The sequence below is a fragment of the Gymnogyps californianus genome, chromosome 4 (assembly GCF_018139145.2).
Source record: "Gymnogyps californianus isolate 813 chromosome 4, ASM1813914v2, whole genome shotgun sequence".
NCBI classification, from domain to species: domain Eukaryota; kingdom Metazoa; phylum Chordata; class Aves; order Accipitriformes; family Cathartidae; genus Gymnogyps; species Gymnogyps californianus.
Genome location: NC_059474.1, coordinates 29,948,908 through 30,093,086, shown reverse-complemented (window position 1 = coordinate 30,093,086; position 144,179 = coordinate 29,948,908). Strand labels below are relative to the sequence as shown.

Below are 144,179 nucleotides of genomic sequence, written 5' to 3'. Positions count from 1 at the left end.
CTGGGAGACAGAAGAGAGGGGATCTCAAAGCCCTGTGTCAACAGTCACCCTTTGGACAAACACAAGTGTGCTCAGCCCATGAGCTGAAAACTCTCCTCTAGACGAATTGCAACACGTAGTTGCAAATAATGTGGCTTTTTTAGGCAAAAGCAATTGTCATCAACCCTAAAGTCACTAAGGCAATGCAGCAAGTGCTAAATTGTGGCTTCAGCATGGAATAGCTGATCTTTATTCAAAGGCAAAATGTTTAAGGAAACCAGGTGGACCATACTATGTACACTGTGGCCAGTGCTGGCTGTCTTCTAACAGGTAATATTTTCAGTCACACAACAGTTTAACAGAGAAACTGGAAACACTGAAATCTAAATTAGACAGAAAAACTCACAATCCAAAGCTGCTTGAAGTCTCTCCAGCTTCAGACAAATTTAACGTCTTTGTTAGAAGGTGAAGGAAGGTTAAACAGCCCGACGCCTCCCAGATGGGCACAGGATTTTACCATTCCTCCAGCTTGGCCCAGTCCTACAGATTTCCTTGCCCTTCCTCCTTGTTTTGGGCAGAATGCCTTCTCCTTTGCAGCACCTCACCATCTGGTTCAACCCAAAGGTACATCCCTGCTTTATCAGTTCAGCACCTCTTTTCACATTTCACTTGAAAATACACATGCCAGATAAGGAGAAATTTCTTCCAGATGTCAGGAACTGAACGTGAACACATCCTTGTACAGAAAGAGGTGATATTATGTGATGGGAACACTGTGGGATAATTAGAAATAAAAAAAGTCTTCTTTTAGAGGTCAGTATTTAACACTCTGTCAGGACATTTTAAGTATTTAATGTCTCTGCAGTATTCCCTACCCTAACTATGCCACCCAGAATTTGTCTAAATAAAGGAAGTCTTGGGAACATTTCAGAAATATGGTCTATGTATTGAAGAATGACAAACTGCAAAGATGATAAAGACAAATCTCCCTTAAATCCAGCTTGGTCCTAGAGTTTGTCCTGTCCAGCTCAAAGGGAGCACCTTCCCCCAGCAGCTTCCCGTAAGGGACCTGGGTGCACCTCACCTTGAGAGACATCAACTCAGCGTTCCTATCTGTGGGTAGAGGAGCAAAGAGGCATCCTCCGTGTTGTAGCTACAAACTCCAAGTTACACTTGGCATTTTCTAGACACAAGGCATATTTACTCAGCTCCTCGCCACAACAACTTTCCTCATGCAATGGGAACAAAACAAATGCACCCCTTGTTCCAAAATCCAAGTGTGGTAAATGCACATGATTGAATGATTGCTGCCATAGTAGTGGTTTATGACTTACTACATTTAGCCTGGTTCTTTGTAGCTGCATGAATATATATTATTCTGCTTCGTATGAGAGTAAGTCTGGTTTTGATTAGGCTTGTAGAGAGCTGTCAGAAAGTCAGACTCGAGCAAATAAGCCCCTGTAGGTTCACTTGGAAAAGCCCATAAAATGTCTGCTGTTCATTTAAATTAGGCTCAGAAAGAAACACAAACCTGAAAGCTGCCAGTGTTTATATGTTTGATTAAGAATTTTTTTTCTTGGGGGGCAGACAAGGCTGGGAGAGAAGTTATTCTGGGAATGAGCCTAGTCAGAGAGTACCTTTGGGCCCAGACCCTCATTCCTGCACACAAAGCAAAGGAAAAACAGGCTTATGCAGGCACCCTGAGCTATAGTATAGCCGGAATAAATCCCTCCCTTGAACCAAAGCCCAGCAGTGGAGGAGCAGCACAGCTACTCTGCAGTCATTTCTGAAACCATTAGGTTGTAGCAGCGGCTAAAGCAAGTTCTGGGAATACTTTCCTATACATGGCTTGCTTAATTGCAGTTTTTCTACAGAACTCTGAGCCTTGGTTGAGGAAATCCGCCTGGGCTGCAACCCAGATGGCAAGGCAAGATGGCTCGTGGCACCTGAGCTCCTCCAGGGCTAGCTCAGGTCTTCCCATGGGGCTGCCATCCCCAGAGCGTGGTCCCTGTCCTACACACAGATGCCCCTACGTGCAGTAGCGTTTCACCCTGCTTGGAATGGATATGCCAACCAGCCCCTTTAGCTTGTACTGTGCTTTTATTTTCTTAAGTACTCACTGGTTTATATATCCATGCTTTAACTGTCAGGGGGTGAGGTCTGCACCCCCAGCCTGGATGATGACATTGATCTGTCATCTTCAACTCTCACTCCGTGCTGTCTGAAATGCTACTTACAGTTGGTTTTACTTAGGAGGCATCGCCTGAACCCCCTGCCTCTGCTATTTCTGAGACAAGCGGGCTGGCTGCTCCCTGCCCCTCTCCCTTTCATGCATGCACATGTGCATCCTCAGCTCTCCCACACCCCTGGCTCACGCATTCTCCATATGAAGATAACAGGCTCAAAACTTCCCTTCTTTGCCTGCCTCTGCCTCATCTGGGTCCCACAGGCTCCAGCGCGTCCCCTCCCCATGTGCAGATCCACGGCTGTCCTCCAGAGCCTTCCTCATGGTGCCTGCCTGCGCGCCTCTCCCCGCAGCCCCATCTCTCAGGTTTTGGGGGCACATCTCCTACTGCCGGGCTGCCGTAATTCCAGCAGCGCCTCCCAAAGCCTCCGGCTGCGTGTTTTTTCCTGGGGGATTCACCTGCCCTCTGCACGCATGTGCACACATGGGTCTTGTCTGCTGCTCCTGCTCGGCGCTTTCTCAACACCGGACAAAAGAAGGGCAAAAGCTTGCTTGACCTTGATTTTCAGTACGAATACAGACCGTGAAAGCGGGGCCTCACGATCCTTCTGGCTTTTTGGGTTTTAAGCAGGAGGTGTCAGAAAAACTACCACAGGGATAACTGGCTTGTGGCGCCAAGCGTTCATAGCGACGTCGCTTTTTGATCCTTCGATATCGGCTCTTCCTATTATTGTGAAGCAGAATTCGCCAAGCGTTGGACGTTCACCCACTAATAGGGAACGTGAGCTGGGATTAGACCGTCGTGAGACAGGTTAGTTTTACCCTACTGAGCTGGGACAGAGGACAGGCACAGCCTCTGACGTCCCTGGGCCAAACCCCGGGATGCAGAGCCTCCACCAGCTGCCTGCTCCCAGCTCTCCGGGGGTCAAGCACACCCCGTTCCTGCACTGCCAGCACACGAGCATCCTGGCTTGAGGCTGCCACTTCAGGGGGCAGAAAGGACAGTCTTCCTCAGGATTTTGGCATCACGACTGCTAATTATTTAACAGGCAAATAAGTAGATCTAAACACAACTTGGAGGTCCTGCACGCCTGTGTCTTTGACGACTCCAGATCAGCATTTAAGCCCCCAGCAGGGAAATTGGTACCTTGGACCCCAGAGGGAGAGAATTTCTCTTTCCTTTCTCTTTATCTCTGTCTGGCCATGCATCCAAATGCTTACAGAGATGTTGTAGCTGCTGCATCTAAGCAACCAGAACAACGTCCCTTAATGCCCACTGCAGGGTCCTGGGCACAGCTTGGGAGTCTCTCAGTATTGAAACTTTCTATTAACTATTCTTAGCGTTGCTAGCAGGAAGGTGGGAAAGCACTGGCCTGCTCAGTAGTGCAAGCAACATGTGCTGCCCTGATTTTAATCAGAACCTGTCCTTCCTACCATACCAGGGTCAGGCTGCATTTGGCTGAACACATATGTGCTAATGTAGGAAGCAGTTAATAGGCACAAAGAATTATCTGTATCTTATCTAGTGCTGGCATTTTATTAATTGTTCCCAAAGACTGAGGCTTTTCAGACTTTTGTTTTAATTAGAAGGAACAGTTGCCAAAAGCAATTTCTCTCAGGCAACTTTCACCATTCGTTGAAGTCTTCATTTATCTGATATTATTACAAGGCCGGGTTAAAAAAAAAACAACTATAAGAACAGCCCATCTATTCAGGTTCTGAGAAGTCTCCTAGACAGCAGCTGGGGGGAAGAGCTTGCCTTGTAAAAAACCTCCTGTCCTTGGCTCAGCCGAATCTCCCAAACAGCTTTGTTCCCTGTGTGCACTCCGTGCTTCAGGGAGATATGAGGAGGCTACCTTTAATCCTGTTCAAAAATACAGGAAAAGTGTACAATTACCTGCAGGAACACTTAAAGGCCCACTTACATTTCAGGGTGACTTAGGGAGGCTCTCTGTGTAGCGGCAATCTGTCTTTTGATCATATTCCCTCTAATCCTCCCTCCCTTTATTGCTCATAGGAATTTTTGCACGTAAACACTCATCCAGCTGCCTGAGTTGCTTTTATTTATACTAGATGACGGAGCTGTTAAAACTGCACAATACTCAGGCACAGATAGTGATTGATGCCATGAGATGGGAAGGTGGATGGGTCCACAGCCATCTCACGGGATCAGGGGAGCACATTGCACCGAGCAGTGGTAACAGTAAGGCTGCATCTGCTATGCAGACACATCACCTGCGAAATCCGGCCCTGCTGAACAAGCAGAGGTAAGAAACAGTCCCTGCCCCGAAGATATTAATCCACAAGAGGCAAGAAGCTGTACAGTAGACGAAATGTGGAGGAAGAACTGTGGGGACAATAACCGTGTCCTGTGGGTGCACAGAGACTTACACATTAACAGGATATTTCAGTAACACAGGCAGCCCCATACATGTTGCCTGCTTGGCTATGACTGGTTGCATAGTTCAGACATGAAGCGATGGAACCAAATCATCCCTAGCCTGGGGAAAGTCCCATCCAACCAAGGGAACAGACTTCAAAGCTCTGGATGGCCCTTGACTTACAGAGAAACAGCACAAATCCAGAGGCATCACAGAAAATACTTTCACAGCAGTGTTTTTTCTGTGACAAGTGGCATACATGTATTGTGGAGATGGCTATGATGACCCTCGGCAAATTTAAGAGATGGACAAATATGACCGAGAAAAAAAGCATTTCTCAAGAAATAAGAGTCTTGTCATCAATCAATCAAAAGGTAAGGAGTTAGACTACTTATAAAATACTTCAATTTTATTTTAAGCTCTTGCTGCAAACCATCAGGTACACAAATTACATTATTTTCATGAGGAATTTCTAGTATTTCATTCTGTTAATACTAACAGAGACCTTCTGTCCATTGAATGGTACCCTGTATTTCAACAAGTTTATAGTGACACTCTTAGCATTTATTTCTTCTCTTGGCAAAGTGGATATAAATAGAGCTAAATAAGATATTTTCCTTTGTACCCTCAAGCTCCAGGTGGTTTCTTTTATTGCTACCAAAACTCTGTAAGGCTGGTTGTTAAACTCCGTTCAGGCAACTTAACGCAAGGCATCGCCCTGCGGTAGTTTTTAGCAATAGAGGAACACACCATGATGCATTACGGCACCCACAGACACAACTGTCACGATATGCATGCAAATGGATGTCCGAAGTTCAGAATTTCTAAAATAACTGTGCCACCCACATGAAAGGCATTTAGAGATGGAAAATCAAGAGCCCACAAAAAAGTGTGTGGATGAATTGACGTTCTAGGGGAAAAAGACACATCAGTTTGAAACAACTGAGGATAATAAAGCTTATTAATTGATCACAGATATTGAACCACTTCCCACAGAGATGCTACAATGGTACAATGAAATCAATAAATGTATGATACAAAGCTCTTGTCAGGCCTTATCCTGAATGCTGCACACTATTTGTAGTCATCTGTGCTCAGGAAAGATGGATTGAAACAGAAATATACCCTGGGCCACCCAAACAGGATAATCAAGGGAATGGAGAGCCTCTCTCTTCAGAGGAGATGTAAAGATTTGGCTTTTTTAGCCTAGAGAAACAAAAACTAAGAGAAGAGATGATTGCTCTCATCAGTAGGGCAAATACCAAAGGAGAGAACAAGGACTTCTGAAGATAAAGAATGATACTGGCAGAAGAACAAAGAGAGATAGCCTGGAAGTGAATAAATTTGGGCTGGGAATCAGAAGAAAATTTCCAAGCGTCGGAGAAGTGAAATTCTGGAACAACACCGCAATAAGAGATAGAGTGTGGTGCAAAACAAACTTGTTTTTAAAACAGCAGTTAATGAGATTAGGAACGTGATTATCTAAAGCAGTTGCTGTGACAGCAGGGCTCCTTCCAGCTCTACCCTGATGGTTCAGGAGATGCGATTGACCTGGTCTTTGATTAGAAAAAACAACATAAGGTGCAGCTAAAGGCAGGGAGTATGTTTCCGATTCACACACTTTGCAGAATTTATTAGGAAAACACCTCTTTCAGTCATAGACAAAGGGAATAGTGGAGCAACTTGCCAGCCAGCCATCACAACTGAATAATCACTCAAAATATAACAATTTTGCAAGCTGACATTTTCTTGAACTAGATAAGAACTAGAAATAATTAAAAATGGACAAATGTTAAAAGTAGTTAATTTTCAATGTGATTTTCAGTTTGGGGTTTGTTTGGGGGTTTTTTAAATTAAAGTTATTTCACAAGATCACTCAGAATATGACCAGGCAAATACCATTTGCTTTAGAGAGTCACATTAATTTTGAAAAATTGACCCCCCAAAAAACTAAATGCAAACCAGTTTCTCCAATAATGGATTGATAGTGATGCTCATCTCATCACCCTACGTCAGGATTTTTCACACCCTTATCAAGCAGCAACCTTTAACAGCTCAATCGGCAAGCTAATTCTCCATTTGACATCTGTTGATACTGCTCGGATCTGTAACATTTATACATTTATTTGCAAACCTCACTTTGGCAATCGGCTTTTAAAACTGCAGTTGAAGCCAAAACCTGCTTTTTCTGTGCACAAGGCAATAGTGCCATCTCGTGGTAAATACTCTGCTTCGTGGCTTATGGTGGCCAAAGGAGCTTGGAGCCTTTCTGCACGCAAACGTCTCCTCAAGAAAAATAGATGTCGGTTTTTTTGTTTTTGTTCTTTGTTTTTAAGTTGGCTCCCTCAGGTTAGCACGTAAACTTTCACCTAAAATGCCCACTAGCCTTTTCTGGGTGCTGTGGTAAGGTTTCGTAAGGTTTTTGCTCTGCTCCGAGGTGCTCTCCTACAAACCATGGCCCCAGCACCCTGTTTGGGTGCAGCCCAGGAGAGCCCAGGTCCTGCGTCCTGCCAGGAGGGTCCCGGGGGCGGGAGGGGGAGCACCCAGCCCAGCTCCGACTCTGCCTGCGGGCAGAGCGATGCTATTCTGCGTCGTCCAGCAAGACCAGCCTCGCTGGGCAAGCACAGGCCACAAGTCCTCGGGTCTGCTGCACACGCGCTACACGCACACACAATTGCCAGCGACATCTCAACCCTGCTTCTCCCATCAACATTTTCAGTCCATTTTATCTGATTTTGTGCCTTTTTACCTTTTTAATGGCTTTTTCATTCAGTCTCTGCAGAGCCAAAACACGAACGGCACTTCACACACTGGAGAGCACTGGAAACCTTCTTACATTTAAAATGTCGTCCACTTTACAGAGAGGAAACAATGAGGATTCATCTGTTTCTTCCACGAGCAGTGGAAGAAGTGTGTCAGGAACAAGGCCCTTTCTTCCAGCAGAGCTCCGTGTGCATAGCTCCTTGGTAAAGAAGGGAACTGATTAACCCAAATCGGCTTCCTTTTACACAAAGCAGGCGTTGAACAGAAACTGGCTCTCTGCTTCAGACTCCGGCCTTTTCTGCAAGGCTTCTCCTCCTACCGCCATGCTGGTCTGCAGTGACTCCTCAAAGGCTTTAAGGGCTCTCCCGCCAAAATTACAGCAGGCTGTAACCCCATCTGGGCTCTGGTCAACCTACTTCTTTGTAAACAAATAAAGGTAAATCCCAGCACAGTGGGGTTTTTTTTTCTAGATTCCTGATAAAGGTGGTGAGTTCTGGAGCCATCAGATGATAGATATTAACCAGAAACATGAATTAAATAGGATCGTGTATTCACAGTAAGTTTCCTTTTGCAGCCTGCACTCAGGGGTTCAAGACACACTCAAGAATGAATCTCAGGCTGGTACTTCCATGATGCTGTTGGTTCAGCATTACCAATGAAGCCAAACACCAGGAAAAAACATAAAATATTACCTTCATTTATCATTTGTACGCTCTTGTCAGTATCATAAAATTGTTATTTATATTTTATAATACCAGAATTATAAAATGAGAAGAAACTCTCACACCTATTTATTTTGTCTTCCTGTATGAGGCCCTAGACTGTTTCCCTGGACTGTTACACATGTAGTGTAAGACAAACACGCACTCCCAAGCTTAAAATTCCTGTGATGGACAATCTATCACAATTCTCGATAAACTGTGCCAGTATAGTTACAGCAGTATCAACAAAAAAAGACCACAAGCTTACAGAGAACAGATGTCACCTTGAGGTTTGCCATTAGATGTCCATTTGCAATAACAGCTATTGAGATCTGGTTTAATTTGGCTTAAGCTAAATTCAGAGCAGGTCAGCTGCTGTTAGTGTAAGATACGAAGAGCTTAGGCTTGGTATTTTATTAATTCTCTAACAAAATAGCCAATTTACAAAACAGTTTTGAGGTACTAGTTTAAAACACATTGTTTATTCAGACTAATTGAAATGGACATGTTATTTAGATTGCAGTTAGTCATTCCTGAAATTCCAGGCTGGGTGAGAAAAACATATGGTACTAACTGGTATTAATCAACTGAAAATGGTTAAATTCAAAATTTCATATGCATTTCATTGATTTAATAGCTGAAGAATTTGAACACAGTACTTCGTTTAAACCACAAGCTCTTCAGGTTGAGCAATACAACATACACTGACTGGAAATGAAAATACTAATTGTATTTCTGTATTAAAGGACTGGCACAGCTCTATCTACATCTGGTTTTACTTGGGTAGATTCCTGCCCAAATTACAGCAGCATGTAGAAATAATCGAGTTTCCTTTTGTGAGCAAAGGTGTGATGTTCAGGATAAAGTTGAAGGCAGCAACAGTGTGCCTTAGGGAGGACTTTGCACTGAACTAGCTAATACTTCAAATGCCCTCATGTAAGCAACTCACCTCAGCCTGAATAGTAATCATTCACTTACTCGTGGCATGTAAAGTGCTTTTAAAGAATAAAATATTCAATTTCTGATCAACACATAAAACCATAAAGTATGCATAAAGTTTTGGGAAAAGGAAGTCCGTCTACACAACATGCACTAAATGCAGTATTACAATATGAATAAGTTACCCTGAAAGCAGTCATAAAGCTTAGCCCTAAGAAACGGAGAAAAAAAATTGATAAAATAGCTCTTCAGATTTTCTGAATTTAACATTTGTGTCACAAGAGATTCTGATAAATCCTTGGTGTAAGCTATTTAACATAACTGCATATTCTAGTATTTCAGAAAAAATAGTATAGTCATTTGATACAATAAACTTTGTGTGATTTTTCTAAACTGCAACATTTTGCTTTATTTTTTCTATTAACGAAGTACCTGAGAATCACCGTTTACCAGAAAATAAACAAAACTTGAAAAATACTTGTCTCTTTTTTAAAAATCCATTTATTTTTTATTAACTAAAATGAGTCAGCCATAAAAAGTGCAAACTGTATAAAAGTTCATAGGGCAAAATGGTTTCTGTGAACAGAGGACGATGCTTCCAAATAATAAATGTTTGTCTTGTCCATGCTGTTTTGGGGGTGCATGTATCATCAACATAGAGACAGGTTTTCACTGAAGGTCCTGAATGCAGTTTACAAAGGCGTCACATCTGCTTGTGACAGATTATATTCCTCTAATGTAAAAGGCTAAATGCCAGCTACTGTGAAGAGAAGGAATGAGACTAAAGTGATTTCTCTTTATAAATTTTTCTCTTTTAAAACAAAGAACTTTGAATGCAGGCCAAAGCCCTTTAGGAAAAAACAATTTCACAGGAAGCAGTACTGACAGTGGTAAACAGCATCATTATGCTGACATTTTACTTTCAAGCAGGTAACCGAGAACTGTGTTTTTGCAAGGCAGAAGTGTTGCCTTCTCAAAGCCATACGTATAAATACACCACCCACTTCATTTGTGTTCATGCCTTCATCTGCTAACAGTAAAATGACATCAAGTGCTCTATGTTTGTGCTCTGTCTACCGAAAGGTACAGCTTCCACATAAAGAACACACCTGTATATCAGCAAGACCCTGTGACAGGTTTGCTTACATGTGTTGTTTTAAATTATCAAAAACCTGCATAAAATGAAATGTGCTTTTCTTTAATATACTTGTTTAGTATGCTGCATGACTGGAAGAAATACAATAGTCTTGAAACTTAAAACATTCAATCTGAACACATGCTAATGTAGCTGCAAGCCATAACAAACAGATTTTCATTTCTTTAACACAAAGCTAGACTATTTAATGCTACAGTTAAGAAAATCATTGTGTAGTTAACACCAATCAAGAACAGCTGACAAAGGTTACACAAAGCTGACAGACAGTATTTAATTCTGATGGCACTTTTATGGGATGACAAACCTTTGCAGTACATACGTGCAATATAAAAGTAAAGTTAAAAGGCTCAGATCCTGGAGGATGTACAGGCATATGTTTTCCAGGGAGCATTTTGATAATTTTTGGCCTTCACATTTACTTTCTTCAGGCTGTAGAGTATTTTTGCTTTAACTTACCACTCATCTCCAGAGCCTCCTACAAGACTGAATCAGCACCACAGCTCACTGCCAGTGAGATTAGATGGGAGGACTCCACCAAACTCCTGCTCCCAACTTTCTTCTATCAGGATGCTGGGAGAATCTATCTAAGATAATTTCTGAATGTAAGTCTTCATTGTGCAGTAGCAAATTTAGCTGAGCCATTTACCCTCAGTATCTGCTAGCTCTGTGTGAGTCTCTATGTTATTGAGCTGCAAGCATTGAAGACGACTGAAGATATTTTGATGACATTATATTTTCCCAGAAATAGGTGATAAAACGTCCACACGTTTAGACTGACTCTGGGACAGCCTTTGAATTGAGACAGACATAATCAGCCTTCAAAGAGCTGACATGCAGGATAAATTCTCCAACAATCTCAAAATCCCTCACAAACGTGCTGTTCTACATGAACACTTTGGCCCAAAGGTGGTGCTTTTTTACATTCCGTGCAGTCTCACTTCCATCAGTCCATCTGCAAAGTTTAAATTAGCTCAAAATCTACCCTTCTTTTTCCTGGTATTAACACTTTGATCATGATCATACTGTTCTAAAACTATCTTGTAATAGAAGCCTTCCTGGCTTTATTTATCACCTGTTAGAATTCACCCTTACTGTTTCTACTTTGCTGTATTTACAAGCGTGGCATTATCCAGGCGTGTGATTTAGAGGAAAAAAAAAGAAAATAAAAAGATCTTACTTAAGATTTTAAAAACTCTTATTAAAATATCAAGTCATCAGTTTCACATTCATGATCCGTTCTTTCATAGGGACTGCTATAATTGCTTGTAAGACCCTTTTTATACATTATTTTGCATTTGCTGATTAATTCCATATAATTTTATTGGTATGCATTACTCTGCACTGTAGTCATGTGGATAAAAAGAAGCACATGAGCTGTTAGTGTCTAACTTGACACCAAAAGCAATCTTCTATCTGATCTATAGATTTAACTGGCTATAAACAAGCTGCGCAGGCAACCAGTACAAAACAGTATATTCCTATAAAAAGACTATGGGCTGCAGAGTACCATTGACTAGAGTAAGGTTTGTTTAACTAATTAAGTGTTACCACGCTGTGGACTGACTTCCTATTTTGCTGTAAATGAAACATTTATCTGTTCTGAAACATTATGCAAAAGAATCCTAGAGCTGCTTTCTCACTACCAAAACAAGTCATTGGTTGTCATTTCATTAGTTTTCTCTTTTACTTTGAGACTAACTCGTTGTCTAGGTACCTGCTGGGGGAATAAGATGAGATTGTCCACCAAGCACTGTGAATCTGTCTTTTATGGCTATTTTAGATCTTTGGGAATACCCGTTCCTAGTGGCATCACAGGTGTGTGCAAGTCTGGAACTACCCTGCCTCTCATGCTTGTCAAGAAAAACATACTTCCTTGATGTAGTCTTAGTTTTCTCACAGTTGGTATGGAAACTTACTTCAACTGAAAATCATAACACAGACATGTCTTGGCAATTATATGCAGAAGACAAACAAACATACAACACCTAATTTTTAAAAAACTTACATCTCCTTAGCCCTTGGTAATTATAAGATTTTGAGAAATTCTTCATTTTTCTGCTCAAAACCATACTGGGGATATCTAATCGTCTTCTGTTGCCACACAAGTTGAAGGTGCTCAGTTTTTCCAGACCCGGGGTGGTTTTAGTCACAAGATCAGTGCAAAAATATGCAGGTTTACTTCAAGCTCAGATCCATAGCTCTTCAAATAGCAAATATATTCCTTTGCATTTTCTCTTGTGACTGTCTTAAGATAACAAGAAGGTACACCACGTATGTGCATGTGCCTTTGTGTCCCCTTAGTTTATTCAGAGTGGCTCTGTGAATGACTGTACATACAGGACCTCATTTTGCTCCCATTGGTTACTAAAGGGCCTATTTCCAATAAAAATACATCTGCAGAACTAGAGTCACAGCTGATCCATGGCTCATGGGGACCAATGCTAAAGTCCGCCTGAAATCTGATCCTGTGCTAAAGAGCCTTGTGCCAAAGCCTTAAGCCACACAAGTAGAGAAAGAGCATGGATGTGTAAATCTGCATAAGAACCCTGGAAAGGGATCACAAAATCTGCTCCTGTAACTTAATTTTAAGGACTAAATAGTTCCTTTCCAGAACTAATAAAAATAGTTTTGCTTATGTTATTACAGTAGTACTAATGAAATGTCATGTTCCAGGGCATAGGCTGATTAGAAGACGAGGCAGAAAGGAATTTTTCTTCCTTCTGATTGTTTATTTTCCAAAACTGTGGAGATGAATTTGGGGAAAGCTCCACATACCTTTGAAGCATCAGGTATTGACTGGAAGGAGACAGTGAAGTTGGTGAATTACACATCAGCTCCATTATGACAAATCCTATGTTTCTATGTAAAAGCTCAAGGCCCCAAGCAGTCACTTGTGTGCCTTGTATTTAAGGCTGGCCCTACAGATGAGGTTCTGAGAGAAAGACAGTATCAGTTCTCTCGATGTCCTGGTTTCAGCTGGGACAGAGTTAACTCTCTTCTTAGTAGCTGGTACAGTGCTGGGTTTTGGATTTAGTGTGAAAACATCGTTGACAACACACTGATGTTTTAGTTGTTGCCAAGTAGTGCTTATCCTAAGCCAAGGACTTTTCAGTTTCCCATGCTCTGCCAGCAAGCAGGTGTGCAAGAAGCTGGGAGGGAGCAGGGCCAGGGCAGCTGACCTGAACTAGCCAAAGGGATATTCCATACCATGGAACGTCATGCCCAGTATATAAACAGGGCGCAGTTGGCCAGGAGGGGCGGATCGCCGCTCTGGCATCAGTCAGCAAGTGGTGAGCAATTGCATTGTGCATCACTGCAGTTTTTTTCCTTTTTTTTCCCCCCTTTTTTTTGTTATATTCCTTTTCATTACTATTGTTATTATACTTCATTATCATTGTTAGTATTACATTTTACTTTAGTTATTAAACTGTTCTTATCTCAACCCACGAGTTCTACCTTCTTTCCCGATTCTCCTCCCCTCCGACTGGGAGCGGGGCGGGGGGGGGCGGGAGTGAGGGAGTGGCTGTGTGGTGCTTGGCTGCTGGCTGGGGTTAAACCACAACACTCAAACAAAAATGCTGATATTAAAATAAACATTTACAAGGGGAACAAACTGTTTAAAGTGCCAAAATAAAATCTCTTCGGGTCTCTAATTTTTACACTTAAAATGTAATAAATGCCCACAGTAAGAGATAACTGGATACGTTTTTTCACTGTGTTCACAAGAGTTACTAGTCTATCAGTCTGGCATGAAAGCCCATTTAAACTGATACCAAATAGGCCACCTCAAGCAAGTATTTCAAGCCTACAAATAGTCAGTGGCACACTTTCAAAATACTTGAAGTTCCAAACTACAATTTTTTATGATATTCATTTCTAAGTAACAATGAATTTAACAAGGACTATTACTGCCTTGCTAAAGCACACACCCATGCTTTCATAAGTAAATGTCAATAAAGTCCTGGGGATTGCTGGAGTATTGGTATTTTATGACTGTTCTGTGCAACTTTTGCATTGTAGTTAGAAAATTCAGTTTACCGCAAGGACATATTTAAAAGGATGCTGTGTGAGACTGGCACATCCTAAGATTATTGCTATTTTCTAAAATTGTAAATAAGCACCAATTAATGAAATTTTTGCAAGTAACAGCTAACCTTAACATTCTGCAACGTTCATCATTTAGGTCATATTAAACATCCTATCAAGATAAACCGCATCATTTGGTATCTGTGGATAACATTCTAGATGCAGTAATTCTATCTCTATCTGCAGGATTACAGCATGGGTTCCTCAGTGCTCTGCAAATTTTGCCAAATGAGTATGATCCTGTATTGCATGCACTTTTTTTTTTTTAAATCAGAAGGGTTGAATTAGTTTCTAAAGTTATAAATAAGCCTTCTATAATTCTAAAAACCACGCTGAACACAAACTCCATTTGGAGTGTCAATTGCCATTCACGTTATTGCGAGACGAGGTATTCTTGAAGAGAAAAGGCACCAGTGAAGTTGCTGGATCCGGATGTACTGAATCACAGGAACATGTTCAGTTAACGCCCTATTGAAGAAAAAGATACATTTCAGTACAACTATTTTTTTTATAAATCTCTAAAGTGGCTTGTCTTCAAGATGGGCACACATTCACACTGTTTGGAATCCCTCACTTCAATGTCGCCACTTAGCTATCTCTCTGGATTTTGAAAGGCATGGAGCCAGGAGGCATGCAGCTAACTGTCTCTTGTGTAGGGAAAAGAACAAGTTTTACTTATTAGAGAACTGGCCACAATAAAGGCAATCAGCAGAGAGAACTCATGACAGTGGTCTGAGTAGAGTAAAAACAAGCTCTCCAAGTCAGAAATTTCAGCCTTCTTCCACACACAGAAAAGAAAGGGGCTACTCATTTTAAAAATAAAACTTGGACAAGTATTTTAGAGTCAAAGACCTTCAGCATGTTATTTTGTCTCTCTGCTCAGTTGTTCAAGGGCTTAATGTGAAAACCATGAGTCGCTATAAACTAATACGCCCACTTACTTGGGCTTCCGCTCCTCAGGGGTGAAGGACTGCGGCTTCGAGACAACTGCAAGACAAACAGAAGAGTGAACTCAGGTGTGCTAAAGAACTGCACCCAAGAATGTCACCTTGGGACCCATCGACGTTCAGAAAATTTGCATGTGTTTATCAGTGCAGCTCCACTGCTACAAAGTCAAACTCAACAACTTCCTAGTTTTTCTTTCACACCCTGCACACAAAAAAAGTGAGTCTTACCCAAAGCCTCTCACATTTTCAATATTCACATTTTAAGTTGAGGGCACCTATGTCAATTCAATAAATGGGCTAACAATTAGAAAAAAATACATGAGTTTTACAGAAATAATTAAAAATATTGTGTAACTATACCATATGCAGAACTCTGCTAAGGTTTCACATATCTTATTAGTACCACCTCAGTTCTTCCCCTCCTGCCTACCCTACACTGATTTTCTGCTCCTTTGAGGCATTAGAGGGTAAATTTAGATTACTAATTCCAGGAGGCAGCGACCATGTGCTGTATATGTACTGCAAGATCACTAAAACACTTCCAGATGACACTTAGTTATTCAGAAAGGTACTGAAGCAAGGGAGAGTAGGGGGAAAGCATCCTGAGATCCACAGTTGATACTTCAGAGAATTTAACTATGATCTACTTCTCATACAGTATCTCCACTGATAATTATACCAGGCAATAACTATCTGTCAGTTCAGCTTCACCTCATTCCAGACCCAAAGGCATTTATCCCCAATGTTAAAATGTACATGTGGCACATCAGCATTTTTAAAAGGTTGCCTACATTCCAAGTTTAAAATACTTGGTACTGTTCATACTACCAGCATTCAGCTGGGGCTTACATGATGAGACAGAAGAGGACTGGTGCTACGGCTGCGGCTTCTGCTTCTACTTCTGTGAGACCACTACGAGAGAAGAGTTTGACAAACCTCTTTTGAGAGAGGGCATTTAATAAAGACAGACTCAGCAAGCAGACTTGTCATGCTGGAGACAAGGCTTGAGAACACAGAGTAAACACAGTAAACTTTCTCCTTAGAACAGGCTCTGCCAACAATCATGCATCTGCACAATGAATACATTAAGGCAAATGGAACTATTCATCCTAAAAACAGGATGAGGCACTAAAACCTAACTGATATTGGATATATACAACTCCAGCCATATAGGGAACAATCGAGAATTTATCTTTTTAAATTTTAGAACAGTGTTTAAATCCAATGACTTCCCTTAACATGTTCCTTAACGAAAGTACGTACCAGAGCTCCTCTTTTTGTGACTGCCTCTCCCTTCATAATTACAACATCATTTTCCATCAGAGCAGGCCATACATGATAGGCCACCAAGGCAGCTGTGAAATCAGAGTCAGAACTACGATGGTACCTGTTGAAATACAGAGTACAAGAAATGTCTGCATATAAGTGCCAAAAGATAAATACTATGCTTCAAGTCACCAATGCTGATAAAAAGCAGAATACCAGCTACAGCTCATAAACAGCTTTCTTGACAGTATTTCCATATCACAAAAATAAGCATTCTTTAAGTGAACTTGCAAAAAAAAATGCATTTGTAGGACAGACTTAGCAGAATATACTGCCTGCTTATACTGAGAGACACTCCAATAAAGCCATCTTGCACTTCAGAAGGCCACTAGACCATATTCTTGCATAAGCCCCACACAAGCCAGGGTCCTTGGGTCCACTGACAGATTACATCTCCTGAGCAGCATTTTGGCAGGCATTGTCATCCCATCTTCCTGAAATATCTTGCTAAAACAAGACCACTATAAAGGATATTACAGAAATAGTCTATCTCAACTATAAAGTTACATCCTAGTATCTTACGAGACATAGGACGCAATTTTATTAGCAAGATCCTCAGATATTGATAATGAAACAGTGACTTTTTAGCTAAGAAAAATTATTTTGAAGGCCTGTATTAACATAACAGATATATATTACCTCCCTAAGTCTGCAATATTGGCTGAATAATACATGTCTGGTTTTGTAGGTTCAAACTCAAAACAAATACCAAATAACTGAAATAAAAAATAGCAATGCATCCAGACTTTAGTAATGTATATACAATAGCAATTTGTATAAAACAATGTTGTAAACAGAGGCATGAAGCTCTGCATGGAGGAAGGTATAGGGTATGATGAGGTTTGGCCAGCCCTTTTATAGAATGGCATCACACATAACTAACAAAGCTATTTTAATTTCTACAAATTTTGCTCCATCTCTGTGTACCACATATACGCTATACATGTAAACATATATATGCCACATATTTATATACACACATCTATTGATAGATATGTCTCCTGCAGCAGCATGTATAAACACATTACACCTGTTTTTTGAAGGCCACACACATCAAGTAGGTGGAGAAAGCATTCCAAGACTATACCATAGCATTGCTGCCCTCTTAATTCAGCAAACTCCCCCCAGTTTATATACTGGACATGACGTCATATGGCATGGAATATGCCTTTGGCCAGTTTGGGTCAGCTGTCCTGGCTGTGTCCCCTCCCAGCTTCTTGTGCCCCTCCAGCCTTCTTGCTGGCTGGGCATGAGAAGCTGAAAAATCCTTGACTTAGTATAAACACTACTTAGCAACAACTAAAAACATCAGTGTGTTATCAACATTATTCTCCTACTAAATCAAAAAACATAACACTATACCAGCTACTAGGAAGAAAACTAACTCTATCCCAGCTGAAACCAGGACAGAGTATCAAATAGCTAACTGCCTAGAATTTGGACAGGATCATTAAGTAGTCATGTATGACTTTGCACTCTCCTGTTGAAGGGCTACTTTTATCTTCTCTATTTCTCTCCTTGGCTTCTCAAGCTCTTCCCCATCTGGGTTCCATTCTCTTTTAAATTATTATTAGAAACCTCCTTACTGGTGTGGCTTTTCTTGCTTTTGAGAGCAATTTTTTTGGAGCTATCAATCCCATTAGTTTTCTTGAAGGCATGGAAGTACCCTACAGTTCTCTGCCAGCTAACAAAGCAGCCAGCCCTGACCCTATGAAAAAAAGAAAAACTATGTTATGGTGTGCATTTTTCAAACAAAATTCCCATTTTTAAGAGGCATTTTTCTTTTTGCTCAGCTCTAAACCAGAAGAGATGGGAGTGTATTAAGATCCCTATGTTGTACAGCAGCCACAGCCTGGAGGTCACAGCACACGTGTTGATGATCCTGGTGTCAGACACCAACTGCCAGATCTCCGTAAACATGACTTTTACAAAATGAGCCAGAAAGGAGGAACAAAGATGCACGCATTTGACAAACACTGGAGGCAGACAGAGACTAAACAAGGAAAGGAAAGCTGATGATAGTTTTCCTCTTAAAGGATAAATTAAATATGCTCTAGAGGCTGAAGTTTATCCAGAAAATTTCTCTGCTGTTCACTAAAAAAAAGCTGTTAACACTGGTCTACATCATCATCATAAACCTTAAAGACATACCAAATTCACTACAGATCAGGAATATTTGCCCCAAATTAATGTTTAGCATCAATCTTAAACCCTTATATTAATTAGGAAAGAACTAGACTATACTACCTGATGGGTTTTTTTAATAGTAAGAATCTGACTGAAAATAAAGAGTTCTTACTTGGTCTCACTGAAAAGTTCTCCATCAGTACCAAAGGCAATATCAAGAGGAGGAATGAGTGTCTGCATTGAAAAAGCCACACGGCACAACTCTCGAATCAAAGTGCTGATCACAATGAAATCAATTTCAGGTGGAAATGAAATCTTTGGGCTGATGTTCATGGAGCGAATTACTTCCTGAAAATAAACACAATTGAGTAATTTGAGCTCACTAACACTTTTATTCATGGGCAAGTATGGAAATCCCTCCTAAATATGCCTCTCAGCTTTCTACATTTAAAAATCAGCATAAGAAGCTCCCAGCAATGTTGTCTTAGGCTATTCCAGAAAATATTAGCTTCAGAAAGAATGTGCTGTTATTTTAGAAATAAAGTATGAGCTACATCATTTACATCAATCTCAGGAGGGAGATGCAGTATTTCAGTAGAGCACAGAATTTAAGAAAAATATGAAATTTAGCTTACATTTATTTAAGACAGTTACACCGTATCTTGCCAAAAATATTATTCTGCCCGACAGAGACATTCTAGTCACAGGCAAATAAAAGAGGTGATTACTGGGCCATATCACAATATTATTTTGAAAAATAAACTGCTACAAGACATAAAATCCATGCAATAAACTTTTTTCCTTCTGCAGGTTACAGTGCATTTCTAGTTTACACACTCCGAATTTATTAGCTACTGAAATAGATCAACACATCACTTCCCCACTGCCCTTGGCTTACATTGACACTGGCTTGAACGTCGTACAGATCCTCATGGCGAACTACATAATCCAGGACAGTGTCTTCAAGTGACTCAGGCCCCGAGTGGCCTAGAGACAGAGTCTCTCTTACACGTATTTTGAACTGCCTGTAGGCCATCTTTGCTGCATGAAAAGACTCCTGCAAACATAAAGAACATCTAGTTAAATCCAGGAGACTAAGATTAATTTTTTATCAATTATCTGAGAGGATGAACTTAACCCAGTATCATCATTGTAAGGAGGAATATAAAACACTGCTGTAAAAGTGAAAGTCAAAAACAGTACTCATCTGGGAGGACTTCTCTGATTAAATCAAGTGTGATTTATTTGCAGAAGACAGGATTGAAAAGCTTCCCACCTAACCTTCTATTTCTCTATAGGATTCCATCACACATCCATGATCAACGGAATCACATTCAAAGATATCAAGAGCAGAATTTAGTAATAGCATTTTATGTGCCACAGCCTAACATGTCAGACAGGAGCACCTCTTGTCTGTTGGGAAGAAAGACTGAATTGGAGAGTGTAACCTGAATGACAGTTGTGGGAAAAAAACTTCAGTAAGTTAAATGTGCTTGGGATCACACACATTAAGAGACACACTGCCTCTGACACAGGTATGTACTACATCAATTTTATAGAAAAGAAGATTAAGTACAGAAAAATGAAAACAAATTTCTTCAGACTGAGCTCATAGTAAACATGCAGTATCTAGGTAATCTCAAGGGACCCAATAAAACTAGAAAAGCACATAGCTACAGGCAAGAGGGAAGCATGATATGGGAAGATTTTTAGCTTTCTAAAATGTAGTATTCCCAAAAGAATTCATCTAAATGGGGCGGTGTGGTTTAGTGTAGGAATCATCTATCTTTCGGGTCATTCACCCTTCTTATGCACCCCTTTTAGCACCTGTACTGTAGACCACTGACCCTGTTCTAATGTTGGGACAGGACAGTCAGAAAAAGGACACTAAATTGACAGTTCAATGTAAAAGCGTGAGGGAAAGAAAGGAAAATCAAAAGGGTAAAAACAAGAGAAGTTTTCTCCTCCGTACTTCACAGAAATGCTAATTTACACACAATTTAGTCCAGCCATAATATTTTATAAAACACTTCTGTCCTGTATAAGAAGAAATATTATTTTTTTCTTACCACAGCTGCAATGTATATTATCCTCTGCACCATCTCCATGTCACTGACATATGTCCTCAAAAGGGTCTCTGCATCCAAGCGTTCTTGAGCATAAATGTCACCAAAGCGAGCTACCAGGCAGGCACGACGTGAAGCATTTGTACGCCTGGCTCGGCCAGGTGAGCAGCTCCTCAGGGGAAGTGGACTAGGTGACTTGTTCTCACTGTGCCTTGGGAAAGGAGAGCGGCTCCGTGCAAACCTGTGACAGACATGTAAAGAAGCATGAGGTTGCTTCACCATCCTCAGATGCTTTTGCCTAGTGCACAGAGTTTCATGTTAATTTAATTATTACCAGAGTAAGCTGAGATTTTGAGCCATCATAACTAAAGTAGTAAAGCTGCAGCTGTTTAATCTAATATGAAGGCATTTGTGTCAATACATTTTATGGGCTAGAGCCTGAACAATAAAATTAGAGCAACTCCTAAAGTGTGTACAGCCAAGCACTTTGTTCCGGGGAAACACACTTCTAGCTAGTAATACTTTGGAGATTTGTTCCTCTTTCAGTACCACTGAAGAGCTGTAAAGTCAAACAAGTGAGAATATAACAAGTTCTGCCCTGTAATGGTACAGTATTCAAAGAGGATTTATAAACAAAAAACCTAACCATCTCTCTTTATCCCGTACAGTTTCTCTCAATGTATTTTGTAAAGCTGCTTTCTTTGTTGTTTTGCCAGAAACTTAACATAGCTGCCTGAAATTAAAGCATTTGGGCACCAGGAGAAATCAGTTGAAGAGCTTATGTTCCTTCATAATAAAGTACAAAAGCTTAGCTTTTGTTTATACTTCAATTTCAAATGAGGAGGGAATTCATGCTACCGAACGTGAACATTTTCTCTGCTTCAGTGTGTTGTGGTTTAACCCCAGCCAGCAACTAAGCACCACGCAGCCGCTTGCTCACTCCTCCCCCCTCCCAGTGGGATGAGGGAGAGAATTGAAAAAAGGTAAAACTTGTGGGTTGAAATAAGAACAGTTTAATAACTAAAGTAAAATAAAATATAATACTAAAAATAATAACAAAAAATACAATAATAATAGTTGTAATGAAGAGGAATATAAGAAGAAAAAAAAATAAATAAAACCCAAGGGGAAAAAAAAAAAAAAAAAAAAAAACCACAGTGATGCACAATGCAATTGCTCACCACCCGCTGACCAATGCCTGAGCAGCGATCCACCCCTCCCGGCCAACTCCCCCTGTTTATATACTGAGCATGATGTTCCATGGTATGGAATATCCCTTTAGCTAGTTCAGGTCAGCTGTCCTGGCTATGCTCCCTCCCAGCTTCTTGTACACCTGCTTGCTGGCAGAGCATGGGAAGCTGAAAAGTCCTTAACTTAGGATAAGCACTACTTAGCAACAACTAAAACATCAGCCTGTTAACAACATTATTCTCCCACTAAATCCAAAACACACACAGCACTGTACCAGCTACTAAGAAGAAAATTAACTCTATCCCATCCAAAACCAGGACACAGTGACTTCTCTGAATAATGCCTCTACCTGCTCTGGAGAACAGACTTTTGGGCATCCAGGATGGAAATCTCATCCCGCAGTATTTGAATCTGCTGCTCATAGTCATTCAGACGATCTAACTTCCTCAGGGCGTCCTTCTCTCGGGCACAGGAAGTCTTCAGACTTAACCGCACAGAGTAAAGTCAGTCACAACATGTCCTTCTACTAACACAAACCATCTATCAATCCTCATCATCAAACAAAAAGAACAGAAAGAGGAGAAATATTGAGCAAGCTCCTTATGCTGAAATACAGGGAAATCAAGAGTTTAAAAAAGCATACTCTTAATTACACTTTAAAAAGTAAAAGTGTACTGTGGCAGGAGACTGGATACACTACACTTTACAGGAGAGATCACTCGTTAACATTTGGTGTTCTTACACTAGCTCAGATGATGAGGTCTAAGAAAGAAACCGGTTTCTTTCTCATATTTAACATGTTAACTAAACCAGCTCAGTTTTCTTTCCTACAGTTTAAGACTCCAGGTATTTTCTTATATCAGGTCCTCAGGTTCTTTTCTTTGCTGGAGTATATTAGTCAGTCAAAGGATATCACAAATGATGTTATTCAAGTAATATCAAAAGCTAATGATTCCTCTCCTGCTCTCCCCAAGCAATGTTTCTTAAACATTGGCAGACAAACAGTTAAGCAAGTTTATCTTCTGTCCTTTACTCAATGTTACAAAGTACCCCAACATCTCTGCTTTCCCTCCTAACACAGGTATTACTCTTGTTTTCCTCTTTCCAAAAGAAAAAAAAATGGATGCTTTTATTCTTTTTGGAGGCATTCAGCCTGTCCTTCCTTTTCTTTACTGAAGGACTCTGGTGAGATTTTTGAGGATCTGAACCAATGAAAGCTGTAACACCTATCAACTGACAAGCTTCCTGTTCCGACTTTTTAAGGAGCAGGCTGACTGCGAGGACCACAGGTAATAAGGCCAGCACATCTGCTAAGAGGAAAGACTGTCCTTCTAACCTGGGTAGGAAAAGCTGCAGATACTATTACGATCCCATGGACATCCTTAGTCAGCTCCTCCAGCAAGGACTTCTAGCAGAGTAGTAGTAAAAGAGAGCTAAAGAATTCTAACATAAAGAACAACTGGGAAAGGAAAGTAGATTTGGGAAGAAGAGTCCTAGAGATAGAGATGGGGGAAAATCATTATGTACCAAAAAAAAAAAAAAAAAAAAAAAAAAAAAAAAAGGTGAAACACCCCCCCCCATATAACATACAACACACTAGTCAGGCTTTCCTTAAACTGCCATGACAGACAATGCAGTGTTAATAACTATCCAACAGAAAGGATAAATAAAAAGTAATTATTTCACTTCTGTATTATTTTCTGTTATTTACTCCTATTCACATGGGGATTTTTCAGGAAGTTTTAAAACAATTTTTGATAGTCTTTATCTCACTGCTGTAAGATCCACAAAGCTTCCATCTTTTCATCATGACAGCAGACAATGATTACAAATACAAACAGATGCTTAATTATAGGTCTGCCTTTACGAGGAAAGGGGGAAAAAACCCATAGAAACAGGAGAGCACATGACAGGCTGAAATCAGCAGAAATACCTGCATCTTTCATTGTTCATCACAAGTCATATGGTAAGTCAAACATAAGAAAAGCCACCACTGAAAATGAATGTTTCTTTGCAAGAAAAACTAAATACCAAAAAGGAAAAAAAACAACTTTGACAGACACATTTATGAATTACTGATGCTGACTTTTGTAAGTCTTAACACTAATCATTTCCATGCTAATTAAATCTATGCAGTATTCAGAGTTTCCCCTGTTTTATTGTTCATTCACTCTACTGCTAAATATTAATCTGAAATGAAGAGAGTATTATCATCTTTCTGTTAAGGCTAAAGAGATGTAGATGCTACAAAAAAAAATGGGAACAAACAAAGCAAAATATAGTTCTTAGAAAAATCAGAACAGTTTTTATAACCCACTTTTATTTTAAGGCTATAACTAGTGTTTTAAACTCCACCATCTAACCATTTAAAAATAAAATGGTTATCTCCAGCCAGTTTCTCAGGAGAAAAATACAACAGCCTTAAGAATTTGTGTCAAGTATCTGCTTAATGCTGTTTGGATAAAGAAGTCCACTGCTACCCTCCAGTTTCAAACAATTCATTAATGATAAAGTCCCTCACAGTTCCCCCAGTCCTTGGGCTAAGCCCGACTCATTCTGTCAGACTGCCTTGAATTTCAAGGCAAGAACAACTCCACCTATGTAATTTTTGGCCAGATGCCTGTTTAACATATTTTTAAGAGCCCCCTGCAACAGCAACACTACAAGGTCTTGAGGTAACTAATTCAAGCTACCATACTGGCTGCTATTAATTATAACCACGTTTATCAAATTTTCTTCCTGCCAATCTATATAACAGGTCCTCCATACAGCAGATGAAGAAGGAAGGTCCTCTTGACCTCGTTTACTTCCAAGTGAGTTGTCTGGCTTTGTTAAGTTTGATTAGACCTTGGCATGAGTCCAAGCACCCTTGTAGTAAGCTTCCATTTATAATAGTACTAATAAGATTTTGTTCAGTCTGCATATAACAACAGTTTTTAATACACTTTATTTTTTGCCTTCCCCTGAAGAACTTTCAATTACTTTTAAATGTTGACCATCATTAATTTTAAAAAATTGTATTTTCCTTCATAATTCTGCATCAAATAGCTAAATCCTGTTATAATTAATATCTCGATATAACAAAAGCTTATACTGGCTATAGAATTTAATTATATTGAGTCTAGACCACATTTGCTCTAACAGCCCAGGAGACTAAGATGTCTTGCAAAACATGCTTTCAGTATGCAAGACAGACAGACTGTAGACAAGAGGAATGAGATCATCAGCTATTCCAAAAGTCTCAAAAAACAAGTTTACAGACAAAGATGCAAAGGACACTCCTGGCAAACTGTTCCTTGTGTAAAAAAAAAAAAAAAAATCCTGCCCTAAGTGTCACATATCAGTCCTGACCTCACTTTCTCTACTTTTAGAAGGATTCTGGTTTTGACAAGCAGATGATGACTAGGCAAATCTGATTTCACCCAACTAAAAGGATTCAGATTTTGAAAAAATGATTCACAGAACATGAAAAATAGCACCTTTGCTTCAATCAAAAGTTGAACACCCAGGCAGAAGATGTAAATGTAGAGCACCAACTAAACTGAGAGCGAACATGAACCAGAAGTTATGTGCAGATTATGGAACTCCTGAATTCATGGGAAGACAGGAATGTTTTATTCTTCTGTCAGTAGTACAAATGACAACATGAATTTCTGTCCAGTCTGCGTTAAGACTTACACATGGGAATTGTGAGATGCTTTATTCTCTACTAATATTTTTAACTGGGAACACAGCAGTCAGGTTATATCTAAGAATAAAGGAGTTATACGGCCTACTTTTCACCCAACAAATCAAAAGAGCCCAGTTTATGCGAATATGAGTTTATACCCCAGGTAGACATCCAAAAAAATTAAAATCCAAAATGATCAACACTTGCTAGGAAAGTCCATGGATGAAATCTGACAACATTATTCTAGAAGCAGTTATAAACATCCAGAGATTAACAAGTGATGTTCAACTTGATATTGGAAGTAGAAACTCTAATGGCCTGAGGTTTTTTTGTTTGCTTATCTTTATCAGGAGTAGCTCATCCTCTCAGCTGCCCTAAAAGGAAAGATAAACTCATAGACAGTTATATCCTTTCCTACAGTGTAAGCAAGAAGGTAAAGTTTCCTCCATTTTTAAGAGCAGCAATGTTATTTAACTGAAAGGCTGCAAGCATTTATTTAACAAGTATGACTATATTTCTGTTGTTGAAGTATCAGTTATCACAAGAATTCACATGCTGTTGGAATTAATTTCAACTACCTTTGTATTCTTTTCTGATAATATAACCCACAAAAAAACCAACAAAAACCAAACAATGACATGGGCTACATTTCATAATAGTGAAGAATTATTACTGCTTCCAGAATTGCCTGTAGGTCAAGCCACAAAAGGAAATTAGTTTTAAGGAATTCTGTGTCAAAACGGAAAGGTAGGTCCCCCAGCTGCACCCTTACTGATCCAGATTAACTTCCCAGATGCAACCAACGCACTTCGAAACTCAAAAAACATTTTTAAACCAGAGACATCGACGTTACCAACAGCCATTACTTCTGTGCAGACAGGCAAAAGGATTTGGCAAAAATGGTCTAAAAGAAAAAGCCATATAAAGAACTTTATCTTAAGATAGACAGACTGAAGTGTCTTTTATTTAACACACACGCTACTTCCAAGAGCATCATAGCAAATTGCAAACAATGGTTTCCAGCTATATTCAGAATATGGTTCTCTCCCATTTAGCTTCATCTACAAGATTCAAATGCTATCAAGCTGCTAGTTTCAAAGTAATCCCTCTTCTGTCCTAAAGAAAAAAGGATAGAAGTTCAGCTATAAGGGTTCTTCTCACATGGATCTACTTATGCTAATTCTCTCTATATAACACCAAGGAACAAAGCTACAGGATGTTAAGGGGCTAGACCTGTTTTTTGCTATAGCATAGGACAGCGTAGAATAAAGAGAACCTGCTCAGGTAAGTTACAGACTGTGTCTCTGCATGCTGACTTTCTGCAACAAATACCCCAAGATTCAATTTTTCTTACGCTGCTTTTAGCTGAACAATTTCATCTTCTGCTGCCAAAAGAGTAGTGGCTGATTTGGTCTTTGTGTCTTCAAGAGCCAACTGGGTTTTTGCCAGACTGCAAGAAAATAATAACCTTCACTGTAAAGGCAGAGATTCTACCAGAGAATTTAATATGACAAACTGACTGTTTAAGCAGACCAAGTCCATACCAGCTTAACATATGAAAACAATCACAGTGGGCTTTGTGCAGACTATCAGCACACAAATAGCTTATAAAAAGTCATATCCGACTACGTGTCATGGTTTAACCTCAGCCAGTAACTAAGCACCACGCAGCCGCTCGCTCACTCCCCCACCCAATGGGATGGGGGAGAGAATGGGGGGGGGAACAACTCGCGGGTTGAGATAAAGACAGTTTAATAGGACAGAAAGGAAGAAAGTAATAATAATAATATGACAATGATAATACTAAAAGAATTAGAATATACAAAACAAGTGATGCACAATGCAATTGCTCACCACTCATTGACTGATGCTCAGTTAGTTCCTGAGCCGCGATCCGCCCCTCCCAGCCAGCTCCCCCCAGTTTATATACTGGGCATGATGTCATATGGTATGGAATATGCCTTTGGCCGGTTTGGGTCAGCTGTCCTGGCTGTGTCCCCTCCCAACTTCTTGTGCCCCTCCAGCCTTCTTGCTGGCTGGCCATGAGAGGCTGAAAAATCCTTGACTTAGTATAAACACTACTTAGCAACAACTGAAAACATCAGTGTGTTATCAACATTCTTTTCCTACTAAATCCAAAACACAGCACTATACCAGCTACTAGGAAGAAAATTAACTCTGTCCCAGCTGAAACCAGGACACTATGCAATAACAGAATTATTTTGCTACGACCCATTATTTTTCATTAAGACTCAGTTCCAGTTTCTCCATCGATTTCAACAGTTTACAGCATTCCGAATGACTTCACTGTCCATAGATGGGGTATTTTGGGACATGAATTCTTTCTCCTGCACCTGTCCCCTACCTGCCAATAACTACACAATCATGACTCTGTACTGCATCACCTTGAAAGGATCAGTTCTGAAACTTTCACGCATGACTTCATCTCTGCTTGAATTACCTCTTCCCAACCCTCCACCTTCCAGACTTCTACCTTTGCAAATCACAGCCAACATCTCTCTGACCTGACTGCACAGAGAAACGCAACCCGCAGAACTGTACAAAAGCTTTACCACTGATTTCCCACTGCCCGCAGGAGCTAGCCCAAAATGACATTTTCTTGTACTGCAGACTGCCACACATTCACTCCAATTCGTATTAGTGAATAACTTCCCTTGTACTTCTCACCTTGACCATCTAACACTTTTCTCCAGCTCAACAAATAATCTCTTTCTATCCACACAGGAGCACAGGATGAAATGCCTCACCCCTAAACCAACCTTTATATATATCTTGTCGTGGTTTAAGCCCAGCCGGCAACAAAGCACCACGCAGCCGCTCGCTCACTCCTCCCCCCGGCAGGATGAGGAGGAGAAAATACAAAAAAAGGCTCGTCGGTCGAGACAAGGACAGGGAGGGATCACTCACCAATTATGGTCACAGGCAAAACAGACTCCACTTGGGGGCAAAAACCCAATCATTTAATTTGTTACCAATCAAATCAGAGTAGCATGATGAGAAATAGAACCATATCTTAAAAACACACCTTCCCCCCACCTCTCCCTTCTTCCCAGGCTCAGCTTTGCTCCTGATACCTCTACCTCCGCCCCCCCCAGCAGCGCAGGGGGATGGGAATGGGGGTTGCGGTCAGTTCATCACACGCTGTTTCTGCCGCTCCTTCCTCCTCAGGGGGAGGACTCCTCACACTCTTCCCCTGCTCCAGCGTTGGGTCCCTCTCACAGGGGTCAGCCCTCCATGAGCTTCTCCAACGCAAGTCCTTTCCACGGGCTGCAGTCCTCCATGAACTGCTCCAGCGTGGGCTTTCCCACGGAGTCACGGCCTTCTCTGGGCCCAGCCACCTGCTAGGGCCTGGGGTCCTCTGTGGGCTGCAGGGGAATCTCTGCTCCGGCGCACCTCCTCCCTCTCCTTCACTGACCTCAGTGTCTGCATGGTTGTTCTCTCACATCCCACTCCTCTCCTCACTGTAGCTCCTCTTCTTCCTCTTCCATCTTCTTCCTCTCTTTTTTTTTTTTTTAAACCATAGCTCTTCTTCTTCCTCCACCCTTTTACTCTCAACCTCAGTAGTCTTTTCCCCTTCTTAAATATGTTATCACAGATGCGCTACCACCACTGCTGATGGGCTCGGCCTTGGCCAGCGGCGGGTCCGAGTTGGAGCCGGGGAAGCTTCTAGCAGCTTCTCACAGGAGCCACCCCTGTAGCCCCTCCCACGCTACACAAACCCAACACAACCTGAACCACAGAATGGCTGAGGTTGGAAGGGACCTCAGGAGGTCAGCTGGTCCAACCCCTCTGCTCAAGCAGAGCCACTTTGAGCCGGTTGCCCAGGTCCATGTCCACATGGCTTTTGAATATCTCCAAGGATGGAGACTTCACAGCCTCCCTGGGCAACCTGTGCCAGTGCTTGGTCACCCTCATAGTAAAAAAGGGTTTCCTGATGTTCAGAGGGAACCTCCTGTGTTTCAGTTTGTGCCCACTGCCTCTGGTCCTGTCACTGGGCACCACTGACAATAGCCTGGCTCTGTCTTCTTTACACCCTCCCTTCAGGTATATACGTTAACAAGATCCACCAATTTCCCACAACCCTTCTCTATAGTTAGAAATATCAACAGAAAACAACTCCTTTGCTTATTAAACCTTCCATGCTGGAATTATTTTTGCAAGATTACCTAATTCTGGCAAACCAGTTGAAATGCCAAGAACAAAAAAAACTCTCTCTTCTTCCAAACGTTGTGGGGTCCTTCTCTGTCCCACCTTATCACTTTGATACTTAATGTATACTGCAAGATCACAAGATTTTTTTTGTCATCTTACCTTCTTTTCAGGGGGATGCACTGATCTTAACTCAGAGTTGACTGAGAGACTTTTTTGATAGTGAAAAATTAGAATCCCTGCATTTATCCAAGATGAGACATAACAGAAACTAATATGCATTGGTGAATATGGGAAGAGCAACTGATGTCATCTCCCTTGCCTTCTGGAAGGCCTTTGACATGGTCCCACACAACATCCTTGTCTCTAAATTGGAGAGATATGGATTTGATGGATGGACTAATTGATGGATAAGGAACTGGCTGAATGGCTGTGCCCAAAGAGTTGCAGTCAGCAGCTCAATGTCCAAACGGAGATCAGTGACAAGCGGTGTCCCTCAGGAGTCTGTACGGGGACTGGTACTGTTCAATATCTTTATTAAGGACATTGACAGCAGGATTGAGTGCACCCTCAGCAAGTTTGTGGATGACACCAAGCTGAGTGGTGCAGCTGATATACTCTTGAGGGAACAGATGCCATCCAGAGGGACCTTGACAGGCTTCAGGACTGGGCCCATGTGAATCTCATGAAGTTCAACAAGGCCAAGTGCCAAGTGATGCACATGGGTCAGGGCAATCACCAGTATCAGTACAGACTGGGGGGAAAAAATGGATTAAGAGCAGCCCTGTGGAGAAGGACTTGGAGATAGTGGTAGATTTAAAACTAGAAATGAGCTGGCAATGTGCATTCACAGCCCAAAAAGCCAACCATATCCTGGGCTGCATAAAAAGAAGCATGGCCAGCAGGTCAAGGGAGGTGATTCTCCCCCTCTACTCCCCTTTTGTGAGACCCCACCTGGAGTATTGCATCCAGCTCTGGGGTCCCCAGTACAAGAAAGTCATAGGCCTGTTAGAGCAGGTCCAGAGGATGGCTGCAAAAATGACCAGAGGGTTGGAGCACCTCTCCTATGAAGAAAGACTGAGAGAGTTGGGATTGTTTAGCTTGGAGAGGAGAAGGCTCCAGGGAGACCTTATTGCAGCCTTTCAATACTTAAAGGGGGCTTATAAGAAAGATGGAGAGAGATTTTACTTTTTACCCCTGTCCTAGTGATAGGACAAGGGGTAATGTTTTTAAACTAAGAGAGGAGATTTAGATTGGATATAAGGAAGAAATCCTTTACAATAAGGGTGGTGAGACACTGGAACAGGTTGCCCTGAGAAGTTGTGGGTGCCCCATCCCTGGAAGTGTTCAAGGTCAGGTTGGATGGGGCTTTGAGCAACCTAATCTAGTGGAAGATGTCCCTGCCAACAGCAGAGGGGCCGGACTAGATGATCTTTGATGGTCCATTCCAACCCAAACCATTCTGTGATTCTACAATTCTACAAAAGCAGGCGATATCTGCAAGATTAGGATACAAGATGAAATATTCTATTGAACCTCTTTCCTCTAATCTAGCTAATACAGTTCGCAGTTCTGAGAACTTGATATTCTTGGAATCACTTAGTAAGAGCATTAAATTATATCACTTATTGTACTGACCCAGGGACTGTGAACATTCGTTGTTCTCATGCTAATAGGATGCATGAGAAAGTGTCTGTCACTTGGAGCTACCTCTGAAATGGCCCTGGAACTGGCACTAACTGCACAAATTTGTTTCTGAAGCAATTAAGTCATTTTGAGACTACAGTGCTCCACAAAACGTGTTTTATGCAACTGGACAAAAACTGTTCAGTCCTAGTCACTTATTTGAAAATCTGTCTCTTTCTTCCTCCATCTTACCACAGTGGGTTTTGATCTTCTTAGATATTCACATACCAATTACATACCATAACTAATTATGACATGCTGTAGGTACTTCAATAAGTGTTGCACTATAGCTACTCAATTGATTCTTGTTAAGGTTTGCTCAGCATGCAACAATTCATTGACGATAATTCCACTGGGATGGTAATGCACTATACAAAACCCTTTTATCTAGAATACTGACATGTTTTCCAACTCCTCTGCCAGAAGCAAAACCTACCAAGTCAATTTATGAACGCAGGTATGACTGTATCATTTGTACCCCACTTTGGACACACACAGACAATCCAGAGCCCAGATGTATTTTGAAGCTCTGATTTTAAGCCAGAAATGAAACATTTTACAAATCTCCATCAGTATTTAGATGTCAAGAGAAAAATATGGCTTGTTGAAAACCAAAAAACAAACAAAAAGAATCACAGTTAATTCCCCTACTCTTGTTGCACATGGTCGAGCTGTAGACGAGTTGAAGTCAGTTCTTCCTGCAGCTCTTGCAGTTGAAGAGTCTGATTGCTGGCCAGCTCTCTCAGCTGCCTCTCTTTCTCAATTGAATCCTACAATGAAACACAAAATCATGCTGCTTGAACGTTCAACCCTACAGAATCCTTCAGCAATGGAGTATAGCATTATTAGCAAATGTATTTCTAAACATTTCAGTAAAGACCATTTCTAAAGTAACTGAAAACAAAAGCAATTGCATACCTTCAAGACATAAGGTATACCATCCAGGCACACAAGACTCAGTTATATCAGGAAAAATATTGACTTCATTTACACCTCATGACAGAGAATATGGAAAGTCTGCATATGCAGATTTACTACCGGTATACACATCACCTGAACAAAGTGTTCTTGCAGATGTGTTGCATGGGTTTTTTCCAGTCAGTCATCTTCTGACTGACTATATCACCAACTCAAGTAAAGTTTTGGGGAATTCATGTACACAAAATAACAGAAAAAGTTATTGGAACAGAGGAGGCAACTATTTTCATTCCAGAAAGCACACTACTACACATGCAGCTCTGTCTTTAACAACCTATAGATTTGCCTGATACTACCGGAATTAAATAAGTAACTGCGCAGCAGGCTTTTCTTTAAATTTTGAATGTCACGTGCAATGACAAATCCATAACTGGTGTACTGTCATTTAATAACATCATTATTTTACATTTTGGGGTTTTTTGGCAGAACCGTACTCCTGCAATACACTGGAATCTGACTCCTTAAGAGATATCACTTTTCATTTGTCCTCATTTTAATTGTGAAAGATTTTGACAGAAGATGTGTAAAAGTGAGAAGTCAGAGAACATGGAGACATCACTGTCAAATCTCAATATCTTCAATATTTGCCCCTAGTCTGCATCAACCAACACTCTTATTTTCTTTCAAAGCACAAAGCCACAGCAGATCTGTCTTTTCTGCCAAACTGTTAGTACTACAACCCTTTCAGTAAATATCAAATACATAGTAACTCCAAACATCAAGTTAGGCGTGTGGTGGTATCATTATGGACATGAGCACTTTTTTCCCCCCCTTCTGGAGATATTATAATGCTCAGATACTAAACAAAGATTTTTTTCCTTCAAAAAAAATAAAAGGAGCTCACAGGTAAATGCATGGAGTTTATACACACCTTCAGCTTACACATGTATTTTCACAGTGTTACGTTTTTACTAACAGAGATCTGGCATAAATACTTCTATGATGTCTTTGCAAATGTAAATGTAGCATAATTCTTTACCTAGAAAAGGAAAGCAGTACAAGAACATTTCTTCTCTTACAAAGTTAATTCCTCCATATTGTCACTCGTTGTGTGGGCATAAGCCCTAGAAGGCCAAAAGTAACCTTAATGACCTCTTTGATTTCCTTTTCAAAGGAAACATAAGATGAGATGGAGAAATAGCATAGTTGTCTCCATGAGCAACTAATGACATATTTCACTAAGCAAAATCAGGGAGGGAGGCCAGAAAGTCATTAAAGCTCTCCTGCAGGTATGAATTCACACCATTTTATTCCCTTAAAATAAATTTCCTACATACCCGAGCGAGAGAGAGGTTGGTTTCAAAGAGCCTTCCTGAAGTAGCACAGGAAAAACAAGTCCCTAGCCATGGCAGGAGACGAGTTTTTATTGTTTCCACACCTGCATAATGCCCACCTAAGAAAATACACACATTAAGAAATTGTGAGAACACTTACAGAAAGAGCCAGAGCTTGAAAAGATGACACGTGTGAAATGTGTTAGTAATAAGACAAGGCGCTGATTTACCTTCTTGAGATGTTTCATTGAGGATTGTGAAGAGTTGCCCTTGAATCTCAGAGTTCAATTCTATTATTTCACAGCATCGGTTCAGATTCTGATCACAGGAATTAATCTGTAAATTAATGTGCATTAATACATCTGCCTGTGCTTTCTTACTTAAAATTATTCCTGTTATGATCATGACTTTCCCCCCCCCCCATAATTACATCTTCACAACCTTTTCTTACTGCATCGCTAGAATACTCATCTTTAAAAGGTTCACATTGTTAATGGGCAAACAAGACATCAGGACTTCTAATACCCAGTTAATTCACTACTTGAGAAAACTTACTCCTTTCCCCATTCATAAAGAAGATGTAACCACAAATATCTCTAAAAGAAGAATCATAGTAATCGTGGATCTGTGTTAAAACCTTTCAACACAGAGTTTTAAAAATAATAAGATAGGAGGTCGTTGGATGAAAAAACATATCAGTCCAAAATCTGATTTTCCATATCAGCTGAAATAATACATATAAGGCTATTATCTTGCTTCGTCAACAGCCACATGAGGCCTCCATGCAATTTCATCTGATTTTTAAGAGTTACCAACTGAAACAAATACCCTGAAGAATGGGCGAAATCCAGCATTACGCCTAGGAAACAACAGAACAGCAAAACTACACCACTTTCAGCAAATGCAATTCTGAGAAGGAGTTGATGGGGTTAATCTGTCCAGGATACTACTGCACCTGCCAGGAGAACACATATTTTGTACCTGCTTCCTTAATCTTTATCCGTAACCTGTGTATCATCTTCAACATAGATCACCCTCTAGGTCTTCAGGCTTTAATGGTTCCATATGGTTTTTACAAATTTCCAAAACAGCTAAAACTGCCACCCATGCCCCTGTCAGCTTGCATTTTGATTGCTGCAACATGCTTTCCTCTGGCCTCAAGGAGCACAGTCTCACCCCGCTAACCTCCACCAGAACACCACTGCAAACTGCATTTTTCCAGCTCATTACACCAACATAACACCCACGGTGCTTCCATCTGCCAGATCCTCCTTTGCTGCAATGGCAGCGTGAAACTGCTCATCTTCATTTCCCAAGACCTCAGAGACTATCCCCACCTCACTTATTATGGAGAGTTCAGCTCCCACTATTGCTCAGCCCCCAGTCCCTCCACCATCCATTTGCAATATTTTAAAATGCATGCCTCTGTTCTTCCTCCTCTGGTGTCTTGCACTCTGTGGTAGCTTTACCAGCTACCCTCAAACTCCTCCTTAAAACTGTCCTTTGCCATGAATCCTGCAGAGGGTTACACTGGCTATTAATATGCTGTAACTCCTACATACCACAAAGTTAAAAAAAGAGCTGACTTCCCTTGAAAAGGCTGCATCTCTGCTCAGCACCTTTTCTCACCAACCATAGCACATGGTAGACGGTTACAGGCTCATGACCAAGTCAACTATCAGTGTCCTGAAGCTAATGAAGCCTGGGGACACAGGAGTGAGAACTCTGTCAAGATTTTCTGCTGAGAAAATTCACAATTGTCAAATCTCAGGTCCCTTCATCTCATCTTTCCCTAATTTTATGCCTTCTCTACTGCTTCCACTGTTTTGCCTCCTCAATATCCTGTTACCTCTTACTCCTCCATGCATCCCATTACATCCATCTGCAGCCTTCTCCTCACCCATACCCAAAACTCTTTCCTCACACCTGCTTCCCCTCTTCCGAAGCCCTTCCACAGCGATGCTGTCTTGCAGCAGCCTCTCAGCTCTAACAGGTTTCCCACCCAGAACAGCTGGGAAGCTGGATAACCCTGTTCTCACTTTCAGCATCCTTTTTCCTCACATTTTCCTGACTGTTCCCAGGCCACAGGCGATGCCTTCTGAGCACACCCTCACCCGTGGTCCTTCCATCTGCTGGCCTTTTACCACAAAACTCTTTTCTGGTCCAGACTCAGTCATTACAGCTCGAATACCACTTCAACCTCCAGTCCTTGCTTTCAGTGAACCTTGTCACAGGCAGAACAGAAAACAGCTGAAGCTGCAAGCGCTACAGGCACTGGGTGTTAAAATTGCGATAACTGGGTGCATGGGTGGGTCAACCTCCCAAACTGGCCTTTTGAAGCCCAAGCGGCGGCCACTACCTGCTCCCCACGGCCGGCTGCAGGTTTCGGTTGCACCGGGCTAAGGGCACCCGCGCTCCCGGGAGGCGGTGGGGGCCGCCGCCGCTCCGCGTCCTGCCGTCAACGCGGAAACCGCCGCGCCGCCCGGGCACCACGGCAACGGCGCCGCTGCCGGCGGCCTCACGCCCCCTGAGGGCCCGCGGGGTGAGGCGGGCAGCCCTCCGCACAGCCCCCCCAGCAGACGCGGATCCTCCCCGCTGGCGGCCGCGGCCCACCTCGTAGTCCCGGTACCAGCTCTCCAGCTTCTCCTGCAGTACCCGGCCGCTCTCCGCGCCGACCAGCCTCCTCAAGCTGTCGGCCATGGCCGGCTGTCAGCTCGCTCCCGGGGTTGGGATGGGCGCCGCTGGTTCCCCCGTCCCTCCGGGAGCCCTCCGCGAGCGGCGCAGTGGCTAGAAGGTGGTACCGCCGGCCCAGGCCCGCTGCTCTGGGCGATGCCGCGTTCGCGCCGCCTTTATAGTCGCAATTGTAACGTGGGCCGGGCCCGGCGCGGCGGCGGGTGCCATGGCGACGCAGGCAGGGCGCGTCTCGGTTGTGGTAACGCGGCGGCCGCCCCGCGGCCCGACGGCCCGGCCCCGCGGGGTGCGCGGCGGGGGGGGGGGGGCGGGGGGTGTGAACACCCCCTCGGCCGCCAGGTGGCGCCGCCAGGTAACGCGTTTCCAAGCGGGCGGGAAGGACCCGCCCCGCACAGCGGCGCGGAGCGGCACCGAGCTCGCCCCCGACCGCTTCCCTCCCTCCCCGCGCCGCACGGGGGCGCCCGCCGGGCCGTCCGCAGCGGCAGCAGCAGCGGCGGAGGAAGATGGCGGCGGCCGCTTCCGAGCAGGTCTGTCCCCGCCGAGACGCAGGCACGGGGAGGCGGCGGGGCCGTCCCCGCCGGGGCGAGGGTGGGGCGAGGCCCGTCCCGCCGCCCGCGGGGTCGGCGGCGAGCCGCCCGAACCGAGCCGCTCCGGCCGAGGGGCGCTGCTTGTGGAGGGGGCGGTCGGGCGGGGGCGCCATTTTCGCGGCGGTTGCCGAGGCTGATTTGGTGCCAGAGCCCTCCGGCGCGGCGGGCGTGCGGGGCCGCGGCGGCTCGCCCCGGTTCCCCTGGCTCCCTACCGCCTGCACCAGCCGAGGAGGGGAGAAGCGGCGCTTGGACGGCGTTTCCGACCCGTGCCCAGCGCTGTCCGGGAAGGACGGCCTTTGCCTTGCGGGGGCAGCCGCCTCAGCGGGGGAGAGGCAGCTTGAGCTCGCTGTCGGGGCGGGACGCGTTACAGCCCGGAGTTGCGCCGTCCAGCCCGCAGACGCAGAATCTCTGACAAGGAAAAATACTTTCTGTTTTCGAAATAAAGTGTTCTGGCATTTCTGCACAGGAATGTAACTGTCCTGCGTAAATAGGCACTTGCCGCTAATTAGTGACGCGGAAAGCAGCTGGTCAGCGCGGTTGGTATTTATAGGACTGCGCCGTCAGTCGTCTTGTTACGCTGGCACAAGTATGGTAGCTCAGCGGCAGTGTATAAATAAGACTGAAGCTCAGATCCGGGCTCAGCATCCGAGGTCTCACACGGGAGTGAGAGCTAAATTTGTCTGAAGGGGTGTCACTGTCACCCAGTCTGTCTGAAGGGGTGTCACTGTCACCCAGTCGGAGGGGTGGGACGGGGACTCTGTCAGCACCGCGCAAGCCAAGGGGAAAAGAACCGAGCTGTTCAAGGGCTCATCTTTCAGGAGCTCCTGCATCTCCACGGGACTTTTAATCAGAGTGAGTTTGTGTATGTGCATCTGCGGCAGTGGGTGGGAAGTCCCAGATTGCTGAGGGGTCCTGTACCAGCCTCGTCTCGGGTGCCATAGGAAACACTGCCTAGTTCTGCATGGATGCTCCTGCATCTGTTCCAGCAATCACCATTTCAGCCATGTTCTCCCAGTCCTGGTGCTGTCTTCTGTTATTCTGCCTTACCAAGTGAAAAAACTACATTGTAGTTTTATCTCACCGTCACATCCTTTCAAGAACACGCTATCCTCAGGACAAGATACTTACTGTCCTGTTGTACAAGATTTCTGTTTCCTTTTCCCCAGAGCACAGACTTCTCTTCGTTTCCTTGCCTAGCCTGTTCTGAGTTTGTGCAGGGTTAGAGTGGCTTCCAGCACATCATCAAGGAAGCCCTCCGTAAACCTGTGCAGGTCAAGCACCTTTCTCAACACCATTTCCTTGTTCTTCGGCAACAGAAGAAAACCCGTTACATGCAAGTGCAGTAAGCTTAAGGTGCAGCTTCAGGATCCATTTCAGATGAACAAACTTAATCCCATCAAAAAGATCAAGCCCCTTCTTCGAAGAACTGAACCCTTAAATAGCAACCTGTTCCATTCAAGGGAGGCAGAACAAAATTTTGGACAAAGTTACAAAAATACATCAAACGTTTATTTTCCCTATGAATATCTACAACAGTTTACATGTTAATTTGTTACATTGACGGACTATCCTTCGCAATCTAGTAACTGATTAAATTAAAGCTAGGCTGGCCAAGTTCCCTATGCCAGGTTTGAAGCCTTACAGTATTTTTGTTAATGCTGCATGCAAGGAATAGAAGTTGAATGCAAACCCTGTGCTATCAAACTAACTTAAAAACTGTACCCACCACACTCCTGTTGGATAGACTCATTGAGAGTCTATCCTGCATTAGCATGGAGGGAACTAAAATCCTGTGTATTGGTAAATGACCTGCAGGATTACATCCTGTATCATCCCCAAGAGGTAACAACTTGATGAAGTTCTTTACAGCTGGTTTTTCTTTTACTGCAACAATATCATTAATAATTCCTATCTGCCATGATAAAAATGAGATATAAAAACTTATATTGTCTGAAAATATCTGGATTTTAATTTTAGTCATTGCATTAGCAGAGATTGCAGTGGTTGTAAATATGTATTCTAAGTACAGAGTGGCAGACTGAAATATAATATTGAACATAATATCTAATGTATTCCACTAGTCAATTCAAATTTATATTTTTTGCATACATATATGTGTGTCATTTTGATGGATTTACATGCCTTATAACAGCTAATCCATACTTTGTATTATAGCAAAGTTCTAATGGCCCGGTGAAGAAGTCTATGCGAGAGAAGGCTGTGGAGCGCAGGAACGTTAATAAGGAGCACAACAGTAACTTTAAAGCAGGATACATTCCAATTGATGAAGACCGTCTCCATAAGACAGGGTTACGTGGCAGGAAAGGCAACATGGCTATTTGTGTGATTGTTCTTCTTTTTATTTTGGCTGTCATCAATCTGATTGTGAGTATCATACTTAGGCTGTAAGCAACATTAGGATGTATTTCATTTTGACGGTTTATTAGAGAAATAAAACTTATTCCAGTATGACTGAGAAGGACTTAAAATGTACTGAAGGAGATTTCTCATTTTTCTCCTTTCTTTTTTGTTCTGTTGTAGTCTGAGAAAGATTAGATGGAAGAATCTTATAAATTCAGTCATGATTATTTCAGTTATCATGCTCCTAGCAAGGAACCTACCATTTATGCAACACAGAATTAGGAACCTTGAAAGTGTCTCTCCATTCCCAAAACTCAGTAATCGCAAATGTGCGAAGTGTTATTAATGCAGTACAAATGCATTCAGGATAAACTGTTACACCAGGAACATTTTACATATAATAACAGAGCTGCACATGAGCATTCAGAATTAATCAGCCACTGCACTTTGAACTTTCATTGTTGTAATTACCACCTTTTTATTGCTTGATCAATGAGAAGTAATGAACTATTTTTCATAACTGGACATCCACCTGTGAAGGTGCTTTGTTGTAGTTCAAGGGTAAGTATATCCTGAGCTGAGCTACTTTGTTCAGGAAGTTTGTTTAGCTAATGATACCATGGTTACCCTTAAACAGGAAAAAGATTTAATTATGGACATGATTTAATTTCAAATATATATATTTTTTATATATATACAAATTATTTTAGTTACCATTTTAGATGAGTCTAAAGATCACGTAAAATGCTTTTCATAATTAAATGTGTTCTGATGTTTCCAGTAGGAATTAAACAGACTAAAGTAAATTCACACCTAAAGCTCACTTAAACACTAGCATCAATAATTATTTCAAATAAAACATCTAGTTAATACAATACTTGTTGTGAGAAGATCCAAACGATCAAAGTGATATTTGAAAATGTGTGTTTCTCCTTCAGATTACACTAGTTATCTGGGCAGTGATTCGAATCGGTCCCAATGGTTGTGACAGTATGGAGTTCCATGAGAGTGGCTTGTTGCGGTTCAAGCAAGTTTCTGACATGGGGGTTATACATCCACTGTATAAAAGCACTGTAGGAGGCAGACGTAATGAAGACTTGGTGATCACTGGAAATAATCAGCCTGTAAGTTATATCATGAATTGAAAGTTTGTGAGCAACACTCACATTATTAATAAACATTATATTTGAAACACCCTTAACTTCATGACTTTGTTTGTGAAGATTGTATTTCAGCAAGGAACAACTAAGCTTAGTGTGGAAAAAGACAAAACTTCTATTACCAGCGATATTGGCATGGAATTTGTTGACCCACGGACACAAAATACCTTGTTCAGCACAGACTATGAAACTCATGAGTTTCATCTGCCGAATGGAGTTAAAATCTTGAATGTTCAAAAGGCCTCTACAGAGAGGGTATGTCTCTTTTAACTACCACTTACTTTTTGTAAAAGCTCATTACAGAATTGCCTTAGTGGTAGAATAAGAAAAAAAGTTTACTAATCTGATCTTTCAAGCATATTTACAAATTTGACTGAATGTAGCTAAAAATGCAGCTCTGAAAATGTAAATCACCCTAAAAATTAGAACATAAATGAAAACTGACATCAATAACTGAGTGTAATATCCAGGATACCATGCCAACTAGGCCTGTGTGTCTTTTTATTAAGTATTTATCCATTTGTGCATGGATAACTTTCAGAAATAAAATTTCTATGAAAAGCTTCTCTGTTCCAGTAAGATCTTACAAAAATAATTACCAGAACTTCATGTATCGTTTTCGTTCTATTGGAGATAAATGTTAATACAATCAGAATTTCAGAAGTCTGAGTAAAAGTGAAACAATTTTACTTTTACAGAAGTAAAAGAGAACAATCACAGCGTTATAGGAGTTCTGTCAGTTCATGGCTTCTAGGTTAAACAAGTTCTCAGTTTGGTTTCTACGTTAAATACACTTTATTTATCAGAAAACTAAAAAACCTAAATGTCGGTGTGTGTGCATTTAAAATGTTGATCTTAATGTCAGACTAAAATTTTTCTTGCATATCATCACTCATAATAAAGGCTTTACAGATAGAGTACAGCGCATAGTTCTTTTGTATAACATTAGTAGAGTAGTATCAGTGGTTTTATAGAGGGTTGAGCGTGCCTTAGGAAGTACTGAGCAATCCTGTTAAGGACAAAAAGAATTTAGTTTGCTCTTCGTGTTTCCTCTGCAAGGCTAACAATTAAATAGTAGGTTCCAGAAAAAAAAAACCCAAGCCTATAAATACATAGGAGGAACAGATTAAATGAAAACAGAGGAGTAAGTTTACATAATCAGTCCTAACAGGAAGCCTATATTTGCTATGAGTGTTAACTGTGTATCCCATAAAATTGTCATTCGAATTGTTATTTTTATCGCAAAAATAAACTATTTTACATACCTTCCAAAATTAAGTAATCCTTGTTTTTAAATGTGACTGTGGAAAATAACAAATGGGCGGAAGCTTCATGGGCATAATGGCAGAAGGGCAAAAAGTATATTGGAATTTTTTTATTAAATTGTGTAGCAATATTTTTAAGGTAATTAAAGTTACTCAGACAAACCCAAGTGACAATTTTCATTGACCTGTAATACACTTTTTTTGTTTATGTTCTTAGATTACCAGCAATGCGACCAGTGATCTAAACATAAAGGTCGATGGCCGTGCTATTGTCCGTGGAAACGAAGGTGTTTTCATCACAGGCAAGACCATTGAGTTTCGAATGGGGGGTAACATGGAACTTAAAGCAGTAAGTATTTCAAATCAGCATTTTTTGAATAGCTTAGTTTCAAATTCAGGCTGATAATAAACTGATGTAGCTTTATATGGTTTAAAATTTTATATAAAGTAGTCATGCATAAAAGTTTAGTTGCAGTCAGTGTATTAGCAGGATTTTAAAAGGTGGTTTATTACTTTGCTGTTAATTAGTGGTTCAATAGTTTTCAGGTAATAATGATTTACTACTGTTAAGACGCTGAAAACCCACAATGCAATTAAAGCTAAGCTGTTGGCCTCTGCACTGAAACAAATACCAAAGGGAATTCATCTTCTCTTCTGGAGGCTTTACTGGGGTCAGCAACCTTTGACAGAGGAGCGGAGCATACAGTTAGGAGCACTACCTTCTGTGCCGCTGCAGTAAGACTCGCCAGCATTCATTTAAGATTTCTGGAGATTGTTAAGATTGCAGGGCATATGGAATGATGGAAAAGGCTAAAGGAGGATAAAAAAACAGAGATACATGCACTTTTATTTCATGTGTGAATGAATTTCATGTCTGAATTCAAACACCGATTCCCATTTCACGTGCATATTTTTAGATTTACTGTATTTGCTAATAGGTCTGTAAAGTGAAAAGCCACACTACTGCTGTCTCTCTCAATATCGATCTACCACTGGAATAGCAAAGTACACTGCTGACTATAATTGAGAAATTCATGGGCATTATTCACAAATCTAATTAAAAAATGAAACCTTGTCATATGTACTTTTTTTATTCTGTTGATTTCTACAGCCATCCTAAAGATGTCATTTATTTGTTAAACCAGCTTGTCCTTTTCAAAAACAACCTGCCTTGTTTAAATTAGAAATTATACTTTTTTTTCTCCCTTTCAACAGGAAAACAGCATTATCCTGAACGGAACTGTGATGGTCAGCCCATCGCGACTGCCAAGTTCTTCTTACGGGGAACAGTTTAATAACGGCAACTGGCTGCGTTTCAAGCTCTGTATGTGTGCGGATGGGACACTGTTCAAGGTTCAGGTGACAGGTTATAACATGGGTTGTCAGACTTCTGTCAATCCGTGCGGAGCCACACACTAAAACACAAACCACTACCAGGAGAGTTCTCTTTTGTGTTTACATATATTTGTATGAAGTAATTGCATGCCTTCAAGGATTTCTGTTTTTACAGCGGTTTACACAAACATTTATTACATAATGTTTTTAAGCAAAGGCTGTTACGTTCAGCAGTATCATCCTGTTAGCCATAATAGCGGCACTGATTTAGTAAGCTTTCCAGCTACGTGCATACTGAAGTACCTTCCTGAATTGGGATCAGTAGAATATATTCAAAGAACGTGACCTTAGCAACAATCTTGACTGCCTTCAGTTGCCTTTAGAGGAGGTTTTTGTCCTACATCCCAAGACCTTGAGGGCTGCTGAGAACGCAATTGCGATCTGAAGTACTTCAACAGGAATGTCAATTTGTTGTTTGCGGTGGATTTGCCTAGGATGGCTGAAGTGTGGCAGATTTTTGTCTTCGCTTGATTTCTTGTCGAAGGTTGATATAATGATTTCCTCCAAAATTATGTGGTTTACCGTATGTGTACTAAGAGAGGGGTAATAGCAGATTCACTTTAAAATATTGCATTATTTCTGCCATATATTCTCCTGTAGTTAAAAAAAACTATGCTAGCATAAATAATATTTGCTAAGTAATATCGAGTGTGGAAATGTAACTTCAATTTTGAAATAGTCTTGCAATTATTGAAGTGTTGCTTGAGCTCCCATTCTATCTGTGCAGTTTAGGCATTCTACAGTTGCTTAATTTATGTGAAGTATTTATAAAACATGTTTATATTAGAAGTACATTTTTAAAGATGTACTTAAAACTTGCTCACTACCCAAAAAAAGTGTTTTCCTGGGTGCTTTAATGTGAGCAGTGTATGAATCCATTATTCAACAGGTAATCTAAAGCATGACTGTTGCAGCAGTGTCTGAGATCAGATCTCTTTTTTCCCCATAAATGTCAGTACTGATGCATTACTGAGAACCTCAGAATTAAATTCTCAAGTTAAACTGCAGGTCTGTAATTCTAAATGTGATGGTATTGGATCCTGTGACAGCAGAGTAAATACATGCGTATCTGAATTTGTTAACAGTGAAACTGTGTCTGTGGTGAACTGGGGCCTTATAGAAAGTACTATAGCCTTGTAACTGCTTTTGCAGAGGTAAGGTGTTCTGTACTAAAAATAGACCAGCTCATTACAAGATTCCTCCTTTCCCCACTCCATGTATTTCTTCAGTTTAAAATAGTTTTGTTTTGCAGTAGCATCAAGTAACCTTAATAATGGAGGCCACAAAGGTGACTTTGCAAGTAGCTTTTTGACAAGTTTTTCTAGATAAGCACACACTTCTCTTCCTAAAAGTTGTGCAAATGTTACGCATCATTCACTTCAGGACTGGTCATTTGTTATGGGAAGATAAACTATCTACCCTTGTTTTATAGCTCTCAAAGTACACAGAATTCCACAAAATACAAATCAGCTCCTGCTGCAACAAGAACTTTGTATGTAAGGTCCCAATTCCTGTATTTACTAGAAGTCAGTAAGTCTTCACGCAGGATGTGTATGGGTGGAAGTGATTTCTAGAGGGGGGTCCTTAGGTCAGGCAGTATGCCACACGGGGCGTCAGAGGGGTCACGTTTCCCTCATTGCTCAAAGGCAAAGCCAGATTTTGATGCTCAGTAGTTGTTGGGGTTTTGGGGGGTGGACAGCAGTGGAGCTGTTCTAACAACAGAATAAACAGAATAAAATGTAGCAAAAGCCATTGAATTGCTCACATTAACGATTGTGGGCAAGTACTAACATTTTGCATACTGCCTCCATGAACTTCCTAGTTTTACTACAGTTAATATTTATTAACCACTTCAACACAGATTTTGCTGAAAACACGCACGCATCTTTGCTGCCAAGTAAGTGCCTCAATTAGTATCTCACAGTTAAGAAGAGGAAATAAACTATAACTTTTTTAGAATTTTCACTCTCATGCTAATGGAAGTTTGTCACTTTATATATATAAATATATACACACACACATATAAAAATATAAGCAGCAGTGTCCTCAAAGCTGAAATAGATCTTGAAAATGACAGATACTGCCTCGGTCAAGTAGATTACACACAAAGAGCATATTAAAGCTCTTCTCTGGTAGGTACTGACATGCCTATGTGCTAGTATTGGATTCTTGTAATTATCGAGTTCTTTTTGAAATAAAGTATGCAACATAGTTGAAAGATTTGTCACAAAGATACTCTTAAATCATGGTCTGGAGAATTGGTTTTGAAGTGTGGTTTTGAAGTGCTACATTTGTCAAAACGTAGCAAACCCAATCATACAAATATCAAATGCAATTATCAATTTGTTAGCCACTACTTATGTATTATTAATATATTTTGTTGCCTTCGCTACAGTTTAAGAAATGTTGGCACCACACATGCCTTGTGTTGTGCATGTATTTGTTGTTTATCTTCTAACTGCCTAAGGTACGTTTTTCTATACGTATTTAAAACATTGTGTGGCACATTATTTATTTCAATCCCACAGAGGCACTTAAACTGTGTGTTTAAAGTACATTCTACATGTCTCTGTGTAAAATACCATACTGCGTACATTGAAACAACTTACATGGGAAGAGTTCTCAGCATATGTAAAGGTGGTGGTTGTTTGAAAAGGTGAAAGACAATTGAATTTCTAATCTTTGTTTTGAAATGAAACAATAAATTCTAAGATGAAGCTGTGGTTCAGAAGTGTTATTTGTAAGAATATAGTTTCTCATAAAAAATACGTTGTGTTATTGACAGGGAAACTAGTATTTTATTAACTGTAAGTATGAAAATCATTCCACATCTATTTGTCATGGATTGTATCTGGTGGACTTTGCTCAGTGGTAATTGTGTATGATACCTGAAGTAGAGTTCAAAAGTCTCCACTCTTGTTAGTTCGCAAGTTCCTGAGAAGCTGTGTTTCTTGACTGAAGGGCTGGAAAAGAAAGAAAAGGTTCGGATTGTTTTTTGGGAGAGGTGGAGGGAGCGGGAAGGGTACCAGTTTATGAATGTTCTTTTTGAAAAATACCTGACTCCGAAACTGAATGTTTAAGGCAGAATGTTGGTAATGCTTTGGGTATTTGTTTAGTGTTGATTTTTTTTTTTAATGTCAAAGTATTTCCGCTTTCTATTTAACTCTTGTTATGCTGATCTTACCATAATTTTGCATTTTACATATAGATACTATGGATAACCTTCACTTGAGCGTCATAGCTGTGGCCCTTTACCTTAATCTTCCTGGATCAGTGGGAACCAAGTCACAGCGGATTCTTCTTGATACACATCACCATTCAGGCTGCTGGTGGGATGCGGAGTTCTTACTGAATTGTTCTTTTACCGGAATATTTACTATTCCAGAAGCTGTACCACAAACAGCAATAACGGCTGATTTTAGTTACAATAATATCAGAACTTTTCTGTGCACTGATGGAAGAAATGAAGAATGGATGCTAAAACACCTGAATCTCAGTAACAACCTGATTTCTGAACTCCTCTTAACTACTTGTAGAAATTTACCCGTTTTAGAAACTCTAAACCTCAATGGTAATGCCATCCGCACCCTCACACTGGACATACCTACGCCTGCACATGGGTCTAAAAAGTACAGAAAAGTCGATCGTCTCCTGCCTGCTTTGAAAGTATTGTCAGTTGAAAGAAACAATCTTAATACAGTTCCAAAAGGTAAGCTTTCAAAATCTTTAAGGACCTCGCTCCCAAGGGGTAAGTTGGTTTTGGATACGATTCGGTACATCTTACTGAATTCAGAGTGCAACTCTCTTACCTAGTTAGACTTAAGGTGAGGGAAAGTTCCACCTGCATGCAAATACAGAGACTGAAGCAAATGGGTTGTTTTGGATTAGGATGGGGGTTTTTTATACAGTCTTTGCAATCGTAATGCCTTAATGTCAGTCAAATATAACCAAATTTATCCTCTGAGAGCCCAAACAGTATTTTTCCTTGTTGTATAGAAAGGGAAGTAAGGATCTTTGGAAAAACACCAGCCTCCACAACCCAGTCGTGAACCTTACCATCAAGAAAATTACAGATAATGAATTTCATACTACTCTTCAGAAGAAAGTCAATACTCTCTTAAATAAAACTTGCTCCAATTTCAGTATTTCACAAAGACAGGAAAATGTATTTTGTTCAGTCAAAACAATTTTGCTCTATGCCATCTGGCACCCAACCAAAGTGACACCTTCTAGTAACGAGAGAGGGCTGGAAGGTTTCGATAAGACTTTTAGAAAGTGTTTGCTAGTCACCGCACTATGCTAGGCATCGTAGCCTTTATGGCGCCTCTATCCTCATAAACAGATAATTCACATTGTCCAAACAGTGTTTAAATGAAGCAGAAGCTGCAGTACAAGCAACACTATACTATATATTGTTTGCTGAATTTAATTGATCTCTGGTAACATCATCAGATTCATTAGCTCTAGATTTTGAAAATACGGGGCAGGCGGGGCAAAACAAAAACCCACTTATCTCACAAAGTCAGAGAAAGGGAATAATTTTGTACCTACACAGGGCCCTCGAAGTTCTGGTTTTCTCCTTTTTTTGATACTAAATAATTCTCTGGCATGCAGGAAAAAGTTTAGCTTAATTATTTAGTAGTATCTGTAAGGTTCCCATGTAGACAGTATAGAAAAGCTTACATTATAAAATACATTGATGCAGATTTGATTTGACAGATAACTAACTACACGTTATAGGATGCCTCAGTGGGTCAGACAGATCAACCCTTTTCTATAAGAGACTCCATTTTTAGATGTTAAAAGTCAAATTGCTATGCATTGTACCACCATACTTCAAGTTATACTTAAATCCCATATTCATTTAAATACATGTTCAGAACTTTATTTTCCTCTTCCAAAATACTTCATTAACATTCTAGTTTTTAAGCTCTGGTAAGAAAACACAAACTGAAGTTCTAAAGCAGAGGGGTTCAGCCACAGAGAAACCCTTCTCACAACCGCCACCCCAGGTGAGAGGCTGCTGCCCACTGCTGCCACACGAGTGTCTATTTTTGGCACAAATTTAGCTTCAGGGAAGCATCCACACTACAATTCTTCATGCAGGTGCATGGAAGAATTTATGAACTGCCAGAACTTCTGAATGCCTTTCCTGTCAGCTACCTCTAGTTTTACAGCAGGAATGAATCATTCCCTCTGCTTTTCACAATAAACCCAAAGATCAGTTACTCAGCAAACAGAACAGCAAACAGGAATAAGAGATTTCCAGTAAACCAGATGACACCAAGGGCAAAATTTTTAGAGCTTCTCAACAATGCTGTATGATCAAAAAATCGCTTTAGAGTGACATTCAGGTGTTACCAACTGTGGTGATGCTGAGTGTTCAAGTGCCAGCCTTCCCACTGGAACTTGCAGGCTGGAGCTTTGGGGGCTGCCTGCACAGCATCTAAGAAAAATGAGGTATCTCCAGTATTCAAAAGGGCTACTTATGCAAGACAGATGCTGTCGTAACTAGGATATGCTGAAGAATATACTGTCATGCTTGATAATTCACAGGCAGACAGGCATAAGCAACAACATGTTTTTGTTTTCAGTCAGGTTTACATCCTATGAATAGGGTTCAAATAATTCCACGTATGAAAAACTCCCGTGAACTTGCAGATGGCAATGAGTAGGAGATATTGTATCACCTTTTGCATCTCCATCTTTTATTTACGGTTAACATATTTGGATTTTATAAACTGAGTATATTCCACCCTTTTCACACTCCTCCTTTCCTACCTCCAGTTCTCCAGAGAAGCGTGCTCGAAGTACAGAGATCACAGTTGGAATAATTTTGATAGCAGAAAGGAATGTTACTGCTTTTATGGAGATGAGAATTTTTAAAACATGCATTGATTGTGAATGTATTAACATGCCTGCTGTTAATGCTACACAATTTTTAGAATGGGACAACCACTGAATAGGAAAGACATAATAACTGAAAGCCTGCGGCCACTCATTGCAATAGACAGGAATGGAAGGAATTTTGTTGCAAAGAATTTTAAAAAGCCACTTGATGCAACTGGGGAAACAAGAACATGAAATGTAAAATAGTTTTGTTCTTCCTAGGACTAGGCCTGCTGCAATCTTTACAAACTGTCCATATGTCATCCAATGGCATACGACAGATTGATCTGAATGATTTTCAAAACTGTTCACAGCTGAAGGACATCGACTTGCAAAACAACAAGATAACTAAAATTCATCCAGACGCCTTCAGAGATCTCAACAAATTACAGGTTGTAAAGCAATATTACAACTGTTTCAATGTTCTGTGTTAACCACCATTAAAGATATTAATTATCAACTATTCAGCATGATTATATTGGTCTTTGATTATTATATTAGTATACAATTATAAAAACTAAAGCAAATGGTGAAAATAATAATTATTTTTATATAATAGATATTTGCTTTTCTTATATAGGAAAACACACACACTTGTAAATATAGAAAATATAACCATAAATTCACCGTTTATCTATGCCAGAAACCAATCCATAACTGGCTTAAACGCACACACGTCCTTTTCTCCCCGCCTCTTCCATGGCAAGAGCTCTGCAGCTTCCCATTCACACAGAGGTAGTCTACAACGGGAGAATTCTAAATATACCACAATTTAAACTTTTCATTTAAATTAAAATGCTTGGAACAACATTCTTGGAATCTTAACCAGATGTATTGTTCCCATAACTGCAAAAGTGCTGTATACTAAAATAAATGTTACTGTTGATATTGCAATTAGGATTCCATTGTAAGGCTTATCAAATTAATTCTGAATTATTTCCAAATAGGTTGTGGATCTCCGTGAAAATGCTCTGACGACCCCTCTACCACAGATATTAATCAGTTTGAACTTCTTTCAACTTGAAGTGGATTTGTCAAATAATGCCTGGATATTTAACTGCAGACTAAATGCTTTCAAACATTTATTTCATTTTCTTTTTGACTCCACAAGGAAAAAATGGAGTATTTCATACAATAAATCTGCCAACAACTCACAGAAACCTCTGCTGTATCTTTCAAATTTCCATTTAAACTGCAGCGACAGTGTTTTGCTCAGGAGGGCTGTAATCCCAACAGGGAAGACATTGGTGCTAAACTGTGACTTGAACAACACAAGGGGTATGTAAAACAGGGACTCCATCCATACGCTGCTAAAATCCAAATGCATGCAGAATGATCAAAGAAATCTGGTTTAAAAAGTAGATTTCTAAAGATACTGTTTAAAAATAACTGAACAAATTAACATGCAAATTATTTCATTAGAAAGCAGTATACCAGTTAGAATATTTGAAGTCATGTTTCCCAAAAAAAGTCTTCATCTCCTTCCTTACATTAAAATAATAAGTGATGCCAAATTATACACAAATAAATTTCATTAAGTAGTACATTGCAATTTTATCAGTTAATTTTGGAATGCAAACAAAAGATCGAATAGTGGGAGGCACTTCTGGGGCATGCAGAAAACTGAGAAGGATACAATAGCGTTTCTAGTATTCAGTCATAGCAAAATGAAATGAAAGTTTATTTGCAAGGGAAAGGATTTATATTTCTTCTAAAAAAGTACAGCTACTGTAGCACACAGTTCACTTCGGAAATTCATTCAGCATTTACAATTAATACAGAGCACTTGAGGTACAAGTGACAAAATCTACAGAGCTAAGACTTCCCATGCAGAAGGAAAACTAAGACCAAATTTAGAGCAGAAGGTGTATTTGTCATGTACCGTAAGGCAAAACGGTTTAACTCTAATGGACTAATAGCACTTTGAGGTGGTAAGGCTTTCCCCGTGGAACGCTTTATCCCCAAATGAAAATACGTGGGGTCTATCAGAAATGCCACCTGCTTTGTCTATTAACAAGGAAAGTCACAGAAACTCTGATCATGGCATTAAAATCAACACACTGGGTTGCACCAAAACTCAACTGGGAACGCAAGCAGACCCAAAGGCAAAAGCGTACGTACAGCCTTGAAACATATTCCAAAAGCCAACCACCAGCCATGGCCTACGCTAGCTAAAGTCTGGAACAATTGCTCAGTAGATACAAATATCCTTGGTTTTCAAACCTTTTTGCTGCAGTCAAAGCAGTAACTACAGGAAAATCACAGTGGTTGAAACATTGACAGTTAACTAGTGAAGTTTTATCGCATCGCTGCACACAGTGACCAGAGCCGTGCTGGAGAACAGCTGGCTATAAACGTGGATCTTCCACGAGGGAGATCGGCTGGTGTTTCTAGTATGACTCAGAACATACTTAGGTAATTTCAGTGACCTCCTCCCTCACCTATGCCATTTTTCTTATAAAGTCTGCTATTAAGAGCCCATACATACTGTGTTTTAAATGGGGGGGGGGGGGGGGAACATATGATGGTTTAACAAATACTTGGCACCATGTAAAATGACTATGGATGGATAAAAAGAAAATGGATTTTATAATAAATAGTTTAAATTACCAAAGATAGGTCAGAGTATGTTCTTACAGTAATAACCTGACCCTGCAAACCAAGTATCTTATACTTTTAAGAAAGATTTAGTTTATATTTTCTTTTTTTTCAGGTAATGGAGTCTCTTGGTGGACACCTAAAGGCAGAATTTCAGAAGATAATAGTCTTCCTCATATGACACTGGATAAAATGAATAATTTAGTGATATACAACGCTGAGAAAGCTGCTGAAGGGTTATATTTGTGTATTTTTAATACAACAAAGAAGAAATATCTCATCTACAATATACAGGTGAAAGAAAGAGTTTCAACATTTTTGGTTAGAAAAGCCCGGGACACTAACACCGTTTTTAGACAAGGAAGAACAGAGCAAGACCTTGCATTGGCTGTCTGCCTCTCGGTGCTCATTACGTTTGTTTGTGCTTTTTGTCTGGGTGCTTTTGCTAGACCCTACCTTGTGAGCCTGTGGAGACTCATGCGCAGGAACAAAAATTCAGGTTCAGAACATACTTATTCTAATCAAGCTTTTTCAGATGAAACCTTGAGCAGAGGGTGCTCTGCAAGCAAACCAACAAATATGCAGTGTAATTTGTTAATTTGTGATGAGAATTCAAGAAACACATGCGGTTTTCCTACAGAAACTTCTACTTTGCATGAAAATGTCATTGGTGGCAGTGTACGTGCACCAAATACTGAAGAAGAGTACCAGAAACAAAGCAATAATGAGATCAACGTGAAGAAAAAAACAGTGTTTTCAGACATCGAAACTAGTATCAGCAATGATGAAAATATAAATGTTGATGATAATGGACTATTTTCTGTAAGGAAAGATTACAAGAACAGCAATGAAGTAACACCAAGAAAACTAATGAGTAATGACATTTCATTATGGAAAGATTCAAAATACGCAAATAATGAGGACTCAGAGAAGAGCAGGTTCCCTCCCATATCCAGGAGACTGAATGCTGACTCCTCCTCAAATCACACTGGTTCTTCAGATTCGGATTTATCCTTCACGGGAGAAACTGGCTTTCCATTTTCCACAATACAAACACATACAGCTGCACAAGATTCTAGGAACAGCAAGGTAAGCAACAACTCTGGTCTGCTGCAGTCTGAAAGCACAAAAGCTACACCAGACTCTCCTGAAAGAAAAGGTATTGTTTCACATAATGAACCCATGAGCACTACAAAATTTATGCCTGGAAGGCAAAGCTGTGATGAACAACTTGGTCTAAACGGCAACATAAATATAACCAGTGACATGCGAGATTTTGTTTTACCCAGTAGCTGCAAGAGACACACAAATATAGAGAATTTAAGTGTCTACCAAACCCTAGAAAACTCTCCTCTTGCAGAGTACGACTGTAAAACGGAATGTGCAAATGAAAAAGATGCTTCAGCAGATATATTTGGTGACAGTTCTTCAGATGAAGGGACTCCATTCACAATGAGCGACTGTAGTTCTGTAGCAGACTTTGAACTGGAACAATCTGATGTTAGTGACAAACTGCCAGTCTGTCAGTCGTCACTAGAGGAAGCCAATACGAACAGCGGAACTGAGGAGTTCTCAACACTGCCAGAGTCTCCAAACATTGCTGCTGAACTTCAGTGTATCGGGAAAAATGAAGATGAGAACAATGCGTATTTTGAAACCACTATTAATTATGGATCAGATACCATCATGCCTGAAACAGCATCACCTTATGCTGATAAATGTAGTGACCATGTAAGCATGTCAGATTCAGACACAATTAGTTCTTCAAGTCAAGAGGTTCCCGATACGTTTGATTATTTTACTAATGCAGAGTCAACAGTACAAAACTCTATTTCTGATTCTCTCCACAATCAAAATACAGATTTTGGTAATACGTTACTTTTGTTAAAAGATTCTCCCACGTATGACACAGATGCAGAGAACGCTCCTGAAGAGGCTGAATTGCAGCTGTACAAGTTTCCCATTGAACCACAGCATTCCCTCAGCTGCAGTCCCACTGAACAAAAAGAAAATGCACCAGAGGGAAGTACAGACGAGCACATAGATAGGAATTCCTCTGAAAAGAATCATGGTGAAGGGGACATTACATTAAGAAGAAACATGAGTACAACTGAGGACAATGATTTTATTTTTGCTCCCATTGATATTGGTTTGAATGAAATTGTTAAAAAACCGTTGCTACTGCATTCCAGCAATGAATCATCTCTTCAATCTCTGCCTGAACACACAGCTGAAAAACATTTTACGGTTATTACAGAGAAAGACAATTTGCTACCACAGGGGAAGCAGGTGAACACAACTAAGGCTTGTGCAGATAAAATGCAAAGAGGTTTTAATGAGAAAAACTGTGATGGATACACAGAATTACAGGATACCAGCAACTGTAGACTGCCCGAAGAAACACAGTCTTGCAAGCTTACAGCAGATTTGCTGTATCTTCACTCTTCTGAGAAAACACAATCAGTCTTCAACACAGAAGATAACTTCCAACTGGATCAGAGTGACGAGGATGCATATTCCTTCTCAGTCCCACAAGGCCTCTTCAATGAAAGCACACGATACAGTTCACGTTCATTCCCACAAAAGACTAGAGGAAATATAATCTCTGAAAGCACTGATTCCAGCAAGACGGAGGATGACGCTACTTTGACAGGACTGCAGAACAATTCTACAACAGCTGTTAACCTCCAAAATTCAAGCAAAAAACTCAGTCAAAAAAGTCAGAGCAATTTAGGACAGGGCCAGTTTTTTGTCAAGAAGAAAAGAGCATTTGATGGATTTGCTAACGTTTTGCAAAGCAGGAGAACAAACTTCAATAGTTGAGACACAGAAGTGTAATACTAAGCTCCCACAGTGTTTATGTCATATAGCAGGTGCAAAAATGATTGTGTCTTAAAATGAAGTATGTAGCTTTTAATAACTGTTAAATACCATGGGTTGTTTTGGGTTCCCCCCCCGCCCCCAGTACAACTATCTATCTGCCTTTAACTTCAGAAATCCAAGTTATGGAACTAGACTTAACAATGAGATGTATAAAGCCTGGATCCATCCAATTTAAAAACACCATAATTCCAAAGGGTAATTCAGGCCAGAAGCCATGGACTTTTGTTTAGAAGGGTACTTGTAAAAAAACAAGAATAGATTTTATGAAAAACAACTCTAGGATACTCAAATGAGTAAACTACTCAGTAGTTATAACTGATAACAAAGCTTTTGCTGAGTTATAATAATAGTAATATATATTTACTTTCTCATTATTGTTGGTACTAAGATATTAGTTTCCCTTAGAATTTGCCTCTGATATGCAGTTTTGTTTCTCTTTGTCTAAAATAAATGTAACACTGAAATTATCATTACATGATTACTATTATTGCGTTTTCCTGTGGGACTCACCCTATACAGCGAAATAGTACATATCACTGTCGTCTGCTTTTTGAACCAGATTTGTGGATTAAGTGTCTCTGAATTCCCACAGTTTTGCAAAGATAGGTAGAGTCCAAGCAGTATTCAATTACATTTAAAAAATTACTTTTTAACTTGGCAAGACAGAAAGAGTAATGAAACCCTTCTTTCTCAAAGAAACAGAATAGAATTCAAACCTTGCAGAAAAGTCAGTTACAGAGATCTAGCTATTGATGGGACATCACCTGTAGTTTGCAGATGTGATAACGTGGGCATGGTAATTTGAAAAAAGACAACCTACTATGACTAAGCTGTAACTCCCTATAAAAAAGGATCCTATACCCACTTCAGAATTTTACTGAGGGTCAAATCAAGAGCAGCTCAAAACTGCTGTATTAGAATATCAATAGCTTGATATATAGTAACTTTTTCTAAGCCAAAAGATAATAAATGTAAGATAAAATTTTCTCTGAATATGGCCCAAGGCCCTTTTAACATACACAGCATCATTGACGTAGTCCTTGAAGGGGAATGTCATCATGAAGGTGAACAGGCCCAGGTTCCCAGAAAACACAGGAGGCTGGCCAGCAACTCTGGGAAAACTGTTATGAAGACACAATTAAGTCACTAAAAACTCCAAACAGAAGGAACACATTTCAGTTCCATCAGATGAGGAGCAAGTCCAATGGCACAGTATATCTTTGAAACTATCTTTAAAGAGAAAGCTAGGAAAGAACAAAGAGATGCTGACAGAAGCTAACAATTTTTGTTAGCTTCATGTACTTGGAACTAAAAAAAAAAGTATCGCAAAAAACTTAAGAGGCAAGTAAAAGCAACTGAAGGAGACCAGTACTGATATTATATGATGTTTCGAAAAATATTTTCTTTAGTGCTTTGAGTTCCTTTTAAATAATTTACACATCTAGCATCACAATTATGAGTTATATATTTACTGAGCCAAGTCACCTACGCTTAGATCTCCTATTGGTTTGTTTTGGGTTTTTTTTATGGCTGATTTTCTCAAAGTCTCTAACATAATTCAGAACAGATTATATGGCAGTTTCAGGTAGGTGTTGCATGGATTTGATTTAGGTCACCACAGTATTTGCAAATAACTGCACTCAACAACATCTGTAATTCAATTACAAGCAATGAATCTGCTGTCATTCACACAGATCTTGCTTTCCAATTAGTTCTTGGAAGATTTCTGTTCTTTTTGCTCCGGTACTCAGTGATATCTAAACTGATAACTAAGAAGTTTTTTTAAAAGCAGGTACTGGCTTCATTCCTTTGGTAGGAGTCCACTCAAGAACCAAGGATGAAATCACCTTCTGAAGAAATTGATAATTTGTCATCAAATTATTAATGAGTTTACGGGTCTGATTTTGTTTTCTGTTTTTCAAACACAGGAAAAAGTTTTACACATTTAACCATCCAGAATTGTTCATACAGTCTAAGTAGCCAAGAAATAAATGACAAAACAGTCAAATCTGCAAAAATCACAGCATTCCTACAAATGTTAAAAATACACTAACTCTAAAATAAAGTATGTTTCCCAATACAACTCATTCCGTGATTATATGACTGTAAATGTTGTACCCTGTTCTACTGCAATTTTTCTTTCCTAATCCCCACATAGTCTCAATACTCATGTAACACTTTGGCTTCTATTGAATTTAAGGTTGCTGTTCTCAGAGAACAGTGTGTGACATAAAAACCAACTGTATTTTTAGAGGCTGTCTAAAAGTAAAGAACTGGGCAGCTTGAGCGGGATTCCTCATAGGAACAGCTACATAGCCACTAGGAGCAGAAAACAGAACAGTATTTCCTCACCGCCAGCGCTTTTCTTAGCACCCATAACCAGCTTTCAGTAAAGCTCATTATACACAGAAGTTACTTGTGGCCAAAGCAACTTTAAAAGTGGAATACATAAAGTGCAGACTTGCTCTTTACGGTATGTATGAGTCTTCAAACACTGAGTTGATGTCACCTTTTGCCTGTACCAGCTGCTAACAAGTTAAGAAATCTAACTACATAAGCAAGCCAATTTCATGGATCGGGGGGGGGGGGGGGGGAAGTATTTGAGTAGCTCTATTGATGTCTCATACATAGCAAAGTTTTGTCATTTGCTTCTGCTACAGTTCAGCAGGCTTTCAAAACATACATTGGAAAATTATTTTCTCATCTTTTTTCCGACCATGGGAATGCTGCAGTGGCGACGCAGACAGTCCACTACTTCTGAGAAGCTCCAAGTTTTCTAAGCCTCCCTTTATGCCATAAAGTTACAGAAAAAGGTTATCTGCAGTTCTCAAAGAAAATAAATTTGCTTCTTCATCAAGGGATTTTTAACATGTGACAAAGTATTTCATTCTACTGTCAGTATATTGATGTTCTGTCTCAAACTTACCTTGAGATTTCTGCCTAATCTTGCACATTTCCTTTGCTACTGATCACTCCAGACACTTATCACTTGTTCATTCAAACCCACTCAGCTGCTTCTCCTTCATATTAGTTCCTCACTTCCTTAGCAATTGCTCTTAAAGTTAATACAAAGCCTTTTATATTTTCTGTGGCTTCCAAGCAGTACCCTTCATACTCTGCTCCTCTCCATCCGTCCAATTTCTCCATGCCATTCTGTATATAATAGCTACACAGTCCCCCACTCACTGACTCCCTCTGAGATTTTATCCACTCATTTTTCTTTACATTTCAGCTGGTATCAATCCACTATATCTTGTTCACACTGAAAACTTCACTAGTTTACCTGGTTTGGTCACTGAGCATTTTCTAGAATACCTATACTAGTACAAAAACAGTTGCAGTTATAGGAGTATAAGTGTACATTATACAGACACCACCTTTTTTTTTTTTCCTCCCTGCACAGAAATTACAGTTGCAGAGAGGCATAACGGCAACTGCACTAGGGATACTGAAACTTCTTTAGCTTCATCAGTAACTTCAGGTAGCAAAACTCATGTTCAGGTAAGACTTACGTTACTATCACAGTTGATAGTGGGTAAACAGACCAAGTCACAGAATAGGCTCAATAAAAAAAGGTGGCTGAGCATATGCTGAATGAATTCATAAATGAAGCACGAGGAGGCAGCCAAGAGGATGTTGGTAATAGTCTGGGCACACCCTTCTCACAGGGCAACGGCGTGCCAAGCTCCGGGGTTGACAGGACATAGTATCCCTCATACAGTGAATCAGTACAGGAAAAAATACTAAAGTCTTAAGAGTAGATCGAGAACTTCAGATACAGTAACCAGAATGAAAAAAAGCTCTCATTTTCAAACACATATTTATGATACTTTGATAATTATCCAGTTGCTTGCTGTAGGTACAAAGCATTTCAATCTTTCCAGAGTACGCTGATAACTGGGCTGGAAAATAACCTTTGAATATAAAGACAAGACATTCATATTTAACCCACATATAATTAACATAAGAAACTATTTGGATAGCACTATTAAAGTTTTCACAGTACAGAAGACTGTGACTCCTCCCCTCTGATAAATACAAGCAGCAGGGTACATTCTGAGAACTGGTGAAGGCAATCCCAGCCTTCATCACCAACATGAACGTAATGAAGAACTGCTTCTCTAGAATGGGCTCTACATTACAATATTCTAATTGTAATGTAAATACATTCAAATTTAAATAATGTTTTAAGTCAAGAGCCTTAGGACTGGTAGCTCAAATAGTGCAAAATACTAAAAAAAAAAATTATTGTGAAATCTCTTACACGTGTTCTTTATTCTCCTTGCCAGCTTTTAAGCCTGTTTCCTATTCAAAAACAGATTTGTAACTCTGCAAGCAATACAAAGTAGTAAGATTAACTAATGGCTCCTTTAAAAACTAAATTTGTGACTGTAATATGGACATTTAGGCTGCAATTTTCATGTCTTATTGCCAGCAGCTTTTCTACTGCTCTGCTTAGATACTATCACTTTTGCTTTAAAAAGATCAACACAATAGCTCATTACAAGTCAAATAATTGAAAAACTCTTCTAAAAAGTAAGAAAAATACAAGTGTTTAAGGTCATGAACAGACCCTCAGATCAAAATATCACCACATTTAAATACTACTAGACTGGTCTTCTCTTCCAGCATTACATTTGAGTAACTTAGAGAATTTTCTTTAGCATATGCTTTTAGAAATCACAGACTGGCTGAGGTTGGAAGGCACCTCTGGAGGCCATCTGGCTCAAGCAGGGCCACCTAGAGCTAGGTGCCCAGGGCCGTGTCCAGACAGCTTTTGAATATCTCCAAGGATGGAGACTCCACAACCTCCCTGGGCAACCTGTGCCAGTGCTCAGTCACCCTCACAGTCAAAAAGGGTTTCCTGATGTTCAGAGGGAACCTCCTGTGTTTCAGTTTGTGCCCACTGCCTCTGGTCCCATCACTGGGCACTGCTGAAAAGAGTCTGGCTCTATCTTCTTTACACTCTCCCTTCAGATATTTAGATACATTAGTAAGATCCCGCCCAGCACCTTCTCTTCTCCAGGCTAAACAGTCCCAGCTCTCTCAGCCTTTCCTCATAGGAGAGAAGCTCCAGTCCCTTCATCATCTTCGTGGTCCTTTGCTGGACTCTCTCCAGTATGTCAGGGTGTCTCTGATACTGGGAAACCCAGAAGAAGATACAGTACTCCAAGTATGGCCTCACCAGTGCTGAGCAGAGGGGAAGGATCATCTCCCTTGACCTGCTGTCAATACTTTGTCTAACACAGACCAGGGTACCGTTAGCCTTCTTTGTGGCAAGGGCACGTTGCCGGCTCATCTTCAACTTGGTGTCCACCAGGAACCCCAGTCCCTTTTCTGCCAAGCGGCTCTCCAGCTGGCTGGCCCCCAGCATATACTGGTGCATGGGGTTGTTCCTTCCCAGGCGCAGGACTCTGCAACTTCTCCTGGCTGAAGTTCATGAGGCTCCTGTCAGCCCATTTCTCCAGCCTGTTGAGGTCCCTCTGGATGGCAGCATGACCCTCTGGTGTGACAGCCACTCCTCCTAGTTTGGTGTCATCAGCAAACTTGCTGAGGGGCCCTCTGCCCCAACATCCAGGTCATTAATGAAGATGTTGAACAGGACTGGATCCAGCATTGTCCCTGGTGTACAGCGCTAGTTACTGGCCTCCAACTAGACTTCGCACTGCTGACCACCACGCTCTGGGCCCTGCCATTCAGCCAGTTTTCAGTCTACCTCACTGTTTGCTCATCCTGTCCATACATCAACAGCTTTTCTATGAGGACTACATGGGCTGAAAGCCTGTGTCAAGATGAGCAGGTAATGATCGTGCTTCTTGTAAAATTTTGTCTTAAGAGACATTCCTGCTCAAATTGACTCTTTTTGTTGAAAACTTTTCTATTACAATACTGTTTTACACCCACACACTCCATTTGAAACATCCCTTTTTCCAACAGTTTTAAATACTGATCTGCGTTACTATTAGAAATAAGGATGGCAAGATTGTACAAGCAAGTTCTCTGCTACTAAATGATAAAGGTTGCCAGCTGATGTGATGCATGTTCAGATATGAGAATTTCTGAAGTATGAACCACAGAAAAATCTGAAGTCAGTTGCTGAAACCAACACAAATACTGTTTATTTGTGGGATGCCATTTTACATCAACACCAGCAAAAGACCTAAAAATCAAACGGCTGAACTCATGTTAGGTGGCATAACAGTATTTTCGTCAGGTCATGAGTCACAGGAGTTTAGCACACCTTATTTATGTAATATCCAAATAACCAAGACATAAAGCATTCACAGTTACAGGTTAACTGCTGTTCCTGCAACAGCAGTGTCAGTAGGTACTATTTTGTGACAACACATGTACACACGCACACACATGGGGGGGAAATATTTAAAAAATGAAAACAAACAACAACAACAAAAAAATCAAGCTAAGTTTTGGTCTCAATTACAACAAACTATTTTGTTGGTGGATGGATTCTATACACTTTTACAGCAATATGAAAGGACAAAATATAAGGCCTAGAAAGAGGTATTTTAGCAGTTATAATTAAAACCAGGGCACAAGCTAACCTTTAAAGCTGTCTATATGAATTCCAAGAGTATTAAACAATTTGTTAGACTTGTGACCAAGGGTCAACAGAAATCTGGGAAAACCTTAACAACTGAAGTCCATTTCTTTTCCTCCAAAAAAGTAACTTGGGAACATTAACCAAGCAGCAATGAGCTATAACTAATTTTGATTGTGTGAGCATATTTGTGATGAAATAAAATGCATGTATTTGTGGTAAAATGGGAGAAGCCTCCAGTCCTCTACAAATGTTAGAAAAGGCTACACAAAGGTAACCCAAATATTTATTGTAGCTTAAAGACAACCTTAAACAGTTTTTAACTGAAAACTCAACTACATAAAGATTCCAGTAAATTCCATCCTCTTCAGCTTGCTTTCCTTGAAAAAGATAAAAAGTGGAAAAACAACAGTAACACAGAATTATATTAATATTTGAAATACTTAATATTATTTTGCTGTAGAATGAAATTTGATTTGAGGAATGTTTTGGTTACTAATATTCATAGAATCATTTAGGTTGGAAAAGACCTTTAAGATCATTGAGTCCAAAGAGCTCCAAATGTTTGTCATCTATCAACTTAGAGTGTCCACTACTATAGTCTCTGGATGCTTTTTGCCTTTCACTAGCTGGCTTTCCACTTTACATCTCCCAAATACCAAGCATGAATTGCACATAGATCATCAAGTTTCTGCTATAAGGACAGTAACAGTACACCAGAAAGACTAGCATAAGACCTGTGACACTTCTGCCACAATGACCTCTCAGTGTCTTGTCCAAGAAGTCAGCATATTTTGTACATTACTTTTCAAAAGGAAAAAAAAAAACACCCTACATCAACTGTATGATGGTATAACAAACAAAAAAGCAAACACCAAACTTGTACTAAATACAAGGTAAACTGAGTAGCTTAGTTAAGTTTCCACAATTATTTAAAAATGAGAGGGAATTTCTCCAAAATACAAGAGCTGGCAATGTTAGGATCCTCTGCTTTTCAGCATATATAGCAAAAACAGAAGGATGGATAGCACAGGGAAGCTTATCAAGCCATACAGGTCCATTTTAGTCCATTTGTTCTCTATAAATGTCAGTAGAGCTGTCTACTAGCTGTAATTGAATTTGTGGTTTATTTTATGAAGATGCATGTTTATAAACCAGCTGAAGACTACAGATTCATCCTGCTTGCAAGCAGAAGACAAAAAATTTGCAGCATCTATGAGATTCATTTCCAAACACATTCTTCCTTTCCATCACTCCCCATTACTTTTACCCAAAGAAAACACAAAGAGTTTGTTTATTCATACCGCGTACTTTCTGAGGTTTCTTTTCCTCTGTTTTCTTTGCTTTTAATTAAATTTTGTATTCTGCTAAACGTTAGCAAAACTTGGAAAAAGAGCACCTGGTTGAGCTGAACAGATTTCTGTTGACCCTGCTATATGAAAGTTATACCTATAACAGTAATAGATTAAAAGTGTCTTTGGCTCTTGCTTCCATTATTGGAAGCCAAATTATTTGTGACATACAAAACCTTTTATGCAAACCTTTTATTTGTTGCAGGATTCATGCCAATTTGTGCTAAACAGTTTTCTAGAGTCAGTAACTAGCTTAACGTTTAAGAACAACAACAGTATTTCACTTAAAATCTTAGCAACCACAATTAGCCTAATGTTAGAAGTTATATTGCTTCTAAGTTCATTCTTTTAAGAACTAAACCAGCAGCTCCACTGATATTTCCTTACGGTTATACTATGGTAATATACACATTTACATCAGAAGTCTTAATAAAACGTGTGTGTTTTAGTAAGAGGCTTATTGTAAACATTAAATACCGCACTCCACTGAATTAATTTCTTGTGCAAACTGGCATCAAACATGGAATTAAGGTTACGCGTATTAGTACATGAGAAAGCAATGACTATGTATGTTTTACCACTATTAACTTTAAAGAGCGCTATTTAGTGTCATGGAAATCTGAACATGACTATTTCGCAGGGAAAGGTAGTATTTTCTCCTTAGCATCATGAAATTCTAGGTTTTGTATATGCATACATATTGTATATTTATGTATATACAAATATACACAAACACACACAAACAATTTTTGTCTTTGGCAGCTGAGTTTGACAAACAAAAACCAACAAAGAGATTGAACACAACTGACCACCTGTAGCACCACAATTACAACTTCCTGGTCCAGGGCAGCAAACTAATGTGCTTTTGCTAAACTAGGCTTAATCCTGAAAGTAGTCAAATTAATGACTTTCACTGACCTCAGTGATGGCAGAATAGGACCTTCAATACAGCTGAAAATTTCACATTCAACCTAAAACACTTTCCCCACCTTCCCCTGGATTGCATTCTAGAGAAATAGCAAAACTGCCAATACCTTGTAAAATATTTCTACAAAGAAGTAATGTTATTCTTCATTCCAAAACATCCACGGCCCCTTTTTTGCTAAATGCTCCGTGACTCAATATGGAACATTTTAATAAATCCTTAGGGATCAAAGTTTAATAGCACCGGATACTTCAAGGACCTATTTATAAAAATCAACACTAACATTACTTAATAAAGAAGCGTAAGGTAAAGACAACGTGACAAAATTACAGAACTTAAACATCATTCCATTCACTCATTTTCCCCAAAATAATCACTAGAACTGTCCTATACAGATAAGAAATGAGTGAAATAGGCAGTGGTCCCTACTAAAAAGTACTGTCATTTAATGCTGGTGTTTAAGATGCCCATTGCCTGCAATGGACATTCTGCTAGGAAATTCCAATCCCCAGCATGAAAGAAAAAGTAATGTTTTGACTATTCGATATCATATTTTTAATTACTTAGAAACACAAAGTTAGAGACCCTGGGAAAGGCTAACGTTACCAAAAAAAAAAAACCACCCAACCCCCTAAATCTGTATTACATATGTGCTAGGGGTGAGCAGACTTTATTCCCCAAACCCACTCATTTTAGCTAGAACTTTCAATTTCACTAGATCGCAACATAGACCAAACACTCTTGGTACACCAAAAATTAAAAGGAGTATGCCAAAGGCAATTTATGAAAGTCTAAAACCCATTTTTAAAAGGTACTTTAATTTGTTCATTTGTACCTGTAATGACTACTGCAGTTTTAACATTAAAAAGTCAGTACTTTTTTCTTCAAATGGAAATCATCTGTGGCATGTACAACTATTACAGTGTTTTTTTATATGTATATATATATTTTCTTTTTAAGACACCAATGTTTCATTTCTATTAAGCAACAGGTCAGGTTTGGCGAACTCCGGTGAAGAAAGTCACAGCATGTCTTCTCCCCTCAGAAACTGGCATCTCAAATAGTAACATTAAAATTGACAATAGTTCTTCACATAACTATGTCCAAGCAGTCTGTTCATTTCATTTTCTGAAATGCTACATTTGAGACCAAAAGAAAAACAAAATAACTAAAGTTTCAAACATGTAAGTGATGACTAGAAATATGCCACAAAATTATTTTTACAATACATTTCTGCAGAAATAATCCCTAGGAGAAGCTTTTTTTTTATACACATATACAAAATTTAGACAGCAATATACACATAATCACAGTGAAGACGCTGGCAAGTTCACCAATTTGTAGTGTAAATACAAAATGCAAAGCAGCCTTCAAAGAGAACAATGCTACACAGCAAGCATAGCTAGCTTGTTAAATAGCAAACATCAAAAGTTCCCTGCAAAAGGGATGCAGTGCAAGAAAAGCAGCATGCACTTTGATACAAATAGCAGTTTATGGCTAATGGTTGACATAACTGTGGTAACAGTGACTCTTGAGTGGCTGTGCATAGTTAAACTCCTATGTCATCTGTTTTCCTTTATACCATTCCACAAACTCATCCAACAACACTGGCCCTGTAGAGAGATCAAATAACTATTTTACAAAATTTTGTAAATGGACACTGAATGATTAAGCTCAGATAAATAAATTATTTTAGAACACCAACATATGGTAGTACTTACAGGCTCCATCTTCATCATAGTTACTGAGGTCAAGGTTAATTGTTCTGCTGAATTCAAGAACGTTACACCATTGGTCCTTATTGATAACTTTATATTTTGATTGCTGCTTAAGGCAAGAAACAGAAGTTACTAAAATGTATTTTCCACTGCCTCAAATCCAGATTTTCTTACAGAAAATGTAAACCTTGTGATGAATTATTTTAATCTGTATGCCATCTAAAACTACACAGGATTAAAGAAACCACTAAGTAGTCAAACTAGTGTTGAATAATCCATGTTTCTGATTAAGACATCTTTTAGTGGACAAACATACAGCAATAAAATCAACATCCAAAAGCAAATCAAAGACATTCTATACTTTGTCCTGCATTAAATAAACCTTAACAGCATAGGGATTTGGGGAAAAGAAAGAAAGGAAAGATAACCAGTTAGAACTGCTGCTTTGGGAGTCAGTATATTCTACAAAAATTCCTAGCTGTTCATTCTCCCTCTGGTTAAAGTATCAGAGAAGACAGATCAAAAAAACGTAATTCTGTTTCAAACTTCATACCTCTAGAAACTGGTGAAATACTGGAAAAAGGGACCATGTTTTTCCTAAAAGGAGGCCCAACATACACTTGGCAGTATTGATATCTAGGCTGCGCTGGTCCTTTTCCTGCATAAAAACGAAAAGGTCAAAAAGGGGAAAAAAAAAAAAAAAAGAGCATGATTTCAGGATTTTTCACTTCTCCCACTGTCTGTACTACAGCGCAACCATACATAAAATAAATTAACAAATAACTAATAAATAGCAGTATCTAACAGTGGTTTCTAATAAAACACAACTTCCTAGTAAAATTTCCTTCCTCATAGCTAATGGCTTGCTATACAGAGATGCTGCTTTCTATAGACTTTCCCAAAAAACTGTCACCACTATTTCAGATGAGGCATACACTCCTGTTTGACTTCAGACCTTTCTAGAAAGCAATGGCCATTAGACCCATACCCACGTTTGCATGTATGCCTGTGCATAGCCATACATATCCTAAAATAGTATCGCTGCACATATTCCCTGTGGTATTATTACAACTGCATGAACTGTCAGTAGATAGTTAAGCAGCTATCAAGTAACACTGACTATGCAAGAGTGAGACAAGGAGGTTCTTTGTTCTGTTATTCTACTGATTACATGAAATTCAGATTAAATTAATTATCAAATGAGCAGAAGGAACATAATATACTAGTACATGGAGACCCCTCTCAGAACTGTCCCAGTTTTAGTTCAACGTAGCAGTAGTATATTAAGGCTTAGGGGGTGATTTTTAGTTTCTGCTAAGAAAAAGCAGCAGCATCTGTATCCAGCAGATTCATTACATCTAATCAGAGGGAAAGTTAATATATTTGACAAGACAACTTCTGCACATCTCAAAAGTAACGTGTGTATATGTAAGATTCCATTTTGTTATTTTAAGTAGTTTATTCATCTACATTTGTTGTCTTAAAATTAAACAAATTTCGGTGAGAGATGGGACATAAACCCCCACCCTTTTATGCCTTGGTTATAGCAGTAAGCTACAAATTCAGAAATTAATGAAGTCACAAAAACCCAAAATTCCATATTAGCTACTGTAGACCTTGATCCCTCTATAGGTACTCATGATTGCAGACTGCAAAGTCTAAATTAAGAAAAACCAGGGATACAGAGACATCCAGGATTTGGGGAGTGCCTAACAGAACAGTGCAAGACAGCTACCCAAGACAGAGGGAATTGAGCCCTATGCCTCACCTGTACAAGTGCAGTTGTATGTATTACAGAACACACATCTTTAGCAAAAAAACAAGCTCAAAATATAACTGAATTGTCTTCTATCATGTAGGAAGGATGTGGTAGAGCAAGATCCCAGTTCTTAGACAACAACTGAATGCCTTAGCCACAGGGTTATCCTCTCTTCTTGAAACCCATTTCATACAAAATACACCTCAATTCTAAAATCATGTAGACAGAATTTAATGCAGATTTGTTTTGGAAGGAAAGCGGAGAGGCCAGCAACTCTGAAAACATCAGAAGCTGTTTTACATTCTGGTCACTAAATCCAAGAGGGACTTCACTCAATCTGATCTAGAGGAAAAAAGTAAACTCCAGGATGAACAAAGCTTTTCAATTAGTAATAAAGCTCAAAAACAAACCTGCAAAGCCATTTTTGTATTAATATGATACAATTTTTTCACTGATTTCCAACATCAAATAGTTCTGAAAACTAATCCTCTTTCCAAAGCCCATTTACACCTCTGTCAAACACCTTTAAGCAGAAATCATACTCCTGTGAGAATACATTTTATTTTCCATATGTTTATACTCTGAATTCTTCCCATACATTCAACTGTTAACGAAATCAGGCTCTGTTGCCTGTACTTTGGCCATGCTGTTTTCACTCTTATATTGTTAAGTTTCTACATTCTCCCTCTCCGATTACTGTTCAGAACAAATTGTTCAGATAAGCTCTTTATACCCACCTCCAACTGCCTAATGGCACATCTGCCATGACAGATGCTCCAATTTAATTCTTAACATACATTCCAGACACTTACATTCTCTTTCTTGGATACAGTGGAAAGAATATATTGACAAACTCTGATAAATTTCAGTATTTGTTTTACATTGATGATAGACAGCCTGAGATTTTTTTTTCCCCCCAATATTTCAGATAAAAGACCTATTTAAGCCATGAAATACAAGCATGTGTATGTTCTCAAACTTGGCAATGACAATGGCAAACGGGGAGTGAGGAATGTATTTGTGCTTAATACCAACATATGGTGTTTTAAATTATTGCCTCAAATCCAAGCTGACTTAAATCGTGCATGCCACATAAAACCTTGATGATACTTTTATTTTTATTGACAAACTAACTCTAAATACCAAATTACAACAGACACTTTCAAAAATTCTCTCTTAAAACTTCAGAAGTTTAGACAAGTGGTTTTTGCCATGGAGCACTTCCCTGAAATGATTACCCTTAGGATGGACAATCTTCTGAATCAAAACCCAAAACTTCTCCCATCAGCTTTTTTCTATCAATTACTTTAATTATTCTGATAAAAATTAGGTACAGATTCATCTGACGCATCTAGATAAATATATCAGCCTTTTTCAGCATTCATTTCTATTCTTACTGGATGCCATTCTCCTATAGACTTCTGCTGGCTCCACAGTATTAAAAGTTCGACAATTCTATTAATCTAACATTGTTTTGACAATTCCCCTGTTGATATGCCTTTGACTTGCAGTTCTACAATCTGGGGGGTTTTTGTCACAAATGATGTCACAGCATCTGTGTCTCAATGTTTAAATTCTTTTTCAAGGCCACTGTTTGCCACATCAATTTGGTACCTCTTGAAAAAACTCCACCCGCTATCCTTTCTCTAAGTTTCTGCACTTACTTTTGACAGGCCATCGGCTGGCACAGATTTGCTACTAGTAAAACATTTTTTAATCTATTCCAAATATTTCATCAGTATCTTGAACTTCTTTGGCAATGTTACTTATTTCTAGCCTTTGCATTTTATGTTGAGCAAAATTGGCAGAATAAGTCTTCACACAGCAAAGAAGGAATTAAGATGTTGATATGGCTTTTTTTCCTCTCATACTAATACCGTGCATTCTGTCATATTCAGCTGTAGGTTTCCTTGGTTAAAAGTGAACTACCATGCAGAAAGCACTGATGTACTATATATCTGAGTTACTTACGACAGACTTAACTATCAGAATTGCTATCAGTTCAATTTCTTCTCATTATTTTTCTCAGGTTACTTTTTTTGCTGCAAATTTTCTTGGTGCTTTTGGTTCTCCTGCACTGAAATCTGAGCTTCAGTTTTGCCTGTGATCATTTTTATGTTAAATCTTCTGTACATTCCATCACGGTAGCAAGATGGATGTCCTAATTCCATGTCAAAATGTTAACTCAGAAAATTAAAGTTCTTTTATTCCTCCCTTTAGGTAGGAATAGCCCTATGCACATTATGGGTTCCAATACCAGGTACAATTTTATCACTACATATTTTGTAGTAGCAAGACTGATACCAGGATATTGTTTAATAAATACTGAGAACATCATTAACGACCTTCCAACAGTCTTCTGAACCAGTATTTATATTACGTCATATCCAGCTTTTATCACATTAGTTATTTTTACCACCTGCAGAAATGCCTGAAGTGCCTTCCTGTTTTAAATATGTTTATGCTCACAAAATTCAAATAGTAAGAGGAAAAACCAGGGTAATTATAAAGCCAGTGGAAGTAAGTGGCAAAGCTCCAATATGCAACAGAATAGGGCCTAAATGATTTCCTTAAAGTCACAAAATAGCTTGAAACAGAGAGGTAACAAAACATGTCAAAACAGTAAACCACTGAACACCAAGGATCCTATATACTTTTCTTTTCCAGTTCTGGCATTTTGCATATAATTTTTTAGAACGTGAACAGTTCCATTTGTTAGAAGCAATCCTGAGTGGTATCTTAAGAGAAGGATACTTGGAAGTATACAGTCTTTCAATTATTACTTATGAAAGTAAAAGTTTTAATTTCAGATGCTGGTCTTCCACAGTACTTACCCGTGCAAAGTCAAATGCATATCTATAAATAAGTTTAAAATTGGTAGGCTCATTTAATAAAGATCTCAAGTAATCCAGAGAATTTCTCAATTTTTCTGTAGTATCACATCTACAAGAAAAGCACAAAGTGAACTTAGTGTCTGCATTCTTATACAGATGTCTAATGTTTAGAAAAGAATCTCTAACATGTATCCCCATCAACCTGTTCAAAATACATCACTCTGTACAAAGGTATGTTTATGGGTTTGTCTGCGTAAAATGCCTTGATTAAACCCACAGTGTGTAATGGATTTAGATAAAATAGCAAAGTCTTACACTGGTAATCTGATAAAAATTTGTTTGGCTTTGTGGAAAATGCACTCTCCAACAGATTAAACTAAGAGCTTGTCTACACATGGCAAACAACCAGCAAACCACAGCAGTGAAACAATACTTCTATAGTTTCAGCAAAACTATATAACTTCCTACACTGTTTTAGTGATTCTGTTCTGGAAGACAAGTCAAAACACAGTTCTTTCTCCAACTCTCTATGAAACATGATTATTCAACTACATTTATGTAAATTATGCCATGAAGATAAGCTCTCAACTGAAGAAAGCAACTCTTAGAAAGAACATGACAATGCAGAGCCACACAAAGGCTTTGCATTATTTAGCATTTTAAACTACACATGCCCTAACAACATACCAATATCTAATAGATAGGTCCAATCCAGTGACAAAGATAGATGTCCTTGGGAACAGAAACAATGTCGAACCTCATGACATTTCTGTTTTCTTGAGACTGCAGACATTTTAATCCAACTTTATTTAAACATGCAGCTGTCAGGTTTCAAGTTGTCTCTAAGTGGCCATATCACTGTGAATAGGACTAAAAATGTATCGCTTCTACTCCACAGTAAGAGCTCTCTGCTTTAGGTATTATGAGTCAAAATATCAAAGTGTGTTTTTTCTAAAAAAACTGGGTTTACTGTAACAAACTTCAGAGGTTTTTCAAAGCACTTACTGTAGTGATGTCATTCCTTTTAACCATTCTTGTAATGTAAAGTAGCCCATGTTTTGTGCATCCAACTTCCATGCTAGTACAAGCATAACTACCTGTTTTCAAGAGAAAAAAAATGAAGACTGAAAAGAATTAACAAAATGATCCACACATTTTTTCAAATAACTACTGTTTAGTAGGCTACAAATGCTTTACTCGTATAAATGGAATGTTCAGATCTTTGCCACACTACTTTAAAAGTTAAAAACCCTGACAGTGACAAACCTATACATAATCCAAACAAAGAGAAGATAACAGTGCAAAGATACAGAGTGAACATCCACCCACATTACCAGCAGCCACCTTACTTCAAGGGAGCATGCAGAGTCATCTAGTGAGCGGTGCAATGAGGAAGATGAGATGGTGCAAAAGCTACAGAAAAGGTTTCCCAAAACAACTACAAAATTTAAGTACCAATTTGATGACAAGTTACATTTGATATTGGTTAAACTCTCATCCAGATGAACATCAGTTGCAATCCATGAGCTCTGTGAAATCCAATTATTCTAAAGCTAATAATGATCCCACCTGAATCCAGCTACCCCAGGGTACCGTCAGCCTACCTAATTTTGCAAGTCTGAATGTGCAGTGTAATTCAAGTAGATGTTAATTAAAGCTAGGTGAACTAACATCAACAAACATCAAAACAGAGGCTGATACATAAATACTTCAGTTTTGCCCAAAAGGAAACAGAGTCCTTTTCATATTCCACACAGAAGACTGAAGCAATAAAGAATTTAGATAAAGTGATACCATAAGATTACTATCTTATTCAGGAACTTAAGAAACTACTGTTGATGTATACATGGAAAAACTTGCAGGACAACTGACCCTGCAGACTACCAAAAAAAAAAATCTAGTCATTTAAATTTGCAACTCAGCCATTAACTAGGTAATGTTAGTGCAGCTCTAGAAGGTTTTTAATGCGAAATCAGAGTATCTACTTATATACTCGAACGTTTGCATAAATCTCAACGGTTTATTACACTATAATGGACTCCAAAATTAGCAAATTACATCTTATATTTCCAGTAAATCTTTCAAAACCACATTTCTCATTTTACTTAGTCAGAGATGATGCTTTATGAATCCTGTAAAAGATGGGACTTGCATATACATTTAAAGAGCAAAAATCAGTCACTAGGAAAAAGTCTGTAAAAGGCATCACTATTCCTTTTTAAATTATATTTACTTCTATATATACATACATATAAAATATATATAATTATATATATTCCTTATTTGTGTTTTGAAATGGCATAATGGGAGTGCTAATATTGCTCACAATATTTGAAATCCCTCTCTCTCCTAGAAAACCCAAAGAAAACATTACTTTGTAGTTTTGTAGTTGCTACATTAAATCTCCAGTGTTGTTGCATTGTTTCAGGAAAGAAAACCATCAGCCTTCCCCCCCCCCCCTTTTTTTTTTTTAAATCTCTTAATCTCTTTCTTTTTTGGAGGTGTGGGAAAGTCAAAGAGAAGGGGTGGCAGCAAAGACAAACTGAGTTTTTACAAGTTGACAGTTTGGGGTTTAAAATAAAGGCAAGTTGTTTCCAAATTTGTATATAAACCTCCCTGGTTTATATTTCTTTAATTTTTTTTTTTAAACTCCCAAGAATTTTTGAATTCTTGATGGAAAAATAAAAGATATAAGACTGGCTCATGTACTTCATAACAGATGAGGCATCTTTTGAATGGACTTCGAACTTACATTTTCTGGTTCAACTCCAATGTCTTCACAAAATTTCTCCATACCTTCTGGCCCTACAATGTCATCAGTGCCTGCAAACAAAAGGCATTTTACTTATCTCTGAAAATTAAAACAGTCTGACCTTTACAGCACAAGAGAAATGCAATCACGCAGTACAACCTGAACTTCCATACAGGTTTTGTTTGTTTGTTTGTTTTGACATGCAATAAATATTTCCACACTTAGTATCAGACTTGGATACATTTAAATCTTTATCTCACCTTTGGAAACAGAGACAGAAAAACTGTGAAAAAACTTTTCATTCCTGACAACATCCTTTATTCTACCCATTTACTGAGATAATCTTGGAAGAGTAAATTAGTAAGATCTTTAAGAATGCACTTAAGACTAGCAGAACATCCACATAATATTACCATGGTTAAATGAGTAGATGATGGTTGGTGAAACTATTTTCTTGGCTTGACTCTCTACTGTTATCATAAGATCGTATCACATAAAACTGTGATGCACAGCTATACAGGATACAAGACATCATCATTCCCAGAATCTCATTCCTTGTTGTCTCATATACTATCTTTATATAATGTTATCTACAAAAAAAAAGCCTAAAATAAAATTCTTGTGCTCCTGTTTATTCGTATTGCTATTCCATGGCCACACATTATCTGAATTTTAGTAATTGCAGGGGGAAGGAAGACATGAATTACAGCTATTTCTTTGCCGACTTAAAAGGAAAAAAAAGATTCAAAATATAGATGCTATTAAAATGCACTACTATTAAAACATTCTGATAAAATCAAGATATTTGTAACTTCTACAATACTCTATTGAAAAAATTATATAGGCATTAAGAATTGTACTGTGCAATTACATTTTTTTAAGTACATTTAAAGTATTTGGACTATTTTGTTAAAATTATTTCTCATGTTTAAAAGGGCTCATTTTGGGAAAAAAAACATTAGAGGGCGAAATGCCTACTTTCATCCAATATAAAGATCACATGTGCAAGAAGTTTTATAAAGGGAAGATCAATCCATGTTTTATTATTAGGTGACCTACTATTCTAGAAATAACAAGGTTTAATTATATCTTTTCCCGTCTTCTCATGACATCCTCCCACAGTTCTCTGAGTGTACACAACAGTCTTTAAAAAGACTCATTCTGTAATGTAAAGACACACTGGGGAAAAAAAAAAACAAATGCAGTGTCAACTGTCTGCATATATAAAGGAGAAGACTTATGAAGCAAGAACACAAAAGAGATTATTCTTTGAAAATTCATTTTTTAGAATGTTACTCAATATTGTAAACGGAATCATACTCTCTGTTTTTCTCTGTTTTATCTTATTGTATGCATCCAATGGAAACCCAAAAGTTCTTTCATAAACAGCCTTCCTTTCATCCCTTCTTTCCATGAAAGTCTTGACAAAAATGAGTTACCCCTGTTGCTAGAGTAAAAAAATAAATCAAGCTGGTCAGAAAAGCAGAGAATCTAACAGGTTAGATTTGGCTTGAATTTGTCTGAATCTCCTCTCACAGACTGCAACAGACAAGTGAGATCTCAAAGCATTTAATTTATGTAATTTTATTAGAAGAAAAAAAATTTTATTACATCAAATTAAGTCACTCTTCATTATGCATAAGAAGTAGACAAAACAGAATAAGCTGTGAGCAATGTTATCCAAGACAGCATCAGAAAACTGCAAGATGACGTTATTTTCTTTGTCAATCACCTATTTCATTTCCTTTTGGTCTTTACAGTCATGAGACCATTTTTCCCACTGAAGAACACTTCAAGTTCTCCCTTTCAGAAAACCATGTGTAAAAAAATGAATACAACAACCAACTTCACTATTAAAGGATCATCTTGTGTGACTGCAGATCATAATTAACAATCCTAGAAGTAATGCCTGAAGAAAGTTCTCATACACAAGGGCAAGAATAAACAATCCAGTCTACCTTCCCTATACCTTGTAATGGAAAACTATATAAAGACAAGACTAGTATGGGATACTTGAATTTATTCACTTCTTTGCTTGAAACCATAAGCACCAGATTCACCAGGGACAAAACTAATGTCACTACCTCCCCCATCCCTTTTTTTTTTTTTTTTTTTTTAAAGACAGACTTCTCCTGAAGCATAATTCTGTACTATTCAGCACTAACATGGCAGACAACAGAACTTCTAAAGCCAGAGAGGTAACAACACTTTGGACAGAAATACAGCTTTAACCATAGATTTGAATAGTAAAGTATGCATGTTCCAAAATATTTTAAATTACATACCTTCTGTATTTTTTTTATAGAATAGAGACAAAGACAAAATTGCCCCTTGAACTCTTCAACTTCATGCTACACAGAACATAAGAAAAGCTTCTTCAAGATTTTTACAAAAAAGCCTCTATATTCAGTCTTGGAAAAGCTCAGTTAATGCAATTTTTATATTCCAATGTAGATTAAATTGTTATTAGGAGGAAATTTGCATTTCACCCTTACCTGCATATTCATAGAACCACTCTAAGCATCTCTTACTTGAAAAGACTTCTTCCTCTGCTTTTATTCTAGTCGAATCATATTTTCTATACATACTTAAAAAAAGAAAGAGAAACAAGTAATCAATTCATCAATTTTTTAAAAGCAGTCTTTTAGTCAACAGCCACTGTAAGCAGCAACGTTTTTCTTTTCATGAACCAGTTTACCCAACATTCTGACCTCATATCCAGTCATTTGGGACACTGCTTAACAGAGTAAAATCACTGAACCTAAATACTGTTTGCTCAGTCTGTCACACTTCAACTGATTCATAATGGTCATCCATGTACATGAACTCTCCTTACAAGAAATACAGATTAGTTCAAATTCAACCCCAAACTACTTTGTATAAGTTCAAGTAAGACTTGTGCACACCATTAGTTACCACAGTTAACTGATGGGCTGCAACTTGGCTGTGGGTCTAAACCCAGAGTAATTCCATGTCACAATCAACACAGGTCCTACCTGTAGGCGCACACATACTTTGTGCACTTTGAATTATTAACTAAGGAGAACTGCACATATTATTTTTGCCTCCTCAAAAAATCCTACAAAAGGCATAAAGGCCAAAATACACATGACCCACACTTACATTATTCTTAAGCCAGTAAGTTGGTAACACAAAAGAACCACAGAGAATAGGTTACAGGTCCTCACTGACAATAACTCAAGGAACCTCATTCATCGTGGGGTAAACAGTTATCTGAAAAGCTAGATCCATAGTGCCCCTTCCCCCAGAGATGACGAGCAAGGTAATGCTCTCCTTCGACAAGAAGCATAAGGAATTTTAACTACATTGAGGAAACAACACTGAAGTACCAGTCTCCTGAATTTAGTATCTGAAATATCTAAAGCACAGAAGGCATAGCAGAAGTTGAGTTACTCCACCCTGTTTAGACTTTTCTGAAACAGAGATTATCATTTGTGCCTGCTAGAGGAAAGAGATTCAGCAGTCCAAGTAGTTGTTCACTGCTGCATACGCATTCTCTGATCCATTTCCACCACTCTGCAGTAGCTTGGGCTCATAAAAGCTGAAAAGAGCCGAGCAACAAATGGCTTACACCAGAGGAGGTAGCCAAGAACAGCTCTGTAAGTGTTCCAAGCATGCAGCCCTTCCTCTTACAGTGTCAAACCCTGCTGGGGGAGGACAACAAAGTGGTTAATTGGTTCAAGGAGAATTCTGAAACAACTTGATGAAATTAATTTGGAGTTGATTTCATCACCATTTTGTCCTTCTAGAAAGACATGTAAAAGATGTCTATACTTACGAGCTTAGAGTACACTGATCCCACTATCCTCCACCTAGCTTGGCTATCAGCTATGAGGAACTGTAGCTAGAAGTTAACGGCACACAGATCATTCTGACAGTAATTCAAAGAACTACTTCATGTTTATTGTCATAGTTCCTTTAAAGCAACTAACCATTAGAAAAGTTATACTAGTCAGAGCAAAATGATAAATTGCTAATTGGAAGACAAATACAAATGAGGCTCTTAAGAAATTTCAAGATGGAAAGAAAAATTAACAGTGTACTGAAACACACTGATTTGCAACAAACTGAAACACTGCAGAAAAATGCCAGCCATACATGTCTCAGAAATACATATATTCATATACCCACAATTTGTAGGGGTTTTTTTTTCATTTTCATTTTGAAAACACTTTTTTCTATTTGAATTACCTACTTTGTATAAGCTTTACTGCAGTTGCAAAGGAACAGGCTGACAGCACTGCCCAGTAAGTAAACAACTAAGTCAGAAGGTATGTCAGAGTTGGAACAATTTTTTTTTTTTTTTTTTTAAAACAGGTCTGATAACATTCTCTTACTTGCAAAATGAACTGTGATTATGAAAGACCTATCCAATATTTTTTAGGCTATTCTGAATTCAGAGGAAACAAAAAATTGTCTTGACACAAAGAAAGGAGGCATTCTGCCACTTTGGCAAAAGTCTAATTATTCAGTATCCCCTTTTTTGTGGCAAACAAACGTGACAAACACCAACTGGAATACCAAGTTGAAAATTCATTGTAGCAAGAGCTAGTCAACATCTTTATTCTATTCTATTTATCCAAGAAGTCTGTAAGAGCACTGCTGGGACCTAGGACATGCAAAGCTAATGTGGTTCCCAAAGACAGACATTCATCACAAGACTCAATGTTTTTTCTTACAAAGGGATGATAACCAAGTGCCTCGCCCTGCTTGTTCACGTAACTCATCAACACATTAGCTGTCAGTATGTGAACAGTGGATTTGGGAAGGAAACCTCAAGAAACAAATTTATTGACAGATCTCTAGGTCATCCAGGTATTTCAGAAAGAGGACTCCTGCATCTACAAGTGGCAGAGCTAAACACTGTAGCCTGAACCAAGACACCAATGACAGCAGTATGTATAAGAGGAATGGTGAACATGAACAGAAAAAAACAGCCCTTTTTATACATTCACTGCATCTAGCAAGTTTTCATAGGACTGATATGGGACGGAAAGTCATTTGTTGTGCTCAAGTCTAAGGTCATTGTTTAGGAACTGCAGGAAACAACAATATTCATTAGTAAGTCCATGTGCCCAACATATGGCCAAGTAACTCCAAGCAAAATGCTCTGGCCTCAAACTTACCACTGTTCAAAAAGCTCAATATCTGACCACTGGAGTTTGATTTTTGAGAAACCAGAACTGTTTACAGATCTTCCAACCTGTGCTGGTAAGAGAAATTACTTCACAAATTCAGAAAATAAAATCAGAAAGGATATAATCTTGAGCTATCCCAGTCTCTGCTATGAGCTAATTAGCCATGCAATCATTAAAAGTGCAGATGACACCATATCACATTTGTAATGAAAACAGACTATGCATGGCCAGAAGTATAAAACCACGCAACAAAAATGGCTGGATGAATCTCAGATGCCTTTCTCTCAGTCTAAAGGAACTAACAGCAGATCACATATTCTGCAAGGCAAGGATCATTTGAAAAGGAATACGACAGAAACAACACCAATGCAGACCCGGTATTAGTGATCTCTCATGTATGAAGATAAAGCCTGGTCTCCCCCTGCTTACTCCAAACAGCAAATGAGTAAGCATTACTCCCCCCAGTCTAGCCAAACCAGCTAGTTCTATTAGCAAGAGACTCCTAATCTCTGGAGTGCTTGGTGAAGCAAGATGAGCAGGGAGATACAAGCAAGTACGTAGACAAGTATCTGAGATTACAGCCTAGGACAACTCAGTTCAATTATCACAGCAAGCCCAACCTGGCAGCACAGGGTAAAGGTGATTCCAAAGACTGTGTCCTCTGAACTATCATTAATACAGATTTGATTAAGAACCATATATGCAGAAGAGAAAAACACAAACTGCCAGAGACATCTGGCATCCATTTTGTATCTTAGAATATTTCTCATATCTTTGGAATTTCTCTGTACATACTGCAAGATGATGTGCCTTGTCTTTGTGCTAAGGACAGTGCCTCTTGCTATGCAGACAAATACAAACTGCCAGAGTGCACAGGGTAGATATCTGAATACTTTGGGAGCGCCAAACATTTACTGAACAGATCCAAGTTTCAAACAGCAAGTCCTCAACGGCTCACAGCTTCCTCAAGATGACCAGCACCAGTACATTTAAACAGATGCACAACCATTATGCTGACCATGTTACAGTTTGGTAATTTGCTTATACATTGATGGTCCATAAGAGGAACCTGCAGAGTTTCAGTCACACACCAGAAGTTAAAGAACCTATTGCTCAGACTCTGGAGGAGAAAAAGCAGCGGCGGGGTGGGGAGGTGGGGCGGGCAGGAAGGGAAGTGAAAACCCCACAGACACCTTCCATAAAAGAAGGGCCAATGAGTATACCTGGTACTTTTGGTACCAGAATTTGTACCACTGTCAGAGAATGCTGACACTGGAACAGAACTGCTAAAGGGTGTTTTCTCCATCACCAGAGCTAGAAAGGTGTGCACAGAACTTTTTCCCAGAGTGTCTGCTATACCTATCACTACTATACAACAGCAAACTCTGAGCCTTTGCATTTAGAATTACCCTTCCATTTCTGAACCCTGACATGCTGCCCATCAGGAACAGCAAGGAAAAAAAAAAAATTACCTATGGGCAAAGAGTATATATTTGTCTCTCAGATGAGACACACATACAGGTACAATGACTCAGAAAAATCTTTGCTTGAAAAATAATAGTTTTTATTAGTTTAGCATGACACTGTCAGTGCCAAGACAGTGACAGCAGACTTCAAAAAATGTTTCTTTATATTATAACCAATACCCCGTTAAGGAGCATTTAGCTTTTTCTTTTTTATTATCTCTTTCTAATAGCCATTTTACCAACTAGAGAGAGGAAAGAATGTGGGACAGGGCAGGGAAAAAGCAAGATGAGATTAACCTGCCTAAAGTTTATAGAAGTGGTATCAACTACTTAACCACATTTAAATGAAGTTATTTTCTCAGAAATGCTTGCATCTCCATCATGACCTAATAGCTGACTCATAACATCCATTTTTAAACTTATATTTGAAATATTCTTATGAGCTAGGGAATTGTAATATCCCTGCAATAAAGATGAGACAATGTAGTTTATAATTGGAAGTGCTATAGGTAGATGTAAACAAACTAATTAAAAAACCTGACTGTCTAGGCCTTTCATGTTTCTTTAAATACACGATCATCCATATCTTTTCCGGATTATTTTCCTCTGTTTGTAACTGATTTGGTGGGAACGCAAAAGCATGAAAATTCCATCCAGCTATTATGGGGTGACTAGGCAAGTCATCTTAAGAGTACATGGCTGCTGCCAGCAAAAAGAACAAGGTCATGGTAATTCTCTTCAATCTACTAAAGTCTTCAAAGCTGGCTATCTACTCCTGCTCTGAGCATGCTTCAACTGTACTGGAATTTGTTAGAGCTCCACCTACCACAGCAGCAACTCTGGGCTGTGTGGCTCCAGAATATTCGAACTGAGATCAGTAGAAGCATGGAGTTTAGGTCACACAAAACATTCTCTTGATTGTGGAAGCTGGTAATAGTTCATTTATGGGGGAAAAAAGAAAAAAAAAAAAAAAAGGTACAGTTCATTATGGTAAGTCAAAAGTTAACCCATCATGAAGATTCACAGCCTGCGCATTTCAGATGGTCAGTGTTTACTGAATGAAAACATTAAGAAATTTACCAACAGTAGCTTTGTTTCTATGCAACCAGAACTTATTCAAAACCTTCACCTCATTTTGTTTGAGCTTCCAACTGAGTAACTAATTGCTTTCAGATTATTTATATTTTGAAAGATGCAAACTTTTGCTTGAAGAAGATGCCCCCTACTACTTCCATTAATTCTAATTAATTAATTTAAAATTTTGGCTGAGAATTTTCATCAGTGCAGCACAATGCAAGTATTTTTATAAAGCCTTACCTATTCATTCACCATTATGATTTTAGCAATAGTTTCATAAATACTGTAGTAGAAACAAGTGGGGGGGGGGGGGGGAAGAAATGTTTTATAATTTGCAAGGCACAACAAAGACTGTCTAAAGCAACCCTCAGGACAAATTTACCTGACTGGTAAGTTTTATGAATGAATAGGTCTTATCTCTCCCTATTTAAAGACTTACAATCATCTCTAAACTTTTAAATTGATGTTTTGAACTTCATCAGGCTTACTTAAGGAGCCGCATGTATAACAGCATACATGCTGATAGTCACATGTCCAGTTTAACTTTCTTCAGAACTATTAAGTGAAGTTCACTGAAAAGGTGTAGAAACAGGGAAAATTATACCTGTGCGTACTTGAAAATCTCTGCTTCAAAGAATAAGGTGTAGATACCTATGACAGTTGGTAACACAGGCTGTCTGCATGGGGCAGGACCAAACCAGTTAGTAAGGACAACAGAACAAAAAAACCTCTCAACACTAAATGTTTTGAAAACTTTCAAGGTTAGTACACTCCCATTTTACTTTCCCATGTTAATAATAGTGTTTTCAAAAACCTACATTTTTCCACTATAGAGTATGGAGCTTATTACTCAATAAAGAAAATCTATTTTTTCATGTTACTAGGCCCTTATGTGGTCCACACACACATCCAGAATAAATTAGACTCTAGATCTAATTGCTTGAAAATATAACTTTCAGGGAAGCAAACAAATATTCCTCGTTTTCATCCTTCTAAGGTCCAACCATCCATTACTGTAAGATTTTTGCCCTCAGCATGGTTCTGGAATAAGGAGTAGAATTATTTTTTAAATGAGACTATCAGAAAGAAGACATTACGTTGTACAGCTTATTTTTCCCTAAGGAAAAAGCCAATACTTGGCTAGAGATTGTGTAACAGATACACAGCATTAGATAATTACTCAGTGAGGACTATATTCTTACCTAGCAAATATCTTTACATGAAACTTGCTTTACTTTTCCTAAGACCCTTAACACAGTGATGGAAGAGCAATGTACAGAAAATGTATTTTTAACTCCAGTTTGAGAATATCCTATACTGTGAGAGTTGTAAGTACAATAAAGTCAAGACTGTGATACTGAGAGGAAAATATAAACTAAGTCTTCAAGTCATTATGTTCTGGTGAGTGTGTGCTAAACTGTTTACTTCGAACAGCTATTCTTTAAGACAGGATAAATCCTACTGTGATCCAGAAATGAATACACCAAGTTCTTTTCATTATACATCATCTGGCATAAAAATTCCCTCCCACTGAAACACTGCATTCATCGCTCAAAGTGACGTTATGCACATTAATTAACAGAATTCAAGCTCATATTATATAAGGGTAGGATGCTAAAGAACATGTTTGGAATCTTTGTTTTCCACAATCAGTCTATGCATGAGATCAGCATTTCCAAATAACTTCACTAACAACTAGATTTGTTCCTACAAATGTTTTTCCTCAATAGCCAGTGTCATTATTCCACTAATCCTTCCAAGATGAGGCTGTATCCCTAACAGCCTGGAACTGAGGGTGAAGGCTATTACAAGCTCCCTGGTATCAGATGTGTTTAAGTTTATGAGTTTAAGAGCCTTTAGAAGTCATCCTCTCTTTCAGCACAGAGCCCCGCTGAAATAAATCTTCTGGAAAGAATACATATCCCAAAAATATCACTATCATAGTTGAAGAGGTTATAGGAACACACCACAAATAGTGAACACTGAAAATATCACCCAACAAAACCATCCACATAAGGATTAAAAAAATAAATTTCTTTTGTATAGACAAACCAGAAGGATCATCAACATTTGGTCTCAGCTGTGATAACACCTTTAATGATGACACTCCTTTGATAATCTTCAGACTACTACCTAACATTTATGCACTGAAAGCAAACAGGAGACTCACAATTACTGAATTCATTTGTTAATGTTGCCCCTATAAGTTTGCCACTGTAACTGCGAAACATACAAAACTTACATCATTCCATAAGCATTTGAAGTGACAAATCATCTCTGTTAGGAAATACAGTCTCTTCTGGAGAGCACACATTGTATTTTTTCATTGAAAGTAGACATTCAAGAACAGACACTGACTACCTTTTTTGCTTAATACAGAACCCACACAGGCTAATATCCCTGGAAGACTTATCCTGAGTTACTAGTACGCAGCTTCTAGGAAGTCTGCCTCTCAAACAGAAGCAATGGTAAAGAACTGGGCCTAGAAGCCTCATATTCCATAAACTGACGTTGCACTATCCATACTGTTTTTATTGTATACAGCATTCTCTGCATACTATGCAAGAGGAAATGGCTTTGCAAATAACTAGGTCTGCTACAGAACACTACTGTAGAGGTTCCCGATTTGAGATTGATTTCTGCTTGACAAACTGAGATGTCTGACCTCCGAAGACCAAACATGACAGGCACGAGCTCCGCTTGACAGACAAGCATGGAAGTAGGAGACAGCTCACTCTTTGCCTAACTTCTTCACAGAAGGTTAAAGGGGCATAAGCCAAATTTGAAGAAATCCTTCCTTGAAAGAAAATAGAGCTCCAAGACTGAGCTGAATGTTCAGCAAATTATTTCATATTGCCAGTCATGCTGAAATAAAAACTGTTTTCTCGAAGACCAAAACCAAAGAAACTTATACACTGGGAAGCAGAGAAAGCCCAAGAACCTTTAGAAGTTAAGGAGGGAGACAGACAAAAATTGGAACGACATCAGAGAAGGATATTCCCCTGTGGCCCATGACTGGCAGATCTGGTTTCACCTCTACTTCTAAAGCAGGCTGAGATCTTCCTTTTAATAAAGCCTTACGTGGCAGTAGAATGAAGACTAGATCCATTAGTTATAAACTGAAAGGCAGATATAAAAAACAAATCCTTCAAATTAGGCTTTCAAAAAGCTCTTAAAATTATTATATATATACACTACTGATAGAGTAAGAAATCAGTTTCTCATAATTTTCTTATTTGAATTACACAAATCAGTATCTCTTACTTACAGATAACCTTACTTTCTAGGGGTTTTGGGTTGTTTTGTTTTACCATCAGCGTCTTGGCAAAGGGAGGTAGAGTTAAATTTCGTGAACCTCTCTACTTAGATTCTAGAAACATTCTGTCCTCGTTTTGCTTCCATATTGTATGCATACCTTTGAATAAGCTGTAATGTCCTCTATCAACTGTTTAGCTTTTAAATTTTATTATTTCTGAAAAGCAACAAAAAATATTAAGAACATGTACTACTTTTTTGTTCTTGCTAGTGTTACATATGCAAAGCAATGAAAGAGAGAGTTGAAATCTCTTTCTTCTTCTGCATCAACAGATCATTTAATAAATTCCAGCGCAGCTACAGTTGTGCAACCCTATTAAACACAATGGAGTTAGAGAGGCATATAACCAGAGGCTTAATTCAGCGACCAGCATTTTTCTTACTCAAGCTAGAGAATAAAAAGGAAAGCACCCAGCCTGATTTCAGGCTGACAATTAGGAGAGAAATGCATCTTTTTACCTTCCTGAAGATACTTGTTATGGAAGCATGTGTTTTCTGAGTCACTGGTAATACATGAATGTAATAGAGCTCAAATTCTACTGACCGACGCAGTGGCAACCAAACTTTCTGGCTGTATACATCACTTTTCAACGTCAGGACAGTCCTGCACCTATCATGCAGGAGTGTAAAGTCCTGTACTCCCACAAGTTCTGAATTTAGTGCACATAAATAGTGACTATCTTGCACACAAGGAGCACATTCGATGGTTTCTGAATGACTGAGGCTGACTAAACATACACGTACTGAAAATCCAACACTTGCAGAAGTCTCAGCTATGCAACACCTATGCCAAAAGAATACACTGCTCGTGCACACAGTTATAACCCACTTGCACTTCTGTTGCCCAGAGGGAAGCTGAGCAGCACTACCTCAATCACCACTCCACCACTGGCTATCACCTTGCCTGGGCAATCTTCACCCTTCCCTTACATGATCAGCATCAAATCACAACATGATAGGGAGAGACTACCAGGACTTCAAGTAAGAGCTGAGTGGGCTACAACTACATGCACTTTTCTGACAGGCTGTAGATTGAGAATGCCCAATCCAGATCTTATGCATGTATACAGGAAGATATTACTGTATCTCTTAGAAGTTGGTTTTGAACAAACAAGTACATCTATTTTGACAGCTGGCAAACTAGAGCAAGGAGAAGTTCCCTACAAGCTTCTTGTATGACTAGAAACAGGTGAGATGCAAACTGAACCTAGATGTGCTTATCAATATCCCACAGTTCAATCACAGGCTATGGTTCCACATTGAGAAACCAAGCAAATTTGAATACCATTGCCATTAGTATTTAAAAACACGATCATATCAGCTATTCAACTTAGATATTCCATCAGTCTTAGCTCATGGTAAGATGACATACCCATCATGTCTACTTTTCTTAGCAGATAAATCATCTCCTGCTGCAGGTCTCCTCTTTTTCCTTGGAGGCATCACTTTACTAAAGCAGTCTGATGAACTGCAAGACCGGAGACTTCCTACAGAGGGAATTAAAAACACCAGTACAAGAAATGAAACTGTTGCAGACCAGTTAAACTGTGTCCACTAATAGGCATATTACAAAGGGAAGGGAAGGGAGGAAGTTAGTGGATGTAAAAATTACAAAAGAAATGGTCTCCTTTCAATAGCAAAATCCATCTCACTTTTACATGGTGTTCTATGACCAGATTTCAGGTAAGGCCAAAAGTACTATACCAAAATGTACAGTAATGCTAGTGCTACTTCAGTCTAACAAAAAGAACTGAGACTATCCTGAAGAAGTATTTAAGTCCTCAAAAAGGCATCCTTATTTTTAGTCATTTATTCAAATCAGAACTTCTAAGAGTCGCTCATTACTTTTTGAAATACAGTTGTGACTCAAACTAGAGCACCTACCTCTAGAAAACAGAACCTTTTTATTTTTAAGTCCCAAGTTTTTTGTGATACAGAGAGCAAGGGGTAGGAAAGGTTTTGGTTGTTTGTTCTTTGGTTTGGGGGTTTTTTTTTTGTTTTCTTTCTTTTGGGGGGGACAGGACAACACATTCAGCAACCACTAGGGGAAAAAAAATAAGTGGCTGGCTGTATGATTTGGACTGGATAGTTCTCAAAGAATGAAGGTCCCCAAGTAGGAAACAGCCAATTCAAGACACTGATGCCAATCAAGTGGCAGTCTTTCCCTTCCCTTCCCTCAGCTACATACTCCTATGTCTCTGGTGACTCTTCAGTGTGCCAATCCAGCTCACCAAACCTGTAGATAATTAACCCAAGCAAAAAAGAATAACAACTTTCTGTACATTAGCACAAGAAAGAGCGCAGGACCAGCCCTTTTGACCACAGCAAGTCGTTAAATTGCCTTTGCTGTCTCAAGAAAACAGTAGGCTAACACTCCAGGCAAAATTTTGTCCTACTTTCATATACTGAAGACCACATGGACACCTGAGAAAGGTGTGTGCAAGAGCAGCTCAAAGAGCTATCAAAGCTCTAAGCGTTACGCAGAGAATTTTAAAAGGAAAGGAAGAGAGAGGTGAGGTATAAAAATCCAGACACAAAGCGATGCCAAAGAAACTTGCAAGAAAATATGAAGAACTCCAGCATGCCTAAGCTACCTTATCTTAGCTTCAACAGCATCCAAGTTTAGCTATGCTTTATTAAGATGCCCACAAAATCTTTTATTTTAAATCACAGCACAGAAGCAAGCAATAAAACTTTGACTACTTTTTGACACCAAGGAAGCAGACTGAAATCAGAGGCCCAATTCCCAACAAATACTAACAGCGATCTTTTGCTTACCTATTCTTCGTATCTTTGAAAGTCTCTCTCCTGTTATAGGAGAAACACATGTAAGGAACCTTACAGCCTCACAGGCTTTGCTACATGTACTTTATTTTAAACATGCACTGAAACTATTATGCATATGAAAGTATGGATTTTTCTAGTATTAGGCAAGATGTTCAAACCAGTTTTTACATCAAGTGAACTAATTTGGTTTCAACTAATAAAACTTTTGCACTTAGTAGGCCTTCTTTGGTCTTACCTTTATATTCATTTCTATTAAGAAGAAAATAAATCTCTCTAGTTCAAGAAATACTCTCTCCAATTCAAAAATTCTTCCTATATATTCCTTTTTCTTTTTTTTTTTTTTTACCCTGTAGCTCCACCACCCCAGCATCCTCGCAGGAAAGTATAGCCATACCTACACTATCTTTTAGAAAGAAAATTTTAAGAGTATTGTAAATTCAAATTATAATTTAACTAGTTATCAAAAAACTTCCAAGCATTATACTCCATAAACTACTATCACATGAAAAAATCATAATGGCTGTGTCAGAAGAATATACTTCTAGAAGCACTGTCCAGAATACTTTGCAAAAGGAAATTAATAATAATAATAATATTTATCTTCTTCATACCAATATCAGATATATTTGAAACAAATAAGCCAGAGACCACAAAAAACTCACAGTACACCTGATGCATTTTACTACCCAGATTAAACAAACTAAGGAACCTGACCTGCTGAATGTCTTTTGTTCCATCTGATTATGCCTGCAAATTAATGATACCACATAATTGTATTCCCATAAGTTACTGAAAGTGTGATGCTTTATGGCTTTTTAGATCAAGTTTCTAAAGACTCTACCAGTAAGTATTTTTTGAAAACCTACACAAACTAAAAACACTTAAGATGACAGCAGAAATTAACAGATGGCTAGAGGCAGCCAGCAGACTCAGACACAGACTAAACTTAATACATGAAAACGTGTGCTAATGAACACCTTGTTTTGAAAAATATGTATGTACTTGACTACAACCTGTAGCTATCTCATTCCTTTGAGAGCAATTTGATTGTTTTTAAATGCTCTTCTATTTAAAAAAAAAAAATCTATTTATGATGGCCACAAGCATTGGATGCTGGTAAAATGCAAGGAAAACCACTAACCCCCCCCAACCCCCGAGTTTGTCCATTTTACTGGTTATTTGATTGGGAAAAGAAATATGCAAGGCCTCTGTGAAAAGAGAAGCATATCAAAAGATGAAAATAAAATAAATAAAAATAAAAATAAATAAAAGTAAAACTAAAACAGTTATAGAACAGGAAAATAATTTTGTCAGATCTGCAACACCATACAAACCAAAGAATTTAACCCAAGAATTCCTGCTTGAAGTCTTTTCCTCATTAAATGATAGGACATTTTTAGGAGGATCACTGAACTTGTTTTAAAGGCTTGAGCTGATAATAGAATTCACCATAACCCAATTTCTCCAATGACTCATGAAAAATTTGTACCCTTCCTTGGTTTGAATGTATCTAGTTGCAGCTCTCAAACTGACAGAAAAGGGAAGAAGAGAAAGAGCTCAGAAACTGGTAAGTGGCTATTAAACGCACATGTACACTCCCCTCACACACAAACACACACACACAGAGACACCAGGTGGACAAACATATTGTACATGCTTTCAGAGATTTAACATCTTAATAACTGAGGTTTGGACCAAGTCTTCACTATGTTTTAACTGCTGAATGATCTCTAAACTACTAAAAAACACAGTACAAGAATGTTACTTTAAAAATATTTCCTTTCGTTACTAGAATCAGTATATTGAAGGGCAGTTATAATTTCCTTGTAGCAAACTCTGAAAGTTAAACCAGCAGAATATTTCTATCTTTTATTTCCATCTAAAGCTAAAAACTATCAGAGTTTGGGTTTTTTTGTTTAAATTCTTGCAATTTCTTATCTTCCAGTATAGCTCCCTAAGCAGCATCAATATGAACCTTTCCTACACAGAGTTTTTTAATTCTAAATGTAATTTCTAGGTCTAGCTTTTCACAACTAATTTCACTTCTCAAAGGTCTGATCATCTGCAAACAAACATGCAGCTCCCTCTGACTTCATGCAAAATTTGACAGGAACTTTACTTACCGAGTGTAGCTTCTCTGATGTGATTATCTTCAAAGTTTCTTACTCCTGGGTCTCAACTCAAGATTGGCAGAACCCTCCTAGTTCTCACTGTTTTTTTGACACTTGAAGCTAGCATTTGCAAGGTAGAGCCTCCAAATGGCTGCTGAATAGGCCACCATCAGCCAAAAGCCTGCCGAGTATAAATGTTGTTTGCCAAACGCTCTATTCAGTACTTCCAAATTTGCAGGAGACAAAGCTACCAAAGGGAAATATCAACTCAAGAGCTAAAATTCACCCTAAGAAATTTAAAACAATATGCAAGACAACCACCACAAGGGAGGAAACCAGAATAAACAAAAAAGAAAAAACAGAGGTCAATAAATAAGAATTCTACAAGCTGTGTCCCTACAGAAGTGGTTTACAGACATGTAATTTTCACCTTCTCTCTAGATAATGCCTGTGAATAATCCTGCTCTTCTGATGCTTAAGTAGAGGGATGTTTCAAAGGAAAGATAATTAGAAACTGTGAATGCTGAAGCAATTGGAAAGATATAGCTGCTCCTCGCTTAATGATGCAACAAGACCACCACAAGCACAGTTAACCACCATCATTTTTCAGATACAAGATGAGAAAACTAAGATACTCATCAAAACATCAAACAGCTTGCAATCTTGTTGTAAAAGGAAAAATCATCTTCTCGATCTTCAATTCCACACTACAGAATTGCTTTGGACTCAAGGGGGTTTCTTCTCTAAAACAACAAAAAAAATAGTAGAGGCAAAAGTAATTTTTTCCCCCCCTACAAGCTTCAAGAACAGCAATGAAGCCTTGTTTTTGTTGAAGACATACCTCGTTCTTTTAAACGAGCCAGGTGACAACAGGAAGCGTACTTTTACTTTTAAAGACATTTTAGTCTGGATAGGTAAGTAACTCACAATTTAATAACCAAATCATGACTTTAAGCCATTAACAAGTTGCTAGATTTGTAGTTGTGACATAAAAAAACCTATTATTTCAAATTCTAGAGAGAGAGTTTTCCAAGTTAATGCATATACATACTGGAAGAAAAAGAAATTGTTTACAGAATCTGAATGCCTGCTTTTCTTACCCCTACAAATAGCTGAAAAGGCAAAGGCCCATGACACATTTACAGCCTACCTTATTTTTCACATATATACGCACACTGAATGCTAACACATTTTATGAGACTGTAATCATTATAGGTGACTGGAATTTTGAAGCGAGGTCCATCTTAGCTCCCAAAATCACTGAAGGAATTTTGAAACTGCCACCCTCTAGCTCTTAGATATTTAAGATCTGGCTAATACTTAGAAAAGACATGATTCGCTTAAAGTAATTTAGATGTCCAGTACATTTATTGTTAGCTCAGAAACAACTGCTTTGAAATAAATGATATGCATTAAAAGCTCATTATAAATATTAACCTAAAATTGAAATACTCAGGTTTTTTAAATAGCTTTTAGACATCTCAACCAAATTTAGATATGCATTTATTAAGCCATCCCAAAAGCAGGGCCCACAATGTAATAACATTAACCAGGACAGTTATGTCAGAAAACGAATAGTAATCTTTAAGGATAAGGCTTGCTCCAGAAGATTCAGAGTGTTAAAAAAAAAAAAATTCTCAAAACTAAAAAATCATCTTTAGATGGGTTTGGCAACACTCAAAGAATCTTTTGCAACAGTTATTAACATGACTTTCAAATGAGTTCTGGACATAGAATCTCAAATTCACAGCATCTATGCAGTTCTATAAATTGTGTAACAAAATTAACAGGTCTTGACACTTCCTACTATGCAGTCAGTAATACTGGAAAATAGAAGTTCCAAAAATTTAGGCACATCAAAATCAAAGAATTTGCAAAAATAATTCTTTTTAGATTTACATAAGGCTTTCCAGTAAGATGTTTCAGAAGTGTCAAGTCCCATACAAAATGGACACGGGAGACTTCACTGTACTATATTCACAATGGCCAAAACAGCTCCTTTTGCACGTGTATTTGTCCTCATATGAGGAGGACCAAGCACACATTTCAACTGAATTCACCTGGAAGTTACGCAAACATTGGGGCTTCATCTTTTTCTACAAGGAGACATAAAACAGGGCAGAAGCATAAGAAATACTGGAACAAAATCAGAACATGAGGAGCCTGCCAGTATCAACTTCTGCTTTCGGTTCTCATTTCACACTTGTTCCTGGTTTGAAAGGTTCTTTTACAACTACTGTAAAAATTTACACTCTTTACTGGGATTTTGTGCCCAAACTCATTCAATGGGCATGTTTAAGCTTTTGAAACAGCTTAATTCAAACAACCCAACGCAGTCAATAGAATAACTGTGTCAGTATAAAGCAGGTCATCAAAACCAGTAACATGCTCAAACACCTTTCAATAGAGATAATGAGAGCTCTGAGGCTAATTTCTTATACTGACCTTTATGACAGAAGTGCTAGGCAAGAGATAAGACAAATTCCAAATACCTTAAACACGCCTACTCTTACTGATTGATTAGTGACAGAAGGTGACTACCTCAATACTTCACAACAGCTTTTTGTGATCAAAAGTAAACAAAGATTATGGAATTCATTTTCATACGTGAAATCAGTACATATCTGTGTTTAGTTTGAGCACCTGGATCACAAAGGGGAAAATTCCAAGTCTCCATCAGGAGCTGGGAGAGGACATCAGTTCTAACATACTGACAATAAAACCTCTGACTGTCTTGAACCACCTGCCTCAACCTCTTTTGCAGAGGTTTTTCATTTAGATGATCAGCTAATTTCAAGTATAAAATCACTAACCACACTGAAGGAAAACATACGATAGAAGCCGTTTGTGGCTAGGGTAAGATAGTTCAACTATGAAACAAAGTCACTTGTCACAGTATGTAGGAGGGCACATAAGCCCTAAGTGAGCTCTGTCCGATCCCAAACAATGCAGTCCTATGCATCTCTTCTCATTGCTCTAGGCTAAGAGTGTGCTAGATTTATAAGTGTGTCCCAGAAATCTCCAGGAGGAGCTGACAGCTCTCTCCACTTTCTTAAGCACTCAAGGTAACATCAGCAAACATCGACAGCACCTCAGGATAGAGAAAAACTTTGAAACAGATGGCAGGAGAGATATGGTCAGTTTTAAAGAACAGTTCTGCTGAGTGATCAGGGCTTGAAGCCAGTAAGTTATTTTCCTTCCTCCTTAGGTATCATGCCTGAAACACAGAAAGGAAGGAAGAAAATGTTGCAAGATATCAAGTTACAAAGCACAAATGCTGATGAATCAAGAATGATAGCAAGCTAGTACCAGGCACCTGAGATGAAGGCCTCGAAAAATGATGACATTTTATTGAATAGAAAACAGATTTGGACTAATAAATAGCCCTTAGACACTGACTGAAACACAAGAAACAGGAACAACCTGCATCAAAACCTCTCAAGAAAAAAGCTGGGTTGTTTGGAGCACAGCATTTAAACTCGGTCACAGGCATCACCATAGCCACAAGAGGTCTTGCTTCTGCTCTGTTCTCACTAATGTTCTTTCAAGAGTCAAAACACTGTAAGAACATGGATATTCTGCTAGTCTAATGGGTTGAGTCCAAGGAGTGAGAGAAATTTTTCATGAAGTCTTCTAAAGTACTTACACTAAGAAACAGTAAAATGACAGATACTGCTGAAACCTGTGTGAGTCCTTCACAACTGGATAAATTAAAAGCATGAACATCTATTTCGAAGAAAACTTTAAAAAAATCCTGGCACTTGTTTTCTAAAACTCCTTTAGCTTTCTAAAATATAATTTTCAATGATATTAGAAAGACTTCTTTGATGAAGAATGTTTAAATTGTTTCAACCTATTTCTACTACATCCCTATTAAATACCTGTCTGGTGATCGTCTTGACCAACGTCCTCTGTCAGATTCTGCAAGAGAGTAGGAATGGTACAGTTAAACAAGATGGTGATCTTCACTGTTCAGTAATGTTTTTAACCTTTATTTGATATTAATATTCATCTTAATTACTTAAGGAGCATCTAGCTAAGACTGCAGAGCCTTTGTGTTTTCAGTTCACATTTACGTAAAAAGTTCAAGGATAATCTTTAATAATTTGAAAAATATTTTTGGATTTTTTTTATCAAAAACATCAAACTGTTTCAAAAGTGGAAATAACTATCCATTGGATGGGGAATTTTGCACTGTTGTATTGAACAATTCCATTAATAAATGCAGCATTAGAAAGACTGAATTTACCATTTACCACAGAAATGGCTTTGCTTAAGGATAAACACACATATGTGTTCTAAAGAAAACTGACTAAAAACCAACTGAAATCTTGGAAACGAGTTACCCCCTTTTTTAGGCAGTGTCTTTTCCACTAAATTTGCAGTGTACAAACAGAAGCCATATCGGCATTTCCAGCTATGGTTGCAATAAAACAAATGTAAATGCACAGCAAACAAGCAGGGACAGTCTTCAAAAAAATCTTGTTTCACTCTTTGCATGGTTGTAAGAGGACAGCTTGCTCATTCAATATGTTTTCCACAAGAACTGTAAGAAATTGGATAACGATTATGATTACCATTATTTGATATACCTAGGAAAGCTTCTTCTGTGAAGACAACATCTAAATCCAATGTTGCAGGGAACAATGCTCAAACTCCACTCTGACCCCCAGAGTATAATCTTTCACCTTTTACTAATACTGCTTCTCTCTTAACGGATTCAAAACCAACAGCCTCTCATACATAGAGGCAGTCATAGTTTTTAAAAGTGTAATCACTTAATGATTTCAATCACGAAACATTCTGGACTAAAGCCCTAGCTATTCTGCTGAGAGAAAATGGCAAGTCATTACCAGCCTATTGAGGGTGTGGTAAATCTTGTGAATATTTGCCAGTGTTGATAGGTGAGAATTCAGTTGAAAATCTAGAGGGGGGGAAGAGAAAAAAAAAGTTTTAAACTCTCTGGTTTCCAGCTGTAGCAACCGAGATCTTCATATGTTCTGGTCGTTCAATAAAATCATCACACAACTATAAAATAAAAGCCATCTCAACACTTTTTCAGCATCAACATTTTCAACACCAAGTGGAATCAGTAAGTGAAATCTGCAAAAGATATCCTACATATGCATTTTTCTTAAGGCATGGATGACCCTTTAAATTGGGAACCATTATAATTTCCATGCTACTGAGTCCTTCTGTTCCATCTATTCCAAAACCAATTTAAGTACCATGTCACATTCCAAAATCATTACTAAAAATGCTAGGTTTTTACAAAGATAATTTTATTAATAGACACGTACTTGCCTTTACACTAATCTCCTTGCAAAACTAAGTGACTGGAATACACTTACGCAGTTGAAACATGACTTTTGTATAACGAACCAAAGGTCACAATACAGCAGCTGTTAAGACCAGAGCCAATAAAACCGAAAATAAAATATTCTGACACTTCATGAAAGAAGCCATAGCATAGATGTTAACTTTGCTTCCATGCTCCAAAAATAAAACACTTGAGTTTGCATCAGTTGCAAAAAAGTGACAAACTAATTTTTCTCTACTATTTTAAATCCCCTATTTTTGCTAGAAATGTGTCAAGAACAAAACTGGAAAATACGTAATTTACAAAAAAGATCAACTCTGATCCAGCCAGAGGGCATGCAAACCAACAAGAATCTCAGAAGCTGGACACAGACCAGCTGACATGGATCAAAGACAGCCAACTACTATACAATGTTTCCATTTAAACTAAAAGTAAATTAGCTACCCCACTAGAACTCTAATTAAATAAGAGACATGTACTATATGACAAGCAAAGTATTTCAAGCAAAATTCTTCCGTACATGAAAAGCTGTACGTGCCTAGTGTCACCACCCAGTTAATGCATTAAAGCATTTCTACTGTGAGACATTTAATTTGGCTTTGCCCAGCAGCTGATACAAGATGCAAGTAAGGTCAAAGACATAATTCCCACATTTCCATCCCTAGCCTTTCAAACAAATGCTCTCAAAATACACTTAAGATGACCCAGAATCTAAGGGTAAACAAAAGTCATCATTAAATATCAGATCCCCAAGTCAGTGAACCATACTGGTATGAAGTTAAAAAGTGGATCTGAAGGAACTGCCTGCTGTAAGTGTACTTGTTACACACATCGTTATGGAATTCTCTTGTCACGGTGAATAAAAAAAAAAAAATAAAAATCAAAAGATACCTTTAGGTATCATACATTTCATTTATTATGTTAGCTAGAGAGTATCATTTCACTAATTGCTACCTATTTCTTAATGTATTGTCCCCAATCCACCACCACAGCAATACAATTTCTGTAAGTCAGAAGTGCCAAAGGTGGACCTTCCAACTTTAGATATACTTATCTATATGAAGTCAAAGACAATCCAGATCTTCTTACCAAGATACGACAGGAAGATCTTGCATCTTGAACAGGGTGCTACATTTTTTCCTGCATTAAGTGCTCAATAAAGTTCCATTTTTGCTAGTCAAACAATACTAAGTAGAACCATTCTGCAAAAAACACAACCCTGAGTCTTTTAGTCAACCTTCAATTCAATATAAAGGAATTTTTTAAAAAAGGGGGGGACACACACATAAAAGCCATTCTGAGAAGGGTAAGATGTATTTTGTTAACTGCCAGACCAGACTAAGCTTTCTGGAATATGAATTTTAAAATTTCCCTTGTTGCTCAGCCTAAAATCTACAAAGAACATGAGTCTTTAGAGAAACCAGTTATATCTGGAGGTAACAAGCTGAGCACACTAAGCAAATATTTTATTCTAAACTAATATTAAACAATAATTTTTAGATGGTACTCTTAAAAACAACAGAAAAAGTACTTTAAAATTAGGATTAGATATAATAGGTATCGCCTTTGAAATAAAACATTTCTAGGCACTTCAAAACACATCATTCATACCAGTATGTTTCACATATCCACTGGAAATATCCTTACAATTTTAAGCTGTTACTTCAAAAATAGGTTACATAATTATGATGTACTTAGAGGGGTTACACAAATATATTTTACAGCTCTTATACAACAAGCATCACACCTTAGTTCCACAAAAACTAGTTTATCCATATGAGTACGGAGGACCAGAGTCCAAAGTTTTCTCTCTTCCACAGGGAAAGCTTGCAAAATAGGGATATTATCCAAAACCGAAAACAGGCTTCTTTTACAGTAACTGTTATAAAAGCAAACAGGAGCAGCAGCCAACGAATTAGGGAAGTTAAATCACAGCTCAGGTCACCTTCTGAACTGGTCAGTGTTTGCTACATCTATATTGCAAGGAAGATACACAAAGTATTCTATGCCACTGTAAAGGCATATTTTGAAAAAAATGTTTTTGAAGAAACAGAATCCAAAAAATAATACCTCCCATGCTCAAATAACACCATCTTGAAAATTAGCAAAGGGACAATGGCGTAGTCAACATGACAAGCAAGTGATTCAACAGCTGGCTGCAATTGTATGCTTCAGGAACACGCTCTCTCCCCTCCACCTCCTGAACTTCCACACGTGCTTATGCAGCCTCCGAGCTGTGCCTGCCTGAGCCCCTTGGTCAGCCCACTACTCCAGGAATCTTATCTGCAAAAAATATAAACAAACCAACCCTGCCAGCTCAGTGGTCTGAATCAGATCACCAAGGAGATATAACACCAGATAAGCAGTTAGAGCAAGAATCAGGAAAGGTCCTCCCAAGTGGAGGACCAAAATAGTCTCTTGTGGCAGCAGCAATGTGTTAAATCAAATCAACTGTCCATCCAAGCCCCATTATGAGAAGAGTGACACATCTCATGACGCTACACACTCAACAGCTGGTTGTATGAGCTCTACATGAAGAAAGCCGTCATGTGTGAAGCTATTTTTCACCTGAATACAGGAGTTTCAAAGCACATGAATTAGTCTTAAAATATTTTGGTTTTTTTCCTGCAGAAAAAAATACATTATAGCAAAGTACCACCGTTTATTGACCTGGGATCAGAACAAGGAAACCCGCTTGCTTCGTGAATACTGAAAAGAGATGTGCTGGAATGTTTGCTAAGACTTTAAGGGGTGTATGTCACACAAGCATACGTGTTTTGCTGATTAAATTACTTTTCATGCACATGTTAGCTTATCTTTAGCAAGGATTGAAGCAACCGAAATTCCAAATGATATTAAATACTTTGCAATAATTCAGAATGTAACGGCTAAAGAGAAAAAACATAAATCTGAGTAAAATAATTGCGAATCCAGAAAGGAAAGAAATGCCAGAGACAAGCTAATACCATGGAATTTAAACCTTGTCCGCAGTTTATCATTAACACTTAATGTTAAGTGTTAAAGTCTGGGTTAGTCAATTAGTCACAATCATATACAATTTAGAAGTAAAAAGCAAACAGTTTAAAAATAACTCTCAAAATATTATAGATCAAGGTTTACACTATGGACTTTACAGTTATGGAGAGGCAAAAGAAACAACATCTAGCTGGGCTTGCTTCCATTACAAACTAGACAAAAATTGTTCTATATCCCCTCATTAAGACAAACATACGAAATACAATGAACAAACAAAAAATTCAACACATCTTAAATATAAGCAAATGATACAGGTGAACTGAACTTGAATACTCTACTTTCCTATCTGAAATGAAAAAACTTTAAAGGTCAAGTCCAATTTTTTATTAGAGGGAACGATGTGTTGCCAAACTATTCAAATGAAACCACAAATGAATACCTGGGGGGGGGGGAGGCGGGGGGAAGAATATTTCTGCCTATGTGCCTACTCACACACATACACGTACCTGCCTGAACAAAAACTTTAACTTAGTTCCTGCTGTCAAAATTATCACTTTAAAGCTTGGACAAAACATAGCTACAGGGTACACTACAATCGACCAAAAACCCAGTAAAAAAAATAACAACAGTACTAAACCAGATCAGCAGCTGACTCCAAATTTCCTTTAAAAGCTTCTAGATTATTTTTCTGAGCAAACAGAAAATCTATACAAAATCTCACAGTAACAGTAGGTCTAAAAATATTTATCCTAGACAGACATGCCATATAAATGCTACAGATACAAAGCTATATTAAAAATTCAGTATGGAAGTAGTCATAGTAGTAATTTTTATTACTGCTAAGATATATCTGACTCAGTACAAATATTGTGGGTAATTTTCTGTAACCTTCTCAGAAAAAAAATTAGATAGAAAACACATACTAGGCAGACTCATTCCTGAAAATTAAAATGGAATGTTTATGCTTTTACTTTTACTTAATTGGTTTGCTTGGTTTCAAATAATAGAACTGGAGAAAACTTGTAGTAGTACTGGAAATAATAGTTCAAAGTACTGTCCTCTTAATTAGTTTTAAATAAACTTTACTTATCAAAAAGAGAATAATTTAATCTTCTATGAACTACACAACTTCATGCTCTGTAGTCTACTTACAGAATTATCCTAACAGTAAGACAATTTATATTGATTAATGAACTTAGAAGTTCAGATCTGAAACCTACATTTGGGGAAATCCTTCAATACTTATGTTCAGGAAGCAGAATTTCTATATTCATTACTAAATGCAGAAAACAAAAGAAAAATGTGCATCAGTTTTATTTTCATTCACACAAAAACATCACAACATACCTAAAAACTGAGATTCCCAAACTGCAGTACAGAGCAGCTAGGAGCTGACTCTGCATTCCTGTCAAAGACAGGATTAAGAATTCATTTCCAATGTGTCCGTAGCTGAATCCGCACAGGCAGTGACACCCTTTAGCAGGGGCAGCCTGCAGAAGAGACCTCTCTCCCAGTCTGTGATGCAAGAGCAAGCATGCGGGCAAGGGGAGGCAGAGAAGAACAGGCTTGAAAAGCAGTGTCTCCCTTGATTTGGTGGGGTTGAACACAGGGCATGATTCAGAAAGTAAGGAAAATAGAAGTGAATTCCAGCCTGGGCAGTAACGACATGCAATTAAATGGAAAGAGAAGTGGGATGATCCATCCTAGCTTGAGGAGCAACCCTAGCCATTAGAGCTAAAGACATGGTGCTGCAGGACATTTCTCCTGCACGCATGCATACAGTGCCGCACCAAGCTCAGAGTTACTGCTGATGCCAGCAGTATCCAAACCCACGGTTGCAAATTTGTGTCCATTTTCCAAACACAACGGCCTAAAATGTTCTGAAGCAAAACACAGAGTGATCTAAGCTATTAAAAAAAAAAAAAACTACAAAAAAACCCCAAACAACAAAATGTGGTTGAAATGACAACACACTAAAAAACACTTACCATTTTAAGGTAAACATTCACATTCAACTCTAACATTTGGCATTACCACATGTAATCAGTCACTCACTTTATCAGCAACAAAATATTTTAAAATTACTGCATGCTACATAGATAGGGAAAAGCATTAATCTTTTTTTCCCCCATAGGAACAAATCCTTATTCTACCTAGGTATTTAAAAAGTACCCTGATCTGAAGGCTTGTTTACAAAGAGAGCTACTGCAGTTTAAAGTTCATTGAGAATTTTAGAGTAATTTAAGCAGTGCAAAAGTTGTGTAACATACTTTAGTTTGAATGTGTTTCCATTTACCTTAAATTGACTCTAAACAAATAAGAGCTACGCTAACATATAGGATAAAAAACCCTGCACACTGGCTCATGGGGGTTTTTAGGGTTTGTTTTGTTGGGGGGGGGGGGGGGGGGGGTTGGTTGAGTGTTTTGGTTTTTATAGAGAAGACCTAACACTAAGTGTATTTCTGGTGCAAAACGTCTGTTTCTGTTGCTGCAAATACCACTTGTGTACCTCCTATATGTAGTTGATAAGCATTCCTAATGGAGATTCTTGCCAGAATATAATACAGCTGGAGTGACCAGCCACAGCTTGAAAAGAATGAGTAAAAACAGTGGATAATTAGAGCTAATTTAAATCTATTTCTAAATCATGTATTACCAAATCAAATAGCATTTCAGTGATTCCACATTACTCGGACTGTGAACAGACATTCTTTCAGTCTACAATTCAAGAACATAGGAAATTGAGCTACAAAGCATTTAATACAGAACCAATTTTACACCCATTTGATGCAAAGTGTTCATCCAGTCTAACTCTTACTCTACCATCAAATTAATTCAAAAAAGTGTCAGTGAGTTAGTTTTTTATCATCGGCTGCTGTGGCCTGAGAGTTGTTTGCCAGCACTACTCTTAACTTCATGCCAGATGAGGTGTCATCTGTCATCCTACAAAGGGCATAAAGCTAATAAAAACTTTGTATCTTGTGCGCTAGCTAATTCAGCAGAAATGCAACCCTGTCAAGTGCGCACTACTAAGGTATCCAGCACCATGCAGATCTGATATACATCACGATGGATCTGCAACAGCCTAGGAACAGCTATGCCAGTCCAAAGCATTACTGCCCCAGCTGTTTGCTTCTTCCTCTCTGCCAAAAGTTACAGACCCCACAGTTCTGCCAGCAGCACAGCTCATGGGTGCATTCCCTAATCCACTTGAGGCAAAAATCAGCCATGTCAGTTTAGACAATTTAAGTAAGTGGCAAGAGCTAACCCAGATACATTTGACTGAGTGGATTAGAGAGTGCTCCTACAAACCACTTTACCAGTAAAGCAAGGGAAGCAGTAATCTACAGCTAATGGGCAGTAATGAGCAGCTGCAGTAGACACAGTCCCACAGTCTGCAGCCACACATCTGCATCAAGTGACACAGAAGCATGTGTCACACCAGCTGGTTCCCGAGGGCAAGCTAAAGCCTTGTAGCTCTAACAACAATATATATATATATTTATATATATACACAGCTATATATATATACACACACAACTATATATATATAGAAAACACTGAGCAAACTGGTAGTTACTTCTGTCTCTTTATGAGCCAAAAGTAGAAATTCTGTTTAACCTCAGACCTATGATTTTACATAAAACAACTTAATTGGACAGCATAAGAAAAATGCTGGCACATTTAAAATAAGAGTTCTGCTTGAAGCCCTTGTTAGTAGCCTTACTTATTGTAGAAGAAATAACCACACTATTAAATGCTCTAGTATTTAAATTGGATACAAGAGTTGTACGTTTTCACGGGATGTACTGTACTTCCTAGTGCAATGCTTTTTGGCAAGCACAGGACAGACAAATTAAGCAAGTTTTCCTCTTCTGCTTGAAGACACAAACAAAACTAGGAAATAATGCTTTGAAAAAGCCCAAAGTCTTTGTTTTCAGTATCTCCAAAGTAAGGGGGAAAAAAGGTAAAGAAAATTTAGGATTAATAATCCACTTAAAGGTAGCACAAAAACTACTTAGACAAAAATAAATTTAAATCAAGTGCTGCAATTACACAAATGAAATGAGAGGAAGACTGCTTACCTGCCTAACTCAACTTATTGCATGGCCTTGCAGAGAGAAGACATTTCCAATTATAGTTATTGGAGTTGCAAGAAACTTTTAAGCAAACATTTGCAACAGAAAAAAGGAAAGTTGATGCTTCTCATATAATGTGAAAAGTGTGTAGTCAGTCTCAGAAAGTAAAACTGAGACTGAGCAAAAATGCATTAATGGAGTTTATATCATAAGAACAGGTAAGAATCTAAACAAGGATCAAAAAGAAAACTCAAAAGAAATGTTCAGTCAAGAAACAATCATAAGCCAACTTCTATATGTGTAAAGATATGCTATGAACACTTCTTGTTTCAAGCACTTAAATCAATGAGGAAAAAAACCCAGCTACTACAAAGCCACAGATAATGAAGTTAGTTAATTTAGGAAAGCATTCCTATTTAAAATAACACATATACAAGGCCATGAACTGCCAAAAAAAAAAAAAAAAGAAAAAAAAAAAGAGTATTGAAGTGGAAGATTCAATCATTCCAAGGGACATTTTTAAAGAGAACCCAGTAACAGCTGAAGGCTGAGAAACAGTACTCTTCTTGTTTTCTGCAGAGAAATTAAAAAAAAAAAAAAAATCACTACATAGTCTTAACATCCTACATGAGGGAGCACTGGAATATTTGTAACTGTAGCTTACATGTGTATAATGAAGACCTGCACCTTTTTTTGGACAGGGCACATGACAAAAGACATTAAACAGAAAGCATTTTCTAGAATAATTATCCTTCCATTTCCAACATGAGGCAGTTATTTGTGCTTTAATGGCAGCCTTAACCACCAAGATATAATGATCCCTAAATATAAAGGTAAAATAAACCAGAACCACTAAAGAAATTATATAACCTTATGAGTTATAGGCTGCCCCTGCCCAATCTCCCATTTTGAGAAACACAGGAGGATTCAAGAAAATCCAGGCCTTATGCAGCATTTCTTTCCATAATTGCTTTCAGGACTTTGTCCAAAAATCAGACCATCGTTCATTAACGTATGATCAAAGCTTCAATTTTCATTATCTTTCCCATAAGCAAGTTCTGCAGTAATAAAGTGTCCCAGAGCTGCAACTCCCTGCACAGTGAGAACATGTTCTTGGGAGATTTCACAGGAACCGGGAATATCGTTCTGCCAAGACAGCTTCGTGCCCGGGATGACAGCATCACCTCTCCTGCGGACAGGGATGGAGCCTATTCCTGAACCCCACAGTTACCCCACAGCCACGCGGGTGTGTAATCTCCCCCCACGCCAGGCAACCTGCCTACAGCATACGGTCCCGCCTGCTCGGAAAGCCGAGCCAGAAACTATATTGCAGAGACAAAGCCCTCCCTACGCTCCTCCAAAACAGGCGGCGTGATCCCCCCGTACTCCCCCCTGCCCCGAAGCCAAACGGCCTTGCCCCAGGCCGCCTCCTGCCCGGCGGCGAGGGCAGGGCGCAGCGGGTCCCCGGCCCTCCCGGGGGCTCCGCGCCGGCCGCGGGGTACCGGGCTGCAACTCGCACCCCCGCGCGGGGGCAGGGGCAGGCTGCCGCGCCGCCGCAGTGCCTGCTGGGAGTTGTAGTCCCCCACCCCCCCTTCCGCCAACAGGCCCGCCGCGCGGGGCAGCCGCAGGAGAGACTCCACCTCCCACAATGCGCCGCGGCCCCCATTCCCCTTCACAGCCCGTTTCTCCTGCACCGGCCCGGCGGAATCCGCTAAATTAACCGCCGCCCACCTCCCCCCGCACACACACCGCTCCCACGTAGCGAAGCCGCCGGGCGGCTCTGCAGCCCGCGCCCGCCCTCCCCTCGGCAGCCCCGGCTCCCTCGCAGCCAGCCACGAGGGCCGGCCGCGGCCTCACCCGCTCGCAAGCCGGGTCGGGGAAACTGCGTCACACCCTCCGAGCGCCCCCAGCCCCCTCCGGTGCTGCTCCCCTCACCCGCCCCGCCCCCGCCCCCGCACGGGCCGCCCCCGCCCAACCCCGGCCCCTCCCGCCCCCCCCCCCGAGGGAGCCCGCCGAGGGCTGCGGGGCACTGGCCGTCCCCACGGGGCCCCCGCCCCCAGGTACGCACACCGCCTCTCTCCCCGCCGGTTCCGCACCCGCAGACCTGACGCCCTCCCCCGTCACCGGGAGCCCCGGCGGCGCGTTCGGCCGAGCCTCCTCGGTGAGGGGCAGGAGAAGCCGCCCCCGCCCGGGCGGCAGCGCCCGCCGGCGGAAAGACCAGGCTGGTGGCGCCGGGCGCCGCCGGTGGGCGGGCGGGAGCGCGCGGCCCGGCTCCGCCGCTACTCACTGACAGCGGCGGCATCCGAGTGCATTTTCGTGCAGCGCACACACTGCCCTGCCCGGCCCGGCTCCCTCTGCCCCTCTCCCAATCACAGAGCCCAAGCACGGACGCCTCCCGCCCCGCCCACCGGCGGCACCCATTGGCTTGGGCTGCCTTGAGAGGCCGCACGTCCTGCTCTCCTACTGCATGAGGCTCCTGCCATTCTCCCTCTGCCGCCCCGGCACCGCCTTCCCCGCCCGCTCCTGACCTCCTATTGGGCTCAAGGCCGAGCCGACCCCGCCCCCCTTCACTCTGACTGGGCTTTGCCGGTGCCAGTTTTTCCTGGCCTTGAAAGCGCGTGCAAAGAACAGCACTTTGTGTCACCCGTGGCTCTGATTGGCTACGGAGGCCAAGGGCCGCGCCCACGCCCTGATGCGATTGGGTAAGCGAGGCAGAGGGCGGGGCCGCCGAGGCTGACCCGCCCCGCAGAGGGCCGCCGGCGGGCGGGGAGTGCCTTGCTGCCCGGGGCTGAGAGGCGGCGGGCCGGTCCCTCGGCCGCAGCCGCCCTGGCTGCCCGCCTGCCCCCTCCCGCAGCCTGCCGACCGTTACACGGCGCGGGCACCGGCGGCAGCGCGCTCTCCCCATCTCAGCCCCAAGGGCGCTCCGACGGCAGCCCGAGGGCCTGAGGGGACGATAGGCTGCCTCGGCCTCAGGGCCGCCTCCTCGGTCCCCCGCTGTCGGGACAAGACCAGGCCTCTCTATGCCCGAAGGCTCGCAAGCCTCGTACCTGCCCTACTCGGATAAACGAGTGCTTGCACACGTACGTAATGCGTGCCCCGGGGCAGCTGGTGCCGTGTCGTCACGGCTGGAGCAGGTAGCTGGTGCTTGGGAAGGAAGCGTTCTGGACTACAACACCCTCCCTCTGCTCTGTGAACCCAACTTCAGTGTAGCCAAATCACCAACTAGTTCAGAAAGATTTGTTTCTCCCATCCCCCTCTTCCTAAGGAGAAAAATGGCAGTCTGCCAACACCAGCTGAACGCAGCAAAGTGTCAGGTCAGTGTTGCAGCAGCAGCAGCTGGGTAGTGGGCAGACATGGGGGCCAACGGCTGCTCCTTACAGGTAGATGAGACTAGCTCACTCCCCCTAGTTACTGTTCCTGCTCCTAGAAATCTAGCGCATGCACCCACCCTCCTTTCCCCGCCTTGCAGTACGGAGGGAAAGAGCTGCCCGTTCCTGAGCCGGAGGAGGAAGACACCTTGCAGGTCATTGCTGCTTAGCATGTGAGCTCAGCGCCTTGCGTCCTTTCAGGGATAACAGCCTTCCCTTGCCCTGCTCGGTGTTGAAATACAGATGAGAAGAGACTGCTACAGCACCACCCATGCACAATGGAGGATTATTAAGACAGAAATTACCCATAAAAAACTTCCTCTAAAAGGTTAAGTTAAAACAATGTCAAGGACTCAGAATTGAAGAAGTGCCAGATTTAAGGCAATTGTCCTTTTGGAGTAATGCATTAGCATACACTCCTGAACTAACTGATCACACACCTGGTTTGGGGTTTTTTATGACCCTTGCCTTATTCAATGAACCAGTCAGAATGTGCAAGTGCAGCCGATTTATTTTGCAAAGCAACATCTTATGTTTTCAGCTACCTGTTTTACAAAGATGGAGTCCATAAGAAAATGAATTCTCTTTTCAAAAGTCATGTACTAAGACCATGTCAGAGCAATGAAAGAAATTATTTGAAATTCTTACTTGTTCACTAACTCCTTGGAATTGTTTCTGTAGAACTTCCTGCCTCTATCCCTGACATTTTCCTATTTGCACCATCTTTTCTTTACCTTAGCAATTGTATATTTTACACTACCATCTTTAAAAAAAAAAATTATATCATAAAGCAGTACAAGCTAGGTTTCACTTCTCGAGTAGTTCCAACATCCCACATGCCAGACATTCACATCTGTGCGTGTCATCCCAAGCTCTTATACCCAATAGGGGCACCATTGAGTTGCGATTCATCTGATCTGTTCTAATTCTGGATTGAGAGGAACAATTCCTTTAGGGGTGCCAGTTTGTTCCCATTGACCATAAAAAGCACATAGACCACTAGTTCAGAATAAAAACGTGTTCAAAAAGAAATCTTCTTCCATGCCTTACATAGCTGTAAACTGATACAGATCTAAAGAAAGGTGGCACAGAAAAACCCTATCTGGTTGTATCTGAAGTCAGAAAGGTTTGTACATTTATATTAGTCTAAAATGAAAGATACTACTTGGCTTTGCAAATCTTTCCTTAAACTACAGCTTCCATAACTACTGCTATCTGTAAGCGTAAAGCAAATAATACTGTAGGTTGGACAAACAAAAGTTCAAAATATTTTTGAATAGTTGAATGCACAAGTATAATCCCTGACCCTTAAAAACTAGATCTGCAAAGAAATCCATAGGGAAACACAAAAGAGACTTTGTTTTCTGCTTCTGCCTGCTAAACAAGGGAATGTATGCTTCAGCCAGAAAAGGCCTGCCCCACGAGAACAAGGCCCATTACAACATGCACCTTCGTTCCAACCTCAAGAAGGTATAAATATCCCCTTTGTTACCACCAGTTGTAAACCACTATGCAAGTCTCCAGGCTGGCAGATGTTACAAAATCACGCCTGTATCTTCTTTCTGAAGCCTGAGTTTACAAAATGCAGAAATACTTCATTTTACGTAGAGCAGATCAATCAGGTCATGGTTGATCAAGCACTGTCTCAAGGACAGAGACAGTTTAAGCAGTTCCAGCATTAGCCTCTTAATCCTAGCCCTCCTGGCATCCTTTCTTTTGTGCCAGTGCAACCATTTGGACAGCTAGATAGCAAGGTAGATCAAAGAGCAAGACTGCCCCAGGCACCCCCAAAAAGCAAAACACCCCAAAACAAAACAACCTCAACACTTCTTTTGGGTTTGTTCATTTGTTTGTTTTCCCAGCCAGATGAATATCCTGATCTGGCTCACTACACATACGTGCAAATGCTCCCATCCACACACAGGAGAGGAATAATAAACCAGGAACTGGAGAGGGGCAGGAAATGCATCAGCCAGTTTACACACTGCTAGATCAAACTTAAAACTGCAGACTTTTTTTTTTTCTAAAGGAGAAAGACTGTCATTGTTTGCCTTTTTATGATTGTGTTGCTTTTTTTAATTGATAGCTAAAATGGCAACCACATAAAAAACCACCACAGACTGTGAAAAATACTGGCTAGCATGAGAAAGAGTACTCATTTACTTAGTTTTATCTTCTTCACTATCAGAAACATAGTGTAGAAGCGTCTTTGAGAAAGAGTATCCCCTCTGTTTCCAAAGGGTATCAGACTCCAAATTGCTAAAGCCACTGCATCTCTCAAATACCTTCATTCATCTTGCTTTGCTTAGAAACAAGCTTGAAAGTTAATTTTAGGCACCAGAATCACAAACCATTATGTGTTTTACAAGTCAGAGGGGGAAGAGAATTGTACTGAAAATAAAAATATTAGCAAAGCAGAATTCGCCAAACATTAACAAAGCAGATAAAGCAGCAACAACGCACAGTACAGGGCATTGTAAGAAAAGAAACAAATTGTCTACCAGAAGCCCAGCAATCACAGTTCTGAAGCATTTGTAGATATGAAAAAGTAACTGATACCCAAGTCAATACAAACAGCTTTACGTAATGCTTCTGAAAAAGATTTTTCACCCTCAGAGTTCAAATGAAACACCTCAACTGTGTGTTATTCTTGCACGGTATCAGCAGGACAGCACTGATCAGGGATAAAAGAGGACCTCAGGTGGCAGAAAGTAGCAGCTGCAGATGATATAACTGCTTTCAAACCACTCCTCGTTAAACAATTCAGCTCATTTTAGTTGTCCTGTCCCATGGACTCATACTATGCTCCTTGTTGAAGTAAAAAGGTTTGTTCTGTTACACTTGCTCCACAGACATATGACTTTGACCCCAAAGGTCCTTTTGTAACACCCTGCAAACAAATGTAATTTTACACACATGGGAAAAAATACGTTTCAGGGCTGCTGATAGCTCATATTTAAATCCTTAAATTGGATTTATGGTTTTTTTCAGCTTCAGTTTGAAATTTAAAAAAAAATTCTGCTTAATTCATAATTAGGAAGCTCTAAACAGCCAAGCTTAAAAGAGCAGTTCAGAATTTCTGCCTGAACCCTGGAGCTGCATCAAAACAACCAGCACCTTTGTCGGGGGCCACGAAGCTCCCTCACTGTCAGGAGAGGACCCTGAACATTTTGGGTGTTCTGTTTCAGGGAGACACGTGGGAGCTGGTCACCTGCACACTTAACCTGCACACAACTTGTTTCAGTAACATCAACTCCAGTTCAAAACCAAAGGGTGTGCCCAACTTTTGTTTAATAAGCTTGTAGCTGCGACACCCTTTTTGAAAATGGGAAATAACAATTCCAGGTCCTTCTTAGCCCAAGAGGTTTGAACTGCAGCTCCCAGGTTTCAGAGTGCTCTGTGACAACACCAGAGCCACTGCTCCTGAAGCTAAGCTCACAATACACATAGAAATGCCTGAGTCAAGGCCCCAAAGCAGGAATATATGTGAGAGGAGACTTCAGTCTCCACCCTGCTGAAGAATCCAGTACAATTACTCTCAGAAGTTGCTCTCTTACATGTTACCTAGAGTCCTTCTTGCTTATTCTGAGATACACACTGGTAGGCTCCTGATGTACTGCTGTCTCTTCCTGTATATTCCTAGAAATTTTAACTGACCTACACAGAATGTCAGAGAGGATGGAATTAGGAGTACAACAAAACATACATTATTTAGAAGTCATATATATATAATCTGGACCTTTTACCACCAGCAAAAGTTCAAACCTTCAGAAAATAATGTCTATTTTATACACTTTACCTTTTCATGCTATCTCTGAATGCATAAAGATATCCACAAACTTTTTCTTTCATAACATACTACCTTATGAAAGCTGAGATGAAGAGAGTATGATTAGAAAACAGCAAGATCAGTCACATGCCCCTGCAGCAGGACCTGTTCTAGCACATTTCTTTCATAGTTTGAAACATAGTGATTGCAACCGAGAGATGTACTGCGCATTTTTCTAAACCATTTAGATACAGGGGATTAGATCAGTGTGCAGATCCAAGGACAAATAAAGTGTAGTTTTACCTTCCCAATTCTAACCCATCTAACCAATTCTACCAGTAGTAGAAGCAGTATACAAACAGTTCATGGTCATAGTTTTTCTTAGTCATTCTGACAAAATAATGCAAGTGTCAACAAATACTTGCTACTCATTATATTTGCATACAGTGTTTTCTGATATTAGGCATTATGAGGTATGGATACACCAACATTAAATTACACAAGCTACTCAGAAGAAGAGAATATTCAAACTTTGGATTTTGTCAATGTCTATGTGAATATTTCTAATGAGGTGAACATTTCTAAATCCTCTGAAAATCCATTCAAGTATGCTCACAGACTTTGAAGATTACACACAGAGATGACATATAGTCTGATCTGTTATGCAAGTCATGCTTTGGTGTCTGACTTTTCGAAAAATACCCTGATTCTATTTTTTAATCGTTAAAAAAATCTGGGTTTTTCAAGCTTTTTATGTTTATGAGTATCATTTCCTGCATCTCACATGAATAAACTGCTCACATTACAAGGTATTTGCAAAGTCAGCCTGTGGAGAACGTTAAGTAATGTGGCAAGATGATAATATGTTTTGTACAGGCTCTGGAAAGGCAAACCCGTGGCTGGACGTGCGTCAGAGCTAGCATGAGAGCATGCTGCAAAGAAGTGAGGATACTCAGAGCTGCAGTGCAATGTTGGTGCCAGTGCCAGCTGCTGTTGCAGGCTGGGAGAAGGGAGAGACAGGGGCTACTGGTGTTTGCAGAAGAAAACTGCTGGAAGTGCAAGAAAGTCATTCCCATCACTCCGAAACCTAAATTATCCTGTCCTGCTGGAGAGTCACATAGAGAACAAGTTCAGAGGATTTCAAATCCTACCTAAAGGATATCTAAACTGGAATGTTTAATTAGACTTCCTTGGGCTTCTAAAGACACACACAGCACCTCTAGGTGAGAAGTAAAGTAGTTCAACAATGGCTGGTTAATTGTAACTAACAAAGTCAGGCTTTCTAATACCATCTGAGATGAAGTTGTGGTGCCTATGTGTTCCTCAAGTGCCTTTCAGATAGCCTCTGTCCACAAAGATCAGTGAAGTGTTTCACTCTCAGAAACACAGTCCTAAAAACAAGGGAGCAAAATGATGGGTGAACAGGATAAAGTGACAAGCTTGGTGATGGCAGCAGTTACCTGACTCCATAGAACAAGAAGCCCTGGATGAAGACACATCCTGTATTTGCTTACATAGAGAAACAATGAAATTGAGTATGCTCAAGCTGTTCTCAAAAGCACATGGTGGAGAATTAGAGGGAGAAAAAACCCACCCTCTTTCCTGCAACATGTCCTGTTCCTTTCAGTTACAGTATGTTTAGGTATTACTGGAAAGACACACAGTACTAAATACCAACATCACAAATGTGGTTTCCAAGTTGAGAGGGTCATTTAAATAAACCACCTAACATGTTTCTCACAAGCACAAAACTTCCTTTGGACAACACTGAAGATGTCCTCAATGTTTAAGGGAAGCTCTGCACATATATTGAAGGATCAGGAGTTAAATATAAAAGACATTACCAAGCGACCCCGAGAAAACACAATGTTTTACATTGTGTTACATGTGTATTACATAGTAGATAATTCACTGCCTAGGTGAAAAAAAAGCCCCACTTCCATTTAGTCCCACTAAAGTGTAGTGCTAGCAAAGGAACAATGCATTTTTTTGTTTTATTACAGTTCACTTTAAATAAAAATGACAATCAACTTTTCTCCCTTCTCAGAAACCTTGTCGTGTTGAGCATGTTTGTTTTTAATTCTTCTGCAGTGTGTTCACATTAGTGTCTCATAACAATAATTATTCAGAGGTACTTTACCCTTCCCTTTGTAAACGCATTGTAGTGTCTAATGTCCTGTTAAAAAAAGAAAGTCTGTAAAAGTCACCACCTTTTCTCCAATATTATGAACATCAATCATCTGCAAATTGTTCTAATAAAACTCATTTAAGAATAAAATGTGGAATAGCAGCAAATGTAAATACTGTTTCAGTAAGTAAAAAATGCACATGCTTCAAACACATAGTTACTGCATATCTCCCAATTAAAAAACACACTAGTCCGATTCCTCTTTTGAAAAACCTAAGGCCAAGCTTTTTATTGCAATAGCAGCAGGACTACAAAGTGCAGCATATATCAACAGATTACCTACACTACCACATTATTTTGCTTTGCCTCAGTCATCAAAAAAGTGTGGAAGTCAGCTGAAATTCCCTGCTCATGATTGTTCCAATGAGCTCCCAGGAGAGGAAAGGGGTCATATCTAGACCCTAAAGAAAAGGTAGATAGACACATTCAACTCTGAAACAGCACAATATAGGGTACCTTCAAAACAGTTGAAGAAGTTATCGCCAAAGCAAGTTCCCACCCTTGCTTTGCTGTGTACAAAGCAGGTATCTGGCCCAGGTAGATAGCAGTTTATCAAAATGCATGCGTCTTCCCTCTCTCACAGTGATGACAACTCATTAAAGAAAAGAGCCACCAACTATTACACAGACATTCACACTGTTATGCAGCATGGGAGTTGCTCATCCTTAATGTAGTCTTTTTGGCTGCCAATTCAGTTTCAAGCAACAAACCTTTCTTGTTGGTCCCAATGATATGTTATTGTCTCATTCTAATTTGTCTGTTTAAAATATTTAGGAGTGCTCATATGAAAGTGATGAATATGCTCATAATTATGTCCATCTTTATAAGATCCAAACCTAAGAAAAATATTCAACAAAGCAAAACCATTACAACATCATTTAACCCATGCAAATAAATCATACACTTACTACAGTATAATTTACACTTCTTCTGAATGTTCTAGATAGTTTATTTCAGAAACAGGCCACAACCCTACTTACATATAAATGATAATCTATGTATGCTCTCTAACTACAGGTCTTTGAGTATAATGGAGACATTTAATTACACTGATTGGATTAATGCCATAGGCACTCTATAAATGGAACTCCAGCTGACAAAGGTGAGTGGTGCATTTATCTAGTTAAATCCTATGCTTTTTAAGTTTTTTTTCTACTGACTTCAGTGGAGATATAATTTAACCCCCCATAGTATCCAAAGAGTCAACCCTATTGTTAATATTGCACATCTTACTTTTGAAAATTATGGTGAAAATTGTAATTTTCCATGCCATATTTAAGTCTGAAAGTTTTGACTACTGCCTATTACGGTAGATAGATTTGCAAAAGTAAAATGTAGTACTTTTTCAAAATATCAGTGCTAAATAACATTTAAGAGCAGTGCCACTGTATTTCAAAAGAACTATAGTTAATTGGAAAAAGTTAAACTTATTCCTAAAGGGTATAAATTTTCTGCTTATAGGCAGACATAAAAGAAATTAGGACAAGAAAAATATTTTGCGCTGAAATGAACTGAGAAAAATCTGAATGTGAATGCTAACTTTAGGCAAGTTTCATCATGTGGAAAAGACTGGGCAAACTCCTGCTTAGACAGGAAGCCAGTGACTGAGTGGTAAATAAAAAGTGAGTAAGCACAACTGTTAGGTGTATATAAGAAATTAATATATTCTGTATTATGCATGTTAGAAGCAGTAAATACAGCATTGCTGGAAATTTTCTCTCTGTGGCAACATCTATCTCAAACTTCATGACTCTTCCACTGATATTCAGTGTAGAATAAATACCTTTCTCCATATTTCTCTTCCTTATGCAATGCCAGTGGAAAAATGACAGCATTCTGGAAATAAATAACTTTTTATGTAAAAACCTAGCCCTTTTTTCTTCTTGACATATGTAACATACTGCCTCAGGCATTCTCCTTAATTTTTGCTCCAGTTATGTAGTATGTTTTAAAATGCTTATGCAAAGAGTATTTAACGTATATATTGTATTTTGTATTCTAAGTAACAGTATATTAAGACCCCGATCCTCAAAAGTGCTGAGAAACATGGGAGATCTCTCATCATCTATAAAATGAGTCACCGCACCACTTGGCAAACATCCCTATCAAACAATCTCAGAAATTAATCACCTGGGTGAAATAAGCATTACCTTCAATTTATGCTATGACACAGCAGACTGATTTTCTCAAGGCACATGCCAAGTCAGAAGAAAAAATGGAATTACAAATCAGAAGTTCTTGCCTCCTAATCTTCTGCTCAGTTTGGTACTGACCAGTGCCTCCCACTTTAGGAACAATTTTGTTCCTAGACCTCTTTTACAAGATGTCACATACATCATCCCCTTCATTTCTTATGAGATACACTGACCTGGGATTGAAATGGATGTCCTCAGGAACTTGGCTGGGATCAGTGACAATTCTGTCATTGTCAACATAGCTATCCAAGTGATCTGGAATCCTAAATTTGGCCATCTGGACTTCTGAATCACTTAAACCAGCATGAGATATGCGGGCATAGCCCAACCTATCAGATACAAAAAGAGTTAGTTTGAAGAAATAACTCAAGGCAATTTCACCACATTCTTAATTCATGTCTCTTTTTTCCCAGTTATTATTTAACTTATCAACGTAACTTCCCATTTCTGTGAATCTCACCTTCAAAAAACTTAAAGTGCTCTATAAACACGAGCATCATAACACAATGTCACAAGTAGAAAAACTGAGAAAGCATAAGTGTTTGACAATAAAAATAAGTTCTAGATCTAGAAACTTATTTTTAAAATTACAGTTTTAGAATATGCATACTGGTATAAGCTCACCAACTTTTTTCACTGAAGAGACTTTGAAATTCAAGAAAGCAACTCAAGCATCAATGGAATGAGTAATGAGAAAAATTAGATTGCAAATGGGGGTTTTGTTGCTTTTTTTTTTTTTTTTTCTCAATACTGTTACTTGAGACAGCTATCTAGTTTACTGGTTTTACTGCTGTGAACACTGCAGAATTTGCAGTTTATTCAGAATAAGCTGAATTCCATTCTGGTACATACATCACCACGAGAATGACTTACAAGCAATTTGGTATTAAAAGATATGGAGTGCATAGGTCCCAGCAGAGGAAAGTGCTTCAATATGGGCCGAAACCAGGACAACCGTTAAAGTTTCCACTGAACCCAGCATAAAGCTTGGCTGGATTAGATCAGCATTTTGCTTCAACAAACCCTACAATCATAGTTCAAAATTTGTATCTTCTGTGTCACATACAAATTAGGGCCTAGCCTTCACATTTTAGAATGAAGCTGCAAAGCCAGAGCTTTGGAAGAAAGTAGTTTTATGTTACCAAAGCAGATAAGATCTGAAGGCTTTTGACACAGAAGGATGAAATCTGTAATACTGTCTTTGTAAATTGTATTCAGAAATACACCAATTCATCCCAAGATCAATGTTTCACATTACTTCATGATATATCTAACTGTCCATACATAATTGTTTAGGGATATAAGACTCTTCCACAATTACCTAAAGAAGGGTGTAAAACTGATTGTCATAAAGATATTTAAAACCAATGAATAAATGATCCACTTTAACATACCTTATTACTCCGCGATACATAATATAGCTACACCATCTGTCATGATCTGTTCTGTCAATATCCTATGAGTGAAAGGGAAAAAAAAAGTCAAACAAATAAGGCAAGCTTTCCTTACAGGTAGGCTTTAAATCAGTAACAGAACCAATGTGTAAACCTGCTGCAGAAAAATGTTTTACCTAAAATATTGCAATAAGGTAGAAAGAAAAAAACCCACTGTTAGACACAGACAAATCAGGCAACTTTTTGACATCTCCTGACAGAAAAACCAAACTGCAGAACTCAGTTTTAAAACAAAAGAATCACAGAATTAGAGGTTGGAAGGTATGTCTGGAGGTCACCCACTCCCAACCCCATGCTCAAAGTAACTTCAAGCAGGTTGCTCAGGACCTTATGCAGCCAACTTTTGAATATCTCCAAGGATGGGAATTTCACAACTTCTCTGGGCCCCTGTTCTAATGCTTGGCAACCCTAACTGTGATTATTTTTTTTCTTCTACTATCTGACATTTCCCTTGTGGCAACGGCTGTCCATTGCCTCTTGTTCTTTCACTGTGTAACTCCACCTTCTCTATAACATGTCATGAGGTAGCTGAAGATTGTATTTGAAAATGTGCATGTATTTTCTTATACGTCTATTTCTAAGTTACCAATTTGAAATATTAAGCTGGATGTTTCAAATATATATTATCTCTAACTGCTAAAAGAAGCAGTATTTTTACATTACCTGCACATTTCCATTTTCTATTAATTCAGTATAATCTCTAGATCCAGGAGCTGAAGTGATGTATCCTAGAAATACAACTTGCTTAGAGCTAGTCTTCAATAGGTTTGAAACAGCTATAGCCTGGAGTTTTCTGTCCAAGTCCTCTCTGAAAGAAATGGAAAAGACTTTAACATATATACATTTTAGCTCAGAATCTTTGTGCTATAACATAGTAAACCACAAATGAATCTGGTACTTTTTTTTATTGCTCAGTATTAGAGAGTATGAAAGTTCACAGAAAGCTCACTGATTCAAAATGATCACTATGTTCGATAAAAGCCACATGGTCATGGTAGATGTAATTAGGGTTCTCTTTCTAACCATTATAGGAACAACTTTTTCTATTACTGTTTTGTTTTTAATACTGATCTCATCACTAGGAAATGTGAATGTAAGTGCTTTGGTTATCTGAGGCTTTGTCTCTGCCTGCACTTGAAATTTAATTGTGCTAGCACAGCGTGGTGCATAACAAAGAGCTCACATGCTAACAAAACTTTTATGATGGATGGATCATGGTAAATATAGTCTTAAAGTCTGGGTCACACAATTTATGAAATATAACTTAAGAGCTACGTCATCCCTTTAACACTACTTAACGACATTTGGCAGGTATTCTGCATCTCTTTAACAAGATTTACACAACAGTTCCAACATGACCAAAAGTGATAGCATAAGTGGAGCCTGGTAAAATACTGCATTGGATCCCATTCCCTGTCCTTGGATATGTCATAACATAATGTAAAGGCAGTTCTCTTTCTATGATTCTTCACATTAATAACTTTAAACAGATGTGTAAAGCATGTTCTCTTCTATATTTTGGTAGACTGGGCTAAATACCATTGAGACAGGGAGTTGATTTTGGAATCTGTAATCCCAAAAGACGACAAGAATTTAAATGCTGCTATGCTTTCTAAATAGCAGTACTTCTGACTGAAGGAAATGCAATAGGGAAGAAGAGCACACAGACAGGAGACAAAAAGCCCCAACCATTTAAATAGAAGCCTGACCTAGGTATATGTGAAGTTGCCTGCTCATCTAGCTGCTCTTTCCAGAATTACATCTCTCCAGAAGATGGGTTCTTTTAAATGACACAGGCATTGGTATATTCCCACATTTTAAAAACAGTCTTTAAAAAAATCCCTAGTTATCCAGTATTCCATAGTTTATGTCATCCTAAGCAGCAGATGAAAAAAGATGAAAAACAAGCAGCTGTGTGTGCCATTTAATTACAAATTCATTCACCTCAAAACACAATCTAATTTGCACTCATTTCCCATGTGTCTCCTCCTATTTTCTCCTTCATCTTTATCTCATCTCCCTGTGAGGGGGGAATACAGTGGTATTTTCTTCTACTTTGACAAACAGTTTCTCAGAGAGGCAAGTCTAATCACCTGTGTGAGGCAGAGAATGAAATTCCTTTCTAGAGTTCAAATTGGGAGTGGTTTCTGACAACTATACATGTTTAGTAAAATGGAAATCTACGAACAATTTGCATGCTGGGAGCACAACTTCTACACAGGGGAAGGAAATGGGGAAGCTCAGTATGGAATAATGAGAATTCCTACTGCTTTCTGAGCAGCTTCTTTGTGTATTATATTCTGCACCCAATCCATAAATTTGCCTCTCCATGAATTATAACAAACAAACAAAAAAAGTCTAAATCTTACTACATAACCACAGGCATACTAGATACTGCAGCTATAAAACAGAAAATACAGCTACATGCAGCATTACAAAACTATCCCTTATTAGTATTCATTACACACAAGTAATCAAGACATTGTTTTAAAGCAAAGAACTGAAATATATACCTTAACCTTCTCCATCACATATTTGAGTTATTGGTATAATTGTTCCTTTCAGAATCCCAAGATCAGATTTCATATTTCCAGTTTCATATAGTCAGAAGGACACTGAATGGAAATTTTTGTTGTTGTTTCAACACTGTCCTTTCTTGGAGGTTTCAGAATTGTTACTTTTTATTTTAATAAACATCAATTGTCCATTAATGCTATCTATCTGTAACTGTAACTCATTGTGCAGATCTATTCCACATGCAGAAAGTCAGAAGGATGCTATCCTGCACTGAGATGTATCTGCAGCCCTCTTGTTGTGATTTTGCAGAACTATATATCTCTAGTAACTCAGATATTAGGCTCAGTGACACATTTGTCCCTTTTAAAAAATGCTTCAAAATTTTAAACCAGTAGCTATGTCATAGTATTTCCTCCAATGTGCCTTGTTAGAACCAGTATTACAGCAGCAGATTTTAAAGGGTACGAAAGAAATCCCAGAAGTTCACAAATTACAATTATGTTACACAACTTTGCACAACATATGTAACAATAAATAAAATACACACTCTTCATTTCCAAAGTGGGCAACAACAAAATCAACCAGTTTCCCTGTGAAGTTGACAGTCATGGAGATGGCAGGTGCAATCTCTCCCTCTGGAGACGGAAGGAGGTGATGGGTAGATTTTACAATTGGGTACCTTGATAGCGCCATAATCCTACATAAGAAGAGGGAAATGGTTACATTTTGTAGTTCACAAGCATTACAAGTATGAACTAAGCAGATAAATGTGAGCAGAAGAGTAATGGTCAGTGAACTCAAACCATCAGACCAGAACACAAACCGTCTCTAGCAGATTTTTCTGAATTTAGAAGGTTTTCCTCTAAAATATTACTTAAGTACATGTCTAAAAATGTATTATCAAATTCATTCCTACACTAAGAAATACCATTCCATATATATGAATTCTTACACTGAGCCTTTCAAAATCTGCATCCTCAGACAAAACAGAAATTTACACTACCAGTAATTAAAACGTATTTTATTAGAAGTAGAAGCAGGTAGAAATACATCTTTAAAGCAGGAGATTTCTCATTCTTTCAGCTTCTGTTTGGAATCAACCTTAAAACATTTTGCATCAAGTTTTTCAAAATATTTCATGAAAATTTCAGAGAATGACTTTTCTGCCCCATTCTGCCTCACTTAAAGACACAGGTTCTGGAAGAGGAAAGTTACTAAATTCCCCTCACATATGGCAAAAATTAAATAGCCATTGCAACATCACTAAGAAGTTCCATCTGCCACAGAGATCTGCATATCCTCCTGAAAAAAAAGTCACATCATAAGCCACTATTTTCCAGAGGGCAAAGATATTCAAAGATATGCAACTGGTAGTTGGTCAAGCATTAAAGTAAAATCAGACACAAAAAATCTGGTCAAAAAGACACGCGCCTTTCTACGCCCATCTCCCACTACACAGCCCAAGCTGGATTTAATGAATTCAAAATTTCTAGGAACTCCAGGTGCAGTTACATTTTCCAACTGCTATCACATTTTTAAGTCTGAAATCTAAAGTTCTCATAGCCCAAAACAAAATAATGAGAAAAGGGAATCAGATATAGTACTTAGAATGCCAGACTTCCAAATCTGTACATTAAGGGGCAGGATGCCATTGTCTGCATCACCAAAGCTAAAGTAGCTTACTGGGGCAGGCACCAAAACCTGATCATTTTTAACAACAAGAAAATTTCATCTGCATTGCATTGTAATGCTAAGGAATCAAAGCATGTTCTTAAAGACAAGCTCCAACAAGTGATTACAGTGATTATTATTCCAATTATTCTTTACCCATGTTCTAGTGGAGTTAGTATTGGGTAGCGTATTTACATTTATTTACTGTCACTGTGCATATAAAGATGACTCACCCCCAAGTGTGATCTCTTGTGCTTGGACCAAAATCTGTGTAAAATCCTAGTCTTTCTCCTAGCCACATTGTGGGATCGTTGTTCCCAATGAATGGTTTAGAGGCATCACTCTCTATAATAGTGATAAAATCTGCATCTAAAATGGGGAATAAAAAAGAAAATCTTTGAAAATTTATAACTGTGACGTATAATTGTGATTTATAAATGACTACATAATGTCATAACTTCCTTTTTGATTACACAAGGATGGACACAAGCCCTTCAGGAGTCCATCAGGTCAAATCTTGCTGGCAACAAAGTCATGCCCAAACTTTTGGTCACTGTAGGCTACACAGCCTCTGCTGGAGAGATACTTAGTGTCTGGTTGCCATAGCTCCTCCCTGGTGCATAACCAGACACACACGACACTGCACAGTACAGCTGGCCTGCACATACCTAGCACACACCATTTCAAAAGCATTAGACATAATGTGCATACACAGATTAACAGCACAGTAGCGAGTCTACTGCTTTCAACTTCACGAACAAGCGCTACACAGCACATCTGCACTTACCTTCATCCACCAAATCCTATTCTGCTCCAAAGGGTCCTGTGCAAGAGGGAGCAGGCTGCTGCTGCCAAAACAATTAATCAGCCCATAGCAACCTAGCATCAGCCCCCAGGAACAGTAACAGAAAGGTTCCCAGATCTAGTGAATTGTCGACCATCCACAGCCACCTCACTTTCTCAGGGCACTGTGGTCCCTCCCTGTTTACATGCTGAGGTGTGGTTTTGTCAGGGGAACACGACAGGTTCCCCTGTATTTTAGCTGCAGGATACAGGAAGAGCTATGCGGTCCCTCAAGGAACTGACAGCTAAGAAAGACCTGCCCATGCCTGAAGGAAGGTGGAAGTCTGCAAGCTGGCCACAGGCTGGCTGAACCATCCAGGCTCAGCTTGAGCAGCAGGTCAGTATAGCTGCAGCAGCAAGTGCTCCCTTCTTGCTGTGATTATGCCCCCCTTGGAGTGCTCTCCTACTCTAGAAGGCAGATCGAGTCACCACTTCATCCACAGCCCTTCTATAAGGAATTAGGACCGCTTCATCCAGCACCACTCTTGCCTCGACATTTTTTGCTTTTGAAATGTCCTATTTAGCACTATGAAAGCAATGTTAGCAGGGAAAATGGTAGCTCAGAGTACTTTTAAGTGGATTCCTAGATTTTGGCTTCTACATCATTAGCGTACATGCTGGCCACAGAAACAATGACTGAAACCATTGAGAAGGGTTGATGTTGGTTCCCTTCAGGGCAGACAGGAGTTCCAGTCACAAAAGCCATTACATGTTGCATCTTGACTATTCCAACAGAGAGAAGATGAGCCCAAGGAATGCATACCACCACACCTTTAACGATAACCCCTATGCTGAAGAAGTTAGCCACTCTTTTCTCTGTGGCTCTCAAAATCAGCTACTGTTCCTTAGCAAACAAATTGTTTAAGAATCTCCAGCTCAACTCTGAATGCATTAACACATTTCCTGGAAATGTTAATGTGGTATTTTATATAACAATATACATGTAACATAAAACTCCAGAATACTGTTTCTAGCAATCAGGAATTAAGATTTATTTGTTTATATTTTGGAATTTGCTGCCTTTTTGACTTACCAATTGCTTCCTCTAGAAGTGATACTGCATTGCCACAAAGAAATGTTCAATGGACATAACCAGGTAATCCCTTTTTCTAATATTCATGAATTTAAACTACAAGTACCAGAAATAAATGCATTCATTACAGTTCATAAATAAATATGCAAAGATTAAATACCCAGACATGAGCTATGGAATCACATATGTACAAGAATGCCCCAAATTTCAATTCATCAAATGTCCCAGTTGTTTCCTCGTATCACTAGACAGCCTACATAGCTCAGCCCTCTGAACCTTTGCTCATGGGACAACGGAGTGAACGATGCACAAATCAGCCTGTTCCCTCTTCACTAACTCCTGGGCATCTCTGCCACAAAATCAAGGCTTGCACAGCAGCACCTGTGTCAGTGCCTTCCACTGCTTGGGTCTGTCAAGCCTGAGCTGCTCAGGAAAGCCTTGTGGTACATCACACCATAGGAGGAGAGGAGAACAACAAACACTGGAATGGCAGCATGGATGCTTCCTAATCTCCTGAGCTGCTTTACATCTTAAAGCGGCAGCTCCCAGTCTTCCCTTTATCATGGGTATCACAGAAAAAAAGTAACATCTACAAGCACCACTGGTCAATTCCTTTCAATGCACCCTGCAGCAGCACTAATCTTCGGTCAAAATTCTTCATTTCCTATAGCTAATTTCCCAACTAAAATCCTGTCCATGAGCAACAGGTTAGACACCCTTCTTCACAGTAAAATCATAACAACTCAACCAAGCTACAATCACTATTTTTCTTTTATACATTGCTCTGGCTCAGTGATGGAAACGGACTTGTCTTTTTCTCCTCTGTACACCTTGTTTAGGGCATTTTAATTTCAGACCCTTTCGGAATTATATAATGCTTCACATCTAAAAAAAATACAGAGAAGTTATAAAACATTAAATTTGATCTAAAAGGATACTTATCATTATTTCATTTATGCAAAGAATTTCTCTATAGACAAGTAACTCATCAGCAATACGAGAAAAAAATCCAAATAATAAACAAAGTGTTTCCTCCAACCAGAAACCTCTTTAAAATACATTTTAAAAAATTATCACCTCTGCAAATGGATTTTTAACAGAAGTGATTGTATTGGAACAGCTCACAAATTCAGGAGAAAGCCACTAGACACAGGTTCTTGTGTTAATGCAAGAATGGACTCAGTTACCCAGCAGGTGTTCTTGCTGCTGTCTCTTCAGATGAACCCTCTCAAATATAAATGAAGTGGGAAAAAAAAAATGTTACCTGTCTGATTAAGCAAATTAGCTGATCCTTCCAAATTAGACCATCCTTCATTGTCATATGCAAATCTGAAAGGCCAGATCATAGCAGAGAAGTCTCTTTTTGGAACCTCAAAAAAAAAAAATGGAAAAAAAGTCACGTACAATTTGACTTTTATGTATTATACCTTTGCAGTCAACAGCATCAGAAACATGGTGCCATAAAAGACAGGCAAGAAGAGATGTTTTAACCAATATATTTTTGTAATAAAGCTATCAGGATTACAAAAGTCTTTAGGTATTTTTTAGAAAAATCTGCTATTAACAAGAGGAGAAAAGTCATCATAGTTAAAATGAATTTTTACAAGTAACAGTAAATAAATGAACATGAAAGAGACTACGAATTTCTTCATCTTTCTAAGAGGAACTACCCACTTTTTTCCACATTATAAGGTACTACAAACCTGGATGAGTTCTAAAAAGAAAGACAATTGTATATGTCTGCGTGCATGTGTGAATACACACATGCATGTGGGCGCATACACACACACACACAATTTCTACTTAGCTCTTATCACCTTTTCTGCACTTTTCCTGCTTTTGTCATCAGTGATTTCTCTAACAAAAAAATTACCAACAGGAATACATGTCAAGAGCAAGTTTCAAAGGATTATTTCTGAACTGCCACCAGAAGAAAAAAGTCTAATTCATAATTGCAACCAACTGCATCAAAAATTCAATTTTATATTAGTAATCAATTAAATCATAGAATGGAAACATGTTAATTTATATCTGATCAAAACAGCTCTAATTTTGAATTAAAATTACTAAATAGGCAAGCAACACACTCGGACAACTTGTAAGTAATCTAAATGCTAAACTTTGCAAGCATTACACATCTTAATTGTTACTATCATTGCAATACCTAATTTTTCGCCAGATAGAAAACTGGAATCTTCTGATTTTTATCCAGTTTCCATAGCTAGTCTAAGTCTAATCTAAGTCAACCAACTTTTCAGAGAGGTTCAGTTCACAGTTATGCATATAAATATAGAAGTATGGAATTCCTTCAGCTGGAAGGAACCTCAGGAGGCTATCTGTTCAAACTTCCCTGATACAAGATCAGGCTGTCTAACAGCATTGTCCCATCAAGTTTTGAATACAATTCAAATAAACTCATTTATGAAAGTAACATTCAAATTGAATATATGAGGCAAGCTTATCTCAGTTTTTCAGAGTGTTTTTTTCCTTTATAGCAGCACTATAAATCTCCAAAGACCCAGACATTTCCTGTGTTCAATATGAATTTACAAATTAAACTTTTTGCATCTTCATTTCTGCATTAGTTTTGCTGAATACTTAGATACTGGTACAAAGACTTCTTCAGCACCAACCAACACACCTAAGATATCACATACGCATTTTACTGTATATTCAAAGTCACCATTTTCACAAACACACTACTCACCCCTTGGCCCAGCTTCTTCTGGTAAGTTTTATAACGTAGACCCAATCCTAGCAAACCAACACCAACAAGCAGCCACAATACTTGAAACAGAAAAACACAGAAAAGTTGTTTTTAAAGCAAGAGAAAATAATGTTATTATTGCAGTTAAACAGAACTGGGTACACTGTCATTCTAAGGTGTGCTATTCATAGAATGGGAAATGTATACATTTAAATTTCCACATATGCCAGTGATAACACCATTCCAAAGTAGAGTACTTAAGAATATCTATATGCGTGCAGAATATGTATATGTGTGCAGATACACTTATGTTCTCCAAAACACAACAGGCTGAGCAGATACAATATACCAAAACTCCTTGGAATATTTATGTAAAAATGATACCTGCTGAAGAATTCATTATAGGAAATGAGTAAGAGCATCACATAAACCTTCTAGTGTTTTCCTCTCTGTGTTCCAGGTATGCATTTGTAGTATATAATTTTCATTTTGTATTAATAAAATGTGTGGAAGAAGATTTAGTTTACTTCGCAAGCCTTTAGATGTCAGAAAGATGTGATCCCTGCCAGACCTCCAGAGCAGTCCTTCGTTTGACACATTCTTGGAAAGGCACTGTGGCTTCACAGAATGCAAATTCAGAGCTTTCCCATTGCTCCTGTAGCCTTCCAAATAACTGCAGTGGACACTTAAGAGCTCTCAGGGTTTGGTACATTGTAATTTGATGACCAAACCCCTCTGCAGTTATTTCATTTACACAGTGGCATACGCTATCTACAATGATTTCTGTAACTCCAGTTTATTCTTTCATCAAATCTTTTAACAGATATGTAATTATTTTTATGAAAGTTTTCTGGAACAATTTTTTGTAAAATTTAAATAAATTTTATCATGGATGATGTCAGAAGAAAGGACATGCTGTTTACATTAGCAAATGTCAAGCCATTTCATACTCTGCAAGATGCAAAGGTGCTTAAAGGGGAAGCTGAGAAAAAATACAAGTCTGGGCATGATGAAGAAGTACAAGAGTTACTGTTGTAATGTCACAAAATTAGCTGAGCAAGGGCTGTGCTTTGTGACAAACAGTATTTTGAAGTATTTACTCACTTTTATGAAATGTTTTTGAGGAGTAACATTCAAACCACTTGCATTGGTGCTCACGTTGCCTCTAACACACAAACTCTCAGGGGCCACATTCTTCTGGCCCCTGAGTATATAGGGTAAAGACCTTCATAAAGATTTCAGAAACAGCCCTGAAAAGTGGTGAAGCACTACTGTCTCCGCTTTCCAAATGAGGCAAAATGAGGTACGCAAACGATAAGTGATTTGATTCAAAGTCACAGAGGAAAAAAGGATGCAGGAATTTGAACCTTCAGCATCCTGTTCTCTGTAGGGTTAGCATGCCCTAACGCCTAGCAATTTTTTCCTTTATCAAACTTCACAATATTGACAGACTTTTTCCTTAGAAAAAGTGAGCTAACAATTAAAACAAATCTGAAGCTCAAATGATTGTAGAGAAATACTTGAAAACATCATTTGGATGGATTCCAGAGATTTAAAAGCCAAAAAGCGATAAAACCTCAAACATTTTAGTTTCTCTTCAAAACCTAAGGAAAAAAGCTGACCTCATACATATAATCTGGAAAGCTGGGATCCCTAGGCATAGTTTACAGGCAGGAGATGACAAAGGTTTCCTGAGGATAGACCTGGTCTGAACATGCAGCAAGGCGTCAGGATTGTGTCGTGATGTCAGCCACAACAGGCTTTGCAGGACTGCCTCCTCACGCAGGAGGCCAGCCCAGTCCCATCCCACTGCCAGCCAGCTCACACAGCCCTATAAAGGGTGTCACACTGAACTGCTTCAAAAATCAACATACCAAATTGGCTGAGAAATCATTCATATCTTTTGTACACACATGTAATAAATCCCAGGATCCAGAGAGGCCACCTCCTCAACCACCAAAATGAAATCACAAATGATGCCAAATCCATTTTCACATTTTCTTTTTTCCCCAGTTCATTTTTTTTTTGGTCTCCATTTAACACACCCCGTGAGGAATAGCCTCTCTCTCAACCATATAGTGAATCAGCTCCTCCGGTAGTATATGTCATCATTAAAACTGGACCTAGGACAATAGCAGCTACAAGTCTGGCTCTAAAACTAGCATCAAAAAAACATTTCTAAAACATCTGAGCAAAACACTCCACTGCATTACTCTTTTTCCTCAGACAGCATTCCTAGAGTCATGGAAGAAAGGAAGTAAAATTATACTTACGTAGTCTAATATAGTTTTTACTCTTTTTGAATAGTGGCTTTTGGTTGCTTTTCACTTCAAAGAAAGAGCTAAGGTCCTTCTTGGGTCCTGTTAGAAATTCTACCCCAATACATAACATTATAAACCCTGTAAAAATATAAGTCATTATTTTTTTCACAGAGCTTTAACATATTAAACATTGCTCATAAATGCACCATTTATAAACTCCCAGCCATTGTGTTACATTCAACCTTATGGCTCCAACAACAAAGACAATTCAAAGCACAAACACAGATAAATGCCATACCCAATGTAGTAATGCAGGCAATATGAGATTTATTGATAGAGAAGGTCCTTTTTATCATTGTCACAGTATTCACCTCAACTATGCCTGCAGCACTTCAAAAATTTTCAGTTTACATTGTTGTACTTGTTGACATAAGCATTGCTTCCAACAAAATGAGCTAACGACATTAAAAATGCCACTAATGATAAATATTTAAAACAAAAAATTCAAAATAGTAGTATTGCAATAAGAATTCAAAGCTAACAGATTGTTTAAAATGCCACTGAACATCTGTTTCACACAAAAATAATGAAGTTCAAAATTATATTGTTTGAGGGTTTTTTTTCAAATAAGCTGCTGCTAAGATTTAATACACCTCAAACAGCCTTATTAAGCCTGCTTTGTGCTGATGACTGAAGAGCAGACCTAATAGTAAAAGTATCTAGCCAAAGACCCCTTCACATCATGAACTCTACTCTGGACTACGGTGAGCTTCAAAATACAGTCCACCTTTCAGTCTTTCAGGCTGAGCACAAGGTGGGCTACTGACACTAATGTAACTTCCAGCAGTTCTTGCTCTCCCCTTGCAACCCAGCAGCCTAAGGATCATGATATTACCAGATAACTTTGTGGCCCCTAGCATCAGGCTGCACTGGGTGCTAACCGAGCAATCCTCTGAACCTGTCTCATTATTCGCTATGGAAATGAAGAGATATTTTAACTCCGCTGGTACTACTGGGTCCCACTACTGAACATTTTATCAAGTTTCTTCTGTTAGTGAAATATTTGTTTAAAGTCATGTTTTCCCTTCCTCTATTCATGTACCAATTGGGAGAACAATAAAAACAAAAATATTTTAATCCTTTGATCTGGGGCAAAGTAGCGAATCCTTCAGCAGACCTCCCCACCTTGGTATATCCTAACACCAACTTCCACAGAACCTCAAGCACACTTAGCCAGCACTCTCAAGCAAAGATTGATTTGCAGTACAGGTTCAGAGCATTACATCAAAAAGGCTAGCACATGGTAGATAAATTATGCTAAAATGCTTCCAGGCCCTTTTTGACAGCTACAACTCTCAGCTCAGCCCGGTGCTTTCAAAGTTTACTGGAATTAACCTGGACAAGAGCAATTAAGTTACACCTACATACTACAGAACCTTAAAATAACAGTTTGATGAAAAAATACATGGTTGATTCTAGATGTCTATTATCTTTGCAAATGAACTTCTCTGTCACCAAGATACAAGTAACACATTTTTATATAGGAACTACAAAAGCAATTGCTCAACAGTTTGTTCTAAAACAGTGTAAGCAGACTGCAGCAGGTTGGGAGGCCAGTTTAACATGGCAGCATCTTGTATTCTTGTGCTCCAGAGCCAACAGAAGCAGCTGTGCTTTTTAAGAATAGACAACTAAGCACATAGATACATTTTAAAAGCTAGTAAGCAACTCCAGTGCACTAACTGTTGCAATGCACTGTGATGGTATCTTTTCTTTTCAATAGATAGTTCAGACTAACAGTACAAGCTCTTTTCCCATCCCTTATGAGCGAAAGGATCCAACCACTTGCAAAGAAAACGTGGGAGCATAATGAATTGGATAAGAGCTCTGCTGGAGAAGGTGTATGTCCTTAATATCTTTGTGGCATAGTTAATTAACTATAGAAGTCATGTTTTATTTCAGAGTTATAGCTGAAGATGAAATAACAATTACTCAGTATTTTCTTACTGCCCTTGTTACATTAGTTGTAGTGAAAGTTTGCAAACCAGGAAGCTGGGTCTAGCGCAATGAAGAAGGGGGCACACACAAAACCTTTCCCAAAGGGAGATTCAAAGCCATTAAAGTGGATGGAAAACCAAGGATCCGACCCCTCAGCACTATGTTACATCACAGTGAAGCAGCACAGAAGTTCTGAATATAATGATCTTACTTTCATTGTCACTTTTCCTGGTGCAGTTCCCTACCCAAACTGCGGCAAGAGAAAGGCAGGATATTGGACAGGAGGAGAAAGCAAGAAATAGCACTTGCACCTGAAAGAAACCAGAAGAAAACAAGCAGTTTGCCAGAAAGCCAAGCTGTAAGGGTAAAAGCAGAGCAACAAATACACAATCTCATGGTATAATTTGCAAATCTTTGATAAGCAATGGGGTGGCATCAAAAAGACAGAAACTGGATTCTCAGATGGAATATAAACTCATGTAGTGTCATCAGCTGAGATGAGTTTAGTTCACAGTTTTCATTTTACCAAAGAGAAAGTTAGGGCCATCTCTGTGTTATTATCCAGTGATCATGCCAGGTGAGTTAATCACAAGTGTGTATTTCAAAGGAAGTGACAGAAAGGGATTTTATATAACAGCTTTTCTTTTGTCAAAGCGTTACTCAAGAAAGCATTTGACACTCCTCTACCACATGCCTTCTTCATATCACTTCAAAAAATAAAATTAAATTAACTGAGATAACTGTTTCTAAGGATCCCCCAGAGTGCTTTCAGAACAAAGAAAGCGGCAATAAATGTAATGGAACTCTCCTCAAAACATAACAAACTGAAACACTGCATGTGATTGCTGTAATATATGAAACACATGCGGAGAGTAAGAAACTGGAGTGACAGAAAGTGGTTGCAAAGACATTTACGAAATCTAAAACCATTGGGGCAACAAGTCAAGCATAGCATTCATTAATCCTTTTCAAACAAAATATAGGATAATGCGACACATTTTAAAATGTGCCACACATTTAGCCCAAGACAATGTTTGGCATTGTTCAAATATAATTAGTGAAATATGCTATTGAAACACATTAGTACCTATTGAGAAAATAATTCTGGAGACAAAACCAGAAAGGGTTGCTTTCATTTCCACCTCCCCACCTTCATCAAGGGATCATTTTGCTAAACCCTTTATATTTGCTCCCCTCAATTCTTCTTCACTGGCAAATACCTGACAATTTATTTTATTCCTCTCCTGTTCACACATTTCTGACACTGCAGGCTTATTATCGACATTCATCCAAACATGCTGGTGTGTTCACAAAGCATAAGGTAGAGCCACATGGAAATGAAACTTAGGTCTCAAATACAGACCAGCTAGATCAGCAGGATGCTTTACTTTGCCCCTCAGAGCAGGACTAAATAATGCACTGAATTATGTTACAGTCCCAGTAACACAACCTTCATAAACCCCTGAGTTTCCAGAAACTACATTGCTACCTGAGGTACCATACTGCTATCTTAGGTAGCTAGCATACAGCTGCATTCACACACTGGATTGCAGCCACATTTTTAGGGTGACTGATTAACAGATTTCTTCCTCAGTTGTGTACTGAGTTATCAGACTTTTTTCACTTTGCCATTTTCTCTCAACTGAATTCCTTTTTCTGTCCACATTTGAAACTATTTCTAACAGTAAAGAAACAAGTAGATTATTATTTGCATGTCTCACTAATTTTCTCATAGAAACTCTTACCATAGTAAATCAAAGAGCAGATGAGCATTTGGAAAGACTATTTATACACTAGATAGATACATTTTAAACAACCGGTTGAGGCTAAAGCAAGCATATTTGTATTTGTTCGTAGCCATAAACGTACCTAAAAGAAGATGGGAGCTTTCTCTAGCATAAATTCCTCCAGGCACAAATTTATAAGCTGTACACCATACACAGAAGAATAATTCAAGAACATATGCAAACATGGCTGTACTCATGGCTTTCCCAGGATGATGACAGCTAACAAAGTGTCCGGCCAGTTGGGGCCACACACGCATAGTAAAGACAGCAAGAATGTTGCCTGCAACAGCAGCACTCCAGGTGTGTAAATAAAGGAGACCAGCCGAAGATGCTAAACCTGTGAAGGGATAGAAAAGAATAGAGTAAGTAACAGTCAGGTATATTATCTGCCACTTTCTCTTTCACATTCTGTCTAGGAAAAAAAGAGCGTCTGGAAAATATAACTGTGCTTTGCAGCCATGAGGACTGCATCACTAGAAGGACAGTTATTCCCAATAGCCAAAGACAGCCTCTTACTTTTCCCAGTATCTCATTCTCTTAAAGATAGCCTATTCAGCTGAAAACAGTGCGGCAGAAAGACAGCAGAGAAACATCATCAAGAGCCAAAACTGAACAGTTTTTCTTACACAGAGCTCTCCCAGCACAACAGAGGGATAAGGCAGTTTTTAAGAGATTAACAGGTCTGCATGTTCTGAACTTCCTTTAACATAATATAGAAAGAATCAAATAGGTTAATGTGAAGAGAAAACATATCTTTCCCTGATCTTCTCTCCCTTTAGATAACCCTATGATGGGCAAGAAAACAACTATTAAATTTTACTAACTGCAAGATCCTTGAGTTACCACACTGTCCTTGACTATGGTGGGATTTGACCCCAAACAGAACATTAACAACCACAGAAACTCTCTGTAACAGGACAACTTCATTTTAAAACTGTATTGTAGGTAAGAAAATGTTTACTAACTTTCACATCATGATAGCAAATGTATAGAAATATTTTAAATATTTTACTCATACATCAAGGTTCTGAGCATTTTAGAATACGCTTGAATCAGCTAAAGAACCATTCTATACTTGTTTTAAATTAGCAATGTGCGTACATCAAAAATCAAATGCTCATACTCACATTACAATCTGCACACACATTTCTTATAACTAACATCTGCACCAAAAGGTAAATTATTTGGGCAACTGACAGTTTAAGCATTGCCAACTCTTGTGCCCTTATCGTGACTTTCCTGATATTTGGTATTTTATTTTGGTTCCTGACTAGGAGAAACTCAGTTTGCATTAAATTTCTTGTCTTCAAGGTTGTAAAAAATGACTTGAAAGTGTTGGCTCTAAAGTGCTCCAAAAGAGAAGGTGAATGAGAAAAAAGCAAAACATAACTCATCATTTCCTTTGGTCTCTGTATTTTGATATGTCCCAATTTATTATTAAACATTTGTAGGAAGTACTGCTTTTTCTTCTTGATATAAACATCTACCAACAATTAGCTAAGGCCAAAAAAGAAGCACATTTATGTTTTTTTTAAACAGCATTTATGCCACTAAATTTCACTCAGATGGGCCTACAAATTAAACCAAGCTGCATCCATCCATCCATGCTGAGAAGGTATGGAAAACACACCTCTCCACAGTTCAAGAGCAGAATTATTTCCATCTCCTCCTACTTGGCCATGCATAGCTTGCTCCACAGCATAGCTATACCATCCTGAAAATGGATGTCCAGATCCAGCACTTGAATTCCTCTTCCCACCACCCAAGACCCACTGTATGCAGACTGATTCACAAATATATTGCTCCAGCAGAACTGCTTTGATGTTCATACTATTTTACTGCCTGGAGATCTTGGCAACTAAGGAGACAGGAGGCAAGCTTGCCTCCAGGTGAACTGCTCATGAAATTACAAGTTATTGTGCCTCCTGCGGAATCGAGAGGCTTGTGTCATCTCAACCCCATAACCCTAGATGTAGCCTTACACAATGCAGACGGTGAGAATTAAGATGCTACCCACGGGAACAGAACCTCAACAGAGGCTTCTGAAGAGAACAACGCTGCTCTGCAATGGCCTGAAGACTTGGCGTGTAACCCTTAGTCAACTGGTCAGACGTGTATACTACAGCCAGTGACAAAGATGCTTTGATTAGCAATTGACTTTTCTGAGCTGTGGTGTAGGGTCAGAGGGCTTGAGTAAAGGGAATAAGGTAATAGAAACAAAAATTCTGCTCAGGATTTGCACCTACCTACAAGAAACCAGGCAAAACTGGTGACAGAAGACCAGCTCCAAAATGAAAGCATCAGTCCATGAGCCAAGCCCAACAGAACTGTACCTCTAATACAACAATAAGGAAAAAGAAATCATACATTAATATAATTTTATAAACACCTGGTAGTGAAAAAGAAACTTCTAGACATACAGACAAGGATGCTTGGTAATATTTGATAATCCCTTTATTTTAAACAGAGCTCAATTTGAGCACAAAATATCTTTGTCTCACACCCTGCTACATTTTCTCCCCTTTACTGGATGTAAAAAACATCCACTTGAAAATAATGGAAGTTTATCATAATGTATAAGCGAGCTATATTCAGCAGCAGAAGCACTCCACTGAAATACTGGGTACAAAAGGCAAAAAGAACTCAGAGAAAATGAGAGGGAGGAATCCACCCCAAACAGAAGTATTTTCTTCATGTCAAATAGGGGATCCTACAGCATCTAACACTGCTATCAGTCTCGGGTATCTCTTGTGTACACTAATTCCAAATTATTAACTACCTCACCTGCCACTACATGTAGTTGACTCAGAATAACTAATCTGGTCCCTTTCTAGATTCTGGAACCCAGGTGAGCAACACACAGCATTAAGACTAAATTCTTACTAACCAAAACTTCTATAGAAGTATATATTTTAATATTGCACACAGTTTCCTTTTTTTTATCTGCATGCATCTCTGATGTACACTATTTCCTACCATCTCCTCTCTGAAGTCAACTACTAGATTCATTTACTGCGTATTATAGATGCACTTCATTCATAAGTCCTTGAACCTCAGTCCTAATTTAAAAATTGTTTTGCAATGTGGCAAATCAAGTTTTATATTGCTGAAATAAAAATCATTCTGTATGAGAAAATTTTAACATTTATTGGTATAGACACAATGCTCAGAGGTATCTGAAAGCAAGGATACATCCACAAGTCCTCTGTGTGAAGCACCTTGTACCCACTTTATTCCATATAAGTTCTTACACCATCGTCTGGTTGAGTTCTGATTTGTCACCCATTACAGCACTGGCTTTTGATTACTGTTTTGTTCAAATAATAATAATAAAAAACCACTTACCCATATGGATTAGGATCTGGACCTGTATGTGGATGTCCACTTACTGTCCATCTAGAAATTAACGAGACCTCCCCAAATAACCACAGGGTGAGGAACATGAGGCTGCCAAAAGCAATCCCTGACAAAAGCCAATGAGGGTGGGAAACAGTCTCTCTAACTGCATTACCAGTTTTGTTTGCTTCTTGTTTCCTCTTGTCTCCACCTAGAATGAGAATAGAAATATAGCCGAGTAAACTGTCAAATCCTATTAGAAAGGGTTACTGAGAAAAAGAAATAGCCAAGATCGCAAAATTACCAGAATAAATTACTGGCTCAGACACAAAAGCTAACTTATCTGATCGTTCGTGGAAACTGATATGACAAAAAATCTCTAATAACATTCCTAGGTCTGTCAGGAAAAGCTACTCACCTTAATTGTACAAAAATGGCAACCTGCCATTATTCTTCACACTACTGGAATTTAAATAATTAAATTGGCTTTGAAAATCAGCAGAAAAGTTACTAGAATTTGTTCAGAGGATTCTCTTCTCTGAAACTGTAAACTCTGATAAGAACAAAACCCGACACTTCCAAAGAAGACAAAAATAAACTCCCTTCTCTTCTCCTTTTTCTGTGCACTTTAGAGCCTCTCTCACCTAAGGAGAAAGCAGCACCTTTAATTGCATAGACATTTTGCTTTGTCACCTAGGAAGAAGACAGATTCCCTTCCTAATCTCCTGCAGTAGATTCCCCTTCTAAATTATGATGAAAGCTCAGCCTTAATTTATGTCATGTAACGCAAGTCTACAAACAATACACATGATGTCAATTTATACCCACTTACACATAGATAAGGTCTTATCTTTCAATTAATTCATTGAGGTTATACTGAGAAGCAAAGAACTTCTGAGGATTTAACATGAGCTGCCTTAACTAATCAACCCAGCCTCGCTGTCTTCCTTGGCAATACTACCTTCACAGTTTTCAACTGTGCTTAGCCTATGCCAGCCCCCACTGCTGTGTACGCTGTCCAGACGCTGCAAGAACTCAGGCAAATTTTCACCACGACAACTTGTCCACTCTTCCAATTCTTTCTGTTTATTTTGCCACATCAGCGCTTCCCCAGCTTTATCCTGTCTCCCCTTCTCTGTCAAAGGATATGCACTGGCAGAGAAACTCAAAGAGCAGACTGAATTAAGAAAATAACAGAAATACCACAGATGTTTCATGTTGGAATAAGGGTAACCCATTCTGGTTTTATAGGTCTAGGTTATGCCTTTGCATTACTGTCACGTTATTGATACTGCAATTAGTTGGCAGTTCCAACACCAACTTACTACAGCTTGTATGAATTGTGATATTGATTCTGCCATGTTATGGGCAGATGGAAGTACCCCACGGTTTCTAAAGTCTGCAATGTTCATGCATCAGGTCTAAAAACAGACTATACTGGGGAAAAAACCCAAAGAATAAAAACCCAGTGACACACAGATAGGTATACCTTAGGATGTTTTCATAACTGCCATCTTTGCTGTAATATGCTTACCTGAATAAATTCGCTCCACTGCCGCTATAAAACCAATTGTCATTATGACAGTATTGGCAGCTTGTGAACTCCAGACTGGGTTTAGTGATGTATACCAGATGCGAAGAACAAGGAGCATTATCTTGCCTAGCATGAAGCCCCATATCCTGATGAATCTATAAGAATCAGTTTTTGAAATAGTGATGCATTTGAGGGGGGAAAAAAAAAAAATCTTAACTTCTCGGGGGAAAAAAAAAGAAAACACCTTTTAATATAAAGAAATGTCAGTTACAATCCCATCAGTATAAGAAAATACCTTTGTAAACTGTTTCCTGACCACCATGTTACTGTTTGAACCAGCAATGAGGAGGAAACACCTGCAGCCAAGATGAATAGTCTAATTGAAGCATTTGGTGCCTGGTATGATGCTAAGCTTCCTACAAACAAACACACGCATACAGAGGTTGTTTTAATAGGCAATAGAGATCAGGTAATAAGGATTTCCTGTGCATTAGTTCAATCTTGTCTGTAATTTGGATGGCTACACTATTCATCTGAAAACACATGACACTACACATTTTTAAACAAACCAAAGAAATGTAGGTATGGATAGAAACTGGGTATATTTGACATTATAGCAGTTACCATTTTCAGGAAAAAAAATAACATGAAGCAATTATCCAAGACTGCAGTGATTGCCTTAATTTAAGTACTTATGGTCTTCGATTCCATAAATAGGATATATGGATAAAATATCTAAGCATACCGATATTCCTAGACAGTGCACTTACATAACTCAAAAGCCATAAAAATTTATGCATGGTGACTGCTCCTTTCTAAAAAGGATATGGCTGTTGCCACAGTGCATTTACATAACTCAAAAGCCATAAAAGTAAGTGCACTGTGGCAACAGCCATATCCTTTTTAAAAAGGAGCAGTCACCATACATTGTACAAGGATTAGTAGGCAATTGCCTTAGTGGGTGTGAACAAGGCTTTCTCTGGCCCAGTATCTGGTCTCAGAGTGGTCATTAGCAGCCTGTGTCATCTTGTTATTGGAAACCGTCACTCTCCCAGTCACGGAAAGAGACCGTGCACATCCATCTCCATCATTTCCCAGGGCACAGTGACCTCACCTTTATCAGCAGTTTTAAACTCTGCTAGCAGGTTTCCGATTCAAGTAACTATGGGTCACACACATTCTTGTAACTTCAGTCAGTGTGGCAAATTCTGGCCCAGGACCCGTGACAAACAGCAGGAGAAGCAACAACGTTTTGCTACCAGCCATTTGCTAAGTGAGTATGAGTCAAACTTGAGGAGACGTTAAGCAAGGAAGGCCAGAAATGGAGCTGCTGATTCTGGCAATGCATGTCAGGAATCTTCCAACTGTCTATCTGCTTATTCTGCTCAAAGTAAAAGATGCAAAGCTTAGAGCAAAGATGGTAAAATGAAATCAATGTGTAGTGAAAATGTACTTGTATGGACTTTAGCAGAGGTTGCATGTACAATGCACACAGATTTTTATCGCTAAATTGTGCTGAAATCCACAACTCTGCCTCTTCAAATCTTTCATCACTCGTGCCAGCCAGATTAAAGCTAGTGTGGGTTTGCCTACTTACAGTAGACACACCTTTTGCTGTTGAGCAAGTACACCCAAAACATAAATATATCTATCCAAACACACAAATCTACTGTGTGTTGTCTGAAGACATAGATTCAAATAGACACTACCACAGCGGTAGTTCATTGTTGGGTTGTTTTTTTTAAATAGAACACAAAATCAAGTAGTATAAAAGGATACAGAAACGAAAACAAAAGTTGTGGAGAAAATAAAGCTTCCTGAAAAGGCAAAAAGAAAGATGATGATGAATAAGGGAAGAGCCTTTTCCATCAAAAATAAAAAAACCCAACCCCCTAAATATTCTGGTTTCAGCTAAGCATAAAGAATTTCCAGATTTTTTTATTGTGAAATTGAAGACTGAATATTGCCAGTGGAATGGGGTGGAGCATGCATGGGGTAGATTGTTCTGCCTGATTTTGTTCAACAAGCCCCAGAGGAAGGCCATGGCTTTTCTGAGAAGTGAAAAAGACCAAAAAGAGAAAGAAGGAAGAAGTGCCTAGGTATGTGTTGGGTTTGTGTGGTGGGGGTTTTGGCAGTGGGGGAGGGGCTACAGGGGTGGCTCCTGTGAGAAGGTGCTAGAAGCTTCCCGGGCTCTAAGACAGACCCGCCTCTGGCCAAGGCCGAGCCCATCAGCAGTGGTGGTAGCGCCCCTGTGATAGCAAAATTAAGAAGGGGAAAAAGACTGTTGAAAAACCTGCAGCGGAGAGAGGAGTGGGATGTGAGAGAAACAACCATGCAGACACCGAGGTCAGTGAAGAAGGAGAGGGAGGAGGTGTGCCAGAGCAGAGATTCCCCTGCAGCCCATGGAGGTTAACGGTGAAGCAGAGATTCCCCTGCAGCCCATGGAGGACCCCACGCCAGAACAGGTGGCTGGGCCCGGAGAAGGCCGTGACTCCGTGGGAAAGCCCACGCTGGAGCAGTTCGTGGAAGACTGCAGTGCTTGGAAAGGACTTGAGTTGGAGAAACTCATGGAGGGCTGACCCCCATGAGAGGGGCCCCACGCTGGAGCAGGGGAAGAGTGTGAGGAGTCCTCCCCCTGAGGAGGAAGGAGCGGCAGAAACAGCGTGTGATGAACTGACCGCCACCCCCATTCCCCATCCGCCTGTGCTGCTGGGGGGGGCGGAGGTAGAGGTATCAGGAGCAAAGCTGAGCCTGGGAAGAAGGGAGAGGTGGGGGGAAGGTGTGTTTTTAAGATATGGTTCTATTTCTCATCATGCTACTCTGATTTGATTGGTAACAAATTAAATGATTGGGTTTTTGCCCCCAAGTGGAGTCTGTTTTGCCTGTGACCATAACTGGTGAGTGATCCCTCCCTGTCCTTGCCTTGACTCACAAGCCTTTCGTTATATTTTCTCCTCCCCATCCCACCAGCAGAGAGGAGTGAGTGAGCGGCTGCATGGTGCTTTGTTGCCGGCTGGGCCTAAATCACGACAAGTTATGAAGAAGGAAGGAAAGCAGGAAGAATTGTGGAATAGGAGAAACAGCAGCACAGTATGATAGGACAGGAAGAATTTAAAAGACAGAATGAAGTGATGAGAACCAAGTAAAAAGATAACATATGGGAAGTGAAGTCCAGCCCAGTGCTGCCTGTGCAAGGGCATCTGGATAACCTGAGAACCTGCAGTAGGGAGGCAAGTAAAGAGTGAGAGTTACCATTGGCTGCTGAACTCCTTGCTGGAGACAAAGAGGGTGAGGAACATGCTCTTACATCTTCCCCAAATGCTAATGCTCACTGTAGGGCAACAGGTAAGGAGAATACAGAGTAAGTACAGTAGAGCTGGGAGACAATACGGTGTAGACGTGCCAAGGGACGGACAATGTTAGGAGTGTTTGGGAGATGGAAACAGCAGGAGGGTATGGTCACTGGGGGAACAGTTCCTGTTCAGGCAGGAACGAAGAGGAGATCGTATCTGTGTACAGCAATGCTCAGGTTAGCCCAGGCTGAGGATGCGTACAGCTTGTCTCCCCGTGCTCTGAGTCCTTCTATGACCACCTCCATTAACACATCCTTTCCCCAGATTACTACTGAAGGTGCTAGCTTTTTGTTTGTAGTTAATATCTTCAGGAGCTTGCGATGCAGGTGAAGCAGAGAGGCATAAACCAACAGACTTTACACACCATTATAGGCCTGTCACTGCTCTTTACTTAGCAGAACAAAAATTACACACATTTAAGCGATTTCCATCTCTTTTGGTAAAGTGAACTAGTAAACACAGCAAGATGATCTGAAGGACTAATCTTAAAAAAACATGGCAAATTTTGTGTTACTGAGATATCTGAAGGAAGGCAAGGTGCAATTTGAAATGCTTACACTCATTACTAGTGTCTAAATTAGCAGATCTTGTAGAAAGCAATACACTGAGCACTGCTGCAGGAAGCTGAAGTGGATGATTCTGCTCACTGAAAAGCTTATTAAAAAAACAACAAAAAAAAGTATTAGGATGGATATGATGGAAAGAGTAGAAAAAGAAAAGAACATGGTAAAACTATTCTTCATCTAAACTGATGACGCCAACAAATTGTGTTCAGTTCTAGTATCTTTCTAGAGATAAAGAACCAGAATTCTTTAAAAAAAAAAAAATCATGCAGGGGAAGTAAATAAGATGATCCTGTTCTGTCTTCTAACAGTAAAAGAGGAAAATTATATGGAAAGTGATTCTCTGATTATCATCTTATATTGATAAATGAGGAGCCAGGAACTGCTGCTTCTGAAATATATCACTCAGCAGCAGCATTTTCCCTGTATGCAGAAGGGAGACCCTTGTCTCTTGCGAGTTCATCCAGGTGTAGCAAACTCATTAGCAATAACTTGCTTCTGAACATGGGCTGTAGCTGCCAAACCTTCTCCCAACAAACTTTCAGAAAATCAACAAGAGCTAAGACTTGCACCAGTTAGCTGAAGACCCAAGAGGGAATCCCAGCAAGTCTTGGTTTAGGGAGGAGCATGTGGCATGGGTAGTGAGGCAGCCTTATCTTGAATTTAAGATCAAACTTTCTTCCTGTGCAACTGACAATATGAGAGCCATCTCACATTTAGGATGAGCCTATAATCCCATCAATACACTACAGGCCTATAGATAGATTTAATTAAAAAAAAATATTCTTAAAAGAAAAAAATGCTTCAGAAACTATGTCTACCAAAAAAGAATGTTTCGCTCGCAGCAGATTACTTTTATAATAGCCCCAAGCTGTTCTGTAACGTCTTGTCCCTACCCACTGTCACAGACACAGAACTGCTATACAAAAAACACCTGCTCTGCCGATCTCTGTGCAATACTGAAAACATTTTTCCTATTAGGCATGACTTCTACTAATTTAAAAGCTTCTAGAAATAAAAGTGAAATGAGATTTGTCTTTAATTATGCAGTACTGTTCTAAAAACCAACACAATGGATACAAACAATATTCCTCTGACCATCTCTAAAAGCTTGAGAGAAAAAGAAAAGCATGAGTTTGGGAGAGCAAGAACTTCTTATTCCTGTCTCTTTTCAGAATCATCTGAATTTTGAGGCAATTTGGAATGTTTATTCTTATGCCTTGATACCAAGATGGAATCTATAACTCACTACAGTGCATACTCACCAACCATAGTCAGTCTCAGAAGGGCTAGGACATACTTATTGTTAGCCAACCTCCAAAAAGGGCCAATTATCAAGAATATTGGAGAAAAGAAGGCAACAGCAAAAACTTCTAGACCCGTGAGTGCCAGTGTCTGAAGGGGGAAGTAATAGATCATCGGTGGCAGTGCATGGTAAAGAGACCAACAAATGTAGCCTAAAAAAAAAAAAAAAAAAAAAAAAAACACAGAAAAAACCCACATCATATATTTTCAACAGCATGTTTTCCTGGAGATTACTTAAAAATACACCATTTTATACTTCCAAATGTAGACTATCAAATATATTTGAAAGTAGTTCAAGTAACAATAGCCACTTCTGTGAAGAAATATTTGCTGTTTCAAGTTAAATAAATACATATTCCCAGGAAATAGAACGATGAGAAGAAAACAGCTCTTCCCCCACTCAAGACAGTAGTTCCTACTTTGATCTTCAGCGAAGGAGTCCTCCATCTAGGAAGGGGTTAGTGTTCAGAGGGAACAATGCTGGCTAAGTAAGTAGTCCACCGACAGCCTCAGGGCTCCTCAAAGACAGATCGGTGGCTAAATGCATTATTCTAGTAAACGGGCGTGCCGCTCTCCCCTGAAGACACTCTACCTAGGCACACTAGCACTGCGCCACGGTTTTCTATACGTTTTGCAGGCGATGCACCGAGCACCTGAGCCCGCAGTCCCGCGGGAACTGGGGCCTGGTGACCACCCTCAGCGCTGTGCCTTGCTCAGGGCAGCACAGCACACTTCAGTCCCGGCTCTACAAACACCTGCACAAACACTTAGCTGAGAGCACGCAACAAATCCTAGGCTGATCCAAGAGACACAAGGCATTCCAGCACGAGAAGGGAAAAAAAGAACCCAGAGAAGAACACTCAGCAGTGACCATTATTGACTCATTTCCAGCGGAGGAGCTTTTCACCGGCAACACCTCCCCACGTACGGTAAGCCCCCACGACACCCTGCCGGGGCTGCCCCGCTACAGGCGCCGGCCGTTCCCGGGAGAGACCTCAGCGCTGCTCTGCCGCAGGGCTCCCAAGCGGGGCTGAAGCACACCGACCGGTGCCGTTAACCGCCTCCCGGGCACCGCGGCCCCTCACAGCCCCCCGCCCCCAGCCCCGTCGGTCGGCACCGCCGCCACCTACCCAGGAGGCTCTCCGAGAGAACGGCCTTCCACAGAGGGACCATCGCCCCGCCACGCTGCCCGTCTCGGCTTAGCTCGGTGGGGGCTTCGGCCCTCTCGCCCGGAGCCGAGTCCCGAGTGCCCGGCAGGGCGCGGCGCCGCCGCCCGTCCCGCCTCACGGAGCCCGCCCGGCACGCGGCCGCCGGGGCGCGGGCGCCACAGTGCCGCCTGGCGGAGCGCCCCGGCCGTGACGGGGCGGCAGAGGGGGGAGCCGCTTCCCCGGGACCGGGGCGGTGCGGCCCGCGGCCCTGGGGTTGCACGGCCGCGAGGAGCGGCAGGGAGGAAGCCTGCCAGATAGGGGCGATGGCGCGGTGCTGGCCTGCGGCCTGGGGGGGCCAGGGCTGGGTGCGAGGGACGTCTGCAGGCCGCCGCTGTTCAACCCACCAGCCTTGGCCCGTGTGCCGTCGCTGACAGAAATGGCGGCTCCCTCAGGCCTCTCGCTGCTGAGGGCCGAGTTTCCCTTTCATTCCTGTGCTTTGGCTGGCGAGGGAGAGGAGTCACCCTCTGCCCGAGCCTGCAGGGTGGCTGCGGAGCAGGCTGAGCCCTAGCAAAGCCCCGCGGACCCGGTGGCTGTGCGGCCACGCAGCTGCTCGTGTGGCAGGGCCCGCACAGAGATGGCACTGTGGCTAGAGAGGATGGCGTGGTGGGAGGTGACTGTGAAGAGATGTTCAGTTAAACCAGGCATTTCTTCTTTGAGGTCAGCCTGTATGGCCAGAGTTTATTCTTCACAGCCCTGCAACAAGGAACGGTGAATGGATCTCGTCCGTTCGCTGCTGTGTTACCAAAGGAGCGTTTGTCCACTGGATAGTCACACCAGCAAGTAAGAAAAATAGAATCAAAAGGTTGTCATCCCACAAGCTGATGGGGAAAAGAGGAGCTGACCCACTTGCTGGTTGTATAAATACATGGTTGATTAACTGTTATTGCATGAGGCTTGGGGGAGGGGGTGTCCAGATTAGTGCTGTGCTCACCTTAATGAAATGTGTGTTGGTTTATAGCAGAGTAAGGACTTCTGATAAGCAATCCTGTCTGCAAAGAGCACCAAAAGAAGCATTTAGTTTGCTGAGATTCCTGGGCTGAAGCTTAAGCCACTATGTTTGTTAATTTTAGAAGAAACCCTGAGTTAAATCAACCCAGCCATGATCACAGCTGCCAAGTTCTGGCAAAAGGGTTACATAAGCAAAATCTGAATTTTAGAATTTCATTTTTGGCAGGAATAGTAAATTTGTAACTAAGAATGAAAAAGTCCTTTTGCTGTTGGAATGTGTCATCTTCTTAAGTTTTATTAATCTTCATACAGTACCCTATGAAACTGCCAGCTGTATCTTCTCATTTGTGTTAAAACTAGTGTCCCATTCTAAATAAACCTTATGATATGCATTTTCTTTCCCTTGCCCGTGAAACTCCAAATCCATAGGAGTAAACTGTAAACACCTGACACCTATATGACCTATTACTAGCAATAAATTCCTGTCAACTTTTTGGGGACACCGTACGAAACTAAAGTTTGTCCCAGTAGTCTCACAATCAAGTAATTAATTTACCCTGCAGTATAATGGGGTTTGACTAGCTACAATAACTCTGTTCAATTTTGGCTGCTATTTGAAAACATATATATGTTTCAAATGTCCACAAAAGAATTGAAGTATTTTGATGGAAAAATCGACCTCTCTAGGGGAGGAAGAATGAGACTTACAGGTTTAATGACCTTTCTCTTTTCTCCAAGTTCCGTGTCACTAAAGGCATCTTTCTTCATTTAAGGAAAGTCATACCAGAATAGTCACCAAGTTCACTTATCGCTGGTTTAGGATTATGCAAGTGATGACACCATTTCATCTTGCTGTGGTGTGACGCAAGTGGAACTTGTAAGATGAGATCCTTGGTCAGAGTGTTGGAGATATGCGAGAAACAAAAACAAAGGATGCTATTTAGTTAACGAGGCGTGACCTTGAGAAGAGAAACAAGATGACACCATAAGTCAGTGGGTAAAGACATACCAAGATAAGCACAGGGGCAATCAAAGAGCTACTTGAACTGCGAGTGAACTATCCTAATTAACATACTAGAAAACCCACCCTTGAGTAGGGAGAGCCCCCTACCAACAGAAGCCCCTTCCTCACAGAACATGCGCAGTAAAAAAGGAGGACACTGCGACTTTAAGTGGAGATGAGACTTGCGAGAACCAATAGGAATGAGAGTAACTAAGAAAAACTGTAAAAATACTGATAACTGTTGCTTGAAAGGTATAAAATGCTTTACCGTGTGTCAACCAGGTGTGCTAGCTTTGTGGAGTTACCACCTAGCACCCATCTCTGCGCAGACATGAAATAAACAAATATCTCGGCTCTGTGTGTTAATCGGCTTTTTTGCACACCGGGTGAAAGAATCCTGATTTTTGGGACAACAAGAGTAAACCCAGAACATGGCTGCTTTTGTAGCTGCGTAGTAAGAGTGTGAGGCTCACAGGATGTATTCAGCCAATAAATATTTGAAACAATTTTGCAACACTTTTTGTAATTACAGTATCTTGCTTCAGGGTTCAGAGGTGGAGTTCCAGTAAAACCAGACACGACTGGAATCATGAACCTGACGTCCTTGTGTGGCTTCCATTAAACTCATAATGCAATGAAAATAATGCAATTCCTGATAAATTTAACCATTGTATTCTGGCTACTCTCTCTGAGATTCTTAGTAACTACTAAGTTGGGCTTCAAATATAACAAAGTTCCATCCCAGACACACAGATAAGCATCAGAGCGCAAGAGGAGGGAGTTTTCAGGTGTAATGTGTTTTGAAATGAAAACAGGCATGTCTTAAATACAAAAGTCAATGCTTAAAGGTGCTTCATTACACATACATGTGTAGGAATGCCTTTCACTACTTTTTTTTTTTTTATTCTTGCAGTGCCACATGTCTAGCTGATAAAAAATAAAGCAATAGGATTTGATCTGTACAAGAATACAATGATGGCAAACCAGCAAAACCAAGATAGCATACTACAGTAGGAGTTTCCACTCACAGAAAAAGGAGCATCTTCATTTTAGAATAGTATTTAATATACCCTTAACCTAAGGCAGACATAAAAAATTATCTGAATTTAACAGAAAATAAATTACAGCCCCATAATTATATTGGTATTGACAGGGGTAAACATCTCTAAAGTTAGTGATTGAAAAAACCAATGCTTTATTTGGGTTCAAACTATAAAACAAGCATGTTTTGAAACCCAAAATAAACACATGGAATTTAAAAGAACTGTCAGACACCTGGGAGAAATTGTCCTTGCATATTGCCCGGTAGAGATGTGCCTGAATGGGCATGATTAAGAAGTGGAAGAAAGTGCCAGAGAAATAGAGGAAAAAAGCATAAAAGTATGAACAGAAATTAGGATTAAGAAAGCGACTCTGGAAAAAAGCTGGGGTGGGTGAGTTTACAGTTTGGCACCTGCCACAGTCACAGTGGAAACACAAAGACTTGCAGGTCATTAGATGCCTATTCTGTTTGCACAACAGTGTAAAGCTTCATAATCATTACCTTTACACCTGTTATGCAAAACTCTATATGCATATTCATATTCAACATTAATGTGGTTGTCATTTTCTCAAGGTTACAGTACGTTGGCTACAAAATACTGTTCATTTGTTACACCTGGGCTGAAGTGTAACCTCATCTCTTGTAAATTAGCCCTAAAAGACAGGACTAATAAATATTGAGACTCGCTAAATACCTTTTTCAGTAAAATTTTCCGTGGGACATGGTGCACGAACATTACCCCAGAGTAATTCCAGTAATGTACTCCGTATAATAGGTCTTGATTAATTTCAATATGTATTAGAAATGGCAGGTACAATCAAGTCTGATTACAGGATCTAAGCACCTATAACCCCGTTGAAATCAGCTAGTGTTGCAGGTCTTTACTGTAGAAAAGAAATTACGCATATAGCTGTGCAGCCTAAGAGAAGAGAAAACTCTGGGGCCATTTTACTGGCTTCTTCACGCTGAGAAGTGGAAATCCTAAACCTTGAACATCTGATAATTGTCAGCCATTCATTTCTACTAAAAGATAGGCCAGACCAAATGGAACGTAGAAATAAGTACATGCAAGAATCAGCCAGGACATAGAAAACTATTACACGATTTCTTGTATGTAGTGAGGACAGCTTAATGTTTTACTCAGAAGTATGTTGACTGTTTCCTGCTGTGACTTTTGATGTCTTTTTATTCACCCTTAACTCCTACTCCCATTAGCATGAGAACAATGCCCTACAGTGTAATTCTTATGCGGTTTTCTATGCTCTAAATGTTTTTATTACTGATACATTTTTGTAACCGCACTGTGCTTCCATTACTCCAGGTCTTTGTTTCTCAGGGAATTTTTAAGCAATTAACAGTCTTTGTGATTTTATAATGGACAAACAAACCATATTTATCACACTTGGTAATAGGTCCTCCTTCTCTCGTGCTGTTTGCGTACATGGAGTGTTTC

General features: G+C 39.5%; 5 protein-coding genes across 15 annotated transcripts; 2 read left to right on the top strand and 3 right to left on the bottom strand.

Annotated features, from left to right (window-relative positions):
- Positions 1-13,713: 13,713 nt before the first annotated feature.
- SPATA18 (spermatogenesis associated 18) lies at positions 13,714-36,357 on the bottom strand. 4 transcript variants are annotated; one of them, XM_050896094.1, is made up of 13 exons: positions 36,239-36,357; positions 33,856-33,961; positions 33,629-33,744; positions 32,025-32,143; positions 26,872-26,967; positions 22,197-22,331; positions 20,660-20,897; positions 19,489-19,647; positions 18,763-18,938; positions 16,401-16,524; positions 15,987-16,049; positions 15,132-15,177; positions 13,714-14,658 (listed from the first exon to the last, which is right to left on the bottom strand). In XM_050896094.1, exons 1-13 carry the CDS (start codon positions 36,323-36,325, stop codon positions 14,651-14,653), a joined length of 1,473 nt encoding a protein of 490 aa, XP_050752051.1. In that variant the 5' UTR covers positions 36,326-36,357; the 3' UTR covers positions 13,714-14,650. The 4 variants fall into 4 exon arrangements, with proteins under 4 accessions (XP_050752051.1, XP_050752054.1, XP_050752055.1 ...); XM_050896097.1 differs by lacking the exon at positions 22,197-22,331; XM_050896098.1 differs by lacking the exons at positions 22,197-22,331; positions 26,872-26,967.
- Positions 36,358-36,819: 462 nt separating this feature from the next.
- SGCB (sarcoglycan beta) lies at positions 36,820-45,795 on the top strand. Its single transcript, XM_050896546.1, has 6 exons — positions 36,820-36,843; positions 39,079-39,288; positions 40,203-40,388; positions 40,488-40,679; positions 41,907-42,038; positions 42,905-45,795. Exons 1-6 carry the CDS (start codon positions 36,820-36,822, stop codon positions 43,106-43,108), a joined length of 948 nt encoding a protein of 315 aa, XP_050752503.1. The 3' UTR covers positions 43,109-45,795.
- A 502-nt stretch (positions 45,796-46,297) lies between these two features.
- On the top strand, positions 46,298-54,440 carry LRRC66 (leucine rich repeat containing 66). The gene is made up of 5 exons (XM_050896461.1): positions 46,298-46,793; positions 49,196-49,365; positions 49,921-50,251; positions 51,687-52,445; positions 52,644-54,440. The coding sequence occupies exons 1-5, from the start codon at positions 46,298-46,300 to the stop codon at positions 54,392-54,394; spliced, it is 3,507 nt and encodes a 1,168-aa protein (XP_050752418.1). The 3' UTR covers positions 54,395-54,440.
- Positions 54,441-62,048: 7,608 nt separating this feature from the next.
- DCUN1D4 (defective in cullin neddylation 1 domain containing 4) lies at positions 62,049-102,967 on the bottom strand. Of its 8 annotated transcripts, none has more exons than XM_050895828.1 (12): positions 102,931-102,967; positions 93,122-93,192; positions 92,150-92,189; positions 86,149-86,178; positions 84,743-84,857; positions 74,849-74,940; positions 72,354-72,424; positions 70,607-70,698; positions 69,602-69,710; positions 65,562-65,666; positions 65,012-65,114; positions 62,049-64,903 (listed from the first exon to the last, which is right to left on the bottom strand). In XM_050895828.1, the coding sequence occupies exons 1-12, from the start codon at positions 102,953-102,955 to the stop codon at positions 64,848-64,850; spliced, it is 909 nt and encodes a 302-aa protein (XP_050751785.1). In that variant the 5' UTR covers positions 102,956-102,967; the 3' UTR covers positions 62,049-64,847. The 8 variants fall into 8 exon arrangements, with proteins under 8 accessions (XP_050751785.1, XP_050751786.1, XP_050751793.1 ...); XM_050895829.1 differs by lacking the exon at positions 102,931-102,967 and adding an exon at positions 95,659-95,734; XM_050895836.1 differs by lacking the exon at positions 102,931-102,967 and adding an exon at positions 94,678-94,728.
- Positions 102,968-110,218: 7,251 nt separating this feature from the next.
- CWH43 (cell wall biogenesis 43 C-terminal homolog) lies at positions 110,219-139,698 on the bottom strand. The gene is made up of 16 exons (XM_050896182.1): positions 139,656-139,698; positions 138,486-138,677; positions 133,600-133,720; positions 133,305-133,459; positions 131,780-131,981; positions 130,681-130,769; positions 128,517-128,771; positions 124,662-124,787; positions 122,389-122,468; positions 120,946-121,051; positions 118,039-118,174; positions 116,682-116,831; positions 114,281-114,425; positions 113,558-113,619; positions 112,337-112,492; positions 110,219-110,804 (listed from the first exon to the last, which is right to left on the bottom strand). Exons 1-16 carry the CDS (start codon positions 139,696-139,698, stop codon positions 110,717-110,719), a joined length of 2,106 nt encoding a protein of 701 aa, XP_050752139.1. The 3' UTR covers positions 110,219-110,716.
- Between the last annotated feature and the right edge of the window lie 4,481 nt (positions 139,699-144,179).

What these genes read in the sequence shown, in the direction of transcription:
- SPATA18 (XM_050896094.1), bottom strand. Translation starts at nt 36,325, where the DNA reads ATGGCCGACAGCTTGAGGAGGCTGGTCGGCGCGGAGAGCGGCCGGGTA. An exon ending in TAATATACATTGCAGCTGTG is followed by an intron (nt 19,648 to 20,659) that starts GTAAGAAAAAAA and finishes TTATGTTTGCAG; the next exon opens with GAGTCTTTTCATGCAGCAAA. An exon ending in TCACAAAAAGAGGAGCTCTG is followed by an intron (nt 16,050 to 16,400) that starts GTACGTACTTTC and finishes CTTCTCTCGTAG; the next exon opens with TGGTCTCACAGAAGTAGAAG.
- SGCB (XM_050896546.1), top strand. Translation starts at nt 36,820, where the DNA reads ATGGCGGCGGCCGCTTCCGAGCAG. An exon ending in CGGCGGCCGCTTCCGAGCAG is followed by an intron (nt 36,844 to 39,078) that starts GTCTGTCCCCGC and finishes TTTGTATTATAG; the next exon opens with CAAAGTTCTAATGGCCCGGT. An exon ending in TCACTGGAAATAATCAGCCT is followed by an intron (nt 40,389 to 40,487) that starts GTAAGTTATATC and finishes TTGTTTGTGAAG; the next exon opens with ATTGTATTTCAGCAAGGAAC.
- LRRC66 (XM_050896461.1), top strand. Translation starts at nt 46,298, where the DNA reads ATGGATAACCTTCACTTGAGCGTCATAGCTGTGGCCCTTTACCTTAAT. An exon ending in TCTTAATACAGTTCCAAAAG is followed by an intron (nt 46,794 to 49,195) that starts GTAAGCTTTCAA and finishes TGTTCTTCCTAG; the next exon opens with GACTAGGCCTGCTGCAATCT. An exon ending in AACACCAAGAAAACTAATGA is followed by an intron (nt 52,446 to 52,643) that starts GTAATGACATTT and finishes CAGCTGCACAAG; the next exon opens with ATTCTAGGAACAGCAAGGTA.
- DCUN1D4 (XM_050895828.1), bottom strand. Translation starts at nt 102,955, where the DNA reads ATGCACTCGGATGCCGCCGCTGTCA. An exon ending in TCAAGACGATCACCAGACAG is followed by an intron (nt 86,179 to 92,149) that starts GTATTTAATAGG and finishes CTCCTATAACAG; the next exon opens with GAGAGAGACTTTCAAAGATA. An exon ending in GTGGTTCTATGAATATGCAG is followed by an intron (nt 72,425 to 74,848) that starts GTAAGGGTGAAA and finishes TTTTGTTTGCAG; the next exon opens with GCACTGATGACATTGTAGGG.
- CWH43 (XM_050896182.1), bottom strand. Translation starts at nt 139,698, where the DNA reads ATGGTCCCTCTGTGGAAGGCCGTTCTCTCGGAGAGCCTCCTGG. An exon ending in TAAAAACTATATTAGACTAC is followed by an intron (nt 122,469 to 124,661) that starts GTAAGTATAATT and finishes TTCTGTTTCAAG; the next exon opens with TATTGTGGCTGCTTGTTGGT. An exon ending in GCCCACTTTGGAAATGAAGA is followed by an intron (nt 114,426 to 116,681) that starts GTGTGTATTTTA and finishes CATTTCTTTCAG; the next exon opens with AGAGGACTTGGACAGAAAAC.